At 39.6% G+C, this 144,179-nt stretch overlaps 6 protein-coding genes across 7 annotated transcripts in view; 3 read left to right on the forward strand and 3 right to left on the reverse strand.

The window, feature by feature from the left end:
* Positions 1–3,992: 3,992 nt before the first annotated feature.
* Positions 3,993–19,157, reverse strand: fancd2 (FA complementation group D2). Of its 2 annotated transcripts, none has more exons than XM_068316288.1 (44): positions 19,083–19,157; positions 18,817–18,877; positions 17,992–18,126; positions 17,824–17,891; positions 17,647–17,753; positions 17,450–17,510; positions 16,648–16,700; positions 16,481–16,556; positions 16,171–16,295; positions 15,985–16,072; positions 15,733–15,837; positions 15,545–15,645; positions 15,296–15,407; positions 15,128–15,163; positions 14,488–14,634; positions 14,214–14,348; positions 13,997–14,128; positions 13,755–13,862; positions 13,546–13,655; positions 13,398–13,452; positions 12,687–12,806; positions 11,548–11,621; positions 11,299–11,445; positions 11,068–11,168; positions 10,551–10,666; positions 10,336–10,444; positions 10,129–10,227; positions 9,948–10,042; positions 9,724–9,873; positions 9,476–9,592; positions 9,147–9,275; positions 8,854–8,972; positions 8,613–8,723; positions 8,389–8,519; positions 8,215–8,314; positions 7,435–7,557; positions 7,204–7,297; positions 6,896–6,967; positions 6,693–6,731; positions 6,529–6,603; positions 6,306–6,380; positions 5,973–6,119; positions 5,796–5,894; positions 3,993–4,402 (listed from the first exon to the last, which is right to left on the reverse strand). In XM_068316288.1, exons 2-44 carry the CDS (start codon positions 18,875–18,877, stop codon positions 4,316–4,318), a joined length of 4,344 nt encoding a protein of 1,447 aa, XP_068172389.1. In that variant the 5' UTR covers positions 19,083–19,157; the 3' UTR covers positions 3,993–4,315. The 2 variants fall into 2 exon arrangements, with proteins under 2 accessions (XP_068172389.1, XP_068172388.1); XM_068316287.1 differs by having other exon boundaries at positions 16,481–16,559.
* Positions 19,158–20,226: 1,069 nt separating this feature from the next.
* On the forward strand, positions 20,227–22,204 carry LOC137594837 (glutathione peroxidase 1-like). Its single transcript, XM_068314398.1, has 2 exons — positions 20,227–20,496; positions 21,560–22,204. Exons 1-2 carry the CDS (start codon positions 20,281–20,283, stop codon positions 21,908–21,910), a joined length of 567 nt encoding a protein of 188 aa, XP_068170499.1. The 5' UTR covers positions 20,227–20,280; the 3' UTR covers positions 21,911–22,204.
* Positions 22,205–23,273: 1,069 nt separating this feature from the next.
* On the reverse strand, positions 23,274–41,586 carry usp4 (ubiquitin specific peptidase 4 (proto-oncogene)). Its single transcript, XM_068314389.1, has 22 exons — positions 41,425–41,586; positions 39,986–40,113; positions 39,733–39,863; positions 39,520–39,646; positions 39,227–39,372; positions 38,490–38,551; positions 38,218–38,364; positions 37,200–37,317; positions 36,920–37,093; positions 36,677–36,835; positions 36,251–36,475; positions 35,996–36,079; positions 35,789–35,883; positions 35,517–35,699; positions 35,097–35,329; positions 34,722–34,934; positions 34,569–34,639; positions 27,178–27,293; positions 26,934–27,083; positions 25,606–25,709; positions 25,155–25,243; positions 23,274–25,048 (listed from the first exon to the last, which is right to left on the reverse strand). The coding sequence occupies exons 1-22, from the start codon at positions 41,574–41,576 to the stop codon at positions 24,926–24,928; spliced, it is 3,030 nt and encodes a 1,009-aa protein (XP_068170490.1). The 5' UTR covers positions 41,577–41,586; the 3' UTR covers positions 23,274–24,925.
* Positions 41,587–41,887: 301 nt separating this feature from the next.
* Positions 41,888–45,252, reverse strand: emc3 (ER membrane protein complex subunit 3). Its single transcript, XM_068315447.1, has 9 exons — positions 45,006–45,252; positions 44,488–44,654; positions 44,292–44,349; positions 44,104–44,197; positions 43,597–43,701; positions 43,412–43,493; positions 43,217–43,296; positions 42,720–42,802; positions 41,888–42,636 (listed from the first exon to the last, which is right to left on the reverse strand). The coding sequence occupies exons 2-9, from the start codon at positions 44,640–44,642 to the stop codon at positions 42,508–42,510; spliced, it is 786 nt and encodes a 261-aa protein (XP_068171548.1). The 5' UTR covers positions 44,643–44,654; positions 45,006–45,252; the 3' UTR covers positions 41,888–42,507.
* An 8,222-nt stretch (positions 45,253–53,474) lies between these two features.
* LOC137595845 (sodium-coupled neutral amino acid transporter 3-like) lies at positions 53,475–92,268 on the forward strand. Its single transcript, XM_068316188.1, has 16 exons — positions 53,475–53,780; positions 69,379–69,552; positions 71,119–71,212; positions 71,331–71,446; positions 77,014–77,087; positions 77,291–77,383; positions 77,552–77,633; positions 81,555–81,637; positions 82,668–82,726; positions 83,026–83,172; positions 83,881–83,960; positions 84,345–84,445; positions 85,200–85,324; positions 85,415–85,559; positions 86,498–86,601; positions 87,511–92,268. The coding sequence occupies exons 2-16, from the start codon at positions 69,434–69,436 to the stop codon at positions 87,613–87,615; spliced, it is 1,527 nt and encodes a 508-aa protein (XP_068172289.1). The 5' UTR covers positions 53,475–53,780; positions 69,379–69,433; the 3' UTR covers positions 87,616–92,268.
* Positions 92,269–96,581: 4,313 nt separating this feature from the next.
* Positions 96,582–144,179, forward strand: part of LOC137594825 (guanine nucleotide-binding protein G(i) subunit alpha-2-like) — a 52,319-nt gene continuing 4,721 nt past the window's right edge. Inside the window, exons 1-5 of the mRNA XM_068314381.1 lie at positions 96,582–97,362; positions 135,816–135,858; positions 139,010–139,151; positions 142,418–142,578; positions 143,974–144,102. Coding sequence (XP_068170482.1) covers positions 97,245–97,362; positions 135,816–135,858; positions 139,010–139,151; positions 142,418–142,578; positions 143,974–144,102 — 593 coding nt within the window. The 5' untranslated portion in view covers positions 96,582–97,244. The remainder of the gene's footprint in view (positions 97,363–135,815; positions 135,859–139,009; positions 139,152–142,417; positions 142,579–143,973; positions 144,103–144,179) is intronic.

A 144,179-nucleotide genomic window follows, 5' to 3' on the forward strand; every position in this document is an offset into this window, starting at 1 on the left:
GTGTGTCCGTCCGTCCACCAAATATTATCACAACCTTTGCAGATAGAAAAATGAAACATGGCGGCAAAGGGGATGAAAATGAGATGATGACCATGACCTTGAGAGAACTAGGTCAAGGTCAAATTTCAACTTTTGTACACTCAGGAACCGGATAAGATAGAAAGACGAGGGAGAAGGCCAGTGTGAGCAAGACCATAGATCAAAGGTAGTGCTTTGATCTATGAAAGTAGGTCAGGGTAAAATTTTGGATTCAGGGGTGTCGCGGGATGTTGATATCTCAGACTGCCTTAGTTCTAGTTTCTACCATGAGATATTTTTGCACATATCTCATAAGGTAGAAAGACGAAACAAAAATATATATATTCAGGGACGCAAGGGGATGAAAATTAGATCACAACCTTGACCTTGAAAACTAGGTCAAGGTCACATTTTCACTTATATGACTCTCTGAAACCTCATAACAAATAGAATGCACCAGTTACATGTTAGATCATGGGTCTTTTATTAAATGACCCTGACCTATGAAAGTAGGTCAGGGTAAAATTTTTGAATTCAGGGGTGTCACAGGATTTTGCAGTCTCTGACTGCCTTGTTCTGATATGACATGTGAAATCTAAATATATGGGATGTTAATGTTGCATTTTACAGATTGTTAGCATTAGGCTAAATCCTCTTGCCTGATTTGCGTGATCGGCCCTTATCCATGGTCCTGAAGCCTGGTTAGGCCATCTTCATCACACTCATACTCCACATTATGTCCGGCACAGAAAATTAAATGTTTCATGATTTTTTACATTTGTTAAATATGAATGTTAAACTGTTCAGAATAAAACTCATTGGGCCAATCATTAACCCAAAAAAGAATCAGGCCTGTTGATTGCTTATTTTTTCATGACTAAACAAACACACAAACACACCTTCTGTTTTTTGACAGATTGCGTACTGTAAATATCTGTGCTCTCCACTAGTCAGTTTAAACTGAAGGAGCCTCCTATGTGAGAAAAGAATTGTCTCCAAATCCTAAATGCCAGTCTGGTCGCTTGAGATTCATTTTCAAACATTACCGCCACCTGGATGAGAGAATTTACACCAATATTTTCAGAAGTTAGTCCAGCTGCGGGGGTGTCCGATCTGTCAAGTTAAAAAAGAAACCTTTCTGCACTCGGGTTTGTCTCCATTGGACTTGGTATCTTTTTATGCATAACTTACAGAATTTAAAGCTGCATCAGCATCACACAGCATGTTGAATCTAATTACTAACAAGTACTACTTCAGTCTGACTATTTTTGAAGAGACCCCCACATCTCCACTCAGGATCTGGGATGACCTCAGTAAAAAATAATTTGCAGTGTAATTTGGTCTGCTTGTGCCTCATTAGATCAGGTGATGATCATCGTGTTTAAGAAATATATTCAATTTGACAGATAATTTGAGCCATGAAGTGGAGGCAACACTCTCATCTAATGCAACTCATTTTAACCATTTTAATTGGTCATTTGGGGTCACTGTGGTTTAGATAAGGATTAATTATCCTCTAATCATGGATATTTATTCAAGCTGTTGTTTCGAGGGGTTTCTTTTGCAACAGATCAAATAAATGTTGGACTGCTGATAATTCATATGGCTAACATTTTAGAAAAATATTATTTTTTGACGATTATTTTTCTGTAATGTCTGAATAGATTCATGCAGGCAGCAGAAACATTATCATACAGTAATTGTATGCAAATAAAACAACAATGTAAAAGGAGTTAAAAAAGATTAGTGGGGCTTTAGACTTGTGTGTTCATTGACCCATTGCTAAACCTAATCTCTGAACTGTTGCTACGCAGTCATGGGAGCATGTGCCATTACTCTATCCGCTGAAGAAGTTTCATTTTTGGATAAATCTAAAAGTTATTCCAACATCGCATTTCTGCAATGATTTCACCACAAGGTTTATCTCTTTTCCGTCAATATTTTCAGACTTAGATTAACACTTGTGCCTTTAGGACCAAAAGAAAGCACTTTCTATGCATGAATTTTATAGTTTGAATCTCCCACAATGATTACTTAGCAGTCTGTGTCACAGCTCTAAACATCTTGTATTTATGATTCACTTGCGCACAAAAATATGTAAACACAGAGCAAAGCTTTAACAGTGCTGGAATTTCCCTTAAAGGGACATTTCATATAAAGCAGGGTAGATGATTGTTCACTATGACAACAACTCACAGGCACAAACCAGCCTGTGTATACAGTACATCCAGTATATCAATAGTAGCAGGTAGGTTGTGCTTAACTAGTTATGTAACAAAAAAAACCATATATATGCTCAAATCTTCTTTGGGTCACTATTAAAGAGACTCCAGGGACCATGTTACAACAGTTTGAAACAATACAAAACCTGAAAATAAAGAATGCCTGAACAGATCACGAGTTTATTTAGCAGAGAAAAATTCTTTGATACTGACTGGAGGTGGATGGTATTACACCTGGTTTAACCATTAGTACAGCAGGATATATTGAAGCATGGTTTCTATATGATAGCATCCAATTAATATTTAATTTTATTCAGCATTGACGTAAAACTTTTTAACAAAGTATGTGTGAGTCAGAACTGCAATCACTTTACAAAGAAAGCACACTGATACATTTGTTTTGGACTTGGAAATGACATCAGATGCAGGTAAGTGTAAGGCTGGAGAACAAAACTGAATGCTGCTTTTGAACAGACTCCCCTTGGAAGCAGGGCAGTCTGTTCACACCGTTTTTCAGCTAATTGTAGCTCCACTTTTAATCGCTTTATGCCTCCACAATAGATTTGGTAATGAAAAGCTTTCATCTAGACGTTCCAACTCAAAGTGAAAGGGGGAGGATGATGTTCTTTATCTACCTGACAAAGAACAATGTGAATGTTCAGCCAATTTTAAGATTATGTGAAAACTTTTACCTTGCCAAACATTGGAGGAAAAATTTACTAAAAATAAACCACCCTCAAAATGAATTGTGCTTCCTGCACAGATCACTTTTTATTCAAGAGGAACAGGTGATGCATAGGTTTGAGAGATGAGGTCATCTTGCTATGGATCAAGTAATAGAATAAATAGAGATAAATGTCCATTCTGAGGAAACTGACTTGGAAATGATAACTTTAATGTCGAAATAGTCTAGAGCAGAACATGCTGATGTTTTATGGTCAACATTTACTTCAGCTCTGGTGTAGTTTACTGCAGCAGTTCCCTCATGTGGATGCGTAGCCAAGTACTGTATGTTGCTTTTTTTCTTTTTGATTTATATGTGTTAAAAGCAGAATATGGTCTAGTTTGTTTCCATATGACTACTATAATTTGTTATTATTGAGGTATATATTGTGTCATTTTTTTAATGTTAGCTCCCAGGAGTTTTCACAGGGAACAGATACTGACATTTAAAAAAATGACATTCTATGCAAATTAGTCCAGATAACACGTGAGACGTATAAATAAGACCAATGCATAGAGGTTCCTGTTGCCTTCTGTTACAGGTCGGTTGAATTGTAATGTACTTTATAAAGCTTTAAACTTTATGTCATGTCAGGTCGGTTGAATTGTAATGTACTTTATAAAGATTTAAACTTTTACTTAATTCATGTCCAGACATTTATGTATTGAAGATTACAATCATCTTCCTGTAGGAACATGTTGATGAGTCTCCAGGACTTGTTCCAGGTTTCATCAGGATCATCATTACTGTCCCACTTTCTGGTAAACATAGATCTTTGTTTTCCAAAAAGAAAGATCTATGTTAAGATTGTCTGCTGTTGTTTTCCCTGTTTTACCAGATTTTCCTTCATGAATAAAAATACTACTGATCACACTGCACATCAGACTCTGTCCTCTAGATGAAGGAGTTGGTTGCATTAGTTTCAGTATCAATCCTGATAATCTTGGTTTTACAGTGTCTCAGAATGACCTCTACATACAAAGATTATCTGAAACAATTTCATTCCTCAATGACAAATCAATGCACACTCTGAATAATTTGCATTTTATTTTGTCAGCAAACAAATATAATTGAAGACATGTTTTTTCAGAAGCCTACCAACAATGACATACTTTGTTTTCAACAAACTAAACCTGTGTAGGTAAATAACACAACCCACGCTTTCCTCACCATGCTTCCACATTATTGCAAAATATGGGAAAAAATGACCATCTGATAGATATTACTGATCTTCCATCCTCAAACTGTAATGCAGTGTTCAATAAATTTAGAAAGTGTGGCTCTAAAACTGTCATCTGAAAAGGGTTTGTGCAAAATATTTAAAAATCAACAGCAGCAGTTGGCTGTTAAGTCAGGTAGAGTCAGAGTCATTTGTGATGACATCTTGATCCAAATCTTCCTCTCTGTTGACCCTCTTGCTTGCCTCAGAGTCAGAATCCTGGGCATGAAGAAGAACACACATGAAGAACACTTGACAAACTTGCACAAACTTGCAGTGTTCAGTGCTGTATGTTCACAAAGAAACAACGCACTGAACACTTTCCCTTTCATCTTTATCATTTGCTAATCATTAGCAAGTGGACGAACCAGTTATCTTATCAAACCACCACTCTCTATAGTGTGAACCACTTGTTGACTGAACTGCACGGATTAAACTTCACAAAGAAAAGCACAGAGCTTTTATAACCAACTGTTAAAAATGTCTGCTTCCTAGCTCTTAAAACACAACCTGTGTTGTGTTCTAAGTACGCCACCGTCCTTTTCAGAGTCTTTGCGCTGACAGCCTGTGCTTTTGTGCTGATTCTGTGTTTTGTTTATTTCGAATGTTAAGTTCTACATGAAACATACAAGAAAAAAAAAACCATTACCCTATTTAAGTTAGTGTATAGCTATTTTTACATTTGTGTACCAGATAAATAACCATATTTCTACTAGATCTTCAAAATTCCTCACACTTTGTACAGAAACACACCAGATCATTAGCTAACCTTCTTTAACACATGAGAGATTAAAAAACCATAGAAGGAGAATGGGTTGAACTCTATAGTTGTAAATATAAGCTCACTCGGCTCTTGATACCAAAAGCATGGTTCAAACAAGCACAAAGACTGGAAAAAAGAAGATTCAGAAGAAAATTAACTGGTAATGAATCATAAACCAGCTTGGAGTTTATATAACATACATTCTTCTTCTCCTTTCGGCTTTCCCATTCAGGGGTCGCCACAGCGAATCACTTTCCTCCATCTAACCCTGTCTTCTGCATCCTCTTCTCTCACACCAACTACCTTCATGTCCTCTTTCACTACATCCATAAACCTCCTCTTTGGTCTTCCTCTAGGCCTCCTGCCTGGCAGTTCAAAACTCAGCATCCTTCTACCAATATATTCACTATCTCTCCTCTGGACATGTCCAAACCATCTCAGTCTGGCTTCTCTGACTTTATCTCCAAAACCTCTAACATGTGCTGTCTCTCTGATGTACTCATTCCTGATCCTATCCATCCTGGTCACTCCCAAAGAGAACCTCAGCATCTTCATCTCTGCTACCTCCAGCTCTGTCTCCTGTCTTTTCCTCAGTGACACTGTCTCTAGACCAAACAACATCACTACAGTTTTGTACACCTTTCCTTTCATTTTAGCTGAAACTCTTCTATCACACACCACACCTGACCCTTTTCTCCACCCGTTCCATCCTACCTGTACACACTTCTTCACCTCTTTTCCACACTCTCCATTGCTCTGGACTGTTGACCCTAAGTACTCCAACTTCTTGATCTCTTCTCCCTGTAACCTCACTCATCCACAGAATATAATTCCAGTAATAACAGGTACCTCTTCCTCTGACGACTCTTGCTGCACCAGTGAATGTGGCTCCTCCTCATCACCATCATCCTCACTTTCTTGTGACCTCTGAGATAAAATCTCCTCACCCTGCAACAAATGTTATTGTCTTGAGTGAAATGTCTCGAATATAAACAGACACACTTGGGAAGTTTGCTGTTGGTTTACCTTCAGGTTACGATTCTTCAGGTTTCCCATCCAAAATGCCTCCTGACAGTTGTTGAGCGTCAGCATGGCTCTGACTCTACAAAGAAATTGCTCCAGACTCTTCTTTATCGCTGGGACGTGGTTGGTCAGGCTTGTGTCCTGGCGAATCTGAATCCCAGCACATTATGACAAAGGTCATTGATTACAGAGCACCTGTGGATTAGCAGACGTCCTCTCCAAACTCTAAATTAACAGGAGTACCAACGACACTTGGCCCTGGTGCACAAAGATGGATGTATCCAACTAAAAATTAAGTGTGATAGAAGGACAGAAGAAAGTGAGATCTGTAGCTACCTTGGAGTGTCCACACATGTGTTGGAGCTGTCGGTTGCTGAGTTGCAATGTTTTCAGTAAGCTCTGGACATCCTCCTTGAAAAGACAAGGGACCATAGTCACTTCACCGGCGGTGCTTTTATTCACAGATTAGCCTTGAGTCCCATGTTTATCAGTATAATGTCACTGTTTAAGCCATACATAACAGTTAATATGATATTACCAAGGTGACCTTCATATTCACCTTGTGCTTTTTAAAACTGTTGTCCAGTAAAGGCATCCCCAACTTCAGGAAAGACTCCAGAAACAGGCGACCATTCTACCGATGGAATATTAAAGTTAGTTGATACAAAGGAAAGAGCTGCTTCACCAGAAGGAGTGAAGAAGTGTTTTTAACAGCCAGCTCACCTTCAGGCACACATTGAGTACAGCCCTAGAATCAAACATCTGTAATAAAGAGATCAGAGGACAAATGTGAGCAGATTAACGTAACTGACAAACACAGATAACAGCGGAGATTAAACAGGTTAAATTAATGAGATTTAATCATAACAAAATAAGGTTAAAAGTGAAAATCAGTGCATCCACAGACATACACTCATCTAACAGACCTTAACTAGGTTGACCAGGATAAAAAAGTCTCTGACAGCCAGGTTCCACGTCAGCAGCTTCTCACTCCGAGCCTGTAAAGGAATGAATCGTGTGTAGTTTTCAATACAGTTTGGTCTCATTTATGAGTTATTTGAGAACAGGATGTTGGGGAAAAATTAAAAGAGAGACATGCATGAAATTACAGAGCCAAGAATAGACTCATTGGATTCATCCGTGCTTCATTCATATCAAGAAGTCACCACTGAAAATGTTTTTGTGGCTCTGATTAAGTGAATGACTCGGTGCAGTGCTACACCTGATGGCTGACCTCATTGTCGTCACTTGTTTTGTAAGCAGGAATCCTCCTGGCAGCCTTTTCCAGCTCGACCATCAACACTTTATAGAACACAAGGAATGTTTGCCTGAAGGAGAAAAAAAATGAGACAAAGCACAAACAAATACAAAACATTTGAGTTTTGTCTAACAACCTGACTCACAAGTTAGCTTCTATTTTATTATAAGATAACCAAGAACAAAGATGATGGTGATGAGGGTCTACCTGCTGAGAGTGGGCCATGATGAACAGCTCTCATCCTTTGAGGTATTAACAAGCTCAGGGATTCCCTCTCCAGCTATTTCCTCCACTGCCTTCAGAATATCCTCGACATGTTCCAGGTAGATTCTGTAGACAAAAGATGTGCGATAAAAACAAAGAAACATAAATAGCATGTATGAATAGATGAAGAGGCAGAAATCACGTCCACTGTGTCTTGAAGCTTAACCTTCATGTCTAACAGTTCTCCTTCTGTGTGAGTCTCAGAAACGCTAAGCAACTTAATTTATGTTAAGTGATGACAAACATAGCAGTTCTCCTAAGATACGACATCCGACATACTAACAGTCGGATGTCGGTATCTCCAGGAATGTCCAAATCTACTTCCCCTTTCAGCCACAACCCCTGCCGAGCAACACTGTCCCATACACACATCTCTGACAGTTATCACCCTTGTCTCACCCAATTATAGATGGAATTTAACATACAGATGGTGCCAAACTCATGAGCACAATAGGTTCTGAGAGGCTGTTTGTAAACTGAATTGTTCGTGAGTCTTTATAAAGTAAATTCCAATCTATAATTGCAAGATTGTTGGAGACGTGTCTATGGAGCGGTGCTGCAGACGTTCTTGGAAAACTTTTTGTCATATGTTAGCCATCATACATTATGCCAGTGTTAATGTATCAATTGGGCTTTAAAACAAGTATCAGCTAATTTCTATTTATTGTTGCGTACATGTTTTCTCTTGTGTATAATTGTTTACTTCTGAATAAGCAGACACACCTTAGGAGAGAGTGAAGCGCTTCGTTAAATTTGCTCCCTCGCTCTTTCTCCCCGGTGGCCGTCACCCAGACTTGGCACAGGAAGCTCTTCGCTACAGAAGCTGAAGAAAGAAGTATCATCGATTCAGCATCAGAAGTACATTAAAGAAGAGACGCTTTAGACGTATAGCCAGACCTTTCTTTTCTCTGTATGCAGCGGGGTTCCCTCCTTTCTCTGACACAGTGGACAGAAGCTGTGAGAGACTCAGGGCTGTGCTTAGACTCGGCACTGTGCTGCTGAAATTCACCAGATACTGAAAGCTGTGTCTGAACAAAACAAGAAGAGACCAAGATATGCTTGATTCTGTCATCACACTAAGACACAACAGAGGCCATTCAATACAAACACAAATAACTCACTTCACAAGCTGTTCCAGGTTCAGCTCAGCACCACCCTCCTTTAGGCGCCCAGCCAGGACGCCCAGCGCCTTCTTCAGTAACCCTCGTTGTCCTGGCTGGCTGAATCCAGACCTAGCGAGTACAAACACACATTAAACAATGTCCTACACGAGGCTGAACACGCTCAAACTTCACTGTTCTGATGATTTATCCAGGTAAAAGAGTTCATATCTGATATGAAAATGGTGCTAGCCTTCCTCACCAGCTGAAGGCTCTGTTCAGGACTTGCAGCAGTAGGTGGTAGGCTGATGACATCAGATGATGCTCCTGAACATCTGTAGCAGGTCCGTCCACAACGCCGTTATTCTCAGCCAGCAATGCCTGGAAAAAAAAACCCACTCAAAAACTTGCATGAAAAAAATTTGAAAGAGACAAGTTCAAACTCACACCTGGTGTGTTGCATCACACACAAACTACTTTAGAAGTTAAGATTATTTGCATTTAAGCACAAATTAAAAATCTGAATTAAAAACTGGTGAGTAGAACCTCTTGTACCTGAAAATGGTTGTGGCAGTTCTCCAGGTGTGAGCAGAGGGCAGGAAGTAGCTGGATGCAACAGGAAGCGATATCCTTGGCGCTCCTCTGCTGCAGGTGTGAGAACCCAACGCTCTTAGAAGTCCTTCCCTGTGGGATAGAAAAAATCATGAAGTCTTGTCTCATTATGGCTGGATTTGACAGTTCTTATTGATAGTTCAAAAATGCTGTTCCTCAGGCTATTTGTTCTCCATTTGAATGTAGGAAATCTAAATAAGCAGTTTTTCTCTAATTTATGATGACTTCTGATTGATGTTTGCCTCAATAAGCATCGGTTTGTTTTTCTCTACCTTGAGGAAAGGGGCTCTCATTGCAGGTGCAACTGTGAGACTGAACTCTAGTTTGGAAAGCATATCCTCCAGCAGGAAAACCATTTCAGCAGGACCCAGCAGGACCTCATCTCGCACCTTCAGTCACATCAAATAGTAGAGGAAAAGCAGAACTTAATTTGTGTTCTTACATGTGGTGCAAAACAAATCTGATTCCCCCCCCCCTCATGATTTGAAAGCCATGATTTTCTCTTCAAAAAGGTTCTAACCTTGGTGTGGAACTCAGAGTCCAGCAGTGACCTGGAGAGCAGGCCGCACTGCAGCACACTCAGAACCTCAAAGTCTAGCTCCCTGAAAAATGCTCTGCAGGAACCCAGACTGACTCCTTGCTTGATTGCCTTTTCTTTCTCTGGCTGCTCCTTTAGCAGAAGCACAATCACATTTCAGCTCAGATCCTTTGACCATCAGATGAATGTGAGGGTCCTGGATTTACCTGCTGAGTTTTATCCACTTCGGTCGTCTCCTCGAGCTGGGAGCAGCTCTCTGAGGAGTTCTTACCAGGGGCCTTCCTCTTCTTCCCTGCCCCACCTAAATTATAGAAAACGCTAAATAATATTCATTATTCGGAGTATGCAGTTTCATCTGCCAAAATGTCCTCTCTTAGGCACACTGACCTTTCTTTGCCCTATTCACAGGAGAAGTGGACAGAGGTGAAATCCCATCTATGTTCTCTCCGTCAAAGTTTGCAGCAGGTGGAACATAGCCGGGTGTTTCTGAAGCACAGATGAAAAAGTGCATAATTTATAATAAATAAATAAATCTCTAGAAGAACTGATATTCATGACATAAAGGAGGCGACGGTTAGAGCATTGATGGATCACCTGCCAAAGCCCTTTCCAACAGTGTCTGAAGGTATGTGATGTTCTGGAGACGAGTCATCACTTTCATCTTCATCTCAATGTCTTTTTGTGTACAGAATGAATTTATGACCTATAAAAAAGGGAGGCCAGACACGGCATTAGTCAGGCATCGCTACGTTTGAGGAAAGCAATCTGTGCAAATACATCACACCCATTTGAAGTGAACATGCAGTTACCTCTCTGAACCAGTTAATGGTGAGAAACAGCAAAGTACAGAGAAATTCCCTCTCAGCTTTTGACATGCTCTCCATCTTCTCTACGACATCCATGTTGGTTAAGATCAAAGGGCAGCCTGTTTAACATAAAACATTCACATTACTTTTTCAGCTACAGAAACAAGATTCCTATGAAGATAAATATTATATGATTCATCCTCCATTCCTTTGGTGAGTCTAGAGAACAGAAGAATGTTCTGGATTCATTAACAGAGGAAATGACCTTCAGAGTCACCTTAAAATACACTTTCATTGGAAAACTCACAAAACAAAATCTGTAGCAAATTCCAAAAATCAACTGATGAAATCTGGTATATGGAGATATCAGTTTTGCTGAAGTTTGTATGTACACTCATTATAGATGGCTTAATAAATGGATGGATGTATTGATGACTATATGTACTCGTCATTTTTATGTTGGGGGATAGAAAAACAAGACTAGCCTCTTAGAAAAAAGAAGTGAATTCCACTTTCTCACCCAGCAGGGCGTCAATCTCCTCAAGGTCTCCATTGTGTCTTTTCTCCTCACAGAGTCGCAAGAGGCGAAAGAAAGGAGACAGACAGAGAGGGGAGACACGCCTTCCCCACGAAACACAGGAATAAACAAATCCAACAGTTCATTATTTACACACACATTTGTAAATGGAAATTAGATTATTGTACAGCAGAAACACGTCAGGGACTAATTAATTTCTTTGAGGTAACTGACTTGTGTGGCTTCTGGCTTTTATTGCTGCTCTGCTGCTCTTTGTGTTGCATGTCTTTGGCCAGCAAGGGCAGCAGATTGATGGCAATGCCTCCCTGACTTTCCTCCTCATCCAGATTATACATCACACTGGCTGGAAAGGGAAAGGACCTGAGGTACGCAGACGGCAGGCATTATTGACGTTAATCATAAGAAATCACCTGTAATTAAATAAAAAGTGCATTCTTACGCTTCCTGTTGTCTATCACTCACCCTGATATTTCTGGGCCCAGATCAACGACAAAGTCAACCTGAAAGTCGTCAAGGACACTACCTCCGATTGTTTCCTGTAGACAGTGGAAAAATGTATGACTACAATGATTTGTCTAAGTCAGGGATTCCCAAAGTGTTGTGCGCGCACCCCCCGTGGTGCGCGAGCTGCCGCTAGGGGGTGCGCGAGTGTAATGACAGCTGAGCACCTTGAAATACATAAATAATTAAATAAATAATTTACACACTTTTTAATGGAGGATTAACAGTTTAAATATTTAAATTCATTCACGGAAATCATTTGTAATTTTCAATTAAAAAACGTTTTGGGAAAATTTTAAATAAATAAAAAATACCCAAAATGCACTTGGCTTTCTGCTAGCTACATGCTAGCTTGTTGTGATAGCAACAACAATAATATGCTGAAATGCTGGTTGAAAATGGGCAGTCTGTCCGGTATTAAATCTGGGAGAAATGAAAGAGGACAGGATACATTGGCCACAACTGAGAGCTGTGCAGTCTACCAGGCTGAAGAAATCGAGCAGGAAAAATAGAGTGATGATGACGAGACAGGGGAAACTGAAAATGAGGAGCACAGAACACAGAAAACTCACCCGGACACTTCATCGGGAGAAGGGGGCAAAGAACAAAATGAGACTCGTACTCGAAAGAGAAAATATGATGTTGAACTTGGGCCTTTGTTATTTTGATTCTTTGTGGCGGAGTAGCATATTTGTTACCATTTAATAACTGTTAGTTTATTAAATAGGCCTATTTGTTACATAGTAATAACTGCTGTTCATCACTCATCTGTAGTCGGCTCGCGCGGCGACCATTTTGACTTAAAATATTGTTATTGTCATTTTTATATTGTTACTATTATTCTCCCCACCGTTTCTAAAGTGAGAGATCATTAGGCCCATTATTGCACAATCTATTCTGTGTTAACAGGAGCCTATATTATTAAGCTTGATACCTATATGGCTATAAAGTTACGCCTTTTCTTTCTTTTTTTTCATGTTTCGGGCATTGGGGTGCGTCAGCTAAGTCGGGAGGTAGAAGTGGGTGCGCGGCCTGAAAAGTGTGGGAACCGCTGGTCTAAGTAATTAAAACTGAAAAATGGATAAACCCTTGAGACATACCAAAACCTGTGGGTGTAGAGTGGAGGTCATGATCAGGTTGGCCAGTTCATCATAATACAAAGCAGCGGCCTCAGGGGAGCTCTCACTGCTCGACTTCACCAGCTCCAACAAGGCCGTCACCTGAAAGAAACACACACAAAGACATCCAGTCTCAGACTGGCATCTGTTGTGACTGAGGAACACACTCCACAAACATCTACACACTTTTTTGCTTGATTTATTCCAATTGTTATTAAATGCTGACAATGTATCACAGGTATGAATATAAGAATGCAGATCATACAGTTATTGTCAAAGAATAAAAAAGTACCAGGTAAATACCAGGTACTGCTTGATAAAATAAATAGAGCTAACTAAAAAAAAAAAAAATGTAAATGTAATCTAAATATATTTGTCAAACTTCAATAACCAAAAGAAAGCGTTTCCATCACAGCTGCATGGATAATCTCCTCAACACAAATGAAAAAACAAGAAAAACCCTGGTATTGTAACAAGCAAGTTCATGAGCAGCTTTTCTTTTCAAGCTCTAACCCTTGGGGTATATAAAGGAGATCAGATTCAAAGCACCAGACCTCGTGTATCACAGCTAAAACACACTTCTAAACTGTAATTAAAAGCCACACGTAGAATAAAAACCAAATGAATGATAATCAAACTATAACCTTAAATCACATGAACTCGTCAGCTTGATACTTTGTGTTTGATACGCACCTGTCTGAAAGTCTCCCGGGGTAGTGAGCCATCCTGCGGCTCCATCCCTTTAGGCCTACAGGGAAACAGAGAGTGAGTCAAACCACAGAGCTACGGGGACAGTTTGAACTGGAACAATAGTGCTTACACCTGTGAGGAACAGTCGTACCTGCTGGCCCCCATGCTGCCGACAATCATGACAGCACCAATGATCCCAATACGCTTGTACTTGGGGAGAGTGCTGGACAGCTGTTTGCGGATAACAATGTGCATATCATCCTGTATAGGAAAAAACATAAGTGGAGCAGTGGGTGAGTGGACAAGAAGAGTCAGGAAAGGCCTTGAATGAAAACAGTGAAGTGTGTCATGGATGTTCACCTGGATATGAGATCCCTTCTGCTGCTGCCCAAAGGCCAGAACACTCAAAATGTGGAAGAGTCTGCGGATCTGTTGGGGTGTGAGGTTGTCCATGTAGTCCAGGATTCCCTTTAACAAATATGCTCAATTAAAAAGTCTACTAAACACAATGGAGCAAAACTGTTACAGAACACCATGATAGACTTTTCCGAGGTTAGTTTGATTAGCAGCTACAGCAGCAAATATGTGCAGCATCTCCTCACCTTGATAAAGACAGCATATGAAGCTAATTCTGAAGGCTTTTCCGCAACCAGACCACAGAGCAGCTCCAGAGCCGTGTCGACCTCACCACCTACACCGCTACACACATGGGTCACTAGGGCACCCACCACCTCCTACAATGAAGGTACAAGATGGGGAATTAAAATAACTCGTTCATTTATGTTCAACAACTCATCTTAAATTCAAACCAAACCCCACCTGCTGGCAGTAGGAGTCAAAGGCAGTGAAAGCGTGTTGGTACATGTGTCCACCGAACGGCACCACACAGGGGTCAGGAGATCGCAGCAATGTCAGAGCTAGAGCCAGGACGGAGGGGAAGTACCCTCGCATTACCTGCAGCATCACCATTAATACGTGTTATTCAACTAAATGTCATAAATCACAACTGATCACATTGACTTTTGTTAATTGATGTACAGTGCAACAAATATTTTTAATTATGCTACTACTTTGTGTTGAAGACTGAAACCACCTGAGTGTAATCCCTGAAGGTCTTCTGGAGCAGAGCCTCCTGGATCAGCCCATTCCTCAGTTTTACCTTCAGCAACCTCTCTGCCCCCCGCCGGCTCTGGTTGGCATTGGTGGAGTGAAGGATGAAGAGCACCAGCAGATCTATTACCTGACATAGCAGAGTATTTAATAAGAGGAGATGGATATACACTACCAGCCAAATGTCTGGACACACCTTCTCACTCAGTGGTTTTTCTTTACTTTTATTACTTTCTGCATTGGAAATTCTCATAGTTTTGATGAATTAAGTGTGAGAATCTACTATGTAAATACAGTAATCATGAAAATAAAGGAAAACATTACATGAGAAAGTTGTGTCCAACCTTTTGGCTGGTAGTGTATATTTGACATACTGTAATTGTTATACAAATGTAATTTTCTGTGCAAACCTAAACTCTGTGTGGCTGACATGAAGGTTTGATTTGTGTTTTTTAAACTTCACTTACATTTTTAAAACATAGTCAAAATTTACAAACCATATTTTACAACCATTCCCATTCCTACTAGCTCATATGGGAAAATCATTTTACATTGGTACTTTAAATGTAACTTTATACGTTTATTTCTCTGAGAAAACCCTTAACAGAGGAGATGATGCTCACCTTATGATCCTCTGCTTCATCCACTGACTCGATTGCCTTTTGAAAAACAGTAAAACATCAATAAGCAATGCTGAAATTGAGAGAACTGTTGGAGATGACAGGTAAAAAAAGACATGAAAGTATCAGCAGTTACTGATCAAATAAAGGGATTCAAAACTCATGTCCCACCTTGAGCCAAGCCTCCGATATCGCTTTCTGGAATCGCACTGCTGACTTGATTCCATCTAACAGTAATGTGATGCTGTCCTGGTTGCTTCCAGCTGCTGGTGTGGACGGTGACCTACTCCCAAACCAGACACTTTTATGTTAAGTGTTCAGGAGGGCAATATAACGAAGCTACTAGCCTATTTCAAAACAGCTTATGACAAGATATATTGGTTTATATTTGTGAGTGAACTAGAATCTTCCTGGTCTTACCCTCCTGGTCTTTTGTTCTTCAGGCGGCTCTGGGATGCCTGCAGCACTGAAGGCAATATGCACTGCTCCAACTCCAGTTTTTTATGGAGGTTAACCACCACCTTAGATGGCAAATACATTTAATATTACAATTAACCACACAACAACCAGGAGACAAATATAAATGCACAGTTGTGCAACACACTGACCTCGCAGGCGTCGGAGGCTGATACAGAATGAAGGATGAACTTTACCACCACGGGCAGGTCTTCTAGCTGAACAGAAGCCAAGGTGGACATGACAGCTTCACGAACCTAAGAGAAGAAAGTAACATCCATTCTCCATTCAACAATTCACCAAAACTAAGCATAACTGTGTGTGTGTGTGTGTGTGTGTGTGTGTGTGTGTGTGTGTGTGTGTGTGTGTGTGTGTGTGTGCGCGCGCGCGAATGTGTGAAATACCTCTGTCAGTAAAGATGAACTGAGGTTCAGACTAGAAAGGGCATCTAGAATGGGGACAGTCAACTGCGTGTTGACCTGGAGTAAAGCGCTGAACAGAACAAGATCAAAATAGCACAATAAGAAGCACTGAAATGACACAAGAAGCGCAAGAGCCACAAACATGTAGCAGAGGTTTGCTGTACACACTTTAGCTTTCTGGCTATATCACTATGCTGGGAATCTTCCAAAATCTCTCCCAGGCTGGTGATGATGTCACACTGAATCTCCACCGGTGCCACTGACACGAGCTCCATGAGCTTTGCTGCCAACTCCTGCAATTAACAAGCCACATGGGGGGGTGGGGTTACCATTTAGGAATTTTAGCAATAATTAAAGGAGGAACACGTGATGACAGGTTTTAACGAAAGAGATCAGAAAAAGTAAAATCACTTGCAACAATGACACAGGCTGTGATGACTGTTTATGTGACAAGACGTGTCATCATAGAAATTACTACCTTGCTGTCCACAACTCTGTCTAGCCATTTAAGCTGGTTAATAATTACGTGTGGAATACTGAGCCCATTGTCTCCACTGCTGTGAAAAACAGAAAAAAAGATTACACAGAAAATAAAACATGTAATAATTTACAATAAAGTGTAAAATTAACTCTTGAAATGCTGACCCATCAAGCATGAACTCAGGAAGTTTCTCCAGCAAGGTGTTGATGATGAAAGTCTGCGTGGAAGAGACAAATAGATTAGGCAGGTTAAACACACTTGAACAACATGCAGATACCTCTGGAAAAACATTTTATATTCAATTTCTGAGTTATATCATCAAAGAGCTGCTGTATTTGTGTTTGGTTACAGGAATACCTCACCCTACGTCGCTAACTGGTTCCAGGAGACACGACGTAAATAGAAAAACAAGGTATTTTGAATTGTTTCCAGCCTAAACCGAAAATAACCATTCCCAGTTCTGTTCCGTACTTTATTAATTATTGCATTTCCAATAATATTTGGTTACAAATTGATTTTAAGCTTACAAATAAATTTTATTTTTCAATATATCACAGTAAAATAATCTGAATTCAGGAATACAATTTGGGGATTCATTCATTCATTTTCTTCCGCTTTATCCACCGTAGCGGGGAGCTGGAGACTCTCCTAGCTGACATAGGGCGTGAAACGGGGGAAACTCCAGGCATGACGCCAGTGTGCCGTGGAGCCACACACGAAGATAGACAACCACGCACACACACACACACACTCACTCCTCCGGGCAATTTGGGACTGGTCAATTAACTTGAAGCGCATATTTTTGGAGGTGGGAGGAAGCCAGAGAACCCGGAGAGAACCCACGCAGACACGGGGAGAGCACGCAAACAGAGCAGGACTCGAACCCGGAACCTTCTTGTTGTGCGGCGACAGCGCTACTCAAAACGACGTAGGCCCAGGTTTACCTATAATTACAAAAAAGCCTACCTGTAGCATTTCAATTCCCAACAGCATGCGTAGCAGGCTTTCCTGGAACGAGTTGACACCACTGCAACACAATGGAGAAGGGTATGTCTCACCATGTGCACCTTGACTAAAGCCTATCACAGCTCGCTGGCCTCATAAATTCAAGTGCATACGAAAGTATCTATTGATAAAGTGTGTGGTTTGTTTATAAAAATTACCCAGATTCCCCATCAGACAACCGTGGGACACAAGGAAGAAGGCAGTTCTTAAATTGCTCTGGATCCTCAATATAGGATTCCAATCCAGTGATGAACTCCTGTATAATCTGAGAAATTAACTGTAAATGGATGATTTTTTGATACTCAGTGCTTGTAGGGAGATTGTGTCCTACTCACCCCTGGGTACCTGGGACTCCTCTGTAGTTGCTTCTGCAACCTTTTTTGAAAAACCACTTGGTTAACAGCTGGAGGAGAAAAGATTAAGACCAGGAAAGCAATAAATGGAAAATGTTTTTTTCAATAAATGAGCTATTACAATCAGAAACCTGAACTGAATGCATTTACCAATCTCATTGGACTTGGCTCCCCGTTTCAATGTGACACCTGCCTCTTGAAGAAAGAGACCAAAAACACTTTTATTTGTCTCTTCTGGAACAGGTTCCTTTGACTGACGAGCAGCACTGCGACTCCTCTTTACCTCTGCAGTAAGAAAAGTATTCATTTTTAAAAGAACAATATTCTGCAAAAAAACTGGGCACCGCTGAGGTGCCACCAAATCCCCCAAATTGCTTCAGGGGAATCGGCTTTGTGCCTTTTACTTAATCGATCTCTTCACTCGCATATGTACAAGCACTTAATGACTGTGCGTGTGCATGGAAGCCTACAGGTGAGTGATATATATGTGATATATGCTCAAAATGTAAAAGCAATTTTCCTTCAGGGATCAAAAAAGTATCATTCCCCTCTTTATTGAGGATAACTTTTTACCCATCCATCATCAGCTCTGATAGAAGCGTGGGTTGACATTACACAGGATGACGTCAGAAGGCTGTGCCAATCCATGAGGACGAAAATTATGGTCGTAATCAATTCTGATGTGGACACACTAATAAGTACCTGTGTAAAATATAGTACACTGAGTTGAGTCATCTGAGAAATTTAAGGCAACAATGCTTTGCTTTCATTACAAATTAATTTAAGACAATAATAATAATAATAATCAAATTACTATAATGACATAAAGTACTAAACTTTTTCAAAGCGACAACTGTGAGTTAAAATTGCTGAGTGCAGTTAAGGTAATGTTTTTTGAGAAGCTCGGATTCTGGACAGTCTGCCAGGGAAAGTCACGGACATTGTTCAGAACTACAGGAGTTAAATGAAACTTACTGGAGCTAGCATCAGTTCCCTCTCCTTTATCCACAGAAGACTTTCGCTTTTTGCGCATCATCTGAGAAACATAAGTCAAACGGATGTTGTTAGTTCATGCTAACGCGTACAGGGGGAAAAACCAAGCTAACAAGTATCAGTGTTGACTTAACGGGGTCCGACAGAGCGAAACAGTTGAGTTAACATTATCTCAAACAAGCCGTAATGTAAAATTATATCCATGTCATCTTGCTGGGGTCACTCAATGTGATATAAGTGAAACATACGTTTCTTTCGAACAGGTATCCACAGGCAGATATAAACGGAACAGCGATCAAATCAATGAGAAAACAATCTTCCGCGCCAATGTGTTTAACGCGTCATCAGCCACATTTAGGGAGCGTCTTCGTTGAGTTTATGTAAATACAAATGGCAGCGATAAATAAATGTCCGACAGGTTTTAAAATAAACAACTAAGGCAACTACAAATATTTATATGCATATATTTAAAATGATAGATGTATCAATTTCTGGAATATTTTTGCTGTCCTTAGTTTACCGTCACGGTGGTTACAACATATTACCCACAGTCTCTAATTTTGTAGCACCGGGCGGCCTGTTTTATGAACCCTTCTGCTCTTGTTGGGCGGTGTTAAAACTCGTTTCACTTTGTTATCGTCCTTCAGGATACGCGGTGTAATAAAACGTTCACGATTTCAAAGCGTCGTAAAAGTGCAACTACATCAAAGAGTGTAGACTTTACGAAGATGGTCTATTCCCACTTGGTTCTGCGGTTCACCGTGTTCATACAATGCGTGAAGTTCACGTCCCCTCTTCAGTGTTAATAACTGCTCACATCATACTCTGATGCCGTAGAAAATTGCTTGAATAATATTAATAATATAAATATTAATATTTCAGACTTGCACCCGCCAGAAGCAACAGCAGAGTGACCGTTTAGCCTAACCAACCGGTTATTACTTTCAGCGGACTGCTTTGCAGCCTAGTCACACGAACGTGTTTGTGTAGTTTATTACACACTAATAGAATAAACTCCAGCCACACCAACACGTTTGTCAGATGTTGCTTTGTTCTAAAAAGCAAATACAGGAAATAGCATCGTAGAAATTGCGAGAAATATTATATTAATAAATAGTGAAAATATGGCATAATGGGGCAAAATGTTGACTGGCTGCATCAGAATTATTCTCAGTAATTTTTTATTATTTAAAGATTTTGGCTCGCTCACCTAGTTCCATTTTTATTAAATATATTAAATTTTTACTAAATAACTTTTGGGCTTTCTGCATGTTTTGCTAAAATTTAGCGTCCAAACTGACCAACTCGCAGGATGCATGGAGATAACTATCTTGGCAGGAAGCTCTTCGGTGACTCTAAGGCTGCTTGAAGCCTCTCAGGAGACAGAGACCGGAGACACCGCTGTCCATTCTGAGACAACGAGCAAAGGGAGCAAGTGCTAGAAGAATGGCTGCCAAATTTTACGATCTCGAAGCTAAACTCCTAACAGGAGAAGCGTTTAAATTCTCATCCTTACAGGGGAAAGTTGTCCTCATTGAGAATGTTGCGTCTCTCTGAGGTACGACTGTCAGGGATTACACTCAGATGAACGAGCTCCACGATCGTTACGCCGGTCAGGGGCTCGTTATCCTGGGAGTGCCCTGCAACCAGTTCGGCCATCAGGTGAGTCGATGACCGTCAGATTTCATGCCTGTCCTGCCAAGAACAACTGGGACACGAACAGTTTTTATTTTTATTACCTTTTGTATTTATTTTAAATATTTCACTTATTTCGAGACTTCTTTCTTCATTTCCTTTCGGCTTTTCCCTTCAGGAGTCGCCACAGCGAATCAATTTTGTGGCTAAAATATTTTAATGTAACGACGACTTATAACAAAGCTAATTAAATAAAAATAGTTTTGTTTCTACTTAAAACCTTCATAAGTTCAGCTCCAAGTCGAAGGACAGGTTTTCAGGGCTTATTTTTCTGTAGTTAAACATGTCACAAACAAAAAACGACGTTTTTCAAAGAACTAATCTTTAAATTAATATTAAAGATGAAGCTGGTCGCTGTAAATAAATGGTTTAAGCAATGAAAGCTATTCAGGAATGAGGAAACAATGATGCGGTTATTCATCGACCAAAAGGCATATTGCGATGTCTGACATTGTTCTTTCTTTTTAAGTTTTCGTTTGTTAGACTTCACTGGCTACTCGGTGACTTGTTAATAATAAATGCCCACGGAGCTGATGGGTGGAGGTCTGCAGATAGAGGCGGTTTACAGCAGCCTGGGCGGGTGGAACGGGTCTGATAACGACTTAAGAGCTCTACGTAAAAACAGCCGCAACCAGTTCCTGTCCCAACGTGAGAAAGTAACCACCTGCAGAATGTGATTATATCCTGTTAAGATAGTAAAGGAAGACAACTTTTCATGGATAATCAAGAGAAAACGTGATTTGTAGAAAAGCTAGAGCATGAAAAGGCATAATGAAGCATCAGTTTGTATGCAAAGGTTGGTGAAGCCTGAATGTCTACTTTGGACAAGATGTCAGATCGTAAGGCTCCCCTCAAAAAAAAAATCACAAACAAAGAATTAATTGGAATGTCAAATAGAAGCATGAAGCACACTTTTTCTTTTAAAATGATCCAAGCAGTTAATGTCATCTGTAAGTCAAACGACCCTAATTAAACTAATCAGATCAGAGAGTTGATCTATAAAATGATCTTTCTTTTTGATTTCCTGCAGGAGAACAGCAGGAATGATGAAATCCTGTTCTCTCTGAAGTACGTCCGTCCTGGAAATGGCTTTGAGCCAAAGTTCCAGCTCCTGGAGAAGGTGGATGTGAATGGGAAGGATGCCCACCCCCTGTTTGTGTTCCTCAGGGAGAGGCTCCCACTCCCCAGCGACGATCCATCTTCCCTAATGAACGACCCCAAGTGCATCATCTGGAGCCCGGTCTGCAGGAATGATCTGTCCTGGAACTTTGAGAAGTTCCTCATTGGGCCAGATGGGGTGCCGTTCAAGCGCTACAGCAGGAGGTTCCTCACCAGCGATATCGATGGAGACATCAAGGAGCTCCTTAAACAGGCAAACTGAATGGTCTTCAAAAATATTCCATCTAACTGCCACAACTTGCACCAGCTGAGCTCACCTTAACCATCGTGTTCCTTTCCAGACCACCCGTGCTCATGTGTACCTGATAGGAGGCTTTTTGGTTCATTTTACTGTATGAAGACATCCTCTGAAACCAAGCTTGTGAGGAGGGTATCTGATGAAATGTAAAAGGCTAAATGTGTTTAGCTTCATTGGGTCCATGTAAAGCACAGCTGTGGTTTGATCTATAAAGACCAATAAATCCTCTTTTCCAGCCATTGATTGTCTGCCTCTGTGATATCATAACCAGGTTGATTTCAACTCAAACACGATCTTTGAAGACCGACAATTCAGTTTTCAGTGGAACTGACAACATATTGAGGCCACATGCAAACGCCACATAGCCCTGCACAAAGGCCTTGCTTTTAATTGGTAAATTAAAGGATATTTACAATACTTCCCACTAAAGTTGAGCCAGCTTTGTTAACTGAGAGCTTTCATGAGTATTAGGGTGAATAGACAGTGTTTTTGTATATCTGGAGGAAGCTTATGACAGGGTGTCCAGAGAGGAACTGTGGTAATGGTTATGAGGAAGTCTGGAGTGGCAGAGAAGTATGTTAGAGCGGTGCAGGACATGTATGAGGGCAGTGGTGAGGTGTGCTGTAGGTGTGACAGAGGAGTTCAAGGTGGAGGTGGGACTGCATCAGGGATCAGCTACAGTAAGACAGTACATGTGTGTGAATGAGAGGGACCCAAGTAGAAGAGTGAGGTTACAGGGAGAAGAGATCAAGAAGGTGGAGGAAAGTGTGGAAAAGAGGTGAAGAAGCATGTACAGGCAAGATGAAACAGGTGGAGAAAAGTCAGGTGTTATGTGTGATAGAAGAGTTTCAGCTAAAATGAAAGGTGTACAAAACTGGTGAGATAAGTGATGTTGTTTGGTCTATAGACAGTGTCACTGAGGAAAAGACAGGAGACAGAGTTGAAGGTAGCAGAGATGAAGATGCTGAGGTTCTCTTTGGGAGTGACCAGGAGGGATATGATCAGGAATGAGTACATCAGAGGGACAGCACGTTAGAGGTTTTGGAGATAAAGTCAGAGAGGTCAGACTGAGATGGTTTGGACATGTCCAGTGGAAAGATAGTGAATATATTGGTAGAAGGATGCCGAGTTATGAACTGCCAGGCAGGAGGCCTAGAGGAAGACCAAAGAGGAGGTTAATGGATGTAGTGAAAGAGGACATGAAGGTAGTGTGACAAAAGAGGATGCAAAAGACAGGGTTAGATAGAGGTAACTGATTCACTGTGGCGACCCCTGAAGGGAAAAGCCGAAAGGAGAAGAAATTTGAATTATACCCAAAACAGCCACAGAGACTTCCAGTCTTTATTTTAATTTTGAATTCAAATATTTCTTTTAAAACCAAATACTGGCAATATCAGCAATAAGATATGAGGACAATGATTTATACAACTATATTCAATTGTGATTATTTACATCTCTTCAGTTACCATAAAGTTTGAAGTGCTTACATAATTCATGGAAAGCAGGATTTATTGAACTTGGCAGCTTAATTTTGTTTTGTCAGAGTTTCTAATAGCATTACAGATATGATGTAAAGCTTTTCCAAGTTGTTGTCTTTTATGATTACATTTTAGGTAGTTATGTCAAACATTTAAAAAAATGACCAAATGTGAAACAAGAGCTTTGAATCCCTTCTTATGACATGCTGTAGGCTACAAACTATCAGTAATGCCACAGACCCAGAAAACATCCGTTAACTGACACCTGGTTGCGCTAAAAGTTCCTCAGGAAGCAGAAGTGTATTCTATTTCAAAATCATTAACACTCTTACAACTCACTCTTTAAAATTATTTGTGTCTGAAGACTGGTATTGAAACAAAGGGGAATCTTAGGGACAATTATGTCACGTTTTTTGGAACATCTGAATTGTGACCACTGAATTAAAACTAGAGGATCAGATGCCTGCATTCAATGAGAATGCTGCTCAGGTTCTGTGGTCCTGACCCTATCTGACATCATGAACAAAGCACCACTTTTATACTAGTTTATTTCAATTTACTCAGTGTGCTTTGAAAATATCAAATAACATAGCAATTCAATACAGACCTGCAAGAATGTACAAGACTAACATGGACAAGCGACCGCAAATAATCTAGGGGTCAAATTGTAGCAATCAAAATATGATTTAAGACACATAAATATGAAATGTATGACAGACAAAGCCATACAATCCATGTTTAGATACACCAGAACAGGTATGTCATGAGTTAGAGAATTCCAAGTGCCTCCTTTTTAGGTTGAAGGAATCAAAAGGCCGCTTTTTGCATTGTGGTTACAAAAAAGGAAAATAACAAACTCCTCTCTGAGGGTCCAAGAGATAGTAGAGTCAAAACATAATTTAAAAACAACAATAACTGAACAGGGGAGTGGTTGAAAACATCTCGTGCCGTCATGACAGGATGCAGATAAGATGTGGTTCTGAACGTGACGCATACTCAGCAGGCCAGGAGCACAACCAGTCTGCAGCGGTGAAAAGCCACACTGAGAATCCACTCCAAACAGGATTCTGTCAGCAGGCACAGCAACATTTACTTTTACCTGCCAGTATCCTGCTGCATTCTAATAGTTGGTTAGTTTCATCATAATATCTTAGAAAACTTTGGTTGAAACATTTGCATTTGGCTTCTTTTTTTTTTTTGTGAATGTTGCTTTGAGCAACAGAAGCTTTGTTGTATTTAGGCATCAGAGGGCACGTCTAACATTCTGTTCATCCAGTGGGAATCTAGAATCCATTTACACCTGTCTTTGTTCCACACTAGTGAACTACCTTCAGGAATAAGTAGGAGGAAATATCTCGGGTCACTCTCCTGACAGCTGCTGGCTCCAGCTGGCTTGAGACAAAAATCAGATAAAACGAGGGAAGGTAGGGACCAATATGTTATGTGTGTGTGCATCCGAGCGTTCGTTTTTCAGTGCGTGTCCATTCCACATAGGGACTCCTCAATTTGTATCCATGTGGTCGTCAGGCCCTTCTGGGGCTCCTCCCAGCGAGGCAGAAGGCTGAGGTTTGGAGGGAGCGTCTTCGTCTCTGCGCTGATAAAACAGCACATAGGCCGCTTTAGTCTGGAAGGCAAGAGAAGGATTACTCTACACAAACGGGAATACTGGACACCAAGGACAGAAAGCCAAATAGCTCAGCTTCAGGAAAAAAAAAAAGGTAAAAACTCACCACAATCTGGTCCTCTGAGGCAGGAGATACGCTGCTGTCATCAAAATAATACCACTTTCCGTCCAATTTATTCTTGCCATAAGCTGTGTCTGTAAAGATAAGGGCAAGTAATATCACTAAAGACCATTGAGGATGTTTATCCAAAGACAGATTATCTTATCAGACAAGCTCACTATAAACTGATATGAAGAAACATTAATGAACAGTCCATACAGAACAAAGGCATGTGAGGGTCCTTTCCTGTGGTTAAGTGTTTTATTACAGTGTCCATGGAGACACAGTGGTTGTTCAACAGACCATCTGTTGACACATTGTGTGTGAATGTTTGATTTGGGTTGTTTGTCTCAGCACAAGAACAAAAGGGTTCATGTTAAAATAAGTTATTTATAGTACAAGTCTACTAGTCAGATAAGACATTAAGGCAAACGACAAAAAAAAAAAAAAGACTTACAGTGACCTCCTCCCATTCCTCCATAGTGGTTCGACACAGCGATAAGGTCATATATGTAGGGGCTGGCCTTGGGGTCACACACAAACTCAGACATGTTCAGATCCCTGAAAAAAGAAAGCATCCGTCAGAGGAGAAGAAATGAGCTCAAACTGACCTCCTAAATTCTCCAAAACTATTTAACGTAGAAAATATGTCATTTCACTACAGGATGAAATTAATCCTAAGCATGAGTCAGCATTTTTTTCAATGCATGACTGAGAAACATTTTCTCTGCTCGTTTCCATTTGCAGTGTCTCAATACAGTGCGCCTTGCGCTTTCACGCATCAACACTTGCGACTTCACCTCATCGCAAATTTTTGGTAGGCAGTCACGTGATACTGTATACTGTATACTATTGGCTGACGTCACCCGGAAGTGCGCTCCGTTCCGAGAGTCTCGGACTTTAGTGAGACACAAAAGTGCTTTAAAACAGTCGATAAGAGTATGGGAAAAGGTAATACAGATAGAAGGTGGTTTAATATCAGTATGGGGAGGGTTCATAAACGCTTAAATTACCATAAACAATAATAAATAGTTTGATGCTCTATCTTGGAATTCCTTAATCACGTATGGTTCCTGGAACGCATTAACTGTGAAGAACGAGGAAGCACTGTATAGGTGAAAATGTGGCACTAAGCGTGTAAAACGGGAAACAGCTAGGCCATGGAACTATGAGAAAACTTCTCCACTGTAAATGACAGAGGAACAATTGTACTGCACCAACTGAAAAACTGTTGCCTGGCGTTTAAAGACTCCTTTTAAAAACTGAATTTACACAACCAAACCCAGGTAAAGCTCATGATGACACAGGGATAATTCTTCTTTTGAATATCATACAAGCTCTCAAGCAACAATAGTCCACTTCTCATAATATTAAACAAAATATTTCCTTATTGCACAGGTCTTTGTCCACATATTCTGAACAATAACTTCCTCCTAGTGCTCCAATCAAACAGCAGTGTTTCTCAATTCTAATGACACAAAGAGCGAGTTGTTTCCTGTTTTGGTAAGTATTGTTTAAAAAAAGTCAGTAAAATTAGACAATAAGATATATATTTAAGATATTTCAGTTGTCTGGTAAAGTCACATGGTAATAGGACGATTTCTGTTTTCCTTCGTTTATTCGTCTTGAAGACGGTAATCATCTGGTAAAATCATAAACTGTCAACATTCACAACTTTTCATTTGTCCTGGACATCTGCAAAATCTGTAACACAAGTATCAGAATAAACTGATACACTCTGAACTCACTTAACTTTAATGCTAATAATCAGTACTGCCAGCATACCTAATGGGAAAGTCCACCACCGTGTCCAGTTTGTCCCTCCAACACCGGTTGTAGGAGAAACGCTTTAGATGAACCACCAGAATGCGAGGCAGCGACCACAAGTCAAACTTCTTTGTAGCTTGTTGATGTTTCTTACATGTAGGACAATACCTGCATAAAAAAATATATTTTCTATAACAACAATAGCACAAAAAAATAAATAGAGAATCTCATGCTGAATTCATTTCTAGCTGTGAACCCTTACCATGGGTCATGTTCTCCCAGCGTCTCCATGGTGGTGAAGAGCTCAATGCATTCTTTTAAAGCAACAGTGGCTTTCTTCTTTTGGGGCTGCAGCATACTCTCATGCTTCTCGTAAGCCTACAAACAGCATTTAAAGGAATGTTAACAACCTCTGCATATCATGTAACAGCATACTTTACAGTTCCAGCGGTATACCACAACAGAAATTTAAATGGTCATCATAGCACAAAATTTTGCTTAATATTTGTTTTAGCCTTAGTTCATTAATAATAAAACTAGCATACATATGTTGTTATTGAACATTCTACAGTTTCTTGATATTTACTGGTATTTGTTTCGACCCTCCCCACAGGATTACAATAGATTAATTTCTTGCATTTCTGAATATTTTAATAATTTTAATAATTGACACCCAACAAGATGAGAAAACTGGGATAAGTTTAAGAAAAATAACCTTTTCCACTTGAAAGCTGATCTTAAATAATTTTTGCTCAGCCTTCATATATGTTCTACAAGCTCCATGTCCAGTTATGATTATTTTTTTAAAGAACAGCCTGCAAAGAATTCAATAAATGGATGTTGCTCTGATAAACATATAGCAGGAACATAAGAGGGTCATTCTCACGAAATCTGGGTTTCAAAGATTTCAAGAGTGGAATTTTTAAAAATATCTGCATCAACAAATTTCTTTTTAAGGCATCAATAAAAAGTCTTAAGTATTTATGATTGTTAATTAAAAAATATTTTCTAACAATTTAAGACCTTTTTGAACATATTTTCTAAAACATGTCCTTAAAAATCTCATTACCACAACGGACTGAAAACATCAATACCATAAAGACAATTATTTTTCAAAATTTTAAAAGTTGATTTTTAACAGTCATGCACAACTACTTGAAATTATACTATAATAAAAAAAAAAGTAATTATATGTTTATATGATTTTGACCTTTTTCTCTCATTACCGCAACACCTTTTATAGACTACAACCTAATAGTTTTCATATTTTATTGACAAGTGACATATTTTCAAAATGATTTGGATAACTAAAGAAGTTACCATGTATATCGTGCACGTGTTTAAAAACAAGCTACTTTTTTTCATTCATTAAAATAATGCTAAATGCACACCTGTTGCTGTAATAATACATGCATTGTAATAGCTAAACTTCTCATTACCGAAACAGAAGTTCTCTCCACCGCAACTGGCCTTCAAGTGCTGAGGTAGGAGAGAAATGTGTTGTGGAGGATGAGGAAAATTAGCATTTTTAGCTCGCAACAGAGAAGCCATGATGACTAAATCTTACTTCATGCACAGAAATAGGCATTAATATCACCTATTTTCATTAAAAAAAATTTTAATACAAATGTTTTTTTAAATAAAGAAAAAATGCTGTTTCGGTAATGATAAGAACAACTGTCGTGTAAGCAGTCTGGCAGGAGAAAATCTAACTTTTTTTTTGTCTGCATGTATTCTCATAGTTTAGGGCTTTGAACAGTTCCGATCGGTTCGTTCCAACCCCAAGGAAGTGGAGGGCCCCAAGCCCCCATGAGGCAGGAGAGGGACGAGAAGGGACGTGCAGAAAGGACAGGAGAGACGAGGACGAAGAGACGGGAGAAGGGAGCAACAGGAGGGCCAACCCACCCCACACCCCACAGGCCAACCCAGAGCACCCCAGAGGAGACAGGTCCAGTCACCCCCAAATCCCCAGAGACCCCAGGAATTCAGCACCCCCAGGGCCCAAAAGGCGAGACAACAGATACAACAGCTGCCAGGGCGAGGCGCCAGGGCCAGGCAGGCCCCGGAGCTCCAGAGAGCAAACCCAGGCTTAAGATGGAGAGGGGACCCCTAGTGCATGCACACATCCATGGTGTCCCAGATCCATCACTGCACTATAAGGTGGCAGAGACAGAGGTCATGAGATCATGAGCGCAGACAGCATGTTCAGAAACATATCAGATATGTGAGAATGGAGGCATAAGCTGACAGACAAGAGAAAGCTATAGATTTATATTTAAAGATCTAATAAATGGAGACCATTTTTCTGTAAATGATGCCAGCAGATATTTTCTCAAGCGAAATGTGATTGATGAGGAGATTCAACCAATGGATGATGTTTATGGTTTTTTATCTTTCCAATTGACCACAATGGTTTTCTTGGCAATGGCAAGAGCTACAAGTGTGGGCTGTAACTGAGAGTGAGGTAAGGCCGTTTGTTAGATCGCCAATTAGGCAGATGTTTGGAGGTTGTGGAATCCTGCAGTCTAACACAGAGGATAGTTTCTGAGTAACTGATACCCAAAATTGATAAGACGGGTGAACATAGCCAAAGGGCATGAAAGTGTCGATTGTGTTTTGTGTGCATTGGGTGCATATGTCCGTTTTACAGATACCCATTTTAAATAATCTATGTTGTGTTATATGTGCTCTATGAAGTACTTTAAATTGAATTAGTTGTAAATTAGAGTTCTTTGTCATCTTAAATGTATAACCGCAAATCTCTGTCCAAGAGTCATAGTCTAATGATATGTTTAAATCTATTTCCCATTTTACGGTTGGTAGATGTATCGAGCCAGTTTTTGAGAGTGAACTATATATCTTTGAAAGATTTTTGGGACAACTTTGTAATGTATTTGGTGAATTCAGGTAGGTGTAAATCAGGTGGCGATGAGGATGGTTGAAGCTTTGGAATACTTTTCTATGATTGTCTTCTTTATTTGCAGATATTGGAGAAAATTTACATTTCTTATTTCAAATGTTTCGAATAGTTTTGTATACATCATTAGTCTATTATCTTGAAGAAGGTGATGGAGGTGGGTGATCACTTTCTTTGCCCATGTGCTAAAATAAAGAGGTTTTTTTATTGTTAAAAGTCTGGGTTGTGCCAAATTGGGGCGAGTACACCAGGGTGTAACTGAGATCCTGTAAAATCTAGAGCTTTCCACCAAGTAGACAAGGTGGAGGCAATCAAAGGATTCTTGAAGCAAGGATGTTGTTTAAGGGTTGTGGTTATAAAAGGAAGATCAGAGAGATTGATGTGATTACAGTCTCTCTGTTCTAGCTCCAGCCAAGAGTTATAGTCCTCGTGTGGATGGATCCACTTGATCAGATACTGTAGTTGGTTCGCTAAGTGGTACTACATAAAGTTGGGCCCCTCCAAACCACCTTCAGATTTTTTTTCTGGAGCGTTGTCAGGCTAATTTTAGCTGTGTTGTTTTTTGAATAGAATTTACCAATGGCAGAATCTAATGATTGGAACCACTTTGATGTCAGTTTAAATGGGATCATCAAAAAAAGGTAGTTGATTTGAGGTAATATTTTCATTTTAACAGTAGCTATTCTTCCCAGAAGGGAGATGGGGACGCTGTTCCAACTTCTTAGATCACCAGAGACTTTTTCTAAAAGTGGGGTGAAGTTCAAGTGGACTAGATCAGAGAGTTTATTAGAAACATTTAAACCCACATATCTAATATTACCCATGGGAAAAGAATAAAGTGAGTTGTGGACTGCAGGATTCCACGAGTTCTCTGTTAATGGAAGTATGATTGACTTTGACCAGGTAATGGAATAATCTGAAAGACCAGAGAAGGTTGTAATTAGTGTACATACTTCCTTCACTGATGTATTTGGATTTTCTAGATAAAGTAAAATGTCATCCGCATACAAGTTAATTTTGTTTTCCCACCCCCTGAGAGGAGATACCTTTAATATTCAGGTTTTGACGTTTTGCTACTGCCTGTGGTTCAATATATATCGCGAACAATAGGGGAGATAGAGGGCATCCCTGTCTGGTTCCTCTTTCTGAAGTGAAATTTGGTGAAATTATCCCATTAGTGGTGACTGTGGCCTTAGGTGAGTTATATAAGGTTGATACCCACTGGATAAACGACTCACCAAAGCCAAATTTATGAAGCAATGGGAAAAGAAAAGTCCAATTAACTTTGTCAAGGGCTTTTTCAGCGTCAAGTGATATAACAATTGCTTTCCTGTTGTTGCGCTGTGTCAGCTAATCAGATTGAGTCGTCTTCTAACATTGTTGGTAGCGTGTCGACCCTTAATAAACCCTGTTTGATCATTGTGATCTAAAGCACTTGCCTCCAATCTGGAGGCAAGTGCTTTAGATATTATTTTAATGTCGGTGTTGATTAGTGAAAGAGGTCGATAGCTAGAAGGATGAGTGGGATCTTTATTTGGTTTTAATAACAATTTTATTGCGTCTGTATTCATGTGACCACTTATATAACCATTATTTTTAATTGCTATTACTACTCTGAAGAAGAGAGGGGCTAACACTGACCAGAAATGTTTGAGGAATTCAGCAGGGAAACCATCTGGACCAGGTGCCTTGCCTGCTGGCATACTGTCTAGCGTCCTCCAATTCATTGATGGTCAGTGGAGCGTCTACGATGTCTCGGTCTTCAGATTTTAGTTTGGGTAGGTTTAGGTTGGCGAGGAAATTGTGGATATCTTGTTTGTTTGGTTTTACAGAAGTTGAATATAAGTTATGGTAATATCTATAGAAGACGTCATTAATTTCTAGAGGTGATTGTGAATACTCACCAGAGGGATCCTGGATTGTTGTTATTAAAGATTTTTCTCTGTTACATTGGAGTTGGTTCGCAAGAAATTTGCTTGATTTATTGTTATGCTCAAAATTGTTATATCTCAGTTGATGTAAGAATTCTGTTTTCTTTGACAGGATGTTGTTAGATTTAGTTTTGCATCCTCAGACGTTTGAGTTTTTCTTACATTTCTGTTAACATTTGTTGTTCCTGGGTTTTTTTTTGAATGAGGAGTATGATATTATTTTACCCCTGATTACAGCCTTCCCAGTTTCCCAAAGTAAGGAAGAAATCAGGGAATTCATTAAATTTTAAAGTTCTGCCCATTCTTGCCTTCAGCTAAATGAGAGAAGATTGGAAAAAAGCTGGATCATCGTTATCGGGTGCATATAAATTACTGATTGTGTATACTTTATCAAAGATTGTTGCCTGAATAATAATGCATCTACCCTCAGGGTCCGTAACTGTACTGTTTAAAGTGAAAGGAACTCTCTTATGGATTAGAACAGAGACTCTTCTTTGCCTGTTATAACAACATGAAAAGATATTATAGTTTGGATAAGTAAGACATTTTTCTTCAGATTGTTGTAAATGTGTTTCTTGTAGGTGGAAAATATCTGCTTTTAGTTTGGAGATATAGTCCATAATTTTCTTTTTGTCTGTGAGCGCATGCCATGTACATTGCAGGAAACTAAATTTAAATTAGACATAAGAATATATGTTCCGTCTTCAGATTAAAGATGATGTAACATAATTTCATTGTGTGTCTGGGCCTATGCCCATCATGATGTTGAGGTGTCAGGTGTTGGATCCAAGATATGTGTATGTTGCAGATATATACAGCATACTGAAATGTATATATACATTGAAACAAAGAGTTAGGATGAGTATAAAGACAAATAAAAGGAGACGGGGGTGCCTAGATGTAGGAGAATTTTTTGGGAAGTGTAACATATATATTTATATGTATCATAATTATTATTATGAATCCATTAACATATCCGAGCCGTTCATGAATACTTATCTGACCCATCAGAAAAGCTAGGGGGTGGTGGAGGGCTCACGGAAGAGCTGGCCATCGATATAAAGTTTATCCACGGCCAGAGCCATCCGTTTACCCTTCTGTCTGTGCTCCTTCATGATGGGATAGAGCACTTTTCGCCTCTCATTAATCTCTTTGGGGAACTGGTCGTTCATCCCATACGTCGTGCCCCTCAGCTCCCGACCTTTGCTTTTAACAAACACTTTCTGTTGAAAGTGCTCCAATTTTGCGATGATGGGCCAGTGACGGTCTCCTCTCCGGGGTCCGAGCCGATGGAGGCGGTGGAACGTGATGGTTTTCACAGTCTCCTTCGGGATTTTGAGGGCGGACTTCAAGAAGTTTTTAACTTTGGATTCCGGGTTGTCCTGTGTGGACTCTGGGATGCCCGAAAAGATGACATTGTCTCGCATGCTCCTCATCTGGATGTAAAGGACGGTCTCTTTCAGGGACTAATTCTCTTTTTGTGATATACTTACCTCAGAGGACACAGTCATCAGCGCAGAGCGAAGCTCGGAGTTGTCCCGCTGCAGGTCGCCGATCTGCTGGTGGGTGGACTCCAGGCTGGCTCTGAGTTCTTTTATTTCCTCATGGAGGATCCCGAGGACGTCGAGCTTTTTGTTTATGGACTCCAGAACGCTGAGCTGGATGCCCGAGGTGTCCAGGTCCTGGGTGTCAGTGGAGGAGTCTTTCTTTTTCCTCTTGTTAGGATTCTCCCAGGAGGTAGCGACGCTAGGGCTTTCCATGGTGCACCGGTAAAAATACTCGTCTACAAACTTCTCCAAGTCCTCCACTGTGAGTATAATTCTACGTACAGATAGCAACTTACATTTTAATCTTACTAACTGAAAGCTGAAGATCACTATATAAACCGGCTGTTTTTGAATAAAGTTATTCTAGCAGCTGGGGGCCGCCATGCTGGGTCTCACTTCCACGTGACGTCGTTCAGTGTGTCATCAGTCCCCTCCTCTATCAACCTGAGTGGGAAAACCTAACTTCTAACTTGAGAGTAAAAACGTTCTTTTCACCTGGTAGCCATCTTGAAAGCACTGCCCTATGTGTTGCTTTATAAAAAATATAATTTTATTTAACGTTCTCTTGACATGTGTAAACAGTCCTTCAAATATGTTGTGGAGGATGAGAATGTGGATCACGGACACTTAATTTCTCCTCTATGTCTTCAACATTATTAAATATGAATTATTTAATTTGTTTTTCAGTCACTTTAAAATCATCTACTACAGCATCCATGAATTTTTTTCGGCTTCTTTGCATTTTAAATTGTGAAAATAACAACATAAAGTACATTCAAACAGACCTGGATGCGTTGCGGTAATGAGACTTTTGGCAGAAAAAACAATAAAATATAAATATAAATAATTATTATCATGAAATCAGTTGTTGTTCCAGGTACAGGTCATTATGAGCTTTATTATTATATTTTGTTCAGTGACTAACTTGCATGTTTTATAACTGAAATTGTGGCTGCCATGGTGATTCACTAATTTCATGAGAATGACCCAAGAGTTCAATGGGTAACAGTTTGATTTCTAAACAGAGATTCAGAAATTGTTTAAGATCCTTTTCCTCTTTCCATTTATTGAATTCATTTTAAGAGGAAGTCTTTGAGTTGCACTCAAACGGTAAGAAAGCCTCTACTTAAAATTGCTTAAAATAATAATCAAATTTATTCTACTATAAATAATAATGGCTTTGTATACTTTATTTCTGAGTGTTGAATAAAAACACATCCTGTTGGATTCCCAATTGGCTAAATATCATTGTACTGACCTCTGCTTCCTGTTCATCATAACACAGCTTCTTTGACTCTGTGTCCCAGTCGATCGCCACCGTGGAATGTGCTGCAAAGAGGGAATAAGAAGGATATTTATCAACACTAAGTGACCTTGATAACAAAAACCACCCCTGCAAACTGACGCTTACGGTTCAGTTGGAGGACATTTCCATCACAAGGCAGCGGGCTGATGTTGGCAGTTCCATAGGAGTTGACTATGCTGAAGGTGAAGAGCTTGGATGGTGTAGAACACAGCTTGTCTCCTTTACACCCAATTTCCAGGTCATAGGTGTCCTCGTCCTCTTCAGAGTGACCGTTTTCTGGCTCTGGACTCACCTGGTGGTCCATTGCCTCTTCCTCACCTGAATAGATGCAAATCATTTTTGAGAATTTTTTTCTGGATGGCTGCATTAAAGTGTGCTTGGTTTAACACGAGGATACGAATATTCTGACTGTAAACAACTCTTTGATGAGCATTTCCTTCAAATTTACTTAAATAGGTAGAGGTGGTGTTGGTTTCTAACCATCATAGAGTCCGTTGGTTTCATTGCAGGTCCCCGAGTGGTTGCTGCCATTACTGGAGCTGGCGCTGGCGCTGCAGGAGGCACCGTCCGACAGTGGGCTGCAACAGCCACCTAGACTGGCATTGAAACTAGACGACGAGGAACAATCAGTAGTGTGGCTGCAGCTGGCAGAGGTCGCTGAGGCTGAGGCCCGGCTTTCACTATTAGGGCTTTGGGAGTGTTTGACATAACGTCTGTAACAGGAAACAGGACATTAGTGCAATGGCAAATGCGGATTTAAAATTTTACAGCTAACACTTAATATGATTCCACCTCAACTGTTCATGAGATTCCTGCAGGAACAATAAATTCCCTCCCTTCATTTCTTAAATAAATTCCTGCATGGACATGATCCTTCCTTGTTGTTCACGCAGCTCTTACCCAATCCTTTCTATGACTTTGTCATACAGAGTGTCTGCCATGAGGTGGTGTTTGGGCACGGTGATGAGTAAAGGCTGTCCAAACAGCATGGTGCTCGTCGAGCTTCCAGCATGCTTGGAGTGGCGCTGTCTGAAATACACAGGAAGGCTCATTCTCTCGCTATCCTCTTCCTGTACCTCATATCTGCAAAGAACAAGTAGAAAAAAAATGCACCTATTACAATATCCTGAGATGAAATGTCAAATAGTAATTAACTTAACAGAAATACATACACAAAAATGTCATCTTTTTCCATGATTTGGTTGAGGCCATCATCCCGTTTATAAATCTTATGGAACCTATGATTGTAAACGTCAGCCACCACCATCTAGAAAGACAAAATGCAAAGTTAGTATATATGTATACCATTTCAAAGATAATGTGCAGCCGAAAGCTTGAAAATACTCTGCTGTGACTGCACAAAAGGATCAAGTTCTAACGTTTTCAGGAGGGAATCCACAGAGTTTGGACAAGGCGCTGCACAGGTCTGCAACTGTACCTAGTTTGGGGACCACCACTCGATACTGCAACACAAGAGAGAAGAGGGTCAGCAAACCTCTTAACTGAACTGCTCAAGCTTTACAAGAGTCATTGAGAACCTTTTCTATTAGAGCTTGATATGCAAACATGGGCATTTGATTTAATGTAACATCAATTATATCTTGGTCAGAAAAACCCTCTTATTTTTCTCTCACCTGTGTGGGTCTTGACTGAGGGTCTGATCGCACAAGAAATACCTCCATTGTACGGTCCTTCTTCATGGGGAGTGGTAGTGTGAGGTAGCAGAATGGGTCAAAGGTTACAGACACCTTGGAACACTCTGGGCATACCAAAGTGGATTTAAAGAGGCCATGGAAAATATCAACTATTACAGAGTCATTACGCAAACGGTGGTTTGTCCAGGCTTCCTTGGCAACAATCTGCAATCAGATGAAAAAGTTTATTGGACACCACCTGAAACCCTCAGAAAAACATTTCATACTTGCAATTATAAAAATATGTCTTTTAACAGCTTTTACTCTTCCGGTGCTTGTAGCTTGGCAGTTAGCTAGTTAAAGGAAACCTTGCAAAAACGTGCAGCTGAAAAACAGACGTGCAATTTTTCTGTATGTATGTTGTACCTCATCTGGACGGCCCTCTGCATCCCTTAATGCCAGATAAGGTTTCTTCTTGACACGGTTTAGATCTTCGTGGAGCCCGTCCAGCAAGAAGGCCAATAGCTCTTGAGAATCCTGCTGCTGATAGCCTGAAAACTGTGGAGCAAACCGTCCAACCTGGGTCTAGAAACACAAATGTAGATTTTACAAACTTTGTCTGTAGCTGTAACCTCTGCTATATCCATGTCGGCTCAAGACATAACTCACTTTGAAGGTGCGTGGAGCCACATAGCTGCTGTGACTCAGCCACATCTGCTTTACAAGATCAGCATATGCCTCAGCAATCTCGCCCCTCATTCCCAAAGGATTCTCCCGGTTAATTTCTGCCTCATACTGGTCATTAAGGAAGTACTCTGTGAGTGGTGATGCATTGCTCAGACACTACAAAGAAAGAAATTTTAAATAGATGTGAGTGAGCCTAATAGTCCAATATGGTGAATAACTTTTGAGTGAAAGTTGGAAACCTGTTTTCATGTTTCTTTTTTACCTGGAGGGCTGAATTCATGAAGCATGTGTTGCCCAAATTACTGAGACCACATAGGCCAGGTTGTGACTGCGACTCTCTGTAGTTGTAGCTGGAGCTATATGAATTGTAGCCCCCCAATCTGTAGGAAAGAGCAAAGCTGTTAGTGGGAACCAAATGCTTTACGTTACAAGTTTTTTATGATTATTCCTATAGTATGTTGGTAAAATATACAGACTTAGAAAACACTACCAGAAGAAAACATTTGAGTTATATGTACCTGTATCAAATTCTCAACAATAACTGTTTTCTCAATATTGCAAGGACAATTTTGTTGTTACTTAAACGGGAATATTCAATGCTACAAAAAAAAGAAAAGAAAAAAACAATACCTGCAAAACTCCTTATGGCAAGAGTTCAGATCTATTTATGCAACGTGTCAAACATTTGTTCTTCTTTTGACTTAACTGGGTCTGAGATATGTAAATTTACCAACATTTTTTATTTTATACCTGATATCAAATTTGTGACTAAAATATTCATACACAATCTCTGATTCAACAGAAAATAATTCACGACACCAATAAGACTTCTTTGCTTGTTTTTAGTTTGTTAGACCCAAGGTCTTATGATGATCTGTAGGGACTCGACCTTTAGACTGATATTATACAATACGGCTGCATGAGAAACATCAGAAGTGAAACCTATTTTTTCCTGCTAGATTTACCTCCAGTAAGTCTTTGGAGATAAAATAACCAGAAATTAAATGAGCTGATGAACTCACTAGTAGATTGAAGAATATTTAATTCTAGTTAGGTTTGCCTTGCTCAAGGGCATCTCTGTAGTGCCTTGGAGGTGAACTGGACCCTTTTCAGCTACAAGCCATCACAGGTCTTGAACCGGCAACTCTCCAGTCCCTAGAGGACTGAGCTGCTAAATCTACTAAATCGAAAAAATGTAAATAACATTATGTTCCCAGATGAGGTAATGGATGCTACTCAGTGCAAGGAGGTGACAGGGGGATAAGTCTAACAATTCTTGCCTGTTGCCTGAGCTGGTGCTGTTGTTAAGTGTGTAGCCAGGGCTACAGCTGCTGTCACCATTGGTTACTGTTGAGGAGATACTGGCTGCTGTGTTGGAGGAAAGTTTTGGGGAGGTAGTGAAATTCCTGGATGGGGTCGTACTGGATCTGTTGAGCAAGAGAAAATCAGTTTTGCAGAATCATGTTTGTAAAAATAACTTCTGTATGAATAAGTTTAATATCAACTCAACTCCTTTCCTTTAATAACTAAAAGAAATGGTATATAAACTTACTTGGGATGGGAGGCTTGTCTGGGCCACGAGCCATCCTCGTTCTTCCATTCAATCACAAGCACCTGTGGGAAAACAGTGTGGATGAGAGTCAAGCTGGCATGACCTAGAGCTCTCACAACTCAACCTTGAAATTAATACCAGAGTGTGCAAAGTGCTGACAAATTGTAGCAGCTGCAGATTTCTCTATTAAGACCACTTAATCTGACGCACAGGAAGCATGCCGTTGACCTTCGGTTCATAGCTTTAGGACAATAGCTGCTGTGATACCATTAACGTTTATTTTGACTCTTTGACATGGCAACTTCAAACAAGGAAATACACCATTACTAATATGGTAGTGTAAAGCACATTAGCTTCAACAGCATAACACTTCATTCTAACTCAATACAATGGCTTTGAATCTTTAAATTTTGAAAGACCACTTTTTGATAAAGAACATTAAAATGCAGACCAATCCCAATTTGTATAAAAAGAACTGCCTATTTGAAATTCCTTACAGGAAACTTCAAATACAGCGCCATCACAAACCAATATTTCTACCTCATTACCATTATTATTAGTTTTGTAATAGCAGGACTAATGTACTGCATTAGATTCTTAGGTGATCATGTTATTTGTACTGTGCCTGAAGATGAATTATGCATGCACAATGAGAGGCAGTACGTTTCTGCGGTGTGATGTTCTGATAGAGCCTATCGGAGATCTGAATTTTATTTTGAAAAAACACTCTACGCTACCTGCCCCTGGAAGAGACCAGCATCCTGTACAGTGCTGTCTGGCTTGTTCAGCTGTTCGTAGGTGTTGCTCATGTATTTGTTCCAAAGCCGTGTCTCTTTTTCTGATGGAATATTGAATAGTGTCCTCATTTCCTTCTCTATAGTATCTGGAAAAAAGGAGATTAGTATGACTTCTGAAATCAATTCTGAACCAATTGAAATGTATTCAATTACCAAAAAGTCTAGACATTTTGAGTGCAGATGTCATCTCTCCAATACCTTTCAATGCATAACTGAATGCACAGCTCTCTCACCTATAGTATCAGCTTTACTGAAATGACGTGTGACCAGTTTGTTCATGTTGTCATTCTCACACAAGTTCAGCTCCAGCAAATAGACCTCCACTTTACAGTTCTTGACAAACATGCCATGTTCAACAACCTGGTGAAGAGGGATAACATTTAGGAGCTGAGTGTATAATTATAAGAATCAATGATCAAAGTAAAAAGCATGTTGAACAGCATTACCTTCCTGACAATGGGTCTCTGGCTGTTGAGGCAACCATACCAGCTGACAAGCTTATGCCAGGCCTCGGTTGGTACGAGGACATAGTCCAGCTCATCTATAAGGTGCTCTTTTAGGGCCTGCGTCTCCTGGTCTTTAGGGGAAGAAAAACAACATTATGACCAATGTTGGAAAGGTCTTCTGATCTCAGTCCGTCCAAAACAAAAAGTATTATATAAACACCAAGCTGATATTTCTTAGAAGATGATGCTTAACCTGAGAATAGGCCAGAGTTATCTATTGGTCCTGGATAGAGGCTTCGTTCTCCAACATTGTACATGTCCCAGCTGTCAAATCCCACATACTTCTTCCACTGTTTGAACCACCGGCTGTCTATAAGATACCTAAAATAGTTGTGGAAAGGTTGGAAAAAAACAAAATATATACCAATTAAAAAACAGGTCACCACTTAAGAGAAACTTGGTCATCTCTCCTGAATTTCTTACACTTTCATTTCATGGTGTATTTTTTGGTCACCCAAAAAAGTTCATTTCATTGAGCAAAGACAGAAACGAGTCAAGGGATCAAAGGAAGTGATCTGATGGGGTTATCAAGACAGTATTCGGACTCAACAGAAAATTATGAAACAGTAAACTACCTCATGGAATGCAGAATCCCAAGGAAGAACATTGATAAATGTGCTTCTTATCAAGCATTCATATAAAAACATTGTGGCTTATGGAACTCTGCTGTGCAACAACTACCAAAATTAATGCGACTGCTTCATGGATGGTGGTCTTTGCCCTTTAACCTGAAGTTAGCTTCCCAAAACTAAATGTTTTGTTTATCAAAAATCATACGTCTCAGTTTGAAAACTGAATCATGGTAGATCATTTCTAACTACATTATATAGAATTACCATCCATATAGATACTACCTGCAAAATTTCAACAACTAAATTAACGGGTTTAATATGACATGTTTTATCCATAGTGAAAATTTCTACGAAAAAAGAAGAGAAAGAAGTTAAAACAAATTTAATTTTCTGTAACCTTTTGCTGCTGAAGTACTGGCTGCTAAATGCAACCATTAGCATCATGTAGGTGGTGTTAGTGCCCTGAAACAAGATTAGTTACTAACGTAGGTAGGGGCCAGTTAGGAAACCTGTCGAGCCACCTCAATTTGCAAGTCACCACAAGCAGGTCCACAACTCCACAAAATCGCTTGACGTTAAATCCTCTCAGCTGAAAACGGACCGATTTCCAAATCACTCAAGTTGCTTAACAACAAATCAGTTTGACTTAGGAGATTCAACTATCTGAATCCAGGGCCTGCATCACTCTACCCAGCCGACTAGCCTCCTGAACAGCTAACGTCAGTTAACTTGTCACAAGCTGGCGTGAATGTCATTTACCACACAAATATGCCATCAAAGCAAGTTCCACGGGCCGGTTTCGACCAACACGAGTGACAGTTAATAGAAATGTATCACTTTTAATACAAAAACTCTTTATTAGGACAGGCTATCAACTAGCGTGCTAACATTAGCTGGTCAAAATATAGGTAGCATGGCAGCTTTCGAATACACTTGCTTCTACTGGTGTCGTTAGCTTGCTTACTTTAGCATGTTAGCGCTTCTAGCAAGCTAACGTTAGCTAGCTCGCTTTCAGGGAGACTGAATCACTCTGTTAATGTTTGCCGCTGTCGATTCTTACCATTCGTCTCCCTTTCTTAGGGTTGTTTTCAATAGAGAACCAATAGATTGTTTCTGACTTTCAGTTGAGGGGGTTGGCATTTGAGCGGCTACCGGTTCCGAGTCTGTGTCTGCCGCGCCACCCGACTCAGGTCCCCCTCCCTCGGCCATCATGCAGCGAATGTGCCGGTACCGTGAACGAGCGGATGAAAGACACGCGCTCGAGCACTCGGATTTAAAAGGGCTGCTGGAACAGCCCAGATCAGTCTGTCACCACCACAGCCACTCACTCCTGTCAGCGATCAGTGTTCTAAAACAGTAGTGTACTAAGACAACTGCCAAATGACGTGTATTTCAAACATTGTTGTTTTATCCGTGACATCAATGAACTTCAGACCAGGCTTCAACTTGGACAAATGTGGCAGCTAACAAATTAGCACAATCATAAAGATTTGGGGTGCAATGAAATAAATACTACAAAGAACTTACTCAAAACAGGCTTTATGCTGTAAAAACACAAGGAGGTACATTACAAAATTAAAATTGTCTACATTTCAACAATCACATAAATGTGTTATACGCCATCAGTTCTGGGTCTACATCTAACTTCTGGCAACTAACACTGAACAGTAGATCTGTGTTTTAACTAAATTAGTAGTAGTGTATTCTATATAATTCTAGAATTATATAATTCAACCTTACTCATACTTAACAAAATCGTAATTTTTTAACACAAAACACCTGAAAATTTTGATATTTAATTCAGCTGAGCATGACAAGAAAAAAGGAAGCAATGTAAAGCTTATTCTATATTATGTAATGTAATGTATTATGGCAAACAATTGCAGGCTAATAATAGGCATCTCAACAAGCAAAAAGTCACTTAATGTTTCAAACAAAACTCCATCTCTAAAAGATTTCATTTATATGCAATAAAGAGTAGCATTTTTAACTTAAAATTTTTATGGGCAGGAATGGAATGGTATTACACGTGAAAAGACAAGGACCATAAAATAATTGAATGTAAACGTTGCATAACATCAAAGGATTTGTACCATCTATGGATTTAACAAAATCCTTGCTATGGTCATTATTTTGCAGGACATCAGAAGATACCACTTGGCAACTCCTTGCTAAACATGCCATCAAAGTCCAGCTCTCTGCTCATCAGATCTTCCTCTACATTATCCAGAGCCCATTGATGGTCTGTTAGCTCCAGGGCTTCCCATTCAGCCTAGAATCAGGGAAAGACATGACATGACAAACTGAGCAAAGATCACCATCATCAGTCAGGTATGCTGAAACTACATTGAGCACCTTAAAAGCTTTATTTGTGTCTGCAGGCATGGCCATGGCGGCACCACTCATCTGCTCTTGCATGATCCTCGACTGATCAGCACCTGTGGGGATTAATAGTAGAAGTCAAGTAGATTTTCAAATGTTGACATAATAAAAGTTTAGACCAGGAAAAAGTTGATTAACCTAGCAAATCTCACCCTCTGTACAACCATGGTTATCAGGAAATATTCCTGTTGGTGCACAAGTATCTGAATGCAAAGCTGTTTCACCATAGAAAATACATTACAGAATTCACCAAGGTCATTCACCAATTTCGCCGTTTGGGTTCATTAAAGTATGACTTATCTTACATACCAAGCAAAATAACTGTATTGATGAACACAATTCTTCTACAGCTGTACATTCAATAAGAAAAAACTCTTATTGAATGCACAGAAAAAAAGAAATTATGATAAAACAGTATTTGTTTACATATTTCCTTTCGTATAATTATGATTTAACGCTGCAAAATTTACCATTATCTTGGCCCAGAATTAGTGAGTACATGCTTCGCAGTCCAAAGACGTTAAGAAAATACCATGATGCTGAGCTCACCCTGGAAGATAAACACATATATTACACAACAGTCACTGACTGGGCTCTTAAGCATCTTATAATGAATACATAATGACTAATGCAGTATAACTCTAGAACTTGATTTATTATTTTACCAAGAGGCATCCAAAGAGAGCAGCTCTATTCCTTGTTGAAGCATAGGCTTGAAGCGTAGAGTGAGAGGGAAGGGAACTTTAGCTGTGGGAAGCAAAATGGAGAAGGAACTCAAAAATCGATCTGGTAGCAAGACAAATAAAACTTCTTCTTTTTTTCCCCCGAGGCAACAACATGAAAGATTTACTTGTAACAAATCCTGAAAAAGTCCAGTTGATCCAGCCTCCAATGAGTATCATGGGGAGGACGTTGGTAACATTTCCCTTCATCATGTCTGTCAACATGCTGGGATCTGTGCAAGAAAATGCAAGTAAATATTACCCTAATGTGATAAAACGTCTGAGAATTCAAAGGAAGTTTGTAGTCACAAGAATTGCTGTATTTTTTTTGTCACGGTAGGTTGCAGCTACATAGAGACTTATTAATAACATTCCATCGTATTCTAGGCATTTCAGAACCTAACTAAAATACAAGAGCATGGTATTTCTGAGAATATAATCCAGACTAAGAAATTATGCCTCCTTGTCATATAATGAAAATTCTATTTTTAATTGGATACATCAGCCATATGAGAAAACATTATTCTTACTCTGTTACATTTTTCATTTAAACTAACTTCTTCAGTAAGGGTCCCTGTGGATTGAAAAAGCAAATACTGCATTAACATATCTAGTCTATATTTTGTAATAGCTACCTGTCATTGGAGAGGGTGGAACAACCTTTCTCTTGGTTTTCTTGAAAAAACCATCTTCTTGATTATTGAAGTAGTACTTCCTCATCTGAAATGACTAAATAAAGACACAATGTGGTACTGACTTTCAAAGGTTTGAGAATTCAACATAAGGAAAATAATATAAAAGAACATAGACATAAAACCTCTACCTGCTTGGGAATGTATTTTCCATTCTCTCTGAGAATTCTGCTCCGGATGAGAACCTGGCTGGATTTTAAAAATTTAGTGTGAAAATTCCAAGTATTAATAACAATAATTCAAATTAATCACTGATATATCTGAAAAATCAGAAGCGGAGTCTTTATTTGAAAAATATGAAAGCCCAGACAAGTGAAAGCTACATACCTGTCTGATACCTGTTCTAATGTCAATTTCTTGTCACTCTGAAGAAGAATTGAGACATAATGACGGATCACTCCAACAAGAAAGGTGATGAAGACGATGGGCAGCACGACCCACAGCCGGATATTGGAATCCAACAGAAGCTCTGGTTCAGCCATATAGCCTATCACCTGCATTGAATTGTCAAAAACAAAGCCAGTTAAGCACGAAAGCAAATTTAAAATGAAGTCTGTGTTTACTGTATTAATAATTTAAGAAGTTAAACAGAAACTCAAGTTACAGATCCTCGGCACCGCTAGAGATGAGCTGTCAACCCATTTAGCAGGCTAACCTGCTCCATCGTTAATCTTCAGTATCAAGCTAGCAAGCTAAGCTAATAAACAACCTAATGCAGGATACACGACAAACTGGAGGACATCTTTTCGAAAAGGAATCAAGCTGACGATAATGTATGAGAGAACCGTCTATGAACACAACTGGCGTTACTGTTTAGCTAACGTTAACATTAGCCAGCAGCCTACCTTCTTCCTGATAGCCGGATCACAGTAGGGAGCTGGCCGGTCGTCTGAGGGCAGCAGGCGCCACTTGCAGTATTATTTCAAGCGGTGATAAAAGATAATTATGCAGGACGTGAGGGGAGTTCAGAACATTTCAAAAGTTCCAGCACACTGCAGCGGCCATGGTGTAGTGATGTGAGCTCCGCGGATGAAAGGGGATGATGGGTTTTAGATTCTGCGGCTCGACCGTCATCCCACCGACACCACAGCGCCACCCCGTGGCGATGAACGGGTAGTGTCCTTCATCCAGTGGCGAGTCTGTAGGGCAGGCTGTGGAAAGGTTTCGCGGGAGAGCTTCGGTGACTTGGGTTAATTATACAGTACTTTATCAACAAAAAATGCATGGGGATTCCGAGTACATTATTTATTAAATTAACCTTTTAATGGAACGTAATAAATTAAGTCATACAGTCCGTTTCACAATTCTATATTAAGCTTTAATATTTGTATTATTCCAGTAGAATAGACCAGGATACAGCTATTGCAATGGCCTAGCATAACTCAATAGACAGTATATTTTATATTAAAATACAATGCATCTCCCAGCAGACATATTAATTATGTGTTACCAACAGCTATTATTGTAATAATAGATGTTTATAACGCACAATTCATTCGTTTACTAATGGTCCATTTAAAAAGTTCTGCTGACAATAGAACTGCAAATTACTGTAATCCCATAGAAAGCCTTCATCAGAATCAAATCACATCAAGTGCATGGGATTATATGACTTCTCTTGACTAATTAAGAAGAGCGATGTATTAAATTTTTCTAATATACAATGCATGATATGTCAAACACAGTGTAAATCCCAGTTCATGATACCCAAGGTGTTTAATTCTTAAGCAGCTATGAATTTCAGTGCATTGCCATTTTTTCCCCTTACACTTCACTTGTCAAATTTTTCTTTTATAAGCTGATAAACTGATAAAGCAATTAACACCATTGCCAAAGGTTGACCTTTGTGCAGTCCATCTCCTCTAATGACCATCTCTGCATGTTCCCACAGGATCCCTTATGGATCAAGAGCATGAGCTTTATTAAAAAAAGGTCAAATGAACTCTCAACATGTCACACCCACAAGACTGCTCACAAGACCGTATTTGCACACATCACCAATAGAAAGAACATACTGTATATTCACACACACACACACACACACACACACACACACACACACACACACACACACACACACACACACACACACACACACACACACACACACACACATAAACCCAAAGAGTTTCTAAGTTCTTCTAACGCTTGTGATGTTGATTTGTTTGGTCTAATCTTGTCTAATCTATTCTACAATCCTTTAAGATCATGAACACTGTTTTGTCAAATATTTTATTGTAGTATTCCTGTCAACATGTTTGTACATTATTTAATTGGTTTTACATATTTTTTTCTGTCTAGTACTTTGTCTTAAGGTTCATCAATCAATCCATCCATCCATCCATCCATCCATCCATCCATCCATCCATCCATCCATCCATCCATCCATCCATCCATCCATCCATTCATTCATTCATTCATTCATTCATTCATTCATTCATTCATTCATTCACTTTCTTGACAACAAGGCAATCATTAATCCCATTCAACAGATCAATATTGAAATCCACAGAAATGAATCATATTTATGTACAAAATATTTCCTCCATCCAGTCCTTGAAGATTTCAGTAGTAGACCTTTGTGTTATATCTATTCAGCAAATAAAAAGTCTCATTCACCAGGTTGTGTCTTCCCTATAATGCTCTGTGACAGGGTTCCTGGAGCTGCAGCTTCTCGTTGGCCTCATCCAGTTTGAGGTTCATGGTTGTCTTGATCTCTTCAACAAGAACGAGCCTATTAAAAGTATTGGTTTTTTTCAAAGCAAGGCTCATTCAGCTACAGTTAGACAGTCAACTTTGAGCTCTTTAATCCTCGCCTCAGGTATTGTAGAAGAATAACTGCACGTACTGCAATTAATCTTGCAGGATATGCAATTTTTACTCTAGCTGTGTTGTTAATGTAGATTACTTCACTCCAAGGTTCCCCAATTATTCATCTCATGTTTAGTTCTTTCACTGAGGAAACCAGTTATAAAATGAACAACGTTATTGTACCTATGGAGCATGTGTTACATTTCATGAGTGATTTTGACAGATGGGGATATAGCATATCCATATAACAGATAGACTGACAGTAATCATGTCTGCCTCTTTGAAATGGGCATAAAAAAACCTTCTTCCTTTGGCCACTAGGTGGCAGAATAACTATGAATGTATTTATCATGTGGCCGTCCACAGGTTGGGATGCTTATAAAACATCAATTTTAGAGCAAACTGGACACGTTACATTTGAATATATCTGAGTTGCTTGCTGCTTTTTTTTTGTAAAAGTATTTAGATCACAGAGAAAAGAGGTGCATTTGTCTGGTTAATGCTCATTTGAACATTTTAATTTAATTTAATATACTTTAGCAATCCCCGAAGGGAAATTAAGAACACACCCTAGTCCAATCAAATCCATATGTTAGTGTGTACAGGCCATCAAAAAACAAACACACACAGGGGGGCCTGTACGCATGCAGGGAGGTAGAGTGGCAGGTAGCTCCTTTGTGGTGCGCCCCAAATGAACAACTTGTGAGGGGGATAGCGCCTTGCTCAAGGGCGCCTCAGCATTGGGAATTGAACCACCGATCTCTGAACATTGGATGACCGCGCTTTACCACTGAGCCACCGCCGCCCCACATGTTGGGATGCGGAGCAACCAAGACTGATAGGGCCCACTTGACAGACCACCTTATTCACCTGCCTTTTGGTGATTGCATGGAAAAGATTCATGTTACTTCATTTGTACATCGTGTGCTGCTAGCACACATCCACTATCAATGTGTTAGCAATACTGCAGACCATTCCTATAAATGCGTCAAACTTCCATAGAATACTCAAGTCCAATTTAACACAAAAGACACTTCTTCCATTCTATGCTCACATCCCTCACTTTTGTGACAATTATTTCAAGATAAGGGTTAAATAAAAGCTGTATATAAACAATTGTTTCCCCATTAAGTAAGTCCACCTGGAAGTAACAGTCTCATCATAATTTGACCCTCCTAAAAAGGACTCCGTATGTGAAAACCTATTTTTTGAATTGGCAAAAAATGTAAGATAATAATTTCAGTTATTGAAGAGAAATTACTTTTCACTCGTGGATGTTTTTTTCAGGATCTCACTTCATGTGATGACTTCATGATGCTTCACCCTTCCACCCCACGTTTGTGGTAGTTTGTCATGTCGTCTATAGTGACTAAAGTGATCAATAAAACAGAAAAAAACAAGCGTCTTTATCCACATTTGCTCCATGAATGATATGGTCTCTTCCTTAACACCAGGTTTCATCAAAATCCATCAAATGCTATTTGTATAATCCTGATAAAAGCCGAATTAAAAGACTAACTAAAGGGGAATTTTTTTTAACATAATCTGCCCAACAACAGGTACTGATTCACAAAAACTAATACTTTGAGTAATATTTTTAGACTTTTAGATTTTTGAAAGTATCATTCTGCCCCTCCTTACTCCCACTTGGTCTTTTCCACTTTTTTCCTGTAAAATCTCTGATCCGTTTTGCTCATGTGTATGTGTATGTCGGTGTGTGCATGCATCTGAGTGTACGCGAGTGTGTACTACATTTCAGACTATGTTTATGTATTTAATGGAGGAAGATGACCAAAGTCTGAAGTGAATAGCAAACAGCCTTCCCCTGGTGAGTCTCCTCAGGTATACAGTATCATTACATAACATTTACAGTTAGTTATTGATAATACAGCATTTGTTTTCAGTTGATGTTTGTTGTTGGCTTTGAGGTTTACAGTAAATTAAAATGCCCCCCAAGAGAAAATACCCCCACCAAGGCTCAACAATACCCTTTAATTCAAACAAGCTTTATCCAAAATCAAATTCTAATCTTTTAATAACCACTCTCTGCAGGGTCGTGTAAGACCTAAGAAAACATAGTTTTGGCTTGTTTTCTTTACAAGCAGAGGACATTTTAACTAAAGTTTCGTAAATCTTATAAAAAATACTTCTGACATTTTAACAGATGAATTATGAGATGTTAAACATTTCTAGACACATCAAAATTTAATGATAGATACAGTAGATAGCTAGATAGATAGCAGGAGGCCCACCTGGTGGGTAAGGTACATCATTCTTACATTGTCAGACACGTCATTATCGCAATATCACTGTTTGCACCACAACACCTTGGCCCCACTACACTGTAGCACAGGCTAAAATCCCATCTCCTCCTGCCCATTCAACCGGTTTCTGACCTTTTAACATATACAGTATATTGCCTATTTGTGATACAAAGTAAATGAATATTAAATCAAAAATGTAATGAAGGTGGGTATATATATTTTTTTAAAAACTCCTTCACAATCCAATTAAATGGTACTATGATCACACCTCCCCAAGTTTATTCATATCTTTTCTATAAACAGACCTGAGAAAATAAGCAGGTGTGGGATATTCTTCAACACCACATGACTGACTCATCCCTGTAACCCTTGGGATGCCATGTGAAATGATGTCAGCATTAGTTGGTGCTCAAACAGAAAAGGACTCACCACCGCATTTGATTCACAAGTCATTTATATATCCTCACCAGACTGCATGTAGGCCAACATTAAGCTCTATTATTCTGTACCCAGGTTGCAGGTAATTGCATAAGCACATCATTTCCGTAGTATGGCTTTACATGCTGAGCCCTGAGAGGACCATGTTGCTTTGAACTGCCATCGCTTCCTCAAATGATAAATGCACTTGATTGACCTGAATTAACTTTGATTGCAGCGTCTTATAACTAGGCTCAGCACAATAAACTGAATGGGTTTAGTGGTCTGTGAAGAGATGCAGTTCTCCTAACTATGTACATGGCAGGGCCTGAAGAGCTCTGTGTAACAGACAGGAGGAAATAAATCTCAGTAGAAGCTCCTTGTAAAATTGTTATCCACTCATCATATACGCATATAGCTGTCTCTGGGACTTAGCTTCAAAAGCGAATAAGGCTCTTTTTTATTCAGATTTTTACATGTATGTGTAGTTGTCAGAATCACTGTTTTTCTGGGACTTTTGGGATATACAATCTCCTGATGAATTGAATTTGGTTTCCATAAAGCTAGTCAAAATCAGACAGTGTTCAGAGCCCTTTGAGAAGTCTGATTCCACTTGTATTTATCACATCATAAGCTCATCTGCTGCAGGGCAGGTTTGCCTGACCTGAATGAATCAAAGATTTGTAATACTTTGTTGTGTGTACTGCTGTTTATGCAAGGATTCCTCACCAATTCTTGCTTCTTTTGGTGAGAGCAAAGTGAAAGCAGTTCCTCAGTCATGTTTTAACAACAATAGTCTAAAACGACATACTTCCTACTGTCTACAAAGGTTGTCTCCTCCAAAAATATTGGTTAGCAATACAATTTTCTGATCAAAACATGGTAATATCTTCATAAAGACTAAAGAAATTTATTTATTCAACTTTAGCATACATTTTGTAGAAACCTGATGTAACTGAATTGTATATTGCTACTATGCTTATGGCATTGATTTAGAAAGAACAAATTTTACCAGCTGGTGTCTGGACAGATGTACAATCAAACAAAAGCTGTCATCCCCTGGCCTTTCCTTGTCTGCTACTGTCTGGTTGCCAAAAATGTCAGTTTGTCCATTTTGGTTTTAGAACCAGTGCCTCCAAAATAAATGACATTACATCTCATGAACAGGGACATTCTGGAGCTGACACGCTGAACGCTATAGCATGGTGGATGGTTAGAGTGGTGGAGTTAATCATCACAGCAATATGGTTTTAAACTAGTACACTCTCTGGCATAATCATCAATTTCTGCCATTTATCAATCAGAATCTCTGATCAGTGATCCAAGCTTTGTTGCAGTTAGTCCTTTAAATGCAATCGTCTTACGGTTGAACTGAGGCGCTTTTAGTGGTTCTTGCTGTGCTGTTTGGACATTACACTGGTGTATCCAAAAAGCTGTTTAAGTCAATCCACTGGACGTTAAGAAAGTTTCATCTCTCATCCAAGAGACTTCTTCAGTTCAGAGGGTGGCTGATCTTGTCCCAGTTTATAAACCCTGTGGGGTGTGGTCAGTGCTATTCACATTCCAACGACCATCGCTGAAACCCGTCTGGCTCCTCAACGATTGTTGGTGGGGTGTCAAAGGGGGTCGCTTAGATGTGAGTTTCACCTTTGTATGCTAGTGAGGGTCATTAGTATGAGACACATCACCTGGGTCAGTCTGCTGAGACAATCTTTTTGGGAGTTTTGAAAGGACACGATTGTAAATGGGAGAAAGGTGATGTCGTAGACCACCCCCCCATGTTCAGAGATGGCTTCTCCACTTTGACGTGGATGGCCTCTTTCATACCTCTCTTAAACCATTTATCTTCCCTGTCCAAGATCTGGACATCGGTGTCCTGAAATGAGTGCCCCTCTTCCTTGAGGTGAAGGAAGACTGTTGAGTCCTGTCCTGATGTGTTGGCTCTTCTGTGTTGAGCCATGCGCCATACACTGGTGTAATGGAGGTCACTGTTGTTCCACCTCTTGAGTCAGAAGTGGAGGTAGTGTTTACAGCATCACTGCTCTTTCTGGACTGGTTGGGGGTGCGTGAAAAATAAACCACTCTATCACTCTTTCGTCCTTTTTTATTTCTTTTTTCCAGTGCTGCCTGTCCTACCGACCTCGTTTGTCCAGTTTCATCTATGTTTAACTCACAGTGTATCAGAACCTGTTCATCTGTCAAAATGGGATGCCATTTTTTCTTCAAACATTTTTCTAGCAATTTTGGTGTAAATCACAAATATTCATTCAACTTGATTAACAAAACAAAAGAAAACAAAAAACAAGAAGTGTAAATTGTAATAGCATTGAGTTGACAACTGTATAAATGGAAAGACCCAGTGGGATTAGAGGATAGGACTCAATGTGACATTGCGAACATAGGATAATTTATGTGGAACTCACGACCAGAAGAGTAAAATAGCAGCTATCAATACTTAATTGTGAAGTCATAGTAACTGCACAGTAATTTCAGGGTTTATGACACCTCTTTTGCTTGGAAAATATTTGTATGCAACTGAAATCACACAGGAGCACTTTTGGTTTCTAGTGTGTAAATAAACAAAGATGGTGTCAAGAAGGAACCTTTCTGTTGCACTAATGTGTATCCTTTGTAAATCGGCCTTGCTTTGCACCCTTTTTAGTATTGAGAATGCCCTCTGCATCACCAGCACACACCTCACGTGACAACCTGACAGATCGGTGAGGCAAGGTTAGAATGCACACACATCATTAAAAGAAGACAGTAGGCAGAGTTCACAGCTTCAAGAAAACACTGTGCCAGCCAGCTGTCCTTTGCTGTTCGCCCTCTCCTCCTCATTAGTTGACAGTGATTAAATTAGCAAACATTGTGCTGTTTGTGAAGAGGAGCCAGAGGACAGGACAGCAGAAATGAACCACATATGAAATGTCTTTCTGCACTAAGGAGTCTAACTTTGAACTATAGCATAGGCTACAGCTGTTGAGCTCCCCCTCAGACCTCTGGGATGCACCATGCCACTTTCTCAGCATCTTTGGCCCGGTCCTCTACAGATAGCTGCTCCCCACTGTGTCAACCTCAGACCAGATGCTGGGCGTCTATGTCTCAGAGGTTAAATGTGATCCGCTTTCCACAAGGTCAAGTTTATTCAATGACTTCAAAGGAAATTGTTGTTCCTGGTTAGGAGGAGAGCCTGGTATTAAGGGGAGAAAACCCAGACATTTCAGTGCTCACACATTCAAACGTATTGGGGGGGGGGGAATTAAAATAAAAGATGTGTGCGTTTGTACGTTGCCTCAGGGTGAAAGAATAAGGAATCCTATACAATCTACCTCAAGGACAGGTGTGTCTTTGTGAGAATGAGATGGGGTAGAGAGAATAGAGTCGCTCCCCGGAGCGGCGTGACGTCAGAACGCGTCGCAGCCGATGACCTAGAAAGAGAGTGTGCGTATCCTGCGTGCGTAAGCAGCAGCGCGCTTTTGTGACACATGGCTCAGGCAATTGTTTACGTTATTTATTGCGTCAAAAATAACACGGCAAGTGGATCGATATCCCGTCTGTTAAGATATCCCTCAGTTTTATAGCTTGTCAAAGAGTAAACAATCGAGCCTATGAAATAAATCTTTCTTGTGTGTGTGGTCCCATCGGTCGTTCACGATCTCATTTTCTGGTGATGCTCGGTCGAGCACGACGATGAATCCATCATCATGAAAAACACCCCTCCATCATCACTGAGTGGAACAATGCTTTCATGCCCAGCATATTGAAACACATTTGTAACCGAGCGATGAGACCAACCCTCGTCATTTCCAAACGAAGGAAAATGCGTGTGCCAAACGGGAGGATGTCGTCCGCCTGCGCGCTCTGACTTGGCCACACAATACACACAACAATCGTTGGGTTGGGGTCGCTGTACGAGCGGTAGGCGGAACCTGAACACAATTCACATCCCACTTTTGAGAAGATTACGGGACAATTTAGTGGGAAACACATGACATTTACGCTATTAAAGGGGAAGATCGGAAAGGAACAGGACGACACGCACCGTGTTCAGACGGAGCGGAGCGGAGCGGAGGCATCACATCTGTGTGGAGATATTTGGAGTTGGAAGAGGACAGTGGTACTTCTCTGGTAAGGCACCGACAGATTGTGTATTCCGTGTAATGTATACTAACACGTTTTCACACACATATGAAACGAAATACCATTTTAACACTTAGATGAGAAGAAAATGACGCTTTTCGTGCAGGTGCATGCGAAGTGAAATGAAGATTCAGGAATGCCAGATCACGAGGTGACATTCCACGCTGCTCTGGAGCTTCTTGAATGGATGCTTAGTACTATTGGGATTCAGTGCTCCCCCTTTGAACAACACAGACCTATTCCTTCTTAGATCTTATCTTAAAATCTTTGACCAACATTAATAGTGAATATCAGAGGATGAATTTTGAGATTGACACCAGCGATTCACACGTGTCAGCTCCTCTGTCACACAATCATATGGACAGATTACTGGGATCAGACTTGTAGAAGGGTGAGACGGACTGGAACCTCCTAATGAACCCTTTGGTTTATCCCTGCTTCAACTTCAAACTGAAGGATTATTTGTACTTTTAATTCATGTTTGGCCCTCAGAAAGAGGATTATCATTGTTGAGGCAAATGCGTCACACTTTAAAGCTTTGTTTTTGGATTGACTCCATATTTTTAATACGTGCTAGTGAGGTATGTGCTGAGTGGCTACAGGTGCCATCTGTTCTTCATGTTTGGCAGTCATGCCAACTGTGATGGACACAGCAAACAAAAAAACAACACAATGCAAAATGATCATGTTGAGCACTTACTGGGTCTTATTGATCTGATTTTTCACCTGATATTGCGTCCCTATTTTTTCATTATGACAGTTTTCCTACAAGACAGCAGATCTATTTATGTATCCAACCTGGAGCAAACCATATTATATAGTTTGGATGACATTGTAACAGCGGCCTTTCACTCAAGGATGACTCACTTAACGGGCTTGTAGGCAGCATGCAAGAACATAACCTCTGGAGTTGTCTGGCCTGAGCTGTCTGGAGCTCACGCCTGTCCTGCTTAGCCTCTGCTGTTATATTCATCCCACCCCTCTCACTGGCTGGCCTTGACCTCATGTGCTGCCTCATCTTATAGAGAGATCACAGTGTGAATGATCAGATTCACTGTCGGGCAGGCTGATCTTTTGATCTGGTGTGTGACTGAATCCTGTGTTGCTGTGAATTAGATTGTATTATTGATCATATTGATCATCAATTAAGAGTTTGAAGAGATGTTTCGTGAAGGACACAGCCTTCATACAAAACAAGAAATGATTCACTAGGCACAAACAAAGCTTGTTGCTCATCCCATTGCTCATCTCATGATTCTTTCTCCTACCTTTTATTGTGAGTATTGAATTTGATCAGAACCACATCTATGTTAAGCATCTCCTGCAGCAGTAATGATTTACCTCTGAAGAAATGAAATGAAAACATGAAGGGATTAGTGGAGTGGTGCAGAAAATTCACGATGAGAAGAAAGAAACACCTTGCTGTGACCTTTTCAGTGCTTTGGAAGGACGTGTGCTTCTGTTTGGCAATGAGCTCCAACAGGGGTTTGATTTTAGTCATCTAATTAAAAAGAAGAAACAAATTTTCCACATTTATAATTTACCAGTTTTTGAACTGGTAATCATCTAGAATCAGCCTGATGATAGCTTATTGTGAGTGCACGTACACTCTCTGGTTAAATATCAAGCTGTGGTGCCGAGGAAACCTGATAATTACAGTAAATCATTATAATTCTATAGATAAGGGTTATAATAAGAACCATTTTACTGCAAAAGCACTGTAATGAAATTTCTAATCACTGGTTTTTGAGTGTGATTTGTGTCTGTGAAAATATTATTAATCATTTATAGCATTGAATACGTTTCTATTAGGGCTGTCACTTTAACGCGTTAATGATATCAATTAATTACGCTGCAAATCAACGCGCTGTAAAAATTAACGCAACTAACATGAGTGGCAAATTTGTCCCATTGAGTGACCCGTAAGCTGCAGTGACGTCACTTCGTACCTGCGCCACTAGTCAAAAGCTGAGTGACTGACAACAGAGATGGACGCGACACAGGAGAGCGACACAAGCCCACTCGGACCTTTGGGCGGAAAGTTTATTTCTAAAAAGAACAAAGACAGGACTATTAACAAAAATGCGGTGATTCTGCGCTGCCAATCTGCGCTGTAGACGCCTCCGTCAGTCTGCCCCAGGGCAGCTGCGGCTACACACATAGTTACCATCACCAAGTATCAATGAGGAGTGAATGAATAATCGATCCGATGTAAAGCGTCTTTGAGGGTCCAGAAAAGTGCTATATAAATCTAATCCATTATTATTATTGTTATTATTATTATTATTATTATTATTATTGTTGTTGTTGTTGTTGTTGTTCTTGTTATTATTAATAATAATAATATTTGTACCTTTTGTAAAAGAGAATTTTCACCGAAGCAGCTCCAGCCTAACGTATCATTTAAATGCAAAACATGTCAAGGACACAGAGTTGTCTGTTGTCAGTTCCTGTAACGTTAGCTTAGGATAAGCCTGTTGACATCTTGCTATTGATGTTGCCTTATTTAGAGGCATGTTCTACTATTCATTTTGTATTGCTTATTGAGTCAGCTTTAGTATTCATCTTGATTGCGTCTGCTTGTGGGCCTTTTTGAAACTCAGCCTTGTTTTATTTCTGAATTTTATTTATTTTATTTATCTGTATTTGTATTGCATTTTTGAGAAATGCACCTGGCCTAAATGGTTTCCTGATGTGTTTGACCTTTTTTCTTTTGAAATTCATTTATAAAGCACACTTAACCAATAAAAATGTGGATTTCAAATCTTCTCTTCTTGGTGCATTCTATTGATTAGTCATGCGGTACAGTTTTGTAATGTCCTACAATTCAAATTCTTTATTTGGGGGCCTTTAGCAGGTACAACATTAAAATGTGATTAATTAGATTATTTTTTTAATCACCTGACAGCACCAATTTCTATATAATGTGTATGTGTTAATACTGTAAACCCACGCAAAGCAGTGTGAGGGTTTACTTGCCACACACCTTTGTGTTACTGCCCATACAGTTAACACCAACCTTTTGACATTATTTGATTCAGAGGAGGATATAAATGTGGTCATTTGAAGGCGTGACACATCATTAGAAAATGTTTGTACATTTGTGTCACATTGTAGAACAAAATATCTAGCAGCGTTTGATGTACTTTGGCAGCACGCACCTGCCTCAGAGGATGGTTACTTAGTATAGTTAGGAGTCTCCTGGGCTTTTCAAAGCAAATATTTTAACAGTAATCATGGCTTATTATTTGTGTAGCATAATCATTCAGTTTTACTCTGTTGAGAAGCCAACATTCAAAGCCATTCCACAAGCTGCTGATGTACTCAAACACTGCCACAATATCAAGTCTGTTTCTTGACTGAAACTACTTTTATCAAACAGTGATAACTGAAATGCATCTTACATTGAAGGATGGCGTAATAACTGTCAACTCATGGTGATATGTTGCTTTTTAGTTAGGATAAGAAAAAATACATATGTCACAACTCTACTGTGTAAATATTCCTTCTACTGTAAGTAGAAGGCATTGATGAGATGCTGCCTGCACAAGGTCATGTCACTAAGAATGAATATCAGCTCATTTGTTGTATGGGCTCTAAATAAGGACAAATTATTATTCTCTCAATAGTGTGCTGTCTAGTAATCAACAATTGATGGAGAAGAATCAAACAGAGTATAAAATATGCTTCATTTAAATAAAATTCCACATTGACACACACATTTAACACGCTGTTTTATTTAAGTGTGACACACACACAACACACACACACACACACACACACACACACACACACACACACACACACACACACACACACACACACACACACACACACACACATATAGACACATGGGCGGCACGGTGGCACAGTGGGTAGTGCTGTCACCGCACAGCACGGCAGTTCCAGGTGTGAGTACCGCTCTGTGTGGAGTTAGCATGCATGTGAAGAACTCTGTTGTGACACCTGAGTCTGACAGACCTCCTGAGGGCTTAAGAGAGGAGGAAAAATCAGTAAGAGAGAGAACAAGGCTGGGGGAGGGGTGGAGATTACAAGAATAAAAGAGGGTGGTGGAGTAAACTGGGTGTAAGAGACAAGAGGCACAGCTGATGTGTGGTCCTCTTCCTCTATGACAAGTCTTTTCACAGTGTTATGACTTATTTTTATGCTCCATCCAAAGGGGGCATGTGTAGTTTCCTTTGTCCATCTGTCTGTACATTCGTCACTATCGATACCTTGGCCTCAGATGATAATAATGTAATAGAATCTATAAAATCTTTCTACATCTCCTCAAAATCTGCCACCCATAACTCACACAGATGTTTCATGTGCATCATAAAAGTGTGTATCCCATAACCAGTTTGTTCAGTTTGGTAATCTGCAGACTGAAAACAGGGATATGTCATATTGTTTCTGACATCTATGCTTTCATTTTATTATTCTTATGTTTAGATCATTGCACCAGGACACTTTTCTCACCTAGCCTTTTCATCGGGAAATGTTAAGAGTGAAGGGTTAGGTTACAGAAATCTCTTTTTTGTGATAGTTTTTTTTAAAAAATGAGACTGCTCAAGACACTTCAGACAAAAAAAAAAAATCAGGGGAAGTCTACCTCGCTTTACAGCCCACTAAAGACTGAATATAATCTCCTGAGCCTCAGTCAGAACTGTAATCACAAGTATTATCCAAGGTGCACCAGCATGTGACAATCAGCTGTGCAACCTTCACCTTCTCTGGCTCTCCTTTGTTGTGATGAGGAGGAAGTGGGAGGAAGCAGGAGGGAGTGGAGTAACAGATGCCGGGGGAGGACAGTCCCAACTGAGGGCACATGACTGAGGACAGACAGAGCAGCCATTGACCAGTGTGCCGTTAAAGGGGGACTGTCTGATCCACTGATTATCATATTGTTGTCACTGATGCACCGTTATCACATGATTCCCTTGTAGTAGCAGTGGCATTGTTTGTGTTCCTGCATGCTGCATAGTAATTTTGAAAATTAATGGATTTTTTTTCAGTCATTTTTCAAGCAAACATTCTATGTTTCAAGCTACTTGATGGTGGTAATTCACCACTTTACTTGCTCTTTTGTTATAATAACTTGAATGATTTATGGGGTTTAAATCAAGCTTAACATGACTTTTTGGTGATTATATCAGGACACTTTTCTCTCTACACAGTTGTGTTATTCATCATCATGAAATAATTGTGATTGCTGCTTTGTATTTCTTAAAGTTAAATGTTAATCTAATTTACTCATGATGATGTGAAGTATTTTATACAAAAAGAACAATTTGTTGCTACTTTAGTTTATGGGAACAGTTCAGTTTGATTTTCATCAGATAGTATATAGTTTCTGCTCCATCCTGAACAGATACCGTTGAGGATGGAGGTCTCTGTGTTCAGTCTCAGACATGTTCATGGAAGAGGTTATGTTTTGAAGTTTCATGTTCTGTCACGTTTATGGACATCTTTCCTTTTTCTGTGACTCTCAGGCAGCCAACTCAAATAGTGTTCACTAAATTTATAAGCTAATATCAACTCATCCTCCAAAACTGCCAAAGATGCTGTGTTTTTTGAGTAACCAGCTACAGACTGTCTACCAGAACATTTTTTGAAACAGGATATTTCTATGTTAGTTCTATGATGTATTAAATCAAACTACTTGAGTGCTTTAACCCTCTCTTATGTTTACCACTGGTCTAGGTCTCCAGCAGTGTTACTGTTCAGCTGACTCAGCATGATCATCCAGGGAGATAATTTGTACATGTCATTCATTCACCAGCAGTTAGTTGTGTTGTGTGTCAGCAGCAGTGTTGGTTGTGTTGTCAGATATCTCTGGTTAACACTGGGATAGCAAGATTAAATCATTTTGTTCTGAGGAATGTGCTGGCATTAAGCGTGCTGGCTCCATTTGACTTTAGTGTGCCAGCACTGTTCTACAGTCCTGGCCGGTGCTTCACCCTAACTTCATTCCGATCAACTGAAGTGAACACATGCATCGTGGGTAAATACACGCCATCTTTGACAAAAACTGTTTTACAAGAAGTCAGGGTATGTCTATGAAAAAACACTGATTTCAAAAAGCAGGCTTGTTGTGTGAAACATAAAATAAGATGGAACTGTCATTGATGATTTTCCCTTTTCTTTTCTGACATAAGCTCAGTTGACAATAATAAATGTTTTATTCGTCTATTGGAAGTAGATATGAAAACATTAATTACCTGTGAGTAAAATCGACTTCACCACTGGATATGACTCACTTTAGATGCAACTTGCTAGCATCTAGCATCATGATATGATCATTAGGGATCATATTGTGACAAAGCCAACGCCATACCTCCATTGGTGGCTTTTAAAATATAAAGGAGAGCAATATAACATCTAGTGCTGCAGCCCCCCAGATAGACGCCCACAGCCACAGATCCCTCCAGGTAATTTGTCTCTTGCTGAAGCTCTCAGATGAAAGTCTACAAAGAATGTGACACAAAGGTTATTTTCTACCATTATGAAAAAGGGTGGGTTCTATCATCAGTCAGTCACTTTAAGTTTCTTGAGTATAAGTCAAATATATATATTTTCTTACTTTTCTTCTCTTATTTAGGGACATATATTTGCATTTTTTTTTATTTTCGTGGTCACCGGTTGAACTTAAGCTCATTTTGTGAAGGTGAATTGTCTCAGGTGAGGGTTTCTGGTACATAATTCAGAGCTGGGTGAATATCTTTTGTTTTCCCCAAACATTGTGTTCATATCTGCGATGTGCTGAAGCATTTCAGATAATATTATTTAATTTTCAAAATGTGACTAACAAAATAAAAGAGTATTTTATCCTGAGTATTTTATATTTGGGGGTTTAAAATAAATAGATGAAGACAATTAAATCATCAGTTGTAATTATTTGTTTGACAATACATTGTTGGATTTACATATTTCAATGACGGCTTCATATTATTATGCAATTTAATCAATAGAGTAGATACAGTTTTTTTTAAAATAAAATTGTTATTGTGTATCTAGATGACCTGGCATTTTACTTAGGGTATACCCCACCTTTTGCGAGAGAGATAGGATTATGATCATCTCATCTACAAAGAAATGGATGAATGGATAGAAGTTAATTTTAAATTATCTGTTCACTCAACAAATTCAACAGACTTTTATTTTGAAGGCATCGTTGTTTCTAAAATGTTACTGTATTGTGCAGAACATCTCAGAGGAAGGTATATGCATTCTTTTCAAAAATTAAAATTAAACTTTTCATCACCAGTAGGTTTGTTTGCAATCAAATCCTGTGATTGTTCCTGTGGCTTAACCTACAAATGTTCTGACTAGTCGTTTTATGGGCTGTGAAGATAAAGGGAAAAAGAATTTAGAACACCAAATGCAGATGTATGAACTATTTTGACATCAAACAGGGTACTGGAACTTGAACTTAGCTAGCGCGTAGTGAGCATTGACATTTTTAGTGTACAATTAAGGCATTTTTCTGTAGTGTTCCAGCTTTTCAACATTGCTTGCAAAATATTCAAGTAAATTTGATCGCAATTTGATCAGATGCTACTGACATTCTACACACAAATTAAAGTGAGCCCCAGTGCCTGACTCAGGATTGTAAATGTTAATATTATATCGATCGGTCTTGCCCCACATCACTCCACTCCCCTCTTGTTTTGACTCAGAGGACCTACTGTAACTGCTGCCCTCTAGTTCATCCTTTTTACCCTTGTGCATTCACCACTCATCTTGCTCTCCCTATGTTTCACTATTCTGCTGTCCCTTCCTGTTGTGGAGTGTTAAGTGTTGGAGCTGAGCAAGGGTGACAGATAGTATTAGCAGTTCTATAAATAAACCCTATTTTCAGTGAGTCACCAGACTAGTGATCCCACACAGGCATGTCACAAGACAATCCACATTTTTCCAGCTTTACATCAAACTTCTACTCAACAGTCAGACCAGAGGGGAAAAATAACTAGATTTTTACTCTTCTCAGTTTTACAGAGGAAATACATTTTATTGAGTCACTAAAAAATAGTGATCCAAAGTAAGCAGATGCCGGATTAAGGAAGACACATAAAGGAAAATAAAAGGGATCTTTGACTCAGGGCTGAATCATATGACTGAAAATCAGTATCATAAAGAAATAATTATTATCAGAGATGTTATTTATTGATTGGTTATTGTTGATCAGTTATTTTACACTATATTATAATGCAGTGTCTAAGAGAATAAATATTTTTTAACTTGAACTATGACAGCTGGATTATATATTTTTCTCCCATTTTATATATTTATATATATATTTCATGTACTTTTTTTGAGTTGCAGCGTCAATAACATAAGATTTTTAATGTTAATACAAAAAAGAAATCTTTATCCATGGTGTGTTTAGAATGTTGATTTCCAAAGATAGGTTTGGAGCAAAGAATCTTTTAACCACAAGTTATTTAAATGGTTGTATTTTAAATTAAATATTCATTCATTCCTTCATTCATGGGGTTACTAGAACCTGTCCCAGCGAATTTATGGGTATGAGGCAGGGAGACACTCCGGACAAGTTGGTAATAAGTATTGTTTTTACAGATTTAGCGCTGTGTGGCGGTAAGTCACTGAACACAGGCACTCACTGTGGCTCCATGCACAGAGTCTCAGTGCGAAGGGGAACTATGACCTTGCAGGTTTTTTCCAAGCTGTTCACCCACCTTCACTGTCATTCATATTGCATTTTCCTTTAGAATGTTAATGAGCTTTCTTCCTATAATTTTGAAAAAAACAAGGTCAAAAGTCATATCCGTCCACTTGTGTGGCATTTCAGATAATCTTAAACTGCACAGAAGTAATAACTTTACATTTATATAGACGAAACAACGGTGGTTGAGATTTATGTGTTGGTGTTTCGGTGATGCATTTATTGTTAATTGTCAGAACAAGTGCAGATTGCTATTTCTGTGCCACTTTCTCAAAATTCTTTTTGTTTGTCCATTTAGTTTGTTCATTTTAAAATGTAATTCATAATTACAGTTCCTTCTTTCTCTCTCTGACTATGCTGATCAACCCTGTTGCTGTGTTTATGATAAATATGCAAAATCCCACGGGATTAGAGGCAGACTAATGAATAGATAAAATGGAATGAAACCAGGTTTGAGCGACTAAAATTAGTTTTCTGGCATTTTTGCCTCAGTAGGCAGTTTGATGATGTAGAGAAAGTCAGGAAGGGAAGACAGAAAGACAGGAATATACAGTAATATGTGGGAATTACATATTGGTTTGAACTTGGGGGTTTGGAAAACTATAAGACGGGAGTATCTAATCAATTATTGATGTGAATAATACACCATTTGGATAGAATTCTTGGAGTAAACTCCCAGTGTGACATTATACCTGGAAAAAGTAAGTCAGCTAATCACAGAAATATACTAAATATACAAATAACATCAGAAGCTTTAAATATCCCTGTCACCCTAAAATCAAAAATGTCAAAACGTTGCATTCCTTTTGGTTTGTGAATTTCAAATCATTTTTTAATAAACAAAAATCTGACTTAATAAACCTTCTAATGTTGGATTGTTTTTACATATTTTAGCAAAGACCACATCCTGCATCATATTATGTCTTCTGATGTGGGTACATCACAGCAGATTACAGGACTCTTGAGATGAGGAGCATCTCAGACGATGACATATAAATCTCTTATTGGAATTTAATCTCTTATTCTCCCTGCTGGTTTATGAATGGCATGTAACATGCCTGCAGCAGAAGGACAGAGACAGACATGGCAGGAAGAATATAAATGGAAAGTAATGATGCAGAGACTTCATCTGTGAGATTCTTAGTGGTACTCTGTATTCAGTAGCCTCACCCACCCAGCTTTGCTCTTTCTGCCTGAGCAGAGGCAAAAGGAGTGGACCTCAAATTTAGTGTTCACAAACTAAATTTACTTCTTGGATAAAATGGCCGCACAAAGATCAAAGGTGACTTATCCTTCAGGGGGAGGTGTTTTAACATTTGCCAAATTTCTTTATCAAATACTAGATTACCCATAATCCTCAGATGCCATTGTTAGGAGGTTTGTCCAAGTAAAATCAGAGCTCCAGAAGCTTCACAGCTACAAGTAAACCAACTCATATTTACATATTTTCTCTAGTGAGGAAGCAAGAAAATGTTGGTGCCCATTTCTGACTGTCCGCACACACACTTTTTCTTCAAGAAAAAATAGCCTTGTAATACTTCCTCACTTTGGTACTCCAAACTTGTGGACTAATGTGTTAAACTAATTGTAAATCTAAGTATGTAGTGTCAGTTGCGTTTTGCATAAAGAGTTTTTTACTGGGTTGGTTGAGCTGATTAGAGGTTGGTGAATATTTGCCACACAAACTAAAATAAGCCATCTCTTCTATCTTCTGAGTGTTATTGTCTCCATGGTCTCCATCACTGAACAACAACATGGGTTTTCTCATAACTACATGGCATATGGTTTTGTCGTGTCGTTTGTTCATGTGTGCATTCACCCTTATGTGAGGAAAAAGGATGCTGACAGATGGTTGTAGGATGGTGATTGCTGAGTCTTTGGTGCTTATTTCAGGCAGCTGTTGGTTCCGTAGAACACGCCGCAGCACTTAAACACAGCTTTGTATGACAGGACGCGAGGCTTCAACACAACCGTTCACTCGTCAGCAGCTATTTTTACACAGGATCAAGAGTGGACGGAGTGACCTGAACTCTTTGATCCTGATTTCCTGCTTGAGTGAGATGGCACCATAATCTGATCTACTCTATCATCCTGACTGCCAGAGGTCTCAGGTCTCAACCCATTATTTTACAATAACATGTTGTATTAGCTGCTCATCAGTGAAATTGTGGTAATGTGTAATCCTTTAATCGGCGAAAAAGCTCTTCCTGTTCACTGACGTAAAGGACAGATAAGGTATTTTCTTTCAATTGTATCTATCATTTTTCCACTCATAAGCAGACACAGTTGAGAAGAGTGAGTTTTACTGTGATGGAAAGATGTGGCAAAGGCGCTATCGAGTTGTGTGATACAGAATTTTGATGCCATTTGTCACATTTAGTTCAAAATACACAGGAAACGCAAGAAGCAGTTCAGGGATTTAATAAAAAAAAGTCCAAGTTGTTTAGATGATGGTCAGTTGTTGTTTAATTCATAATTAAATCTTTGTAGTGGAAGTAGTCATATTGCTGATAAAAGCAACCCTGTAAAAGATGGCAGTATGATGAGCCAAGCAATAATAATAGTAATAGTAATAGTGGGAAAAAAAAAATAAAAAAAATACAGTCAAACCTCGGTTTTCGAACGCTTCCGTTCTCAACCAAATTTTACGTCTCTGAACTCGACCAAAATTTGGCTCTCGACCAAACCAAAAGAAACCGAGCGTACCTGAACGCGACTCACTCGGGAGCCGAGCGAAATGCTTATGGTGTAAAATAGTAAAAAAAAAACCTTAGAAAAAGTTGTTTTTTAGAACGGATTACAGTTATTTACATTAATTATAATGGGAAAAATAGTTTCGGATTTCGAACAACTCGCTTTTCGAACAGCTTTCTGGAACGGATTATGTTTGAAAACCGAGGGTTGACTGTATATAAAAAAAATTATATATAAAAAAATTATATATATGTATATATATCCGCTTTTGCTGAACTATCGGACCATGGCATGAGACAAAAAAGAGTAAGCAGTCAACGATTGTTCTCACATGCAAACAGATTAAGGAAATTATAGTGGAGGATCAATTAAGAAAGATTAAATGGCTGAAGGAGAAAGTCATCAAGTAGTGACGGAAGAGACACTCACACACATAGACACACACACACACACACACATATATATATATATATATATATATATATATATATATATATATATATATATATATATATATGTATATATATTTGTATATATGTATGTATGTGTGTGTGTGCGTGTGTATATATATATATATATATATATATATATGTATATATATTTGTATATATGTATGTATGTGTGTGTGTGCGTGTGTATATATATATATATATATATATATATATATATATATATATATATATATATACACGCACACACACACACACATACACGCACACACACACGCACGCACACACACACGCACACACACACACACACACACACGCACACACACGCGAGCGCACACACATGCACACACAAATACGTATTGATAATTGTTGGAACTGCCAGGCTGTGCTGCTTGCGTCAGAATCTCTCACACATTCACCCCCCCCAAGATCCTCACATTGTATTATTAAGTGGTGTTCCATCCTGGGGGGGATGAGCTCAGTTGACTCTCTATTCACTCTCATTTGCTTTAATGTTAATTTTTGGTATAAATATTGGTGCTGGCTTATTACACAACAATTGACTCTTTCAACACATCAGAAAGTCATTTATTACATACTATAATCTAGTTTAATGTATTAAACTGACAATTTTACTTCCATCCATCCATTTTCTTGCAGACGATTGCCTCATCCACAGCCACTTGTCCACTTTGTGGGTCAAGGGTCTGTTAGAGCTTATCCCAGGCGCTACGGGCAAGAGACAGGGAACACCATGGATAAGACACCAGCTCCACGCAGGGCCACATGAAAGACAAAAAAAACACTCACACACACTTACAATTTGGTGTGATCAGTTCAACCAAGCCACATGTTTATGTAAGGTGCGAGGAAGCCAGAGAACCCGCAGAGAACCAACACACACAAGGGGAGAACATAAACTTTACACGAAAAGATATGAACTCGGAATCTAACTGCTGCGCCACTGTGCTGCCCACATCAACTTATTACATTAAAAAAAATACATGTGTGACAGCATTAAGTATGACATTTCCAAACATTAAATTTTTTCATAACATTTGACATTGACTATTAATTTCCCTCCAGGGATTATAATCAGTATATAAAATTTAAAAAAATTAAAAAAATTCCACAGCATTGCTGCTTTGGACAGAATCTGAATTATTTCAGTCAAGATATATTGATTTAATTGGTAATAACTCATGTCAGAATATTTTTTGTTGTTGTCAGAACCTTGTTAAAGCTTAAAAATATGCAGAAACAGACAATGGTCTTTAAAAAGTACAACTCGCTGAATGGCACTGCTTTCACTCAAATATTTACAAAGATTTTACGCACTGGCTTTGTTACTGAACACAATGACTGCAGGAGCTACAATGCATCCTTGTAGCCAGAAAGACCATCGTAATGCCCCCTCCAATGGTTCCCTCCAACTGCCATGTGATTTGTAGACTATCTGAGTGGCAGTAAGGTTCTGTGCAATGATTTGTCCCACGAGAGGGGTCTGCCTCTGTCATTGCTACCGTCAGCAACTCTGCTACAACTGCACATGAATACAAAATACTGACACTTGCTGAATTCAAGGTGGCGTCTTTTCAATTAGAGCCCAGTGGAATACCTTTTCAGCCTCTCGAGTGGCCTGGCAATCTACAGCAAAGGGGGCCCCAGCAGTATAATGATGCCTGGCACAATAGTACCACTGTTCTCCAACCGGTTCCCAGGAAACCGCACAACATGTGCCATTGTGCACTGTGCTTTGCTGCCCAACCACGTTGCCTGGCTTTAGCCTGAGACACCGACAGGCCTGACTGTGCGGTGAGGCTCACAGCAACGTGGTTGGTAAGACAGGTTTAGAGGACTGCTAGATGAAGATCCGGGTTTATTCGACTCACATTGTGTTTAATGTGTTAAAAAATATCACAAAGGGCCACATTCTAAAAGGGCACCCTGTGAAGCGGAAGGACTCTAAGTAATGGGGCTGCAAAGAGTTTGCCAGGAATGGTCGTACAGAAAACCCTGTGCATTGTAGTCATATTGAACCCTACTCAATAAAAGAGGAAACCAATAGAAAAGTGACATGTAGAAAAATGGGGCCAGAACTGGTTCGTAGCTGGTCCTAGCTGGTTCTTCTCTGTTCAACTCAATGATCAGGGTTTCAGCTGTTTGTGTGTGTTCTTCCTCTATGGCCCCCAACATGCTCCCTATTATGGCCCTCAGTGCTGTTTATTCTACCCAGCGAAGGAGATCATTCACTGCCAGCCAGAGAGGGTGTTTTGGTCAACAGCATTCAAGTGATACAAGTCACAGGGGCCTCTCTGAGACCCACAAACCAGCTGATTAGCTAAGACAGAACAACAGGATATCCAGGAAATGCAGGTCTGATGCAAAGCCCAGTATGTCAATTAACTGAAAGAGTGTAGATGTGTCAATTATTCCTGGGATGTGTAACTAGGAGTTGGTATTATTGCTTTGGGTAAGAATTGTTGTTGGGAACAGGTGATTACATTTTGGAAAGAAGTGCCGTCCAGAACTCTTCTTAAACCGATGATTTCCATACCAGAAAGTTATGGACATATTAGGTTTATGATTTAATTGTGATTGAATCTACATAAAGGTGATTATAGGTAATACATACATAAAATACAGGTGATTGAATCTACATATGGTATGATTTACCTTAATCGTAGGAAGAAGAAACTCTTAGGAGTGCTTGGCTTTGGCATTGGATTGTAGTCATCAAATGCTATAGTTTTCAAATCCAACTTCAACAACAACTATATAGTTTATTCATAATTTCATTGAGGCAAGGGGAATTTGGTGTTGTCTCTCCATTCTGAGAGACAACACTCTCAGAATGGAGAGTGTTATCATTCATTAAGTTCTTTGGAGCACAGTCATGAAGATAGACACTCTTTTCTGTACCATCCTACCTGGTTTTTATTGTTGGAAAGTAGAAAGAAAACCATTGCTAGCGCCATTGTATTTGTCTTTCAAATTCTGATTGAGCTGAATGTTCTATAAGGATGTCAAAGCTGATTTCTCATCTCAAGCAACAGTTTTATCATTTATTACATCCCGAGTCAAAGCGGTGATATATTGTGATTGTCAGTGTCCGTGTGTTTGTTCGTTCATTCATTCGTTTGTCCACTAAATATCTTCGCAACTGTTGCAGATAGAAACACGAGACAAAAAGCACATTACTCGGGTGGCAAAGGGGATGAAAGTGAGATGAGGAACTTGACTTTGAGGAAAGGAACTCACAGTCAAATTTCAACTTTTGTACATTCAGGAACCGGATAGGATAGAAAGACGAGGGAGAAGGCCAGTGTAAGACCCTAGATCAAACCTAGTGATTTAATCTACCTATGCAATAGCATTAATCTATGGTCTTACTCACACCGGCCTTCTCCATATGCAATAGTCTATGCACTAGTCAGGTGCTACTTTCAGGTTAAGTCGTGGGATGTTGCAGTTTCTGGCTGCCTTGGTTCTAGTTGTTTTTTTTTTTTTTGGGAAAGCATGTCATCTGTTCACAAGCCCTAAATGTTGGGAGACTGAGGCTGATATGAATCAATTACAAATTTGTATCTATTAATGAATTTTAGGAAGTTGAGTGGTCAAAAAAAGCAGGATCATTATTACAGATTCCAGGATTTTACCTCTGTTGCTAGTGAAATACTTACCATGATCCCACTTCATAAACTAAACATGTGATGTCATTATTACACTAATTTCCATTAACCATTTTTTTCCACAGATCCCTGCAATTATTCACGGCAATTATTACAGAAACACCAAGAGCCGTAGCAGATATGAGTGAGGATAATCCAGCCAACGCTGTGGAAACTGAACCTGAGGAACTGAATGTTATTCCCAATGGGAAAAGCCATGAGCCTGGGGAGGAGATCACCGATTCAGGGAATGACGAAAAGTGAGTGGATCCATCTATTTGTTCATTACAACTCAGTCATTGTCCCTGTTTTTCTTAAAAAATATAAAGAAATAAGTAGCTACTGTCAGTGTGAAAATGTCTTTCATGTGAGCATCCCATCCTCAAAGGCCTGTTGTCTGAAACAGTTCTTCTCAACCGCTTTTTTCTGGACACCCAGATATTTACCAAAAGCACAATATAGGGAAAATTCTTTAGATTTTTTACTTACCCCTGCGTCATTTTATTATCTTGATTGGGAAAACCAGAATTTTACAGTAATGGGTTATAAATTTAAATTACATCTATTTTGTGTGCTTTTGGAAATGTGTACTGTACAATTTGCAGACATGACCAAAGAAATGTATTGAAGCAGAGTGTAAATAATTATTTTTATCTCGTTCTATCAAGATATGAACTTTTAAAATATGCCTCTTCAAAAAATTATAGACATTTAGTCAGAGTACACGGTCACTCATGGAAAGTTGTTCACCTTTTTACTGCTACTATGGGTGCCCGGTTGATGATAATACCAACAAGCTTGACACTTCCTGCCTGATCTCCAGTGCTGCACTGTTATTGGTAATCATTACTATTTTGTGCAGGAACCCAAACACAATCTCCTGCTACACAACTGTGTGTTCCTGCTCGGTCTTTTGGAATCTGTGGCCCAAAGTTTCCATCAGATGTTTTTACCTATCATCTTGATGTCTTAACTTACTGCAGACCGAAGGTCTAACATGTCTTTCCTTGTTTGTGATATCATATTGGACGTTATGTGTTTGCTGAGCATTAAATTAATGTCAGTGTATACTGCCTCTGTCTCTTAACCAATCACAAGGTCTCTGTTTGCAAGAATCGGACCAGACCTCCCTGTATGGAGGGATGTTCTAGAAATGCTGTATCCATCAGTTAGACAGACGTGTGCATTATTTAAATTTGGTTTAAATGGAAGGCTACAATACATGGAGGGGGTATGAAGCTGAAGCTATTTCTGTGTGATGCACTGAGACTGGTTCAGCCCTCTGCTGATTGTGTCTTTATCACATGGTTGTGCTCATAGACCCTCTAAGCGTGTGTGCCTTAGTGGCATTGTGATGTACCTATGAGCAGTTATTTACCTCCTACCAGCTTAGTCTTCACACTGTTTGTGTTTGATGATGGAGGGAGTCATATAAATGACCATTATGTTAATGGTTGCCTTGCCATATTTTCCTTTCCATGCAACAGATGGTTTAATGGCCCTTTCTGTGTCACACATGAGGTGTATAGATAGTCCTGTCACGGTATCAATAGCCTTATTATATTTTGACTGTGGGTGATGTTATTCTACTTTGTGCTCTCGCTGGGTGGATGGATTACTTCTCTGCACATGACTTTTAGAGAAACTGTACCCAACAGTGCCCAGATTGATAGGTATGTATATTATTATACTGTTCTACATGAAGGAAAGCCATTTTTTTCTGAATTAAATCCTGATCTATTATAGAAGAAATTTCCCAGCATAAGATGTATTATGAGTGTTGTGTTTATTGTGTCAGTTCTTTTACAATATCTTTTTCCATTTAGTGCCCACAAAACTGAGAATACCGAAGCGAACCACCCAGACACCCAGGTATTCATATCAGGCATGGATGACAAAAAGACCACACAATTCACAGATGTAAGTTCACTTTTGATAATTTTCAATTACATTTTTTAATCATATACAGTAATTTAATGTATTTTTAGGTAATTTTCACACTTTTGTCTTTCTCTTTTCGCTTTTGCATCAATTACAGTTTGAAGGAAAAACTTCATTTGGGATGTCCGTCTTCAACCTTGGTAATGCAATTATGGGGAGTGGAATCCTAGGACTAGCGTACGCCATGGCAAACACGGGAGTCATACTGTTTCTGTAAGTTATTCATGTGGATTTGACACAATTAATAGTGTTCTTGTGGAGGTCAGCAATTTTGGAGGAAAGAGTATCAAACCTTGCTCCTGAGTCTCTGGTGTTGTTTTCCAAAAACCTTTTTGGTAGTCAGAAGTCATTCCATCAAGACAAATAATCTCCAGGTCAGTGTATTCAGTTCAAACATTGCTTCTAACCAGGAGAAAAAGAGGTTTTCCATACATTTAATTTTTCAACGATTTTAGCTGAGAACATTCTGAGCAGATTATTCTGAGAAGATCCAACTTGGTATTCGTCTCCTTTTTTTCCTCCAATACTAGACACACACACAGTGGTGTGAATAATGTCTTCATGTATGAGGTGATCAAAATACAGATAGACATTATCATTAATCAATGTTTAATCATGAATTAAGCTGACATATTGATTGGTTTTACACAGATTTTACCTGTACATCGAATATGCTAGAAGCATTGTTGGCTTTGGTCTTTCTATAATCTTGGTATACTGTACAGTGGGGCAAAAAACTATCCAGGCAGCCACTGATTGTACAACTTTTCCTCCCTAGAAAGATGAGAGAGGTCTGAAATTTTCATTACAGGTTTGATTCAGCTATAAGAGACAACATGAGAAAACATACAGAAAACCACATTGCATGATTTTTAAAACAGGTAAATCATGGTTTAAAATCTTGGCAAGTAAAAAATGGATGTGTTTGTAGGTGAGGACGTGCTGTACTCCTGTTGCAGGACCCTGAATCCACCCCACTGCTGCACAAAGCACCGTTCATGTGTAGTCAGAGGTTGCAGATAGAGTATACTGGAGTTTTGTCCTCATAGAGTATGCAGTTAATCTAATAATTGTCAAATGTATTTTTGCATAATTTGTGGATCAAGGTGAGCAAAATGTTGAAGCAGTTGGCTGAAATAAGAGTTTTTCTTTTCTCACATCTTAGTGTGACAACTGTCACAACTGCAGGAGTAGCCTTAAACCCCGAAGCTGGATTTTTGTTTAAATACATACACACTTCCTGGGTGTTGTCTTTCAGTTAAACGGATACAGTATAAACAGTAACGGAGCTGAACAAACAATTAAAGAAAACTCTAAAATGACAACTGCGACAAAACATGTCCCGATTGAGGGAAACTGTTCATGCTAGCCAGCTAGTTTCACTCAGAAATTGTTGGCGTTTTCTGAGTCGTTCCTGCTGTTTAGACTCTCTGCTCAAAAACATGAAAATTGTTGGAACAGTTATGAGACTTTAAAATTATGTCAAATGGGAAGTCCAGGTATAGTTATTTCTTCTCCTAACATAGCAGATGCCTTATGCCATATTGTTCATGTGATTCTTTCTGGCAGATGCGCCGTGATTGGTTGGGTGCTTGATTGACAGGTAGTGGGTGGAGTTGGTGACAGCATGAGAATGTGAGACTTTCAAGTGAGCTATATATTTAAATATACAGCAGCTGGATAGTACAGTGGTTATGTCAACTTACTTGAATGCAGGATGTCGTGGGTTTGAATCCCGGTGAGCCTCCAACAAATACCGAAACTGAGCTGTCGAGTACCTTCAGAAGATCTGCTAGAAGATGTGAATGCTGCAATAAAAACCATCCCCACAGGAAACATAACTGAGACAAACAAGCTGATTCACAGTACAGCAACAGTAATCATCGAGATAATGGGATATAAGATACATGGCATAACAAGCAATACCCTCTGTGGAAGAGACGGTTAGGGGCCAAGACAAAAGCCCCAACATGGCATGTACCACTATCAGATAGAGGAAGTGGCTGTTATCAAGAAGGCTGAACAAAGCTGAACTGACAGACAGCACAGAGGTACTGATCATGGCATCACAAGAAAAGGCCCTAAGTACAAAAGCAATAGAGGCCAATATCTACCACAGTAGATCTGACCCAAGGAGCAGTCTTTGTAAAGAAGTCCTAGAGACAGTCCAGAATGTGGTAGCAGGGTGTAAGGTGTTCTCCGGGTAAGCATACATGGAGAGGCACAACCAAGTAGCTGTGATAGTGTACAAGAAAATCTGTACCCAGTATGGACTAGACGTACCCAAATCCAAATGGGACATACCACCAAAGGTGGCTGAGAACAACAAGGCTAAGATCCAGTGGGACTTCAGCTTCCAGACTGACAAACAGCTCCTGGCTAACCAACTGGACATACGTAGTGATGGCGGACAAAGAGCAGAAGAGAGGATTGGTGATAGATGTGGCGATTCCAGCTGACGCCAACATCAGGAAGAAGGAACACAAAAAGATTGAGAAGTATATGGGGTTAGTCTGTTGGTTTCCACCCTTCAACATTGAAAACTTGTTGATCAGCTTGCCTTAATGTTTTTTCTCATAATTTCATTGCATGATATGCACCACATTGTCTTCGCCTATCGTGTCTCAGTTGTTTACAGAAGATCCTGTTTGGTAAATGGATTCTTATGTAGCCCTGTCTACTTTGACTCATTTATTGCCGTAGGATTAATCATAATGGTGAAATAACACTGGAAAATATTTGTGGGTGTTGCTTCATTTAAAATATATCCTTTACGCTTTTGCTGTTCTTGCTGTAAGATTGGCCTGTTTATTTTAACTTCCCTCAGAAATAGTCTGCTTTTTCCAGAGTCATAACTCACTAGGCATCAACTCCTCCAACTCACCTTCCTCATGACTGAGATTTCTTCCTAACACCCTGGATACTAACAGGTGGTAGTGTGAAAGACAAGAGTGCACTGCTGAAAGTTCCCTTGAATTACATTTTATACATTTAAATACATTTTCCTACATAGAATTCTGGTATAGATCATCCAGGCAGAGGTTAAACATAATGTTATAATTGTATGCATGTCATAAGTGGATTTGCTGCTATGATGGAGAACATCCGCAGGCACGTGTCATTAGTTTTAGTATTCAGCATGTCTTATTCACAGACTTCGTCTGAACCCTGTCCCAGGGTAGTCATGACTTGGATTTTACCTCGTGTTTTAGAAAGCTTCTTATTTTGAGCTGAGTTGTGTGACTGCAGTCTAGACCAACTGAACCCTGAGCCACCAATGTACAAAGTAACAGTGAGAAACTGAACATGTAGAGGCATATTCATTCTTTCACAGATAAAAGTACCCAGCTTTGTGTGCTTTTGCATGATCTTGTATCAAACAATAGGGTAGCTACAGAGAGATGAATGTAGGCAGGTCAGGAAAATATTTGGCAACAGTACTTCAGGCTTTTGAACTAAAGGTCTGCTGGGAGAGAATGAATCAACACTAATTTCTTTTTATGCAGTGTATACAGTATAAGTATATACAGTACAGTAATATATATATATATATATATATATATATATATACACACACACACACACTTCCTTTTTCTTCACTCATTGATGCGAATCAGTATCCATCAGGACAAGATGATGTCTGTTGATTGTCATTAGTCATTATATTCAATAGTATATTATCTATAGGAAGAGAATCATGGTTTATTGTTAGGGATTAGCAGAACAGCAGGCCTGTTGGAGGATTACTGTACATGGCGCTGAATTGTCCTATAATATTACTACTTTTAGACTCTAACAATAAGTAAAGACTGTTTCTGGAGAGCTCTGAGAACCATGTAAAGACTATTATTATATCCAATAATTGCTTTGTCTTTGCGTTTCCCTTGCCACCTGATTTTACATATCAACCCGGGGTTTTGTTGACAGATGCAGAGGCCTCAGAGGGTCTAGGCTCCGGACTAGTTAGGACTGGAGAGGGCTGGAAAGCTGTGAGCAGAGAGACAGTAACTCAAGTGTCTGTCTGACGGTCAGGAGATCTGTCCTCCCACTGCCACTTGACTGAGTAAATCCTCCCCTGCTAGTCAACCCAGCATTCTTCGACACAGTCACAAAAGCCAAACAAGGCAGAAATCATACAACTCTGCGAGTGTGTAAACTCCATTGTCATTATACCGTTTATTTTATAAATCTAATAGTTACTTAAGAAAATAAATATCCATTGCACTGATTTTATCAACTTTCGTCCATGGTCAAGGTTCCATCCTTCCATCCAGTTTCTTGATAATCTATGGAATAAATGTTAAAAACTGTCATGACTCTGGAATAAATTGAAAATCAGAATAATGATTTATACACAAACAATCCAGGAGGCCAAACAGAATCCAGGTACAGGCAGGGCTCGGAGACAGGCAAGCAGGTGCAAACAGGTCATCAAAAACAAACAACAGGCAGAAGACAGGCAGGGTCCAAAACTGGAAAAAACAATAAGCTTCAAATTCTCTCTGAAGTACTGCATTCATACTAGTCTCACTTGGAAATCTCGTAGCAAACAGAACACAACTTAACAATCTGACGAAGTGAACTGAAAAGACAGAGTTTAAATACTCAACTAATCAACAAAAATGAGTGACAGGTGAATAGAAAAAATGGAGAGAAAAGAACAAAGGCAGGAAGTTGCCCAAAAAGGATCTGGACTCTGGGCACATGACAAAACACATGGCTACAAAAACAAACCAAGGCCATGATCAAATTCCAGCAGGTAGGGGGAGACAAAAGCATCAGTCCAGACTAGAAAGCTGACAAGAACACTCTAAAAGTACCGTGAAGAAAAATTGTGACAAAAATTCTTGACTTTAATGGGATCCAGTCCAGAATTTACTGGGTCCATCCTCCTTACAGACTAACCCTACAACCAAGTTAGCCTGTCAGGTAGTTAATTCATAAGATGGAACAGTTGGAAATGCTGAATGAAGCTGCATCTCACAATGTTAAGAAAGTGATCAGATGCCATAACGTTTATATCTCTGGCTGCTCCATGTGCTTTGGTGGCAAAAAATGTGATCATGTTGTATCATGTAATACTTTATTACGTCATACCAGCCCAATTATATCAAACTCACTAGGGATAGATTTTGTTGATTGTCACTACAGGAAATAAAAATTGAAACAGAGTAAGGAAATAATCAAATGGAAAAGATAGAAGATGTGTCAGAGGAGAGTGTATGTGAGTGTGGTGTTTTTTTGCTTAAAGATGCAAGGCCTGACTTGCTGTGACTGAAGTGGATTGGAAAGTAACAAACAGAAGAAGATTAGTTTTTACAACAGGATTTTCCTCGTTCCGTCAATCTCAGCGCTCCACTGGAAATAGTTTCTGTGAAAATCTCCAGCTGGTGTACAGTATGTGTGTGTCTGTGTGTGTCTGTGTCCGTGTGTGTGTATGTCTATTTCTGTGTGATTACTCTGGCAGAGGGCAGAGGGGCTGATAGCTGTTGCCCCTTGACCCATCTTTAGCAACAATCCACTGCAGAGGTTCTAATCTTAAGACACAATCTGTGCATCCAGAAATAAATCACTCTGTGTTAAAACAAAAGTAGCATAAAGAAAGAGTTTTTGTAGTCATAAATTAAAAAGAAGAATACACATAAAATTGTGTTCATTCTGCTTAAAGAAGTGGTAGTGTTGCCATCCACCAGGGGTCAGATGCTGTGTTTGTCTGAAGGCCAGAGAGAATTTGAGCAGACATTTTCTCACTGTTGTCTCTGTTTGTTTGTCTGTTTCAGGATTCTTCTGACAGTGGTGGCAGTCCTGTCTGCATATTCCATTCATTTACTTCTAAAGTCATCTGGTATTGTAGGTAGGAATGTGTCATGTACATTACAATCAAAATGAATAGACAGTAGTCTTATATCATAGATTATAGAATGGCCACTCAGATGGTAATGCGACTCTATGAATGGATACAGTACTGTGGATACTCCATAACATCTATAGTCTCTATTTAAAGTATCTGCATGGATTTCACACAATTCAAAACTTTTTCTCATATTTGTGGCTCAGGTATTCGTGCGTATGAGCAGCTCGGATACAGAGCCTTTGGGACCCCAGGGAAGATGGCGGCAGGTATTGCCATCACACTGCAGAACATTGGAGGTGAGGTCACATTGGTGTTTGTCTTCACACACACACAAATGCAAATGTCCTCTGGCATTTCTAGGATGATATTTTTTTAAACTATTATGGACGTTTTGTGCGTGAGGGTATTTTTACTGTTGTAGTTTATTTCTAATGCATTTGTGTTCTTGTATCTCCTTTCCACAGCCATGTCCAGTTATCTGTACATAGTGAAATATGAGTTTCCTTTGGTCATCCAGGCTTTTCTGAAGGTGGACAAGCCTGCAGGGTGAGTTGTCAGAGTATGATATAAAAGAGTTAATTCACAGTACTGTAGCACAAGTGACTTGAAACCCATGTAAGACATACTGACATGTCATGTTGGAATGTGCATATCTGATTTGTAGTAGTTAGAAATCCATATATTTGTGTCTTTAAGAGAAAATAACTGGTGAAATATTTAAAAAATAAAACTTTTCACTTCACTCCCAAGAACATGATCAAAGCTGAAATCCTTCAGATTTGCACGCTAATCTATTTTCAACACCTTTGACTTCTGGTGATAATGATATGCAATGTCTTCTTGTACCTGGAGTCACTGTAAGTCATCTCAGACATGTCTTCAGATATACTGCAAGATTGCATTTAGTCCCAACTTAGGGTCTGGGAAATGTGCACATAGTTTGAGGTCAATTCTGACCATAATTTCATGAATAGGATTGCTTTTATGAAAATATCAACGTTAGTAGAGTCATTATGTGTCAATGATCATAGTTGCCCTAGCCTGTTTTAAATAACAGCACTTCATGCACACAATTCTATTGCATACGACACACACACACACACACACACACACACACACACACACACACACACACACACACACACACACACACACACACACACACACACACACACACACACACACACACACACACACTTCTTCGTGCCATCTCTGTAGGGTTTCTTGTAGCCTTTCTGTTCATCAAGGATTTCAGTTTTTCTACCAGGCTGGTTCAGCTTGCAGGTGTATTGCTGCTTTGCATGTACTGAACAGCTGGCGTGAGAACAGCTGTGATTGCGACCCTGGAGCAACACAAACACAGAAAAACATTCACATGAAAACCCAGCTAGACTCCACGGCTCAAAACGTAAACCATGGGATATCGCTGTCTAATGCAGGTGGCCTCAGACACAAACAACACTTTGTGGTTAGGATTTGAGTGTGAGTTTACCCCTTTACCTCGTAACCCTCAATCCATTTAGAGGCTCCCCTCAATCCCTTTCAAGGTTTTGGGGTGGGGATCAAGTGGAGAAGAGGTACAAGGATGATGTTTTGAATGCAGTTGTATTTCCTGTTACACAACTCTGGGCAAACAGGGAAAAGAATGTCATAGAGCAGTTGAAAGCCTGCACTAAAGGTGCCCCCGTATCTCACTACCGGCACTTAAAAAGAGATATGATGTGACAGAATGTCCACATCATTTTCTGGTGTGAGACATTGAATGACAGTGTGCTTCTGATGAAAAGTCTAATCAATAAAACAAAAATGTGACAAACAAGTGTGACAAACAACAACGATCTGACTGAATGTGCAAGGAGCCTATAAATATACATTCATGTCTTATCACCGAATGATGATGATGCACAAGTCAACACTTTGCCTCACAAGTAAGCAGTAGAGATCAATGTGGTACTTGGGAAATTCATGCACACACAAGACACACACAGTAGAACATGGAATTGACAGATGTCAAATAAATAGATAAAGGAAATAAGTGTGACTTTTAAATTTGAAATTTCAAAACTAAAAGAGAATTAAATGCATGCAATAACTGCAACATTTTGAATTACGATTTTTTTTCTCCCCCAGTTTCCCAACATGTGATCTATGTGTATTTGAAGCTCAAAAATAATGTAACAGTCACTCCCTGTTCTTTGTTTGGACATTTCAAAACAATTATATACTTTATGAAACTTTATAAACACAAACCATGTTCTACCAATGGATGCACATTGGCCTACATGAGGCGGTCATCTAACAGTTTAAGTGATTAACCAAACCGAGAGGAATGTTAAGCTGGGTTATTCAAAATCAGAGATCAATAAACTGACGAACAAATGATATTTTTGCCCTTGATAGCTTGACATTTATAGAACTAGGAATATGGAAACAAACAAGTCGTCATCCTGTCCTAAAATAACTTTCCTGTCAGAAAATCCTTCTTGGGAAAAGTGTTTCATGGCTGTGCACTCCTTCAGAGTGCACTGCTGCAAAGAAAGAAATACACACATGACTTCATATTATGATCCCTACTTACTTACCTACTGACTTCAGGAGACAACGTTTGCAACAGCATCTAACACAGTGGTTCTTAACCTGGGTTCGATCGAACCCTAGGGGTTCAGTGAGTCGGTCTCAGGGGTTCGGCGGAGACAGGGGTCAAGACAAAACACCCAACATGATGTGTCGGGTGTTTTTGCCGAACATACACAAATCACTGTGTACGTTTGACACATCGTGTCAATTCGTGATGACACACCCCCCTTTAGCCATCACTGGCTACAGATGATCACGCTACATTGATTAGCCTAGCTGTGCTACATGGGATTTTGCGCACTCAGCAGTCGATTTATGCCTGTCATGATGGTACGTCATCTGATTGCTTTCTTAATATTTTAATTCATAGTAACTGTGTTGAGCAAAAAAAAGAAAGTGGTCGGATGAACATGTGCAACGTGAATTTACATGTTCTTTATAATGGAACGTGATGGAAGTCAGCGTTCTGCAGGATTTGCAATGTCAAGTTGAAACACTCTAGTCTCACACTGGCAAAAATAAAGGGACACTTCCTTCAAATGCATGGAAAACAAAAGAAACAGACTTTGCTGTGAAAAGGACATAAGAGTAGCACTTGTCAAGGTGAAGCCACGTTAGGTACCTCCAAAAAGGTTAAGAACCACTGATCTAACAGCCTAAGCAATGTGTACAGCATAAATTTAAAAATATTAACAGTAGCTACTTAAATGAATGAGTTGTCAAACTTTATTGTGGGGTGTTAAAATGTTACAACATGAAATAACTGCAATTAAAAACAACCATTCCTCACCTTCTACTTTTGCTGCTGATTGATTTCAAGAAACCGAGTCACAGCTAAATTCAGTCAGGATAAAAGGGAAATCCAGACTTCATCTGTTACTAAATAGCCTTCTGCTCAGACCCCATTCATGATCGAGAAATACCTGAGACTTAATCTCTGTTTGTTGACTCAGTCATATCATCACAAAGCTACTGGTATGTCAGTCCAGGAAACATTTATGCACATGTGCTGATCAGGTTGGTGATTGTGTGTTTGTGTGTTTGTGAAATGTTTCTTGTTCTTCTCTGTGAGTGTATCAGTGTATAGCAGGATAGTGAGTGTCTGGTCCAGATGGATGGTCACAGTGTAAGTGTGTGTGTGAGAGAGTGTGTGTTGCAACAGATGTTGCGTCGCTGCAATTTCTCCTAGTGACTTTAATCACCCCGACTGTGTGGGTCTGAAAATAGCTTATGCACGTTTGTTTCCTAGACATGGCTGCGCTTGAGACGCTAACATGTGGTTAGTTTTATGAGCACCACAGTTATGTTTGATCAAACACAGTGACAAAGATTCTCTTTTCATTTGTATACAATGAACCAGTTTGATGTGCGTTTGTCTAGTAAGTTCAGTTGTTCAACTGCTGTTGAGAAATAAAATAATCTTTCATCAGTCCCTTTGCTCTTTTCACCGTCTGTCCAGATCCATTATCTATAACCATTTATCCAGATTCGTGGGGGGGGGGGGCTGAAACCTCTCCCAGCTGACAGTGGGCGGGTGGCTGGGTGCACCTTTGAAGCATTGCCAAGTTGTCACAAGCTAAATAGAAACAGAAGCAAACATTCATACTTATACGCCCCTCTATTGCATGCATTCTGATTGCTGAAAAAGTCACAAAAAAGCCCAGAGGGAAACCACATAGTCATGGGGTGAACATGGAAACCTTAATAGATGCTTAAACCAGGACCATCTCACTCTGAGGCAGTAGCACATTAGCTTAAGACACACGTTTTATGATGTCCGACCAGTCATCTAACAGTTCAAATGCTTAAACACACTGACAGGAATTTTAAACTTTGTCATTCAAAATCGATTTATCTAATAATTACCTATTTCCTTCTATCTCTCCTCAGTGAATGGTTCCTAAATGGCAACTACCTCGTGGTCATTGTATCTGTTGCAGTAATATTACCTCTGGCGCTCATGAAGCAGCTGGGTGAGTGTTTGTCTCATTAGTGGTACAGCCTGGCCTCTTTTACAAGTTCTATGTTGTTTTATGGTTTTTATGGTTTATGGTGATTGGGTTATAATGATATTATATCAGTATGAATTAATGGTTAATGCTACATGATGAGTCACTGATTAGTAACCTATTTAGCTAAAATGCTCAGTTATTATAAAAGCAGCATGATTGGAAACAAATGAGGTTAAATTATGCCATTATACATAAGCATTTCTTCTGTTTGCTAATATTAGCTGATATTAACCACCTTTGGAACACAAATGGCCAACTTATTGGAATGTATTCATACCTAGTAATTTCATACAAAAGTTCCATTCACGTGACAATCTGCCAGGAACTGTGTGTGTCATGTAACAAAAACTGCATGCATTGCTAACATGTTGTGAGACCTGAATCGATGTAAATGATCAGAAGATTTTAAAAAATGTGTTTAACTTTAAGCACAAGCACATTTTTTCATTTAATTAGTCTGCATATTTGAATTGAACAGTTTCCCTGGTACTTCGCTTTTAAATGGCTTACCGTCCTGCATTCATTGTGTGTAATCATGTCTATTTTGCTGCTAGATTGAATAATTCATTCACTTTAAAATAAAACGCCTCTGGTGCTTTCACAAGGTGGGTTGAGTGACTTTGGAACAGCGAGTGCATGAATCAAAACAGATGGAAATAAGAAAAAGGGAGGCAGTGGAAGCCAGTTTGGATGTGAGAAAGGAGGCGTATTGCCTGACCTCTTGTAAGAAGCCTGCCTCCTACTGAGACATGAACACAACAGAGCCGCTTGGTGCATTCGAGTAATGAGGTCTGACTCCCACTACATTATATCAGCCCAATCCACCATGAGGTTTAAAGAGTAGACAGCAGAAAATACAATTGAACAATTCTGCACAACTTCAATGGTTTTACTTATTACAGTTAAGATGATATATTGAAAATGTGTTTAATATGCTTAATTTGATGTTACCACAGATAAGAGGTGTCCTAATAGAGAATTTTTCATTTAGGATATCTGGGATACACCAGTGGCTTCTCCCTGAGCTGTATGGTTTTCTTCCTCATCGCGGTACGTCCTGAAACACCCATTTTGACTGCTTCTTCCTTATTGTCAGAAACATTGATTAATCAGATTTCAATCACCTTGTCCTCCATACTCTCTGTGCTCATGGCTGTAGAGTAATGTTTGCATGCTGTGTTTCCAAGCTGCATTGGCGTCTATCTTTCCCTGACCTACTTTTGGCAGTGTGAGCTGTAATCCATGCATTGCTTTTGCTGTGTCTCTGACTCTCACTGTGCTATATTTTCCTGTCTGTTTGTTTCTGAAGCTTTGCTTCTACTTTAATATATTTTGTCTGCCCTTTAAAGGTTATCTACAAGAAGTTCAATGTTCCTTGTCCATTTGTGGAGTTTACCTTCAATGCCACTGCCAGTGGGTTGAATGTCAGTGCCACTGATCCCGGAGGGGAGGTCGATCCTGCCTGTATTCCTAAACTTGCCAACCTCAACACACAAGTAGGTTTTCACTTGTTACTCAGTGTGAAACTGCAAATCCACCTCGACTGCCTTGACCACTGACGGACACCCACTGTTGCATAGTCATATTCAGCACATTGCCAGTGACTGTTCATGACCCAAGCATGGAAATCACGTCCAGTATGAAGAAACCTGTAGCATTCAAAGAGGATCAGGGCTTTTATCAAGTGTTAATAATAGACAAAGATGGACAGCAATGTTGGTCCTCTCTGTTTCTATCAGCAGAAGAATAAAAAATTCATTGGCATTCTGTTGCTTAAAGAGACATCAACAAGTCTGCCCTTTGTGGGTCAAAGCGATGCTTGACATGGAAAATGGTACAGAGAGTACTTACCTTCACACCAGGAGAGGACTCCTGCAGGACTTTTGTTTGATTGTGTTGTTATGCTACCTTTATTGAAACAAATACTGTGAAGTTGTTCCTATTTTTATTTTAGTACCGTTCTTTATTTGCACCCTTGAAAGATGTATTCATAAGTACTGTAGCAAGACTAATTTTGACACCTAAAGACATTTTAACTTATGCACTCTTTAATCAACAAAATGGTCTGCAGCCAGGCCCAAGTTAATCAGAGGGAAACAATTAAGTCTCTGTAATGTGTCTGAGGGAGTAAAAGGCAGCGACGTTGCTGAGAAGTCTTGGATAGAGGTGCAGTTGCCATGGTGACCTGTTGGGTTCATTTTCAGACGGCCTATACCATACCCATCCTGGCGTTTGCATTTGTGTGCCACCCTGAGGTCCTGCCCATCTACACAGAGCTGCGCAAGTATGTTCTCCTGATGACAAACTCCTGGGAACTTTAGAATGTTACAATTAGGAAAACGAAGAGGACAGCAATGATGTCTGATTTGTCCTTGGCCGATCATAATCGAGTCACACACACTGCCTTCCCTTTACATTGAAATGCATTTGCACTGCTTGTATACTGTTGCATGCTGTTAGTTTAAATCTGTCAGGCTGCTTTGGACCACTCTTGCTTGTTTTCCTACAATTAATTTTACATTATATTATTGCCTGAGACAAATTTCAATTGTAAAATTAGCCCTGCCCAGAAGATATTTACAGATATAAGGGAAACTTGTTTTTGTGTGGAACTCTTTGGTAAGTTGACAGTGGATATCCTGATATTATGCAAATCTTCTGATTTCAGTCCAACCAAGAAAAAGATGCAACATGTGGCGAACATCTCCATTACAGTCATGTACGTCATGTACTTCCTGGCTGCCCTTTTTGGATACCTAACTTTTTATGGTGAGGCCTGGTCTATGTATCTATCTGTCTGTCTGTCTGTCTGTCTGTCAGTCCGTCCGTCCGTCCGTCCGTCTGCCTGCCTGTCATTTATCTTTCAGTCTCTATCCATCTCCGCTCTCTCTCTCTCTCTCTCTCTCTCTCTCTCTCTCTCTCTCTCTCTCTCTCTCTCTCTCTCTCTCTCTCTCTCTCTCTCTCTCTCAGCTAGTGGGTTGACAGCATTGTGAAGCATCTGCTCTCTAGTGGTAGAGCCTACAACAGCTTCCTACAGCTTTACAGGCCTAGTACTCTTACTGCTCTGTGATCATTGGTTATGGTAGTTTTACTTTCCATAGTAAAATATGACAATATTAAAGGTTAGAATAAGATGCACTCTAAACATTCTCATTCTCTTTTGTTTTGATAAATATTAATTATAGTGTTTTTTTTTACTTACACTTTAAGTATCGGGGCCGGTTCCAAATTGCCCGTAGGTGTGAGAGTGTGCGTGCGTGTTTGTGTATATGTGTGGATCCTCGGTGCACTGGCATCCCCTGACTCACGCCCCCAGATGGTTGGGATAGGCTCCAGCACCCCGTGACTCGCGACAGCAGATGAAGTGGGTTTAGAAGATGAATGAATGAATGAAAATAATTATCAGCCCATGAATTAGCAGTAAAAGCAACAATTATGTTTTTTTCTGTGAAGGACTGTTATTCCTCGTCTTCCTCATCATTTTTTACATTTCTCTGTTTTCCTCTCTTCTCACCTGTTCCAGGTGAAGTGGAAGCAGAGCTGCTTCACACCTACAGCCGCATCGACCCGTACGATACTTTGATTTTGTGTGTGCGTGTTGCCGTGCTCACTGCTGTCACACTCACGGTGCCCATTGTGCTCTTTCCTGTAAGTGATATTTTTACACCTTCAGTTTACACATTGACTAAAATTAAATGTTAATCAATAATTAAACATGTTTTTGTAAATCATGATAAGGTACGGCGAGCTATCCAGCAAATGATGTTTCCCAATAAGACCTTCTACTGGCCCCGTCACATAGCCATTGCCTTCATTCTACTCACATTCATCAATCTGCTGGTCATCTTTGCCCCCAATATCTTGGGAATCTTTGGGATCATAGGTAGGTCAGACCTGTGCTGGGTGCTTAATACTTAAAGCTCAATTATTTGTATAGTCTTGTATGAATAATTACTTTGTGATGCACCCAGATGAATCCTGAGTAGGTTGTGCTCTCTGTGCATTATGGGTATTTATATATTTTAATGAGGTTCTCCACTTTACTCCATTACAATTGATGCATCTACAGATCTATCTGTTTATAAATACATACTGTAGATAGATAGACAGAGAGACAGAGAGAGAGAGAGAGTTTGATTTAGATTTTTAGCATCACGTTTATTCATTAAAGTCAAATTACAAAATAATAACATTGAGACAAATTCCAGAAGAGATTCACGAAGAGAGGATTTTCCATAGTACTATGTATTTTCTGAACGAAGAAACATCTAAACTTTTAACATTTATCAAACTAAAAAACCCCAGACAATATTAAGAGAGAGTGAGAGAGAGATTGCATAGGTTACGCCATCTGCCACTGAGCAGTACTTTTACTGTTGAGTCCAAGAGTTCTATTTCAACTTGATATAATCAATACTCATTTCAGGTGGTTGAACAAAATTAACACAAATTTCCATATTATTGGAAAGCTCCTGTCAGACTGGTAGCAGAACGACAGTGCATGGAGGACTAGAATAACACTTATTTTATATATATATATATATATATATATATATATATATATATATATATATATATATATATATATATATATATATATACGTAAAACTCTCATCTCAATTTGCACCAAAATTGATTGGATTTGATTTGTCCCAACTGCTGTGAGAAGTTTAGTAAAATTTAGTTTCTTTATTATACAACCAACCAACCATCAAATGTGAAAACATCATTAGTTTCATGATTTTGATTTTTTTTTTTTTGGTGTGTGTGTTTTCTTACATGTTTCTATTCTGGTATTTTTTATTGCTGAATGCTTTCTAGGTGCCACATCTGCCCCTTGTCTCATCTTCATCTTCCCTGCTGTCTTCTACATTCGTATTGTACCCAAAGAAGATGAGCCACTGCGCTCATTCCCGAAAATCCTGGTAAGCAGCTCATGTTAAAATGTATGAATTCTTCATTGTTGTCATGAAGTTTTATAATCCGTTTCACTAAAAAATATAGTATCGACGGCAGAAGCCCTCATGAAAAGTTCTTTGAATTTAAAATGCCAAAGACGGCAAAGATAATGAAAACTTTTCTGCATCACATCAGGTGTGAATGGGAGTCTGACATTTCAAAATTAAAAAGTACATAGATGTAATCAGTGGGTGGAGTTCACACTACCTAACAGGTTCAGGATTTGAATTCAAACCTATGACCTCTTTTTGTGGAGTTTTCATGTTCTCCCCACATCTGGATGGGTTTCCTTTGGCTTTCTCCTAAAAACATGCCATAAAGGTAAACTGCTGGCTCCACTGGCCCAGAAGTGTTAATCTAAGTGTAAACAAAATATCATCTCTCACGAAGGCTACGTGATGCATTGATTAACTCTCTGCCATTTGTCACCAAAACAACGTCAACTTATTTTCAGTTGTAAAATGTCTCCCTCTGTACAGTCACAAGTAACACCACACTGAGCTGCACTGCTTTGTTTTGCTCCCTGGACTCTTTCACACCTCACCCCACTGGTGGGTGCTGATTAGTGTGATCACAAGCATGTTCTGCTGGATGTGCAATCACACCCAACAGGAAGGTTGTGGTGTGCTGAGACATCATTGAGTAACGTCACCACATCAAAGTGGTGAAAAGTCAGATTGGAAGCCTCGGGGATTTTCACCCCAAATTTAAGTAACTTGTGGTGAAAATAAATTTGTCAGGTAAAGTCAAACATATATTAAAAATATATTCAGTGATATTGTTCCTACATATATGATGACAAATGAGTCGTTCACAATCGTGTTTGATCTTTGTTGCTGTTACTCTGTACCTCACTCAGCGCTTCTCTTTTCTAGGCTGTCTGTTTCGCTGGTATAGGGTTCCTGTTTATGATAATGAGCCTCAGCTTCATCATCATTGATTGGACAACAGGCACCAGCAATGCCAGCAGCGGTCATTAGACAACATCCTGTTATTTTTGTGTTGTTGATTTCCGTCTTTGTTCCTTTCTTACTGCTTTTACTTTTCACGGTGTTTGATGTTGAAGATCTTTTCCATGAGAGAATATTTTGCCACAGAGGAGGAATCTGGAGCTGAGGACAGCCCTCCGTTTTTTTTTCCACAAACGGTTCTTACTTTAATGACTTTACATTGTACTGTACATTCAGTCAAATGGTGGCTGCAGATCGGGGGCCAATATACTGTAGATTTACAATATAGGTCAGGGACTTAATTATTGGAGGCTGTGCCTTGTAAGAGGGATGAACCCCCCCCCCCAGAAAAGTAGCTGCTTCCTTTGCAGACCTGTCCCAGGTATGGTTGTGATCATTTTCACACTGCTGCTCATAATATAATGAATGGTTTGAGGTGCCTGCCAGCCAAATGACAATATTCTTATTCTTATTTTTCAGTCCCTCCAGCGTTTTGTGATGTCATGACTGCAACATTTGATATAAATTCAGCCGCTCACAGTGATTTCTGCAGAACCATGCTTTGCAGTTTTTATTCACTGCGACTTAATTGTAACTGAGGCCACTCTCCATTGTAGTTTGAAAAGAGTTTCACAAGTAATAGTGTCACATGATAAGCCATACTTGTACCGCACCAGACTTACTTCCTTGTTGTCTGGAAGATGTAAATGTGAAAATGTCACATTTATCGACAGAAATCACAGCTAAAGATGGTTTGAGGCAATTCCTTGATGAAAAAGCAGGATTTAATTGTAGCACCGCAAGCAATGCTGTGACAGAGCACAACTGGTGAATGTCTGAAATGTGTGTGCGACAGACAAAACAGATCACCCTGACAGAGGCAGTTGCACCTGCATCTTTTGAAAGTGCTGCAAAATCAACAAACACAAATGCATTGCAACCACTGAGAAAGGCTGATGCTAAAGCAGACAGTTTAATCTCACTTTAGGCCTGAAAAATCCTGGAGGGACTGAACATTTATATTATCATTATCATAAAAGTGTTTGGGGAAAAAAAAAAACTGTCTTTGGCATTCTCTGCAAGCACAGAAAATACTGATAGTATCGACTTTACAGAGAAGGAAATTGAAGGAATAATTAATCATTTTTGTAAAGCGCCACATTTATTTTCTTACACAGATTTAGATGAAACACGGTGCTCATACGTACAACAAGCAACTTTTCATCTCAGCACATCATAATGAAAATGTTAAACTGTTCCTTTGAGGCAGCCTTTAGCTTCCTGCTCCATGAAGTTGTAATGCTGCTGTATATTTTCAAGTTGGAGGTTTTATTCTTTGATAAAACAAGATACTCAAGCACAGACAGTATGCAAGTTTGTGAACACCTATAACATTCCTAATTAATATGACTGAGATATATATTTTTATTCTTAATGAATACTTTATGAAAATCTCACAGGGTGCAGTAGGGAGCATTGTTAAATGTCTCTCGGCTCTGGTGATAAATACGACTGAAGACCCCGAGTCAGGTCGCACCAGTCAAACTGATTCATACAATGAAGAGAAGGATTTAAATTCTCAGTGTTCCTTATTGTTGGACCTGGAAGATCTGATAATGTTGTTTCTGAACATTTACTGGATGTAATCAGAGATTACCAAACATGAGAAACAAAGGCTCACTTCATGAACATGTTGAAATATTTCTGTGCCCAGCATAAGCTTTATTCCTGACAGAAGTGTCAGACATGGATTTTCCATCTCTTTAACAAGTTGGTGGTTAGCAATAGCACATATCTTTGATAAGCACCATTTCCTGTAGCCATTAATATGCTGAAACAAATAATCCGTGAGCAGCAAAAACATGCTGCTCAAAATAATAAAGGGAACACTAAAATCACACATTCTAGATATCAATGACTGAAATATTCCACTTGAAAATCTTCATTCCAATCGGTAATTTGTTGAAAACAAAAGAAATGTAAAAACAGTTGAAGAAAATCATAAATTCACTTACAACTGGATTCAGAACCATATCCATAATGAAAGTGTAAAACTCAGATCACAGGCTACTCCAACTTGTGTGAATTTTCATTAGGCCACCCTTCATGTGTCTCAGTAGTGTCCATGGCCTCCATGTGCCTGTATGCATTCCCTACAATGTCTGTACATGCTCCTGATGAGTCGATGGATGGTCTCCTGGGGGATCTTCTCCCAGACTTGGATCAGGGCATCAGTCAGCTTCTGGCAAGTCTGTGGAGCAATGAGACGTAATACATGATGTCCCAAAGGTGCTCGATCGGTGTCGGGTTTAGGAACAGGTTGGCCCGTCAGTAGCATCAATGCCCTCATCATTCAGGAACTGCTGACACACTCCAGCCACATGTGGACAGGCATCGTCATGCACCAGAAGGAACCTGGGGCCCACTGCAACAGCATATGGTCAGACAATAGGTCTAATGATCTCATGCTGGTACCTAACAGCAGTCAGGGTACATCTGACTAGCTCGCGGAGGTCAGTGCATCTCTCACTACAAAACCGGTCATACTGGAGGATTTTGATGGCTACATAATGTTCCCCACAGCATCATAGTCACATGTGCTCAGGGTGAACCTGCTCTCATCTCTGGAGAGAACAGGGCGCAGGTGGGGAACCTGCAAATTATGGTGTTCTCTGGCAAATACCAAATGGGCTGCACATTGCCATGGTTTGAGCATAGGTCCCACTAGAGGACATCGGGCCCTCATTACACCTTCATAAAGTCCGTTTATGACTGTTTGGGTAGAAAGATGCACACCAGTGACCTGCTGGAGATGCTGCACAACCTGAGCAACTTTGGTCTGCAGACAACTCCTCATGTTATCACTGGTGGCCAAGAGGCTCTCTCTGAGGGTTCATCAGAAAGGAAGCAGAGAGGGAAATGGTGTGACCACCACCTAGAAAACCAGTCCTTTATAGGTGTCGTCTTGGTAACCGCCTCTCCTTTCCGCCTGTTGTCTGTCCAATTTGCAGAACAGCAGGTGAAACGGATGGTTCCTAACTAGACGGCTTCATATCAGAGGAACTTGACTGACTTTGAGTTCCACTCTGATTATTATGTGTTCCCTTTATTATTTGAGCAGTTAATTTGATTTGTTAGATGTGATTTAAGGGCTTGTCCCTTTTGTATAACAAAATCCTTGTTAAGTAAATCAATCTAATGTAGATGTTGAGATTTTTAACAATGTATTGGTAGTATAATATTGATATCTTCTCCAACATTACTTGAAAGTAATTTTTCCTGTGAGTCACTGTGGTTGTTAGTTTTCTCTGTTCTGTAGATGTCACCACTAATTGGATGGATGTAATGTTTGAAGTTTTTAAGCGTCTGTATTATTAAAAAAGAAAATGTTGCTCCTCTGTATTTCAACTGAAGTATCTATATGCATTTGTGTCGTTTAGTCTGGACCTATACTATGAGCATAATTCAAGTGTTGCCTCTTTCCATTGGGTGTTTGTCTGCTGTTTAAACTTCATATTTCATGTCCATTCGGGCATATGCGTTGGATCTGATTCAGTGATCCAAGATATGCCACTGTTTAGTTATCAGTTTTTTTCCCCCTTATATTTGTCTTTTATGGTCAGTGGTATCAGTGACATAGTTTAGGTTATTACTTTCTAGAGACTCCTTGGAAGACATTAACCTACTAACATGAAATTGTGCACTGGTGTACAAATGACCTGCCTAAAATCTGTTTTTAAATGACAGAATCTGTCCAGACTACAGTCAGCACTGTACGGGTAAGTCCTGATGATTTTTTACACAAAAAATAGCCTCTTTTTTGTTAATCTCCACATTCGTGTTTATAGTTTGACCACAGTTATTTGTCTCAATGTAATGTCTCTAGATTTTCATTCATCCAGATCAAGGTAATTCTTTATTAGAAGTGAAGAAGCTTTCTTCTAGCTTTGATAACGCTGACCTCTTATCCAAGAGGTTCTCTCAGTTGAATATGAATGATGGGGAGGTGTTTCACCTTTAACCATCTGACCTTTCATCTTACCTTGTTTGACCAAGAAGTGAGTGGTGAAGGTATGTCAGGTGGGAATGAAAGTGAAGCAGTTTGTGGATGGAGTCAGGACTTCCTTGTATATTGCGGTGTGGGCCCTTCTGCATTTAGAGACATCTTTCCTGTTTGACATCCTGTCTCAACATTCTGTCTTTTTGGCCAGAGTGAGCACATTATTGTGGAGTGACCCTATCCATTCAGATGTAGGTGGAATGACTCCTGACATGATGATTTAGCACAACACGGGGATCTTAGGATCTACATGTATGATAAAAAGTTTTTGTAAATCAGGTCACTGGTACTTTAACGTATGCATACACAAAGCGCTTAAAGCAACACATCATAGGGATATGCTGCGCTAGTGGCTGCTAAAAGATGATGTTTAATGACCTCTGTTTAGATCTTTGTGTTGTTTCCCTTTCTGTGTGATTTATTGAAATGTATGATCAAGTAGTAATGTATTGAATATCAGCCAGGATTTATAAATACTGTATATAAATGTATACCCTTTATATTATATATGCATATGTAGTTTGTACAATGTAAATAGCAGGTAAAGTTTAAGTCTAATTAAAAAATAAATGTAATAATTTTTAAAGTGCTTTTAAACCTTTTGGTCTGTCAATTCAAGATGATTTTCTCTCTCTATATTTTAATATGTTGCTGGCAGTTATTGTACTGTAAACAATATTGCAATAAAAATGAAGTAATAAAACTGTGATGTTTCTCCATCTGTCAGCTGACATCTTCTTATTTATTTCCACCTCATTAAAGGTTAGGGAGCTGGTATGTAAACTGAATTTTAAATGCTGTATTTTACATAAATCAATTGTCGTTTAAGCCCTCATGCATATTATCAACGTTATGTGAAACGCAATATATAGATCGATCATTTCTAATCTATTGTTGATTGAACAAATAAGCAGAAAGATATAGTGGAAAAGGACCACTGTTAACCATTGTTAATGTTTTATATAGACATGTGTGCATTTTCCCAACTTTTATAAATATAAATTATTTTTTGTGCAATTTCCCTATGGTGATCCTTTTAAAGGATTAAAATGATTCATTATTACTAGAGTATTATACTGTACACTGACTTTGCTTGCAAAATAAGGCATGTATTTATCCACTAGATGGCACTATCGAGCTTTGTTAAGCATGAACTACAGCACGTTGATTGACATGAGAAGAATTTGAATGAATTAGAAATCATACGGTGTATATGGGGCTCATTTTGTGTCTCATTTTTGACGTCACACTTAAATATTGTTTTACCTTTATGGTTTAAAAGGTGGTCATTAAAACATGAGCTTCAAGTGGCAGTCATATGTTCAGCTATTTGTGAAATCAATGTGCTCAGTAAATTTGAATTATTTTTAAATTACTTGATTTATCCATTAACAGTTGAATTACATAGTGTAAGGTAGCCGCAAGAGGACACAAGCCAGTGCCTTATTGTGCTGGTCCCAAGCCCAGATAAATACAGAGGGTTGCATCAGGAAGGGCATCCAGCATAAAACTTTTGCCAAATCAAACATGCGAATCAAACCTATGACTTCCATACCGGATCGGTCGAGGCCCAGGTTAACAGCGACCGCCATTGGTGCTGTTGACCTACAGGGTGCCAGTGGAAATTGGACTACTGTTGATCGAAGAAGGAGAGGAGGAAAGTGTGTTCGTAGGAAGAGAGAGAAGAGGAACGCCAAGAGTATAGGACTGAGAGTGGGGATGTTGAATGTTGGAACTATGACAGGAAAAGGTACAGAGTTGGTTGACATGATGCAGAGGAGGAAGGTAGACATACTGTGTGTTCAGGAGACCAGGTGGAAAGGAAGCAAGGCTAGAAGTTTAGGAGCATGGTTCAAGTTGTTTTATCATGGTGTAGATAGGAAAAGAAATGGAGTAGGAGTTATCTTGAAGGAGGGATTTGTGAGGAATGTCCTGGAGGTAAAAAGAGTGTCAATAGAGTGATGAGTCTGAAGCTAGAAATCGAAGGTGTGATGTTCAATGTTGTCAGTGGGTATGCTCCACAGGTAGGATGTGAGTTAGAGGAGAAGGAGAAATTCTGGTTGGCCTTCGATGAAGTGATGCAGAGCATACCTATAAGTGAGAGAGTTGTCATTGGTGCAGACTTCTAGGACATGTTGGTGCAGGAAATGGAGGGCAGGTTTGGTATCCAGGAGAGGAACCCAGAAGGACAGATGGTAGTTGACTTTGCAAAAAGGATGGAAATGGTTATAGTGAATACTTTCTTCCAGAAGTGGCAGGAACATAGGGTGACCTATAAGAGTGGAGGTAGAAGCACACAGGTAGACTATGTCTTATGTAGACGGTGTAATCTGAAGGAGATCAGTGACTGTAAAATAGTGGTAAGCGAGAGTGTAGCCAAACAGCATAGGATGGTGGTGTGTAGGATGACTCTGGTGGTGAGGAAGATGAAGAGGGCAAAGGCAGAGCAGAGGACGAAATGGTGGAAGCTAAAAAAGGAAGAGTGTTGCGTGACTTTTTGGATGGAGTTAAGACAGGTTCTGGGTGGTCAGGAGGTGCTTCCAGATGACTGGACAAAAAAAGCTAATGTGATCAGGGAGACAGGTAGGAGAACTTGGTGTGTTGTCTGGAAGGAAAGTAGATAAGGAGACTTGGTGGTGGAATGAGGAGGTACAGGAGTGTATACAGAGGAAGAGGTTAGCTAAGAAGAAGTGGGACACTGAGAGGACTGAGGAGAGTAGACAGGAGTACAGGGAGATGCAGCATAAGGTGAAGATAGAGGTAGCAAAGGCCAAACAAGAAGCTTATGATGACTTGTATGCTAGGCTGGACAGTAAGGAGGGAGAGACTGATCTATACAGGTTGGCAAGACAGAGAGACAGAGATGGGAAGGATGTGCAGCAGGTTAGGGTGATTAAGGATAGGGATGGAAGTGTATTGACAGGTGCCAGTAGTGTGATGGGAAGATGTAAAGAGTACTTTGAAGAATTGATGAACGTGGAAAATGAGAGAGAACAGAGACTAGTAGAGGTAGCTGTTGTAGACCAGGAAGTAGCAAAGATCAGTCAGGATGAAGTGAGGAGGGCATTGAAGAGGATGAAGAATGGAAAGGCAGTCGGTCCTGATGATATACCTGTAGAGGTATGGAAGTGTCTAGGAGAGGTGGCGGTAGAGTTTCTGACTGGGTTGTTCAACAGGATCTTAGATAGTGAGAAGATGCCTGAGGAATGGAGGAGAAGTGTGCTGGTGTCCATTTTTAAGAACAAGGGAGACATGCAGAGTTGTGACAACTACAGAGGAATAAAGCTGATGAGCCATGCAATGAAGTTGTGGGAAAGAGTAGTGGAAAGCAGACTAAGGGCAGAAGTGAGCATTTGTGCTCAGCAGTATGGTTTCATGTCAAAAAGAGTACTACAGATGTAATACTTGCTTTGAGGATGTTAATAGAGAAGTACAGAGAAGGCCAGACGAAGCTGCATTGTGTTTTCGTAGATCTGGAGAAAGCTTATGACAGGGTGCCCAGAGAGGAACTGTGGTATTGTATGAGGAAGTCTGGAGTGGCAGAGAAGTATGTTAGAGCAGTGCAGGACATGTATGAGGACTGTAAGACAGTGGTGAGGTGTGCTGTAGGTGTGACAGAGGAGTTCAAGGTGGAGGTGGGACTGCATCAGGGATCAGCTGTGAGCCCCTTCTTGTTCGCTATGGTGATGGACATGCTGACAGACGAGGTTAGACAGGAAACTCCATGGACTATGATGTTTGCAGATGACATTGTGATCTGCAGTGAGAACAGGGAACAGGTGGAGGAGAAGCTAGAGAGGTGGAGATTTGTCCTGGAGAGGAATGAAAGTTAGCCACAGTAAGACAGAGTACATGTGTCTGAATGAGAGGGATCCAAGTGGAAGAGTGAGGTTACAGGGAGAAGAGATCAAGAAGATGGAGGATTTTAAGTACTTAGGGTCAACAGTCCAGAGCAATGGAGAGTGTGGAAAAGAGGTGAAGAACTGTGTACAGGCAGGATGGAACGGGTGGACAAAAGTGTCAGGTGTGATGTGTGATAGAAGAGTTTCAGCTAAAATGAAAGGAAAGGTGTACAAAACTGTGGTGAGACCAGTGATGTTGTTTGGTTTAGAGACTGTGTCACTGAGGAAAAGACAGGAGACAGAGCTGGAGGTAGCAGAGATGAAGATGCTGAGGTTCTCTCTGGGAGTGACCAGGAAGGATAGGATCAGGAATGAGTACATCAGAGGGACAGCACATGTTAGAGGTTTTGGAGATAAAGTCAGAGAGGCCAGACTGAGATGGTTTGGACATGTCAAGAGGAGAGATAGTGAATATATTGGTAGAAGGATGCTGAGTTTTGAACTACCAGGCAGGAGGCCTAGAGGAAGACCAAAGAGGAGGTTTATGGATGTAGTGAAAGAGGACATGAAGGTAGTTGGTGTGAGAGAAGAGGACGCAGAAGACAGGGTTAGATGAGGCAACTGATTCACTGTGGAGACCCCTGAAGGGAAAAGCCAAAAGGAAAAGAAGATGAATTACATATTATCATAAATAACATTTTACAACCATCTCGTGATCAATAGCTAAAAAAAGATTAAATTGTGTCATTTTGAAAGTGATAAAAGTCAATCTATCTCAAGACATGGACTATTTATATTTTACTGTATGTATTGGTCAGAAATGTTAATAGGCTATTTTAAAAATACTGTACCAAAAATATCACCATTGTGTATTAATATAAACGACTTTATTAAAACACACACACAAACACACACACACACACACACGCACGCAGGCACGCACGCACACACACACACACTTAAAAGAACTCGAACTGGTAAAATCGCGTAGACTGCGCCCAAGGAAACGCTGACTACATTTCCCATGAAGCACTTGGAGTGGGCGTTCCTCTCAGCTGAAGGCTGGCCCTGCTGCTGTGAGAGTTGGGAGGTGACGACTCTGTCTCGCTGTTTGTCGAACAGAGGAACTTCTCGGCGGCGACGGGTGTGGCTTCAAACGTGATAAATCTCAACGCGTGAAATTATGCGTCAAGGGACTCGAGACTAAAGCAAAAAAAGATATAAAGCAGCGGAGATACGTATCCTCAGAACCGTGGTTGGTGTGTGCTCGGAAACCTGTCAGTCAGCAGGAATCTGTGCTCGTTCTTCATCTGTTGGAATACTTTTTTTTTTTTGCTAACTTTGTGGTTCGTTTTCGTCTTTTCAACCTGCTTTCATGGTTTGCTAAAGGGACTACCGAATTAGCGAAAAGTCTACCGAAAAGCAGTTGTAATTTCTCTCTTCCGTCGCTGGACAACTTCACCAGTCGTAGAAAATCACCAATGACTGACTGAACAACTAACGTGTTTGTGGTGGAATTTCCTAAGTTGAACCACAAAATCCAAGTTGCCGTAGCGTAGAGAAAAGGTTTGATTTTTATGACCTCTCGCGGACGTTTGTCGTCACTCATTAATAAAAAAAAAGTGAAGTAGACTCGTTCAACTTCGACCCGTCTTTTGTGACCCAAGAGGGTTTTTTCGGACTCGCCCGTTATTCCAATTTTTTCCCAGGTGTCGTTTCCCCACTAAGCAGCAGTCCTGAAGCGAGCACTGGGAACCATGGGGTGTACAGTCAGTCAGGAAGATAAAGCCGCGGCCGAGAGGTCCAAAATGATTGATAAAAACCTGAGGGAAGATGGAGAGAAAGCGGCGAGGGAAGTCAAGCTGCTGCTGCTGGGTGAGTGTAGCTTCACTGCGTCTCAATTATTACATACGAGTTTTGCAACTGTGCGCAATACAAACACGACAAGCGTGTGCGCCATGCGGAAAGTCTGCGCGTCTATGAAGCATGGAGCTAACGTTTTTTTTTGCTAATAGTAGCATATCTTGGGGTGTTAAAAAAAAACAACTAGATATTCATTCCTCGTGGAATCGTTCGTGCTGAGTTGACTCTTCGTGGACAAAGGTCGCAGACATTACTGTTAAATTATTTTTTGACCTGCCTCCGTCAAAGTCCACGTGTGAAAACGCAGCACGTCTGCGCGTAATTTGCCTTCATTCTGGGCTCTGCGTGAATGTAAACATCAAAATCTTTGGGAAAGTTTGTAGCTGAAACACTCCGGAATTAATGCCCCTGACCAACAAAGATAGCAATACAGTACCTTCAGATGGGAGCAGGGTGTATTTGTTTGTTTGATGAGACAGCCATAAGTTTGGAGTCGTTTCCTCCCACCAGGACAGAGGTCAGGGGTCAGATTCGGGAGCTTCTGATTAATTATGCTGCTGTTTGAACTCAGCGTGAACAAGACTCCTGATTGTTTCCACTGCTGCCTGGAGCTGGTTCTCCCTCTTAAAGTAAAAAAAGATCACACAAACATAACCAGCATGTGTCACAATTGGAGGATACAACATTTTACACAATCAGTAATTGGTGTGACTCCCATCGGCATATGATTGCAACAGTAATCTCCCCCCACATAGACTGTCACAGCCTCCACATGATGTCATCCTGTGGGCTGGTGACCCATTCTGGGTGGCTCCTGTGGAGGATGTTTTGCAGCTAACTCAACTAACCCATCGGGTTTCCAGTGGAGTTTTTCGCCAAGGTTAATTGTTGGCCGGTCCAAAACTCCAGAGGGATATTAGAGGCACAAATCCCAGTTATGTTGCCCCAACTGTGGCATTCCTGCGTTTGTCATTTTCTCCACAATCTCCATGTCTTTCTATATACATGGGATGGCTTGACATGGGAATCCAGGCTATGTAAAAAAAATCTTTCAACCATGATCAACCCCTGCATTTTGAGTACTATCCTAAAACCTTGCCTACATTTAAACAAATAAACCGTTTAAATGCAGTGAAAAGTTGGCTCAATTTGAAACAGAAGAGAGTTTGGATTTATAAATTCTTTTGAGAGGACATTGTTGTTTTTAGATTTTTCTTCACTGTGGAAAAATACCTGACTAAAATAAGTTGTGTACTAATACTGTATATGATGTGGTGAAGCTTCAATCAGTTTAAGAGCAGCACATAATCTGAGAGATTTTCAGTTTTGGGCCTTTTAGTAAACATCAACAAACGTGTTTGTTGATGAAAGCAAATTGGCTCCACTCAAATCTGCACTCGTTCTTTCCGCTGCACCTTTTTGGATTGATGTGGCTATGTAGAAGCTCAATACAGCAGGACCATTTTATAGTAGTCTTAATCACTTAATTGATTTATCCTCTTTCCTCAGATGGAGTAGAAAATTATGCTGACATGGATTGGGAACATATCCTGTATTTTTCTCCAGTGTGTTTGGAGAAGAGATTGGTTGGAAGGGTAATTACATACTAGCATCTGTTGCAGAGCGTGTGGGCTGAGAGGAATTACAGGAGACATCTGAATTTGAACCAATGGGTTCACAAATTTGTGTTAAAAATCATTGCATGCAAAAATAATCCTGTAATCCATTGAATAAAGGATGCTTGACCATTAAGTCATAGCTAAAATCAGTTTGATCATCTCAATCACTGTCATCCCTGGAGAAGCTAGTGAAGATTTAAATTGGCGTTTTAAAACTTCATGTTAACAAAAAAATCCAGTATGTACTGTAATGTTTATGCTAACTACTGTTTGACCAAACAACACTAGGTTAGGTTTAGTCTTGTCAGTTGTGTTTAAAGATGACTGGATTCTTAAAATAGAGGATTTTCACGCCCTTGAGTCTGACACTGTCATTGACCGGAAACATCCATTCAGAAATTTGGTCACTGATAGACTTGAAATCTCCTGAGTCCACAAAAGATATTTTTTAATTGCCACCTTACTCTGTGATCTGATTTTCCCTATTCTTTAGTTAACTACACAGAAGGTGTAGGGCTCATAAATGTTTTTTTAATCACTCATACAATTTTTGACATGAAATAACTCGACTGACCAAATGAGATGATTCTAGAATGAAGTGACCTCGGCAGCCATTGGTCTATCTTCCAGCGATGCATTCATCTATAGTGAATCCATTCCTGCTGGAATTCACCCCTTCAATTTCTTGCAATATGGCGACCCAGCTAACAGAGAAACTACCAGAGTGTAGGTAATACAAACTGCTTTTTTCCCTGAAATAAAGACAGTTTGATGTGATAATTTACTGGTCAGTTTTGTTGTTTTGACTACCCATTGGAAAGCAGGTTTTGTATTGGGGGAAGAAAAGGTTAAAATACTGCTGAGGGAAGACAAGCATACGGAGAACACATTAAAATGTAGATGATAATAAAAGATGAAAATGTATCACAGTTCATTAGAGAGATGAGTGTTAGTCTTTATGATTGCAAAATAAAGGGTTTACTGTACTTTGATTGGCATCAAACAGTTCAACTGAGTGACGTTAATCACTCTTATAGCATCATAACACCAACAATCCACAGTTAATTTCCTTCCCCAAACAGGCTAAAGAAACATTATCAAGAATATTCCATTAAATCCATGCACAAATACTAAAGAACATTGAGTGTGTGTAGTAGATGTGTTTTTGGTGTTTGTGCTTCTCTATCCTACAAACACATTTTGTTTGTATATTTTCTCCTGTTGTTACTGTCATCATTATTCTACAACTTACTGTGCACAAAATCAAATCTACTGTCCTGTTCTCTGTAAGCTGGAGTATGGTAATGTAATACACATAATAGTTTTTCCTTTACACAACAAGCCCCCACCCCACCACCAACATGGCTGATTTTCAGCTGAAAATTGTTTCCATTGTTGCCATTGCAGAGCACATGTTGTGGAATACAGTACCCACTACCACACTGTGTGTTTGTGTGTATGAACCACTGTTATTCATTTCCATGAAGGTTAGTGTTCATTTATGCCATGATACACAGGCGTGCGCGGCGGTACGTGTTGCAGGCGGTTCGTTCCAGAGCTCCTGGTGGTCGCTGCTGTACCACCTCACGTAACAAAGAAGGGCCGACTCAGTTTAGCCTGCAGCTGACATTGTTCATGATCAAGGCATCAAATAATCAACTTCAGATCAGAGCTCCAGCCACATGACATAGCTCATAGTTTTGGAAATGTGCTGTTGATGTTTTCAGACTAAGAGCGATGTATATAACAGCTGTATGAGGTGAGAGGAAGTTTGAAATTCATTACACTGTTCTTTATTCTGGAACTAGAGGCAAGCGGGTGGAGGGGGAGCACATGACTTGAAACCAGTAGAGTCGCTTCCTGTTTTGTACCTCTGCTTGGTTAGGATGCTCGTTCCCATTAGTTATTGTTTTTTGTTCTCTTTTTATTTTGTGTACTTTGCTTAAGCCCTGGTCACAAAGTGAGGAAATGATCTCCAGTGAACCATCATGTGGCTATCATGAGTTTGACAAAAGAATCAATATCAGATATTACATATTTCTAAGCAGTAGTGAAAATGATGAAGTACCATATACAAGAGTATTTCTATACATGTAAAAAGTAGCTGAAGTGTGAACCGATGTACCCCAAGTTGTCCACTTGTGATTGGATCTCACTAGAGTTGCATTAATTTCCAGAGTTAAGAAGCTCATTGTGAAATCAGAGCCAGTCCACTCCAATCAAAAATGGATCTTTGTGGAAGTCTGTTATCTCTTGCAGTTAGTGTTCACAGACCAAGTACACAGGTTTAACCACAACACCAGTAAACTCCTGATGAATGGTGGATAAGCTTCTCATACTCTTTTTAAAAGTAAGACAGGAATGTAATTCACACACCCCATTATTTGACTGGGATACATGAAAGAAGTTGAGATTACGATCACGGATCTGTTTTGGGTTTAGCTCACTTCTTTTTTTCACCACCATCAGCTCTTGGAAGCAGTTTCCTCCTATTGCCTTCATTTCCCTTAACGCTCGATTACTTAACTTTTTAAGTTTAGCACCAGAGAGAGGGTGTTGATCAGAGAGCCAAGGCCACTATCGACAAACCTAGCCACTGCTGCCGTTTGGTAGATTAAGACTAAGGCCCCGTCCACACGATGACGGATTTTTAAAAAAACGCAACTTTTTAAAAACGCATCGAAAATGATTCGTGTCCACACGACGGCGTTTTTTAAAAAAATCTCCGTCCACACGTAAACGCACCAGTGCGTTTTCGAACACGGCTATAAGCATGCCAAAACCATGTGGTGGCAGTACTGAGTCAAATTTTATTCAATAGGAATCCTCCGTGTTTTGTTGTCACAACACACGGGCCCACAAATATGATGTCACAGCGGTTTTCATCGCAGGCAAGACGTCAACGTTTTTAAAAAGTCACAGGGATACGCCGTCCACACGACAACACAGACCCAGCGTTCTAAAAAAAAATCCACCTCGGCCAGCGTTTTTAAAAAGTTGCGTTTTTGCTCCGGATATCTGCGTTGTTGTGTGGACGGAAGGCGTAAACGCAACAGATAATTTGCATTTTCAAAAAATCTGTCATCGTGTGGACGGGGCCTAAGACAGAGTTGAACTGGGAAACCTGAGCTGTAGCTGCTGTGATCTTGTGATTAAACAGGATGTGGGTTTAAGCTTCTGTCTTATTCTGATGTGTTTCTACCAAATGGTGATTAAAGAATCTTCACATTTTTGCTTGAACTGCTCCCAATACCTTCTCCATTTCCTCTTCAGGTTAACGATTTATGATCAGAAACATACAGAAGAAGAAAATGTTGCTTAAACGTTGTAAATTAGGTTTCAGTATTTGTCAAATCATTGAAGAATTACAATAACTAATATTTTTGAGTCACAGCTATTTTGTGTTGACTTGAAATTATTGTGCTTGAGAAACATTTTGTAGCGCAAAACACAAATCCTCCATTTACTGTCAATAATCATGTTTGATGACAACACAGTGTGACGTATTGTCATGCCAGTCAGCTCATGTGGTCGGTGCCGCGCAGAGCGTCTCCTTACTAAAGTCAGTGTCTGAGTTCTTGTGGATATCAGGTATAATTACAGCTGGATGATTATAGAGAACCTGGTTTTCTCTGGCGAAAGCAAGTCGGGCTGACCTCTGTTGCTCTGTGGTGTCTGCTCTGGTAGCAACTCTTTCACAGCTCCCTAAGAAATCTCTCAGAAATCTCATGTGAACACCAGCTACCCAGCAGCTGTGCTCTGGGACTTCCAACAAGCACTATTGGCTAAAAATGCCAATTGTCTGAGATTGATTGTAAGAGCTGCTGCCCTATGTATTTGGGTGACCTGACTGTTTGCTCAACAGTCTGCGGTGCTGCCCAATTAGCCATATGACGCACATGATAGTAGGTGTGTGTGTGTGTGTGAGTGTTTTTGTGAAAGGACTGAATCTCTTGCAATTACAGAGAGCGCTCCGATGATAACCCTAACCCACTCCTGCAGACTGTGTGTCTCAGTGAGAGTCCAGAGGGACAGTGCTGTTTCATCCTCCGTGCTCTGGAAAATACTGATAGTTCAGAAAATCCTCTTCCACCATCTTTACCCACATCTCCTCTTTCCCTGCATACCTGCATTACCGTTGCAGTTCAGTAATGGTCCAGTCACACAGTCGAGTCTCCCGAGGTGTGTGAGAATCACAACTAATTCTCTGTGCATTAGTGCAATTAGTGTGTGAGGGAAGGGGAAGTACATTGTGCAGCATGTAGGTCTCCTGACAGCCTAGCACAGATATAGGTACTGCTGTAAAATACATCGCTGTCTCAATACGAGATAGACGGATGTAAGAAATAACATACAATAGGGTTCGGTGATGTTGAGCTTGCCTAAATGACACAAAATATTTAAATTAAAGTACTCATTAAAACATGAGTGTAGCTCGACGCATGTACGTTTGTTGCAAGTTGTGACATTCTTGTTTTCCTCTGGGCCATTTATACAACAACAGGTTTACTCTGAACATTAAGCTAGTTGTGGTTAAGAGCTCATTTACACATCAACAGCCTTTTGGGGGCTTGAAAATACAACCATTTAAAGGTGTAATTTTTTTAGCGCCCATTACTGTGAAAACGGGCACAAAGAAATTCCTGAAAGCATCGACTATACTGAACCGTTTCCTCTGGGTGTTCTCCCTTTGCGAACTTATTAAATTGTTTTAAAAAACTAAAATTCCAAACAAATGCCATCATTTGTAATATTTTTCACTTTGTATTTTCATAATTTTGATTTTCATTATTGTTGCTACCAGTCATTTGGCCAGGGCTCTTTGCCACTTTAGTCATCAGTCAGTCATTTTTATGTTACCACCGCTACATCCGCTGCAGCGGGTCACGGGGAGCTGGAGCCCATCCCAGTGGCATAGGGCGTGAGGCGGGGGACACTCCGGGCACGACGCCAGTGCAACGCGGAGCCACACACAAAGATGTACAACCACTCTCACACACACACTCACTCCTACGGGCAATTTGGGACCGGCCAATCAACCTGAAGCATGCATGCTTTTGGAGGTGGGAGGAAGCCGGTGAACCCGGAGAGAACCCACACAGACACGGGGAGAGTATGCGAACTCCGCATTAGTAGCATTTAAATATGTGCAGAAGTATTGAGTCTTAACAAAATTGATTTCTGCTGCACTGCAATGACTGAAATTCTTTAATTTTATTGCTTTATTTTATTAATTTTATTTATAATTTCCTAGTAATTATAAAGCTTGTCATTACTTCCCATACTCCAGGTGTTTTTCTTTCAACACCAATTCCTGCATCCTCCTCTTTCTAGTTTTGGTTTTAGAGAGGGAATTTGACTGGTTTGATCTCTTGGGAGTCGGTCTGCGTTGCCAAATACATCACCTCAAAACACCAGAGTATCTGTTCAATAAAAAGAGGAATGTATTTTTGGGCAATCTTGCAAATCTTTAGGATTTCTAAATTCCCTGGAAATTCTTAATGCTGCCCCATCCTGGTAGCTGGTTCATTGTTTGTGGAAAGACATGCAGCCGAGGAGCATCTTATGGATTTTTTTCTTGTTTGTTTTAAAAAAAAAAATTATTTATTTTTATACAAATCTCAAAAATGGTTGCATTTTCCTCTAGTGTCCTGTAATGGCAGCAGAACTCAGACAACCTTTTTTAATTTGGGATACTCCTCCACGTCAGTAAGTTGCTGTGTCTTTGTTATGTTGCCACAGGCCAGACAAAGTGTTCCAGTTTTAACCATAACTTGACATTAAACTAAAAAATATATTTGACCCTCCAAGTTGCTCCCCTGTCCTCACCCCACAGCATCCCCAGAAATGCCAGAGAGGTCCTCTCTTGATGTTGGCTACATTTACATGTGCCTAAAGAGGGAAGGGGCCTGCTTTGTCTGACCGTGTCATTACAATACAGCAAACCATTACTTCCCCTCCCCCCTAGTACTCTCCCTACTTCTTGCAATTATAGGAAATGAGCTCATTGCACTTCCCAATCTCATCCCTCCGTTCTCATCCTGTCAATTTTCTGAAAGAAACCAGCTTAAGGACACTTAAACTCGTATGGTCTTTTCCAAATGAAAATATCTTAATTTCTCCATTGGGCTATTAGTCTTGTGGATTTTTTAACCAGGACTTCTTGTTGAGAAAGTGGCGCACATGGGGAATAAAGAAACTGTTTGATTTGTAACACAATCAGTAAAAACACCCCCCCCCCCCCAAAAAAAAAGCTTATGTACAAAATGAAAGCCACAGTTCACGTGTAACCAAGTAAAGAACTGGGCACTTTGGTGAACTGCAGGGTGGCTTCACTTGACCAGACATCACCGCTGTCTGTGAGGCGGTTCTGGCTTCGTCCTTTGCCTTTTCATCACTCCGCTAGAATAGCTGCTGTTCAGATGTTTTTTACATGGTGGAAGAAAAGGCAGGCAGTTACTCACTGATGGATGCATCACTGTTGTATTTTTCAAAATATGATGTTTGATCTTTTGTCTGTTTTTTTTTACTGAGAACCTGTTTGCTGCTGTGAAAGAACACCGACTGAGTGGATGGGCTAGATGTCATACTTTTGTGAGGGTGTTATTTCCCTCAGGTGGTTCAGGGAGATAATGGCTTAACAGTGACACGTTCAGGACTGTAACTGAAAGGTTGTTGTATGACTGTCACATCAACTGGACAGATGTTTTACACAAACTTCATGGGTGGGTCTTAAGTACATTTTTACAGATTAGGTTGACTCTTTCACTGCCAGCTGTTTTCAGAGCAGAGAACATTTTTAATGATCTTTCAAAACCCACAGAGTATTGTGTTGCATGGCTGTGTGAACACAAACGATCGTAAGCGTAAACACTCTTTTGTTAGGAAAACGGTTTGCTGCTACCTTTTTCTCTTCTTTAGTTATTGGCAATACAACATAGGCTAGTTTCACCAAAGACACCAGTATTAAACAAAAAAACTTTTTGTGAGAAGCTGTCAAGCAGCACAATAGGTTTCTTTCAATAAGACAACATCGAGAAAGGGGTAATGATAAAATAATAATTTACGAACATATAAGTAAAAGATCTACATTTGATAAAAATATGATTTTTATTTGCCCCTCCCGCTGCACCCCCTCAAAAGAAAATCATTGACATGACAGTGAACAATTGGAATCAAGGTGGTGTTTATACCTGTAGATGTCAATGGCAATGAATTTAGTTTTTACAGAGAAACATCGTAGGAAATGTGTGCATTTAATTGAGTTTATTTTCACACTAAATCACATACCAGTGTACAGTGGTATGTCTGTACAGGCCCTGAACACATAACCACTCATGCAGGGGGAGGTAGAGTGGTGGGCAGCTCCTTCGTGGTGTACCCAAATGAGCAACTTGTAAGGGGGACGGCGCTTTGCTCAGGGGCACCTCTACAGTGCATCTAAGTGCTGAACATATTGCAAGCACAGACACCAGAGCTATTGTTAGAGTTTATCCTAGTGTAGCTAACCCACATTAGACCAGATGACAGGTCTGAGAACACAATGGGCATTGAAAGTTCGATAGCTAATTAAATAACATGAATTGCAAGTTTAAACTTACGTTCATTCATTCACCTTCTGCCGCTTCATCTGCCGCAGCGGGTCACGGGGAGCTGGAGCCTAACTCAGGTGGCATAGGGCATGATGCGGGGGACACTCCGGCCACGACGCCAGTGCACCACGGAGCCACACACAAAGACAACCATACACACATACTCACTCCTACGGGCAATTTTTGGACCGGCCAAACAAACCTGAAGCGCATGCTTTTGGAGGTGGGAGGAAGCCGGAGAACCCGGAGAGAACCCACGCAGACACAGGGAGTGCATGCAAACTCCGCACAGAGTCCCGGGTCCGCTGTGTTGTGAGGCGACAGCGCTACCCACTGCGCCACCGTGCCGCCCCTTAAACTTACGTATGTCTACCAAAATCTCTTTTGAGTAAAATGTCAAATATTGATACACAAGGAAAAGAAGATGAATGTAAATCTTCAAAATAATTGTTTTTTTTTAAATTGAGTCCCAACACTATTAACATGATGTATCATAAATACTCAGTCAAAAATAAAGCCACCAGGGGTTTTTTGTTGAGCAGAGTTGTTTGTGACTTACAAAATGTCTGTTTTGTGTTAAATGTCATAGTGTAGCCTGTAAAACAACATGCAGTTTTTAATGTCTTTTCCCATTAAGAACATGAAAATTAATAGCAGAAACGATTTGTCTGCTCATTAAAACCGCCCTAATCTCATAGCTCCATTTCCCTGCAGTACACTGATCTGTGATGCCATGCTGTCCATGCGCCGAATCATCTCAATAGATTTCATGAAGTGTTTACACAGGATCATCTGATTTAGAGACGCATCTTATCCTGAATGTGTTGTGAGACGCAATGAACTCTGGATCAGCTGTCACTCTGAACTGGACGTTTTTAGTGTTGTGCAACCTTATATGCACTCTGAGTGTGTTTTCTGATTACTGCTGCTACAGTTACAGCTTAATGGCCTCAGCAATTTCAATATCAAAATTAATCTTCAAAGACCCATGTCGGTTCTGTGAAATTGATTAATGGCAAGAAATTATGTTTGAGCTTTAGCAATGTAGGAGCCTGTTCCAAATAATTTCCTAAAACAACAAAAATAACACAGTTCACCTTCCAGAACCAACCAGCTCTGCCTTCTTTCTCACTGATGATGATTTAAAGTGACACACATTAAGCAGAAGTTGGGATTATTTTGGGTCCTCTTAGACCCTGAAATTTTATCATTGTTTGTCATGCTATAAAGACAAAATATGAAATCATGGGTTGTCATGAATAGAGATTGCACTCCAATCAGCTGTGTTTTTCTTTTGCTGGCATGTCAAGAGCTGTCCTTTTATTTTTTTAGTTTTCATCATCGGCAACTGCACTGCAGATGGAATTGATGTCATTTCCTGTCACAGAACATCTCCCCCACCCCCATAACACTTCCTTTTACAATTTGATGCATGTAAAAGAGAAGTAAATGCATGTGTTTTGTTCAGCTGGTTGAGGAAACCAGCACACCCATCCTGTGTCAGTTATCAGCTTCTTATTCTCATGGTGTAGACTCCCTCTACTTCCAGGGTCTGTTAACACACAACTCTAAAACCGTCAAACAAGTCTGATGTTCAACTTTTAAAAAAAAAATTGACAGTGTGTACTCATTAAACAAAAAGTGGCCACCCCCCCCCCCCAACCCCCTTCTGTTTTTTTTTTTTCTCTGAAGCCGATGGCAGTGTTAAGAGTACTGATGTGTCAGGGTGAGAATTTCACTGGCAGCTGGCAGAGTCCACAGAAAGCAGCCCAGCATGAAAATGACACATGCTCCTTGAATACATTAATTGGCCCATAGTGAGCGGTTTGGCTACCTACATTGGGGAGAGTTTGGATGAGTGTTAATTGTAGTACTTGGCGATGGTTCTAGCTCATGTTTAATTACAGTACACATAATGCTCTGTCAGCATTATTGTTTGTCAGGCCACATTCCTTAGGCCAAGAAAGATTTTTGGAAAGAATTTTAGTGTCATAAAATGTTTGTACTTTGATTTGTGTCTGTTGTTTTTTCCACCCTGTAAAATAAGCAGCTCTTAAAGCAGCAGGACACGACAATGAAACACACGTGAGAGCGCATGCCAAGGCCTCTGACTTCCCTGAAAATGCTGACTGTAGAGCTACCGCTGGTGTCTCAGTAAGCGCTGGTGGTCTACTTGAGCAGGTCTGATGGTTTACACAACATATTGTGAAATGACTGACAGTGTTATGCCATTTGTGACGTTCACATGTATGACCTGGAGAATCAAGAGAGGGCAGCAACTTGATTCTCAGCAGTGATGCTGTTGTCAGTGTAGTTTAGTGTGATTTAATGAAATGTGTTCCATGTGACATTTGAAGGACATTTGTGTCAGATATCAACATCATGAACAACTTGCACACAAGCAACACCTGAGTATTAATGGCAGACGTGAGTTAAACTTGGAGTCCTGTAAAAGAAGTAGTCATCCTTTATCACTTGAGTTTTATAGCCATGGGGAGGAAATGCTGATGGGGTAACACCTGCTTTTTCAAAGACTCACTGAAGGGATTATGTCCTCTAGGAAGGCTTTAGTTAGACCTGCTGGACTGTTGGCAGCCTGGGAGCGGCTTTTACTGGTGGTGGTGTTGCTGCTATTTGTGTGTTTGCGCGTGTGTACGTTTTTGATTTTGCTGAAGATCTTTCCTGGTATAAACATCTTGTTTAGAATCATAATCCGTCTCAGGCCCAAAGCTCAGCTCGAAAACACAATTTCTGATGTTCTGGTTAGAATTAGTGTCCACAATAAATGTAAGTTGGTGCATTGTCCTAATAAAAAGTGTGTGTGCGTGTGTGGAATGAATCATGCAAGGCTAAGGCTCATCCTGCAGCTTCTTTATGACCACAGAAGTAAAGGCCTGTTCATCTAGTGCCTGTTATGTGTGTTTGTTCCACTCGTGGTGAAAATAGCTCCGTCCTAAGGCTAAGCACCCCGGATGGCTGTGTTTTTGTTTGTGTTCATACACACTACTAATGCTCTAGCATGCAATAACTCTGAGATAAAGAGCTTCTAACCTCCCAGAGGAAATTAGTTTATTGGTTGCTTTCAGACAAGGTTAGTTTCCTTGAAATGATCTCACCACTAATGTCAAACAATTTTTCTACTAACCAAATAACACATTCAAGTTTGGTTTAAGAAAAAAGCCACGTGTAGCAAATCAATGGAAAGATATTCATAAGAGCTCAAGAATTATTAAAATAAACTGAACAGTTTGTGCTGGAAATCCTTGATAAATTTTAACCCTAGCCAGTGTATTTATTGGTATGACCACCTCTAAATAATATCTTTATGTAAGCTCTGGATGTCTCATAAGTTTATTGCCTTCTACTTAAATAACTCAAGTTGCAGGGACTGTGCCAACAGCTTGAGGGTGTTGTGTGCCCTCCATTTCCAGTGCAGTTTTTATAAAAAAATTTTGTGAGCCGGAGGTTAGGAAAAATAATAAGTAGAGCATATGATGATCTCATTCACATTAAGGATTTCTTCCCACAGACATTATTGTGGTCCAAATGATATTTGTGTCCCTATAATCACAGTAATTACACTCTTGCACAAGGAAAATAACAGATTTGAACATGTGCCCACCATTTGGTGAGTGTCTGATAGAGGAATAGAAAAAAGTGTTCATCTAAGCCACTGTTCCACAAACACCCAGCCACTCCCAGCTTTAATCACAACAATAATACTGACTGACTGAAAAGCTAGGCATGACCTGAAGCACAGGTCTATTAATTTGCACAACCCACCTATCCACTTTATGACCTTTTATTTCCATTTTTACCTTTGAACCTTCAAAGCAGGACCCAAAGGCTGTAGAGGCGGTTGTTACATCATGACTGGCTAATGATAAGGAGCGGAAACGGGATACAACTGAATGGGTAAACAGCTTTCGCTGGAGAAGGAACATGTTTCATCTGTATTCGTGTAGTCCTGTCACTGTAATTCACTTCAGTCTGTCCACTGCCAGCCTGACATAATAAAATAATTTCTTCTTTAACCTTTTGAATGTTTTACCTGCAAAAGTAGAGTACAATTGTATAATTGTGATGCATTACTAGAGTCATATCTACCATACTGTCTTACGATCTACAACTTTGCTGCTTTCATTTTGGCAACACTAAATACTATGAGGGTTTTTTGTACATTTAAATTCCACGTGCTTTTAAAACCTCATAATTTTTCTCATTCTTTTTTTTTCAGTTATATTTAGTCACCATGAATTGTTTTGAAACATAGATAATACCTCTCTGGAATTTGTCACATCTGCTTGGGAAAGGGAAAATTCCCTGCAGCTAATTATAGAAGTATTACCTTTTTAACTGACTGGAGAGATCACACTGACAGCTGAGGACTATTTAATGATTAGCTTAGATTTGTTTGCTCAAAGCTGTAGCTTTCAATCTGTATTAGATCACTGTAATTTATTTTTTGTTGCTCTGATATTAATCTTTGACTATTAAAAGTATGTCCAATTCTGCGTCATGCTTGCTCAGAAAGTCAACTGTTCCAACCATGTTTACGTTTCTGATTCTGTCTGTTTAAATATCTTTTAAAATGTATTTTTATGAGATAGTGAGAAGTACATCAAGCATTGATCCCATCAGAAGACGGCAAGTTATATTCAGGGAGGCATTTTAGCGCCACAGACGTGTTGGCTGAAGTGTAGTTTGGACAGGAGATTTGATGGCAGATGGGAAAAGAGAAAGGAGGTGAAGATTGCAATTTACTGCAGGGACAAGAGAAAGAAAGGAGGCTGAGGGAGAGAAGAGGTCATGGGTCAGCAGAAAGAAAAAGTGGCAAAGGAAGGAGGGCTGTGAGCAGAGGCCTGGAGTTAGAGCAGGGTGCAGTTGAGCCCTTGGCAGTGATGCAGCACTGAGGGCTTTATTGTGATTTGTAATTATGTGGTTTTCTGTGGGGCCTTAGTTTGGTGCGCTCCCAGAATGAGCCTCTTTTTAGCCGGGGAATACTGAGTAGGCGGAACAGAGAGAGGGTGGGGTCAGAGCCACTGCTAACTATTTGTTAGACCGAGAGAAAATGGCTGAAGCTCCAAGTTGTTGAATTGAAGCTGAACAAAATGCTGTGTCACAGAAGCTCTCAGGTCATATTTATATTCAGCACCTCTTTTCCTCTTCCTCTGAGGGGTCAATTTATGTATAGTTGGCTAGTAAGATGTTTGAACTGGTCATCTGTAAAGTTGTACCATAATCAGAAAGAGTCAAAGGGCCAAAGAAAATGTCCATGACTGAAAAAAGTTGTACAAAAACAACTGGAATCATTGACTGATGTGTTTTTAAAAGGGAAGTGAATAAATAAAATAAAATTAAAAGCAAAGTAAATATACATACTGTATGTATGGGTGAAATGTCGGCTGAAGCTGCAAACCCTGAACATTTGGCTTGTCATTTCTTTAACTGTCCACTGATGCAGTACAATTAGAGCAAATGATAACCTTGATCATGAGTCAGTTGTCAGTCTTGGTTTTACGGCTGGATCTTGTGTTATTTTATGGAGTGAATCACAGACAGATGCGGTCATGGATTCCCACAGTGACGGTTGACTTTGACAAAACTTAAGCATGTCTTTTCTTTCTGGTTGTTATATGCATAAACATAAGCTTCTGTAAATTATAGCTCAGAGGACATTATGCAAATATATCATTCTTTTACTATTTATTTTTTTGTATGTATGGCACTATCACAGATGTCAGCCCGTTGTGTGTTTTTACATGATTATGATTATGATTATGTCATTCTCTGAGGTGGCTCAGCATTTCAAAGCCGTGTGTTGATTGAGACCGGAATCTTTCTACTTTGCAGCCTCTGGAGGATAGAGTATAGAGGATCTGCTGTCTGTGGAGACGTGGATAATCATTAGGAGAAAAGTAACAATTTTAGGTGTTCGGAACTGGACAAAGTTGTGAATAATGTACTTGTTAATGTACAAGGAGTTTGGGGAGGGTGTTCAATGTGATAACAAAGTGTCGAGAGTGTGGAATGGCTGCTGCATGTTTTGTATGTCAGTCAATGCCTGAGCTGTGCTAGTTAAGTTGAGGAGAGCAGACAGCTGTACTGACATGAGTCTGGCAGCTGGGCAGGAGGAGCACAGCTTCACTGGTGGCATCCCGTCCCTGTGTTATGTCTGCAGGCCCGATGTATTTTTACGCCTCCAGAAACAGATATTTACTACCTCAGGCTGCATATTTCACATGGTTGGCTTGTTGGGATTTGATATATATACCTGAATTTGTACAAAAGCTCAATGCTGAAAACATTTTACAGTCTTAAATTTATTTTGTTGTTTGTTTTTTTTAGTTTTTATGGTTTGTTTTTCTTTGTCCTCTTAGAGGCTGAACAAAAAGCAGAAGTTTGTGCATTGAGGCTGCAGGTTCATTTCCTTCATTTCCTGTTTTAACTGCGTTTTTTCCACATGTGTGATCATTGTAAGTTTTGTGTCAGTTTTATTACATTCATGTGTGTGTGTGTTTTTAAAAGTATACCCCTATTCTCCAGCTATTCGATAAGAATTAAAGTCTGTGGTGAAAAGTTGCTTGCCTGTTTCACTGAAGTTTGAAGAATTGTTTAGTGACTTGTTGAGGAAACAGTGGGTTCTTGCACTGTGGTCCAGTAGCAAAGATGAGTTAGTGAAGTCCCATGTCAATACATACTCATATGTAGTGTGGTGAGTTGAGACTATCGAATTGAAGACGTACAAACCAGCACACTGGCAAGTCTATAATTGGTATATTAGTATGCGGCTCTGGGTTAAAAATCGCCATTTTTTAAAAATAAACTTAAAAGGAATATTTTATTAAAAGGGGTTAAACGGCTTGTATGGAAAAAGTGTAGTAGCAGTATTTATGACAAGCTTAGCATGAACACTGGCACAGGGAACAGGAAGGGCAGGGCGAGGGTTGTGTGGTGTGTTTCCTGTGAGGCAGGAACTGAGCGGACTGAGACCACAGAAGTTACTGCTCGGAGCTGCTGCTGTCACAATCCAAAATAAACAATCTTTTGGTGGCTCATTCTTCCATCTGATTTAATGTTTCATGCTAGAATGGCACATTACTGGAAAAGTAATAAATGATTTTTGTAGTATATTTTCAGTGCGATCTGAGAAAATATAGATTCACTAGACAAATGAACAGCTCTGTTTGAGTAGAATTCATTATCAAACTTTTTCGTAGTACATTTGAAAGTTTTAATTGAAATGGACATCCAGTCAGAGTTGTATGTGATAATTTCAGCATTTGTTCCACTGAAGCAAAAACAATTTCTGTCATGTTTTATTTCCATCGATTTGTCTCATTGATTTGCGTCACTGTCATTTGACTTCCTGAGATGTGACTGTTGCATATGCACACATTGCAACGTGATGCCAAAAGATACATTGAGTAGGATTTCTTCAGTTTGGTTTGACGGCAGTTTTCATGTCTTACTGTCAAACCACCAATAACACTTTACTGCAAAACATAAAAACTGATTCATTACAAAAATGGATTATGCCGTTATTAAACCCTGTGTGTTTGTTATCTACATTAACCTTTTAAGGTATTCAGTCATGCTTCTTCTCGGACCTTTCAAACCTTCGGCCCATGGCTCCCTGGTTCAGAGGATTAGAAATGCCTGTGTCAGGCAGCCGTTTCCACAGAGGGATCCTGAAGGTTACCATGCTATAGAGCAGGGCTGTGACATTCAGCTGAGGATCAAACCACGGCCTTTCACATGAAAGGAAGAGGTGTAAATAAGGGAGAGATTAATAACTCAGCTTGCATGGACTATTTCCCACAGTTTTTGTAAAGACATACAAGTTTGCATTCAAAGTCATCAGGGCAGATGTTAGTAAAGGGGACACTTCAAACTTTGACACTGAAGATTTAGGCTTTTTTTAATATTTTGATTTAGCTGCTTCAAATCTTTTTTTGAGAAAAGTGGATCCACAGCCTGGAATTATTAAGCTCTTTTAAAATGAGTTTCCTCATGAGCTACTACCTAAGTGCATTTAACCAAGGCTCTTACACCGTACCATTATTTCTTTTCATTCGGTGACTCTGCTGTCTTGTGCTTCCATAGTCTTCCTCAGTTCTGCATGTTCTTTTATCTTCAGTTTTGTACTTGCCTCATCCCAGATACATCCCAGATTCTGTTTTTGTTCAAAGGCACGTTTTATTTGGCATCTTCTCACAATGACTTCCATGAGAGTCATAGAGTGAGAAGGAAGGAAGCCTCACAAACTTGAATAAAGCTTAACTGATTAATATCTTAAAACATTACCCTGTCCACGAATGTTTATGCCTGACTCACTTTAGATAGATTTCTTCAGCGGTGTTTGTTTGACAATGAAAACAAATCCAAATCCCACGATCCCACTCTTCATCAGGGATTTGTCGTAGGAGAGTGTTTCGTGGCAGGAATGACATACAGCGAGTTCAAAGTAAAGGAGGACGTGAGTAAAAGCAGAACATGAATTTGTTTAGAAAACAAAGCAGAAAAATTTGCCATTGGTTTCTCTAAGGTCAGCTTTTAGTTTCCAACAGAGATAAAGTAACAAACATCTCTGCTGCATACATTATTTATTTGCAGACATTAAATATATACTTGTGATTCTCAATGGAGCTGCTATGAAGAAGCAACTGAAATTTAGAGCTATAGTGAAACTACACTGGAAAAAAGTAGATTATTAGAATTTCTCTGGTCTTGATTTAGAAGAATCTGAACATGAAAGTAAATGACAGCTGGGTTGACTGCCCTAGTTTCTACTTTCCAAGACTCAGAGCTCATGAGGAGTCCCGTAAAGTCAGCAGTGGAGTCATGTTCAAACTTTTCTTCCTGCATCATAATCAGAATGAGGAGAAACTCATTAAGTGTTTACATAGGTTTGTCTTTAACCGTTTGGAACAGCTGCTGTAATGTAGCATTTATGATAATATTTAACCTTATCAATTGAATCATTATTGAGTATATAAATACTTTTGGAGTAGTTGAGTACCAATTTCTGTTGAAGTCTCAGGGAAATAAGTCATCTTTTCACTCGTTTACAAAGAACGCACCACAGGCAGAGAAACTTTCGATTGACATGTTTTAAAAGATCTGTTCTGTAAGTGGAAAAAAAAAACACCAGCAGAAATTTGGTCGACATTGTTTGGAGGTGACCACACCTGTTAACCCTTGACTTCTCCATCGGTTATTCCTCGATGAGAATGCAGTCCTGACGGGTTCCTGTAAGTGTGGAGCAGGTCGTTCTAGCATGAGTGTGTCATGCTCAGTGGATTTACCCTGGGTAAATAATGGTCACACCACTAAAAAAACCTTATCTCCATCCTTTCTTTGTGCCATCTCCCGGTCGGAGCCTGGTGGCCCCGTCACTAGGCTGCATCGTGAAGGAAACGTTTTTAAGGGTCAAGCTGGGCATAACTGTGTCAATTAATTTATCTGCTCTGACTGGTTGTCTTTGACCCAATATTTGATGAGTCTTGTTCTTCAATGAAATGTAATTGTTGACATCTGGAAAGACCCAGATAGCTTAGGGTTTCATCTCTCTGGTTACTATGGTGATTATCGCCGGTACAGGGTTTTGAAAGCAAACAAGCCTGTTTTGACACATTAAGACCTGCATTTTAATTTAAACCATTACGGAGAAACAAACACAAATAAACATATAGTTGATATTGATGAAATGATTCATACAGATCAAGTTTTTAAGCTTGTTGTGAGAAGCAAGAACCTTTGCACATCCAAACGGGTTATGCAAAACCCTGGTCCTTTCACTCCCAGTTACGTTTTGTACAAGGCAATCAGGGTTTGGCGTACATGTCAATGGTAGATTAATTACAAAGATTGACCATCGTATTGTAAAATAAATTTACTGGCATGTTTAGGAGTATTTTCATTTGCGTTTTTAATTACATTGACATTTAGTGCCATTTTAGTTGTAAACTCGTTGAGTATGCCGATTACCTTGGCCAATTCTAAGATGGGTTCACATCACAGAGCATCTCTCTGTTTGCCTGTTTTTCTCTCACGTTTCCTCAATGAGCCATTTCTGCTCCCTCATTCGGAGTCTGAGGCCATCCCTCTGGTCAGCTGCAGAGACAGGGAGCTGAAAGGAAGGGGAACAAACAAAAGTAGAGCAAGGCAAACAAAGATGCAACCAGGCTTTGGTAGACATGCTGGTTCAGGGGCGGTATGCACACAAAGAGCTCTCTTTGAGAGTGGTAGTGCTCCGTATTCCTGTGGAGTACTCGCTCAGTAACACACTAGCACATGTGTTTATCCTCACAAATGCAAAAACCTTATTTGGAGATAACTTTGACTTGAAAGCTAACAATCTTGGTGAGCTGTTAGAAGAGTGTGTGATATTGTTGTTCAGCATTACAAATGCCAGTAAACTTAGTTATATTTTTACTTGAAAGTGAATGGTTTAACCCTTGCAACTCATTCACCATTCGTGGATTCAGTGGACAAGGCACGTGAGACATCTCTTCCAGATCTATGTCATAACATTTATTATTATATAAATTTTATTTTTGCAAGTATTCACTTACGATGGGGGTGCGGTTTGTCATTTGCCAGAAAAGTTGAGTTAGTGCCAAATGTCTGTTTGGCATTTCAAACAGACATTTAGTTGAAGAAAAGTCAGATGTCTGCAAGTTGTTCAAATGATTAACTGAATGGTGTTCTGCTCTTTTAATCTATGTAGAAAAAATGGTTTGGGACAAGTGAAGAAAATGTCTTCAGCTCCTCTCCCTGTTGTGTTTTCTTGTCTTGCATTGTGTCATGCAGCACCTTCACAGTGGTAAGCTGACAGGAAATGGCCCACTGACTAGTGAGGACAACTGAAGGTTGTTAATGGACAACTGATGCATGTTGTTCGTCTTGGTATAAATTGTCATTCACTGCATCTTTTCAAGGATAGCTAAAAAAAAAGCTTCCTTAAGGACTGAGTTTGGTCAGTGATGTAACATCCTTGCATGTACGAAACGGGCAACCTGTTTGTACAAGCACAATGGTTCAGGTAAAGAAGAACCAAATAACAAGTCTGCAAACTTGAGAACTTTGATTTGATATCAGGAATTATTTTTACTTTTATTTTGGTACACAGATTTCTGTAGTTGTTATTGGGTATAATACAATGTAATGTATCTGTCTTACAAATCTTGTATCTTGAAGCAAAGATCTTGTGTTTTTTGTTACAGTTCTTTGTGTTATTTGGTGTCTAGATGAGCAGTAAGAATAGTTATGGAAACACTGTGTATTCAATCAGAAATAAAATGTCTCTGTTCATGCAAACCATATCTTACCAAATTTTTGTTTGTACAATTGGAATTTTTCTACATTTTATAAAATGAGTCCTGTTGTTTCACCAGCTTGGCCTATTCAGAAGTTATATTTGAAGTAATCAAAGTCAAGCATGTGAAAGTTAAGAGCAGTAAGTCAGCATTTTAACTGACATTTCAACTTCAATCTTTTCTCACAGTTAAATATATCAGTAAAGCAAGTCTCAGCTTGTATGCTCAGAGGAAAATGTGTGAACCAGTTAGAGGCCGCCCATTTCACCCCTCCTCTTTTGATTTCCTGTGCTTTTCTTTTTCAATTGCTGAGGTCGCTATAGAGACGTAGAGATGGAATAAACTTCCTGTCTGTTTCCTGCGGTTAAATGCCATCTCTTTTGGCTTCTCTTCCTTTACAATTTCTTACACGCAAACGATGTCACACTACTCATCGTTTTATGCAGATTATTATAACCCATACCTTAACATAAAGCCTAATTAAATGTGGATCTATCAGGAATGGGTTTTTTTTAGTTTCATACATTTACCATACCAGAGGCAGGTAAATAAACAAGATAAGCAAGGCTTCATAGCTGAATGTCCTCTAGCTATTATGTCTTAAACACAAAAATGTTATCATCCCTAAAATCTCCAAGATATTTTTTAAAGAATCTTTCATCATCTTTATTGTTGTATGCAGTCAGTAATTGTCTCGTCCTCAGGTCCTTATCCAAATCCAGGTCACAGGTTACACTGGAGCCTATCCCAGCTGAGATTGGGCAGGAGGCATGGTACTTCCCTGGATAAGTCGCAGTTTATTGCAGGGCCACAGAGAAAGATAGGAATCCATACAAATACACATTCACATTCACTTCTAAACAATGAACATTATTTTCTTCCACCAATACCATAAGAAAACTTATTTTACTTTGATTAGTCCTGAACCCACTTCTATGCTGAGTGACAGAGAAAATACGTAAGTTAACAATCCATAAATGTTTTTTCTGGAAATCATTGGTTAGTCTTGTTTGATTGCAAATGTTTTGTTTAGCGTTTTATTAATTGCCTCATTATGTACGTTCAAAGTTAATATTGAAAGAGTTCAAATCTTTATCGGAGCTTAAACAAACTGTCTCTTTGAATCTGTTTAAATGCTGATGTTTGCTCGGGCGGCATCAGGTGCCTCAGTCCGATAGGGACTTTTCATGTCTTCAGGCTTCAAGGCCAGGTCACCTCTTATTTATAGGGTTGTCAGAAGGCTATCTGTCTCGTGCAGCCTTGGTCTAATGTTTGATCTATGGCCTTCTAGTTCGACCCAGGATAATTACTCCACCCTGAAAGGCCAGCGACAAGGTGAGTAAGCATAACTGCGCAAAATGACATAAGGTGTAATTTACTAGCATCATAGCAGATGCAGGTAAAATATTTAACTTAGTAAACAGCACAATAAAGCATGAGTGTCGGAAGATCTCCTGACTCTCGACTCCCTCACAAGTTATAGCAGTGGCTTCTAGTGTTCCTTTTTCAATACTGTTAGCAATTTCCCAATTTTAAAGTAATTTTTCTTGACCAAATGCATCACAGAAATACATACTCAGGAGGATGACATAACCTTTGTGCGATTATATCAATTAATTGGCCACACTAGTCATTTGGTAAGGTCTAGTGCTTGTACTCAAGAGTCTATTATGCTCATTCTGCATGACCCACATCAAGGTTGTGAAAGAAAAAAGTGGCGCCTGCCTGTGACTGGCAACAGTTTGCCATCTTCAAAATAACACCCCCCCACCCCATACTAGTTAAGAACACTCCTATCAAATTAGTGCGACCACTTTGTCAGTAGAGAGGACACTAATTGACTGACTGAATTTGTGAAATGGTTTTGTGTGAACAACTGTTCAAATCTAATACTATCTCAGTATCAAGGCAGAGACTTTTTCATTTAGCCACCTAGAGCGAAGCTGTTAAGATGACATGCTGCTAAATTATCACTTCAGCTCAATCATTGCAATCACCTTCAGTCATCTGTGTAGCAACTACTTGATGAATCAGGAATGAGATATTTGTAATTGTCTTTTCCCAAAGATGAATGTTGGCATTATACAGTGATCTCATCTGTTTGCACTTTACTGCTATGAGTGGATAATTCAGTTGAGCATTTCCCTCCTAAATTCATTTAATGTTGTTGAGCATTTATTAATATAAACACATAGTTCAGTTAGAGATTTAGGGTTAGGGTCATTTGGTTTAATTTTTTTGTAGACCAATTAAAATGGAGAGCAGAATAACTTAGATGGTTATATGTTGAATTTGCATCAAAAAATAAATGGTATTAAATACTGTAATCCTTACCGAAACAACAATTATTTATTTTATTCAGGGTTTTTTTTTCTTTCTGGACATGTTATTACAGCAGACTTCACCTTCATCACTTTTGCAACATCAAGAACATCTGAAAAAAAAAAGGGTTGACGGGGAGAAGCCATTTGGCTGGTGAAATTCCCGTCCCCAGAATCAACATCATCTCATTAAAGCACATTATCAAGCAAATTCATACATTAAATGTCACATTTCACATTATATACAGTAGTAAAGATTTACTTAACAAAACAATTCTGGGTTCATTTTCTGTAGAAGACCTGATCAGTCATATTTTTCAGTTTCTCTTCTACTTCCTTCACATCAGTATTCAAGAAACTTCTGATTTTACTGCAGCCTCACAGGCTCAACTTTTTTTTTACCCAATTGTGTATACTCTTCCTCTTCCACAGCTTATTGCATATATTTTGATGCATCAATCCATAATTCATTGATCCTTTTTCCTCCATGCTTCTGTCTGTGTGCTTCTACATGTGAATGTGTGTGTGCATGCCAAAGTAGAGAGGTTAGTGCGGGATGGGGTGTTGTTAATGGACGCATGTATAATGCATGAGCAGTACATTTCCATTTTCCATATCCTATGATGCAGCAAATGCCTCCAATGACCACCACCATCCTTCTCCCTATTTGCTTGTTGATGGGGACTCGTATTGAACTGCTTTATTGTGCTACCATGACAGTGTTAAAACATACCCCTTTTTTTAATATTCTACCTACAACCCCTTCAGTCACATCATTACAAGCTCTGCTGCTGCTGTGACCCTGGACTGCAGATGGTACTGAGAAGACACTAAGCTCTTAGATTTGTTTCACTGCTTAAAAAGACACTGAAACACAAATATTTATTATGCAGAGAGGCCTACCTGTCAGTGTTGAGGAGCTTTCTGAGTAACTGAACAGTTCAGTACAACTCCTGGTCAATTTCATCAATGCATATTGAGGCAGATGTGTGTAATTGTTCATCATTTCACACATGTCATAAATCACCTTCCTAAATGTTGTTTACTAATGCATAAAAGGGCAGAATACTCGCTTACTGCTGCAAGATCCAAGACATGTGAAGAAAGCTGGCTGTGAGATGCAACCAACACCTTCTGCCTAAAAGGCTATCAAGTAAACATTTTTGGTTGAATGTACGGTAAATAGGATGTTGATAGTGCCACATCATGTGCAAGGTGTGTCTAGTAAAACTAAAATTTTGGCAAAATCACAAACTTCAGAAACCACATCTCAGGTTTACATCAGGAGATGCAGGAAAAACCAGTTGTACATTAAACTGTTTCTTTCTGTTACACCGACCTCCACGATGAGACCAGAACTGAGGTCTTGGAATCACTGAAGAATGTGGGTAGGATTGGAAGACTGGCAGCCAAGAGTAATGGACATTTTTGCAGTGAACTTTAACTGCATATATTTTATCAGTTAATGATTTTATCAAATGTTTTGATTGCTCAGACTAAATACTAGCTCAAATTAACTCTTAAGATACAGAGCTTAATATAATGACAGACATCTAAGGAACAGAGAGAGAAACTAAAGGGTAGAAGGACTGTGCAAAGTTTTAAAAAAAAAAGGAAATAGTACATCACCATCAGTCCAAATTAAAACAACACAGGGAATCATTGTTAAACAGCCAAGTATTTCTGTGTACGCAATGAGTAAAACTGTTTTCCGTTCATTAGAAGAGATTGAACATCATGGTGAGTTTGTAAATCAGTGTCTGACATTTGTTCAAGATCACGGTGCTGCCTCAAATGAAAGATATCATGCCTTCAATGAGTGCATGCGTGTTTGTGTATGCAGAGGGATTGTCTTTCAATACCCTTGAGGCAATGCCAAAGTCTTTGTCTTGAGTGTGTGCAGCAGCAACAGTGTCAGAGGTCATGTAACACAATCTTAAACCTGACCTTAGCAGATGCCTGCAAGATGTGAGCTCTCATTAAATTATGTGGAACGGGATGTCAAATGAAAGTGAGCAGGCCAAGGACTTAAAGGCATCATGATTAAAGCCTGTGTTTACATGACGTTTCATGACGATATATGGCTGCCGTGGAAAAGTTCATTATTTTTACGGTTGACACAGCTCTGTTCACATTGGCGTCTGTAGTCACAAATTACACTTTTGAATTTTTGAATTTAGACTACAGTGCGCCCTCGTTCCTCATGGGTAATGCGTTCCAGGAACCACACATGATTGACAAATTCTGCAATAGAATGACAAACTTTTCTTTTTTTACGGTAATTTAAATGTTTATGAACCTTCTGTAAGTCCGAGACTCACTGAACATAGCGCACTTCCGGATGTCGTCAGCCAAAAGGATACGCGTACCGTATCACATGACTGCCTACCAAAAATCCACGATGAGGTGAAGTCACGAGCGTTGATGCGCGAGGGCGTATTGCCTTTCTTTACAAATCGTTTTGATTCCACACCAGTGCTGAACAATAACATTGACAGTCACAGCGGGTTGTCTTTAACATTCTCACCTTATCCCCTAGAACCATGAATTCTTGCTACCCACATTCCCGCAATAATGCCCAATAGCTATAAATAAAACAAGAGAGAATTCATAAATAAATACACACATACACACACACACACACACACACACACACACACACACATACATAATCAATAAAAGACAAATGAAGATATTTTAGGGATCTAGTGGTCCTTGGAGGATATTAACCTTTTACTATACAAAAACATGCCTCCTTTTTAAATTTTAATTTATTGGTTATCTAATTTTTAAGTTGATCTGTGTGAAGGCCTCCTTTTGCCAGCTGTTATTAAAGAGCGGTGTCTCTCCCAGTAACTTGAGATGTCCGGGTTGCAGAAGGAAACCCAGACATGAGTGAAGGCCAAGACTTCATCCTGTTACTGAAAGAGACTTGTATGTCCATTAAAACAGGACTGTTGGTTCCTGAGAAATATATGTATGTCTAAGCTGATCATTGTTCACCTCATCCAACTCCAAAGTACAACCAACTCACACAAGTGACATCAAATGTGAAAAATGTTTTTCAAATGAGTGTTATGAGTTGACCTGTATTACTACGGGCTAGTTCCACTGAAACTGTGCAATAATTTTGACACTCAAGTCTTCATCAGCTACCAGAGACTTTTTGAGCATCACAGGAGAGCTAGTTAGTTGTCATGTATTTGAAGGTCATTCCTTTATTGTTAAACAGGCTTGTTTATTGGCTTTATAGTAGGATTTCTGGGGGAGTTGGCTTCATGATCAAAACAGTGGGGAAAAAGACTAAATCAAATAGCTTCAGATGTTCAGGATTTGTCTACTTGACACTCCTTCATCCCTAAAACAGTCCGAAAGTCAACATCAATGCTGAATTTATTTTATCTGGTGGAGTTGTGATTACTCCTCCAGGCACTGTAGTTGACTCGATAACAACTCCTGCCATGGCACTGTCAGATGGTTTCACTGTTCAAATTCAGAGCTGATGGAATGAGACGGCAGAGACACTGTGCCAAAGCCAACAGAGAAATGAGAGCAGCTTCATCTTGTTTTTCCTCATCTATCATGTAAGGAGCACATTCAAAAATGTAATGTTTTTTTGCTTGAATATAATTCCTGACAGATTGATTGCAGCTTCTCTGTTCAGATTGTGTCGCTGAATTACAGTTCTATGCAATTGTCTCCTCTTCAGACACTTGTATTTCAAGATTCTTTGAATCATTAGCGTTTGAGGACTGGGTAGTTTAATTTGGCATCTTCACTGTGGAACCTCATTACAGTGTTCTGTCAGTCTTTAAAGGCCTTCTCACACTTCCTTCCTCTTCATTTTTGACTCTTCTAATTGATCTTTTTTCAGGCATGGAAGTCAGGTGTCTGTGTCTTGTCTCTCTCTGCCATTTGCTCTGCAGCTATGTGTGTCGTTAGCTCTTGTTGCTGGGTGAGACAGACAGTTCAGGAATAGTCTCCTGGACTGTCTGTTAATTATTGTTATATAGCCAATGATGACTGTTATAATACCCATTAAACATTATTCTGTAAGCTCCATTACTGATGCAACGCTAAATAACACCAGTTTACTTTCAGTTTTTTCACCAAATTTACCTGAACATATCAGTCACAACATAATTCTACTGATGTCATGCTGTAGAATTAAACTGTGCTTCTCTGAATAAATAATGCCCCGCCACCTAACCAACAGCTTTTGTCCTGAGTCCAACTCTCCTTCTTGACAGTCTATAGAGGGTGTGAATGAGGCTTGACAGACCAGGAATACCAGCATCACTGATGACCTTGCCTATGTTTTGACATTGTTCAATTTTTTGGAGTGTGTGTGATGGCATATCAAAAGCACCCGCTCTTGGTTTGTTGGGTTGCAAAGTCTGCTTTAGATTTGCATTTTATGATGAGGGCAACTAAGTAGAATTCTCATCAATCCACTCTGCATTTAAACCAATTAGACTGAAGCTGTAGTTGAAATGCTACTCAACCTGCAGATTTACTTTTTTCCAAAGCAGTTCTGGTTGTACAGTGTCTGATGGAATAATGCCTGGTGGCATTGTTCTACCTTTTGAGCTGGCAGAAGTAATAACAGCACTGACTTCACATCTATATAGAAGAGTGAGGTAGTAACATAGGGTTTCAGCATTTTCAAAATCTTGTATATGAGAGCCAGAATTGTAAAATTTATAAAAACAGCAACAAGCACTTAGCAACTTACTCAAAGATGAAGAAAATTGACCAGAATGTCCTCAAATCAGAGACAACTTGAGGTCTGGGATCTTCTCACTCTCTGAGCAGGATATAATCATTGTCCAAAAGGCATGGTCAAGGCTGCTATGTTATTTCACGCTCTCGGATTGCAGCAGTCTTCAGACATACATGACATAACATGATGGAATTTTTAATGTTTATTTTAGCATTTAGCATTAGCTTGTTTCCAGCTTCATTACAGAAGTAAAGGGAGAATTTCACCTACACATCTCCATTCCATTACTGACTGTCAAACTCTGCTATGGGCATCACACATGCATGCAGTACAGGAAATGGCAGAGAGTGCCTTTGCAGTAATCATGGGATTTGTTTGGATGTCCAAAAAGCTAACAAGGATTTGCCCTCAAGGACAGTTACCCAATCTGAAAGAAATGGAGGCCAAATCGGGCTGCTAAAGGAGGCAACACATCCAACTTGTTCACCCTTTGTCAGCATCATGTTATTATTGTGGCATGTCTGTTGGTTCTTTAGAGTCAAGCTAGCCCTGCAAAGCCACCTGCTAATCCAGCTCTGCCAACTGTCACACAGTCATTCACAAAGGGAGTGCATTAGATCCCACATAAGGGCTGCAATAGGAAGATTTTCATGGTATAACTGTCTAAGAGAATGGTAGCTCATCATGATTGTTTCTAGAAGTCTATTTGTGTGTGTGTGTGTGTGTGTTTTTACTTGGATACTTTTATATTTTTCTCTTTACAGTGGATCAACTATAATTTAAAAACTTTAAAAATATACCATGATTTTATTTCATGTAATCAATTGGCTATACTGTAAATATGAGATGAAGAGTAAACACTTAATGTCCCAGTGAACCCTTTGACCTGTCAAAGATGGTGCCAAGAGGGGTATCTTCCTCCTCACTATTATTATTATAATGATGATGATGATTGATATTATTGTCGATATATTATTATTGATATTGATTTTGCTGTTCCATTTACGGTTTACATTCTACAGGAACAAGGGAACTTTTGTGCCTTGTTTTTAGTATAAGTAGGATTTTTTTTTTTTTAAATAACCACAGAGCAAAGTGAATACAGTACTGCACTTTTTGTGGAGTGAAATGATTGAGGGGATAAGTTATCTTTTTATGAGTTTTGTTTTTGTGTGGTTGCTTATCAGTTGTGTAAGTTGCAATATTACACATGATTGTAATCAAATGCGCAATTTGATGTGAATGCTGTTTTTTCCCTCCTTATTAGTCTTGCTTCACATTCAGTCCCTGCATAGAGGAGGTCAGTTTGATCCTCTTGCATCTCACCCTTCTCTCTTTTGGCAGCAGTTGTCAATTTGCTGTCCAGACTTAACTCTTTGCCCAAGGCATGGTAGCCATCTGTTAGAGAATACTGAATCTCTTCGTCCCTGTCTTTCACACATACAGATGTCTGTGTGTGTGTGTGTGTGTGTGTGTGTGTGTGTGTGTGTGTGTGTGTGTGTGTGTGTGGGTGCTGGGGGTTTTTTTTCTTTGCATTTTGAAGTGCACACATGTTCATGCAAGCTGCTTCCATTTCCTCCTTGATTGGATCTGAGAATAGGAAGTGGCATATGTGTCACTCAAAGGACCCCTGGTCTCGAGTCTGGATTGGTACATTTCTTAACACATAACTGTCAAGAACAACAGGCGGCGTTGTGGCCTGGTGTGTAGGCGACTGAGGACAGTGAGAGTTTATGGAACAGAAATGAAGGAAAATTCATTTGATTAGAGGATAATTACAGCGAGACAGTTTGGAGATGATGAAATTATTACGGCTAGTTGTTGCATATGACACAGTTGTGTTTGTCACCAAGTTCAGTCTGGTTATGCTGTGGAACCTGCTGCAAGCCAAAATTGTCAACTTGGCACTTTTGTTGTTTCTATTCCCCTCTTGAAGTCTGTCCCGTCTTCCCTTGAATTCTTGTTTTCTTATCACTTACTGCTATTACGTGCTTATCTTACATTCTAAGACATTCTTAAGTTGCCTCAACATCCTCCTCTCCCCCATCTGTAATGAACTGTATATCGGTGGGTAGATTGTGAGATTATATGTTTTGTACTTTGTGTTTGTCTCTGCATGTATTAAGCAGCTGAGAGTGAGAAAAATACTGAGAAGTCTCGGCTCAGTGGGAAGTAATATCTTAGAGTGAGACAAGCCTTGAATGCATTGTGACCAGTAGTTGTCAGCACGCTAAGGATGCATGGAAAACTATTAACATGAGATAAGTGTTCTTTAATGCCAGCATCGTACTGCAGGAAAACCAGACCGATTCCACTCTTCGTTTCAATTGAGATGGAAGACTGATGTGAAACTTAAATCTGTAGTGTAGTCTTATGCGGTGTTAGGGGTTCTGTGTCTTATACCTCCAATCTGCACATGAACAACCAAGCCTGACCTGACAAATTTTAGGTAGAGATTGATAATTCAGAAATGGAAATCTGAATGTGTATTTGGTGTGAGAGTACACCGTTGATCATGTCAGTAGATGTTAGCCTTTACTCTTTGTAGTTAGCTGTGAGCCAGTGCATACAGCACTTGATATTCTTGTGTGAGCCTGTCACCAATGGGTCAGATATGGATTTATTCAACAGATCAGTCTGAAGTGGAGACCAGAGGGCCAGCTCATTATAGATTTAGCGGACAGATGAGACTGACTTGTCCTTTTCTCTTTGTCCTAGTACAGTTTCTATTATTTTTGTTGCTTAACTTTCTCTACCAACGCAATGAAGCATAAAAATCTGTCAAATAATTCTCATTTGTGACACAAAATTTATATATCGAAACAAAACAATTAAGAATTCAGACTTTCAAAAATTACACAAATAATGTTGTGATCTTGTTAAACACATAGTGTACCTAGATGGTAATTAAAGTAAATATATACAAATTCATAATTTATGTTACCTTCCTAGGTACTGTCTATTGGGAAGTAGTTGTCCCAATCTCCAACCCCTAAATTTCAATCCCTGAAAATACTTTCCTGTAAAAGATTTGTTTCTTCATTTATTCCAATAGTATATTTTAAAATATATGTTTGGTTTATTTTAAACAGAATGTAAAATATGTAGATTCACTTTGCAGTTTTTAAAAAAAATACAAAACATGCTTCAAAAAATGCTGTCCCACGCTTTTATGTTACAACCGTAACACAAGTTGCTTTACCACGTGGTGGAGCCTCGTTTTAGCCACACATTTTTGGTCAGGAAGTTACACAGCATCCCTGTCCTTTATGGCTGCATGGTGAGTCATTATCATCATTTTTAGGTAAATGTGTTCCAAAGTCTGAAAAATCAGTATGTTACATTAATACGTGTCACAACTGTACACAAATTATCTACAAGTCAGTACATCTTGAAGGACTCAAATCAAAATATGTTTTGTTGTGTGTACAACTGTTCAAATACGTTTCTAGCCATTTACTTGTTAGTATGTTTGAGTTATGCTAGAAATTGTCTAAAAATGTCACAACCGTAACAATTTAACGTTACAGTTCTCTATCATTACGGTAGTGACAACATGGAATTTTTTACATACACTCAACAAAAATATAAATGCAACACTTTTGTTTTTGCTCCCATTTTTCATGAGATGGACTTAAAGATCTATAATTCATTCCAGATACACAATATTATCTTTTCTCTCAAACATTGTTCACAAATCTGTCTAAACTTGTGATAGTGAGCCCTTCTGCTTTGCTGAGATAATCCATCCCACCTCACAGGTGTACCTCATCAAGATGCTGATCTGACATCATGATTAGTGCACAGGTATACCTTATACTGCCCACAATAAAAAAAAACCCTGAAATGTGCAGTTTTGTCTCACAGCAAAATACCACAGATGCCACAAGCATTGAGGGAGCGTGCAATTGACATGCTGACAGCAGGAATGTCAACCAGATCTGTTGCTCGTGCATTGAATGTTCATTTCTCCACCATAAGCCGTCTCCAAAGGCATTTCAGAGAATATGGTAGTACATCCAACCAGCCTCACAACTGCAGACCACGTGTAACCACACCAGCCCAGGATCTCCACATCCAGCAGGTTCACCTCCGAGATCGTCTGAGACCAGCCACTCAGACAGCTGCTGAAACAATTGGTTTGCATAACCAAACAATTTCTGCACAAACTGTCAGAAACCATCTCAGGGAAGCTCAACTGTATGCTCGTCGTCCTCATCGGGGTCTTAACCCCACTCCAGATCGTCGCCGTAACAGACTTGAGTGGGCAAATGGTCATATTCGATGGTGTCTGGCATGTTGGAGAGGTGTTCTCTTCATGGATGAATCTCGGTTTACATTGTTTAGGGCAGATGGCAGACAGCGTGTGTGGCGTCGTGTGGGTGAGCACTTTGCTGATGTCAGTGTTGTGGATCGAGTGGCCCATGGGGGTGGTGAGGTTATGGTATGGGCAGACATCTGTTATGGACGAAGAACACAGGTGCATTTTATCTGTACACAATTCTTGGAAGCTGAAAATGTCCCAGTTCTTGCATGGCCAGCATACTCACCGGACATGTCACCCATTGAGCATGTTAGGGATGTGCTTGACCGGCGTATACGACAGCGTGTACCAGTTCCCACGAATATCCAGCAACTTCTCACAGCCATTGAAGAGGTGTGGACCAACATTCCACAGGCCAAAATTGACAATCTGATAATCTCTATGCGAAGAAGATGTGTTGCACTGCATGAGGCAAATGGTGGTCACACCAGATACTGACTGGTTCTGAGTTCCTAGACCCCCAATAAAGCAAAAAAAACCTGCACAAAACCTGCACATTTTTTATTGTGGGCAGTATAAGGTAAACCTGTGCACTAATCATGATGTCAGATCAGCATCTTGATGTGGTACACCTGTGGGTGGGATGGATTATCTCAGCAAAGCAGAAGTGCTCACTATCACACATTTAGACAGATTTGTGAACAATGTTTGAGAGAAATGGTAATATTGTGTATCTGGAATGAATTATAGATCTTTAAGCCCATCTCATGAAAAATGGGAGCAAAAATAAAAGTGTTGCGTTTATAATTTTGTTGAGTGTATTTAAGGCAATGTCTCATCATTGTTACATTATACTCAAATACTGTATAGTAATAATATGTATTTATGTTATTATTTATGTTTACACTGTTAATGTTCAATAATTTTTATTGTTAACTAGCTTTTGAAATAAATAACAAAATAACTAGGTTTTGAAAAAACTTGGTGCTAAACTAACTAGGTTTTTATACTAGGTTTTGAACTAACTAACCCACCAGGTTAGGGTTAGGGTTCTTTTATGCTTGGCATTCATGGGCTCTGGCTGAGTAGTACTTCTCTTTTTGTGACGCAATCCTTTCCTGTCTTTCAGTTGGAGTTTCACTCAGAATTCGTTGCAGTTTTCTGTGTCGTTCCTTTTGTTTGGACTTTCTGCTCAAAAACATGAATATTGTTGGAACAGTTATGGCATCTAAAATTATGTTAAATGGGAAGTCCATGTATAGTTATTTCTTCTCCCAACATGGCAGATGCCTTCCACCATATTGTTCACGTGATTCCTTTTGGCCGATGTGTCGTGATTGGTTGGGTGCTTGATCGACAGGTGTTGGAGTTTGTGACAGCGTGAAACTTTTTCTAGTAAGCTTATTCAAATATATCGGTGGAGAGGTGATAACTATGTGCATTCAATGTAATAACTCTGAGATCTTTAAGATCACTCATTCTTTTTACAGATGAGTCTTGGAAAATAAACTTTGAAATTTGTTTAAAAATTGATTTTAAGTGATTTCATTGAAAAACCCTTAATTATGAATTTCTAAAAATATTCATTAGAGGGTGTATGGAAACACAATTTTAAAAAATTAATATGTTATTGCAGTGTTACAGTAGTGACGCATTTCAGGTGCGGGAAGACATTTCAAGAACAGCCAAGGCATTAATATATGGAATTTGACTGCGCCTTTTCTAGATTTTCACCGTAGAAACATGGCACAATATTTCTGAACAAGGTTTTTTTGGAAAAAAAACAAGAACTTTTGAAAATGTGTCTCCAACTCTGAACTTTGCACGAATTTGGTAAAATAGCCAATATGCAAAATGTGTGTTTACATGTTGCGTTCTAGCTTGTTTGAAAGGGGATTACGGTATTTCCCGCACTATAAGGCGCACCTTAAACGAAGGGCCTATTTCAAAACTTTTTTTCAAAGAATAAGGCCCATTGTATTATAAGGTGCACTGTTGGCTTTTAGGTTCGCCTGATAGTGCGGAAAATACTGTACATGAACTTGCTGGCTAATCCAATAAACCTATGGATACAGTATCATTGACACATAGAGAATGCTGTATAATTAATGCAAAGAGAAAATGTCATTTTCAATACACATTAAAAATGAATTTGTCTTTACATCACTAATTCTTATAGCAATTCTCTCATTGTCCTTATTCATGAAAATCTTAATCAGGAGTGGTGCTTTGTAATGTGACCTCTGAAGATTGAGGCTTTATTTGTGTTTAAACAAAACCATTTATTTCTTCATTTTGTTTATTTTGAAGTTGCTAGCATTTCACATTAATAAAAGATGATTCCCTGAAGTTTTCTGAACACTTTCTCAGATCAACATGTTTTCATCAGTAGAGTCAATCTTTCTGCTGGTTGTTGCTGTAAAACTCTGCTGAGGTTGGTAAAGGCAGCGCAGCAGTGACTAACTTGTGTAAAGTAATATACTTGATTGGAAATGCCCAGGCCTAAACATCAACAACAGGCCTGTGTTCTCTGCCCGCAGGGGCCACAGTACTGCCTTTATGCCTTTGCTCCCAGTTACACCAGTATGGGTCACACTTGCTCCAAACACATGCACATATTCACATACAGAGTGAAAGCCTCAACACCACTGGCAGCAGGCCTTTGAGACAGCAAAAACGTTTTAAGCTTGATGATACCATGGCTTCAACATGCTGATGCAACGAGCAGCCACTGCAGGAAGATGCTTGGTAATGACACAGGATAGCAGGAAGGAGTCCTCATTCCTTCCTGGTTTATATGTCTGGCCTGTCAGTTTCATCATGCGTTAGTAAATAACAAAGCAGGAATCATCACAGTAGAGCTGGCTGGCAGACTTCTCCCTCTTGCTGGATTTCATCACTGCTCAAAAGTGGGAGTCGATAACACTTTGTCCATTCTTGTCAGATCTCAAAAGAAAACATCTAGATCAAAGCTAAGAACCTTTCGTAAATTTGGATTGATTGTTGTTTTTTCAGCTATTTCGGTAACCCACCCCTTAACAGGTGCTTTACATAAATGGCCATGATAGAAAATGTCTTGCTTTCTACAGGGAGCCTTTCTACACCTGTCACATTCTTTGTTGTTCTGCAATTTATCATGTTCACTTTTTCTGTACTTGGACATATTTTTATCTCTGATAGCTCACAGCGGTGCTGTTATAAGGTGAAGTGTAGTCATAAAACACAATCTGCTGTTCATGACACTCATGTTGTACGTTCAACTTACAGGATTTGTGGATTTTTTTCGTAGACTTTGTTGCTTTCTCCTGGAACTACATGTTTTCATGCTAATACTGCCTGCCTCTACTCACACCCACCTAATGTAAATATGCATGCTCGTTGTTTACTATCTCTATCTTATATACAATGTATTCAAAGGGCAACAGGATTGTGGCAGACAAATAGACGCTAACTCATTTCAGATGAAATTGGAGACTGAGCTGGTCCTTTGCCTTTTTCCTCATTTTGAGTCAAAAACAACCACAACTGTTCTACATGCTGCTCAGTTGCTAAGCAGTGGACTGTTTATTTTCCTGTGAAAAATTTTCTTCATTCCCTGCTCTGCACAGACAGTCTGATTCCTCTGCTTCTTGAGGAAATACTTGTATGTGGCTTTCATATTATCTCTGTCAGTTCATTGTTAATATAAGGAATGAGTTGAGACAGGGTTAGTTCCATCAGTAGAGCTTGCTTCTTATACATCTAGTCTGTAGGTCCTCCAGCTGCTGGCGATTGATCGATTCCACCCTTAACCCTCAATGTCTCTCCCACATTTTTCAGCGGTCATCTACATCAACAGTTCATCGGCCCCTGTCACACATTAAAGACTAAAATACCAGGAAAGGAATGAGATATAAAGGCCAGTATACTCCAAATTTAAAATTAAAGTAATACATTTAGTATGTTAACGCATCATCAGTTGCTTCTTTAGTGTATAAATGTCAAAAAGCAACAAAGCCTGATGTTTGAGAAATGAAGTAAAAAGTCAAAATTATTGGCCGCTAATTTTTAATAAAATAACAAATTAGCCATTCATCTCAAAGTCATTAGCTGCAATTCATTCTCAATTGTTTTGTCATTTAATTCAGTCATCTGGGGTTTTTTTTCTTTTTTTCTAATGCTGGGACTGTTTACGATCTGATGACAATTCTATTTAGGTGCTAAAAAGAAATTACTCTACTTCCTCTACTGGTTTGGTACGTAATAAAGTTGATAAATAAGATGGTGAAAAGAAACTTTTGGAAAGTACTAGCAATGCAAGTGTGTTCATGAAACAATTCTGAACTTCCATGCTGGAAGAGGAGATGTGGGGATAATTAGCTTCATGTAAAACCAAGTGTGTGACAGAGGCCAGATCAGTAGTGTCAGTCCCGCTGTCCTCATGCTACCAGCTCCTGCCGAAGCTTTTCCCCACAGAATTGCCTCTAACGGTTGCATTGTATTACATCATTATCTAATGACTGATAAAACACATCCTCCAAGATCCCACGGTAATCCTAATTTTTTTTACTCAATATGTGTATGTGTTCAAGTTTTAGTGGAAGAATTCTGTCTGTCCAGCCCTGCAGCAATTCTCAAGTATCTTTCAAAGCTCAAGTGCTTGTACAATTGTTGTCAGTGTTTCAAAGCCAGCTGGGAAATATATTAAAGTAAAACGGTGTAATGCAGGAATTTTCTTCGTGCTGCATGTATGTATGTGAGCTGTGGAGACTGAAGTATAGCAGGAAAAATCAGCAAACTTATATAATTTTTATTTGTAAAAATAAATTCACAAATAACAATTTGCCTCTAAGGGCTTTACAATCTAAACAGATTAACTAACATATGCAACATGTGACATTTAATAATTAACTTCATTTAAGAATCCATTGTACTTTGGTACATTTTTTTCAGCATGGTCCTTGAATCTTCAAGTCAAAGGGATCTCATGTGCTGTCAAGGCAATAACATTGTCTCTGATTGTTTGAATATCATGGCCGCCAGCAGCAAACTTATGTCAAGTTTGCAACACAGAATAATAGATGTCAGATTTATGCTCATAAAATTATTTTACAAAGCCTCCAAACAATCCCTGCAGTTCCAGGGAAGCTTTCGCATTGGAACTTTAGTTTCGAGGAAACTAAGGTAAGCCTGTGACATACAGTATCCCATATTTAACATTCAATGATGTTGAACCCAGAGTTATTGTTGTCCAGTCACTGAGACCGTTGGAAACTGTTGATTTTCCCTGGCAGGCAGGCTTCTTGTTGCCATCAATAAAGGAACTTTGTCAACAGCAACCTGATCGTTGATGTTTCACAATGGACATCATCATAGACATTATTCAGATATTCCCAACCCTAATTCACATTCTTCAAGTCTTCAGATGCTCAACTGCACTAGTATTATTCAGTAAAGAGGGCAGATACTTATTTTGAATTAAGGCAGCAGTGGCACCATGAACTCAACTGCTAGTTCCTAACAGTAGCAAACTCCCATGTGTTCATGCATGTATTTGCTTAAAAGAAAATAAAGCTTCTCTGGAATGACAGTTATGATTTATTCTTACTTCATATTCCATTTTCGTCAGCCGGGAATATGTTCATTTTTTTTAACTGAGGTTTAAGGTTTGTGGTATGCTAGAAAGCATCTCTTCCTTTTCCTGCTTAACAAAAAATGGCCCACAGACTGAACAGCAGATGGGTGAGGGCTTCATCACAGTGTGATGAGCCAACTGCTTGGTGGGCAAAGTGGGCGCTTCGGAATCATCATCTGCAACAGAGTGGAGATGTCGCTTTGTGTTTGTATGTCTCAACAGAAAATCCCTTTCACACGAACGTCAAAGTCGACTCGGATCTCAGACACTCAAAGTTTTTGTGATAAGATTAGAAATATCTTCTGCTTGTTATGTTTTTAATCAACATATCAGAGAGCACATTCTGTTCCATCAGCCAGTCTTGGCTCATGCACCACAAAGAAGTAGGATCTGACAGCTGTCTGTGGAGACTGGACTGACCCATCTTTGCCCAAAGGCTTTGCTGTGCGTGTGTGTGCTACATGCTGTGAAGTAGTGTATTTGAGGGTCATCCCTGAGAGGCTGCACCCTGGGCAAGTATTAGTGGAAAGCACACTGACAGGCACCCCTGGGTCTGTGTAGTGTTAGATTCCCTTTGGCAGATGCACTTTTTCTGGTTGCCTCAGGCTGTTTGGAAAAAAACAAAACAGAAGTGGATAAAATACAAACTTCCATCCTTTCACTACAAAAGTGTTTCATGAAAGCATTATGATTTATCTTAAAAGGGGGAAACCTGATGGCATGTGTTGGATGTTTTTCAGAGTTATTGGGATAGGTCCACTCTCTAAAATAAATAAAGACAGCCTTATATTCCTTTCAGACTAGATAGAACTCAATGAGTTAGAACTAGAGGGGAGAAACCTGGCGGCTCTACAGACAGCTGAGATCTGTTTCCCAGCTGAAGCCAAGGCTGTGAGGTAAAGGAAGAGATGCAATAAGTGTCCAGATGTGAGATGTCCTCGCTGGCTCCCTGTTTACATTTCTCAGCTAACGGGAGAGTATTTTTAACCTCTGTTTTTGTTCGCTCTGCAGGTGCTGGAGAGTCGGGGAAGAGCACCATTGTGAAGCAGATGAAGTGAGTAACTGCTCATTGTTTTACTTTTCCTCCCATCATGTCATTATAATCCATCTGTATATGTGCTGATTTCCAACATTTTTTAGTATAGTCAGTTTGAATTATAGGAATTTGAATCGAAGAATTATCACAGTAGTCATTTGCTGATATGAAGCGGTACATCATGAATGCCACCTTAACACAACACAATGGGTTTGAATGTCGGCGTTGATGTGATTCCATCCCTTAGCTTTTATGGGTGTTTTTTATTCGTTAAAAAAATAGACCTGAAAAATTTTGTCAAATGTAATAAACCTGAGCACATTATCCCATACACTAGACAAAATGTTGTTAATCTGTCATTGACACCCAGAGCCTGACCAGAAGAGGGAGGTTTTATCTCATCTGTCTACATTAGGAAGTCAGCCAGAAGCAGAAAATTACTTTTTTCCCCCTCAGGTTTATAAAAGGTCCAATTAATTTGATTTAAAATGAGTCCTTTCTATTTAATTACAAGTAAAGCAGATTCCAAACTACATCTTCCACTGTCCGTGCACGCGCGCAAACACACACACACATAAACAGGTGAACTATATCTGTATGCAGGAATGTCCCTCTTCTGACTCAAATCTTCTAGCCTGCTGATATGGTGAGTAATCTAGAGTTTGGCCCAGGAAGCTTCGCACTCCGGCTCAGAGCCAGCTGGTGTAATGTCGAACATTAACAGGGAATGAACACCTCTAGGCAGCCATGCACTTTATAGAAACTAGTGTTGTGCAACTGATCAAGTCATTTTGAGGTGAGCCACTGCTTGTCACCACTTAACATCTCTAATGCCCTGTCTCTACTGCATGAGACACACACATCAGATCCGTAAATTCTCAGTAATCCTCCTTGCATTTCCCTAGACTATGGCTAACTTTACTTATTTACTATGCTATTATAGATTTTTTAAAACTTTTATATACATATATATATTTTATATTATATATATATACCGTATATATAATATTTAGTGCAATTTCCTCCTGGATTATTTATCTATCTATCAATCTATACTGGTCTGATCCTCGAAGGGAAATTAAGAGAACACTCTAGCCTAGTTAGTAAATAGCACACGAACACACACACGAGCACACACACAAGAGGTAGAGTGGCAGGCAGCCCCTTTGTGGAGCGCCCCAAATGAGCAACTTGTAAGGCGGTGCCTTGCTCTAGGGCGTCTCGGCAGTGCTCCAGAGGAGAGCTGACACCTCTCACTGTCAGCTCACACTCCGGGTGTTTTTTTGGGCGGGAGCTCGAATCAAACTGCCGATCTACCCACTCTACGACTGAGCCACCCAATGATTAAGTGAGATATGATGATGGTGATGATGAAGTGAGATATGAAATATCGCCTTGAAACTTTTAATCAAGGAAAGCTGACGGCTCACAAAAATTGTTTGACATATGTTCTTCCAACAATCTGAAAGCTGTGCGGAAGTACAGACCTTAACTTTAGTTTATACAGGTAGAAGCTTGAATGGAACTGCTGGGTTTCCTGACTGTGTTACATCCCTCTTGTAAGACCCTTGAAACCCCAATGGTTGTTTCTTGTCATCGTGTTAATTTTAGCTTTGTGTGCTTTATACAAATCTCAGATGTGACTCACTGGTCATGTTTTTTTGGTTAACTTTTTTGTTTTTGTTGTCAGTAACAAAAATGGATCTGGTCCCAAATAATTTTGTCCACCTGGCCTCATAATTTGTAAGTGTAGATATTTAATCCTCTTGTCTCTTTGCTTGAGAATCATGTGAATCTGCAATACTAATGAGATTTAATCTAGTTCAGAATTTTTGAGAAAATGAGGGGGAAAAATACTCAGCTGGTTGATATCAACTGTTCAGAAACATGACAGTCACAGAACATGACAGCTGTGATGATGAGATTTCAATCCAGCCCACTTTATAGTTGTATTGAAGATATCCTTCGGACGACACTTGACATGCATTTTTTTTAAACACATGTTCTGAATATTTAAGAGATGGAAGAAGCTTGGAGTCCATACAATGCGCTGTTGCTAACAAAGGTTTCCTGATTGTCTTAGTCCTTGTCAAATGTACTAGAAAAAATAGTGCTTTTATACAAATCTCTACTGCTTTCATTGAATATCACTATATATTCATTCACGAATCACAATATATTTAATCTATTAAGTACCTAATCGTGCTGTTTTTTTTAACAATTGGTTTCTAACTGTATGTCTCTTAAGTGAATTTCCCAGTATTTTCCACAAATCAATGTGGTTTGTTTCTGTCCAAAATGTCAGGTTTCCCCAGAGACAGTTTGTGTCTAGGTCCATCTGTATGGTGTTTGTTTACGATGCCGTTGTTATTCAAGAAGTACTTGCAAAAATGAAGTTTATTCTAAAAAACAAATTATTCTAAAAAGTATTTTTAAATAATTAATGACTATTTTTCAGATGAGAGGAAAATAATCTATGCTTTTTGTCGTATCGGTTGTGACTCAGTGTTCCACAGTGGGCTCTCTTGAGTTTTAATGAGATCCCATTGAGGACATCACTCCACTGGTGTTCATCCTGGCTGAGATGGGCCAGAGGAGATGGTTCTGTTTGATTTACAGCCCTGCAGCCTCCGTCTCAGTCACATGCATTTCTCTGTCCATGTTTTTCTGTCTTAACACTGCTACACAATAAATAATTAAATTAGTAAATTATTTGTATCATCATGATTTGAAAAACAAATGCATGTTTTCACACTTTTGAAGTAATTTGTGATTGGATAAATAGATCATCTTTAATCCGTTTAGTAAAACATGTTATAAATTTAGGCCATGTTATTGCAATTTTTACATCTGGATAAGTAATCAACAAAACAAGCTTTTGCGTTATCAGCTTTGACCCCCCCCCCTCCCCATCACGGGATAAGGATCTAAAGAAAATGGATTGAAACAGATTAAACTAATTTGTTTTACATTTTAACTAAAAAATGCTGCCAAGAAAGGAATATTCATAGTCTTCCTCTCAGGTTGCCTGACAGGCAAAAGTCAGGCCATTACATTCACAGTATTTTGTACCATGTGACATCTTACAGGTCCTATAATATTCATAGCTCTGTTTTACTCATTTGAATGGTTCACTGATCTTCTCCTTACCTCTCCCTGGTCTTTTCAGGATCATTCATGAGGATGGCTACTCAGAAGACGAGTGTAAGCAGTACAGAGCCGTGGTCTACAGCAACACAATCCAGTCCATTATGGCCATCATCAAAGCTATGGCCAACCTCAAAATCAACTATGAGGAATCTACCAGAGCGGTAGGTACTGGGGGGGAGACAACACTTCCGCGATGTTGTTCTCAGCATGTTGTTGTCCCTCCAAGCTGCATTACTGCAATGAATTTATTATGTAATAGAGATGAAAATATATTGTACCAGCAAGACGACATCCCCGACCACGCCAATCAATATGTGTTTCTAACTTCAAAATGCTCTCTCCTACAGAGAGATTCTCCAAAGTTAGATACAAATGAAACAAATATATCCGTGCTGTGTTGTTTGAAATGTGTTGCATAAACGTGTTAAAGTATAACTAATAACTACAGTCATATTATCTTTACTCATCACCACCAAAGCATTCACTCTGTCTCAATCCCTCCACTCATATCTGGCCTTGAGGAACTAAAAAATGTGCTGCATTCTCTTGAGTCCTCCTTGAGTGCAGGTTGACAGCTTCTACATGGAAATCAACTCTGAGCAGCCGGCTCTTTCAGAAGGCCTCCCACAGAGGTGTATTTTATGTCCCTGCCCGTGTTTGTGCTGTCAGAGAAAACCACAAACAACTGACTCTCAGTCTCCTGTCCCAGGAGATGTACATAAAAAATAATTCTCCTGCATAGAAAAATATTGCTTTTTTTCTATAACCCTACCCTAATCCATCTCATATCTGTTATTTGGCTCTCAGATCATTTAAATATATCCAGTGATTTTGTTTAAAATTAATGAAGCATCCAGTGTCTATCAATATGAGAAGTATGTGTGAAATGCTAGTTGTGGAGAAAAAACACCAACTTTATCACAGATCTGCAATTACCCGAGTATATTTCAACTTCAAATTAACTTGCTGTGACCCTAATAGATTTGATAAATCTGACTTTACAGTTTCTGTATACGTTTAATAGTACTCAAAGTTCTTTACAATTTTCACTCCCCCACTCGAACTTCGTTCCTGAGAAGAATAAACATTTGTACAAAAAGAGATGGGCAGTTGTTGTTTTGTTTTCTGTTTTTTTAATGGACAGAGCATTTTCAATGTCAGAAGTGATTCTGCTGAGTTTGTTAGTTCTGTATGACAGATTCTGGTGAACGGGCCATCTGTGGGATGGCTTGCCGGTTGCTGTGAATGTCCTAGAGCCTTTCAAACATTTCATTTAAAAGAACAACATTTGTCCTATAACCAGGAAGATGTTTCACTGTATATTTTTAATGTGTACTAAATATGCCATAATGGATCTTTATCAAATGGATCATTTCCTCAATAACAGAATTTTCATGGCTGTCATGAATCCTTTTAACTCAACATGAGCTCAGATCAGTTATTATAAGAAGTCTCTTTTCTCAGACTTAAAACATCAGTGTGAAAAGATGGTTATTCCATTTGCCTGTTGAACAATAGCTTTAGTAGAGACTCTTATGTAGGAGACTACAGTTGGGAAACTGATCTTGCCAATCCGGTGAAGTAAATTCCTTTCCCTTTTGTCTATTTATACGGTATATACAGGTATGTCAAAGAGAAGGGCGGCACGGTGGCGCAGTGGGTAGCGCTGTCGCCTCACAACACAGCGGGTCCGGGTTAGAGTCCCGCTATGTGCAGAGTTTGCATGCTCTCCCCGTGTCTCCGTGGGTTCTCCGGCTTCCTCCCACAGGTTGATTGGCAGGTCCCAAATTGTCCATAGTAGTGAGTGTGTGTGTGCGTGGTTGTATGTCTTTGTGTGTTGCTCCGCGGCGTACTGGCGTCGTGCCTAGAGTGTCCCCCGGTTTACGCCCTATGCCAGCTGAGATAGGCTCCAGCTCCCCGCAACCCGCTACAGCGGATACAGCGGCAGAAAATGGATGGATGGATGGATATGTCAAAGAGAGTGTGAATGTCAGAAAGCCCCCCTGTCCTGCATTCAGTTTGACTGATATCTGTTTAAAACCACCCGTATTTGTATTTAATAAAGGGAAGTTGATGTATTGTGACATGGTTAAGTAATACTTCAAGGTCTACTCGGTAACAACCAAGTTAATGGAGCCAAAAAAAAAAAAAAGCCAAAGTGGTGAAGAAAGAAATCTTTTTATATTTTCAATTTGGATGGCCACAACTATGCTTCTAACTGTTTGATGGATGACTGTCCCACCTCATCTCTGAAAAGCTATGTCACAGGTCAAACAGTTAAAACGCTGAAACTCTGAGGATGCAGTGAGGAGCATGTATGTGGATAACCGTCCTGCTAAGATGTACAGAGTAATAGAGCTTCCCTTGTGTTTAAAGTTCCCTTTGACCTCAGTGCCTCAGACTTCTAACCGCCAGTAAAGTCTATTGTAATCATAAATTCTTCAGGATAATGATGAGCTCCGGAAACAACAGTTTGATAAAATAAGACCAAAAGATCCAGAGAAATCCTTTAAGAGTTTCAGCGGACGAGCCTCTGCACATTTCATATGATCATCTGTGGATCATAAAGGCTAGCAAGTACCTCAGATGTTAATCTACTGGCACCGAGTCATGCCTCTGTTTTTCCAGGCCAATCTAGCTTAAAGATGGATTCATTAGAGTGCCAGTATTAATGGTAAATGACCGTGTGGTGTCCCAGGCTCATTTAGGTCAATGATGGCTACATAATTTCTCATCATACTTGTCCTCACTCATTAGTTTACGCCTTCTTGGTCTCTTGTGTGCAATATGGCTGTCCGAGGCAGCATATCTGCTTACAGTGGGCCATAAATCTGATTCCAATGGCTCGCAGAGGGCCGCATGTCACATTACATAACCATGGAAAGTAAAAGTACTCTTTTTCTTTCTATTACAGAACCACATCCAGAAGTCATAGCTCTTATCTACAGTTTCTTAGTATAGCCAATTGGCTGTCGTTTTCAAAAAGCACCAGTTTCCACAAGCATACACAGGATCTCTGCTGCAACAACAAGCTGCAGTTTGTGTGTTGGCCAGTCATCAGTCTGATGATCACGTGCCAAATCTGGTTTATGTTGGCAAGTCAGAAAATCTGTAGTCCAATGAATCTCTGGTCTGTTTTTGTTTTGTTGTCCTTGTTACTTTAGTAACATTCAAGAAGGCCTCTGTCAACATCAGAAATGAAACAAAACTATATCTAAAACTCTTCTGAAATGTTAATTAGATATTAAGTGAAGTAGAGTAATAATTAGTTGACAGTAATCCCACGCCATCATCTCTTAACCCGATGGTCCAGTACAAAAACCAGTAGAGGCTCTTCGTCTCTTTAATGAAGAAAAATGAGCTTTAAAATAATTAATTTGTTTTTCTGAAGAGACTGCTCTGTGTGTGTCTTTGTGTGTTTTGTCAGGATGATGCTCGCCAACTGTTTGCCCTGTCAGCAGCAGCAGAGGAACAGGGCATTCTGCCAGAGGACCTGTCCAACATCATCCAACGGCTGTGGGCTGACGGCGGCGTTCAGAGCTGCTTCACACGGGCGAGAGAGTACCAGCTCAACGACTCTGCTGCCTAGTGAGTACCTGGAAAACACACAACATCTCAACACCTCAGAGGATCCTGTTTCAAAGTAAGAAGAACATTGTCATGCACGGAAACTTGCCCAGAAATTTATGAGAAATGATGACGATACGTGGCACAGGGCAGCCTTATCAGAGTAGTTCTTAATTTAGAATCTGGATCAGAATCTAGCCACAATAAATCTTTTTGCTTCCCAGTGCTGGTTGTGACGAACAACACAGCAATCTCAAGCTGAACAGCAGCCTCTCTCTTCAGGTCCTAAGTATCTTATTTACCCTCAACTCAGAGGTCATAATTTGTTAGTGGTAATGTTCTAGTGTTGTAACTGGAGAGCAGGAGGTAATTGTGAGACACTGCCGGCAGGAGGTGAGACGTGTCTTTCTGCCTGACCCTTGGGTAATAACTGCTGTTCTGAGTTGGGCATCCAGAGAAAAAGGAGAGCCTCAGCCTTCATTCACGAGCTGCAGCAGGAACTAACACTGAGTTTAATCCACAAGGCATTTGGTAATACTATAACGCCGTTAGAATGTGCTTTTGAACTGTCACAAGTCTGGTGAATGTTTTTAAAAAATAATTGCTTTGCAGTCGAGGCGGCATTTCCCTCCATTGGGGGTGATATTGTTCTGTTTGTTTTTGTCCAGCGCAGTCGTAACTTCTCCATCGTCGCTTCACAGCTCTCGTTAAAGGCGAGGCAGCCCAGAAACACAGCGCTAACGCAGCCTCTCATTTAGCAGCTGGGGGGCGGGGGGTAATGTACGTTTCATCACGGCTTTGCAGGAGACTGACAGTCGGTTGCTTCTGAGACAGAAAGGGAATATTTGCAGTGGTGTTCTATGTCTGTGTTCTATGTCTGATGTGCGGACTACAGAAGAATCCTGACCGTCTGTGGGGCAGCAGCATGATTAAACCGTCAAACCTGTGACATTAGCATGATGCAGACTCTGGGCTCCTATGTGAGATTACATATTCTCCTGAACTGAATAAGACAACACTTGTTTTCACATACAATTTTCAGTACATCACGGATTTTTATTTGGGACTTAAATAAGGTTCGAGACACACACAAACGTCATGCTCTGCCTAAGAGAACTACTGTATGTCCTACCATGCTTTCCTGTGATACTTTCCTGGATGATATCTTATCCAGATTACGTTTTACAAGTGAAACTCCTTGAATATGAATAGAACATGATATGATATTAGAACTGTTTTGACCAAGATGTGAACATTTACATTCTTTTAAGACATCTTTGACACAACTTTCTCTCTTGTGTTCTGCTAGTCAGTATCCTTCCTGTAAGCCGTAACTGTTTACGACTTGCTTCCTCTGTGAAGCTGTAGGATAATGCTGTTAATTGGTAGTAATGTTTTCACCCTTGTTCCCATCAGCTACCTAAACGATCTGGAGAGAATAGCCAAACCAGATTACATCCCCACACAGCAAGACGTGCTGCGAACCCGAGTGAAGACCACTGGCATTGTGGAGACACACTTCACCTTCAAGGACCTGCACTTTAAGTAAGATCCCTCTTTTTCAAGTTATTTTTAACGTCAATAGCATTGAAACCCAGTGTGGTCTAAACATTTAAGTACAA

Source organism: Antennarius striatus, chromosome 5 (assembly GCF_040054535.1).
Source record: "Antennarius striatus isolate MH-2024 chromosome 5, ASM4005453v1, whole genome shotgun sequence".
Taxonomy (NCBI): Eukaryota; Metazoa; Chordata; class Actinopteri; order Lophiiformes; family Antennariidae; genus Antennarius; species Antennarius striatus.

Coding starts and splice junctions, on each gene's coding strand:
- fancd2 (XM_068316287.1), bottom strand. CDS start 18,877: ATGATGCGCAAAAAGCGAAAGTCTTCTGTGGATAAAGGAGAGGGAACT. Junction 17,511..17,646: donor TTGTCTGATGGGGAATCTGG/GTAATTTTTATA, acceptor ATTGTGTTGCAG/TGGTGTCAACTCGTTCCAGG. Junction 6,732..6,895: donor TCCTGGTCAACCTAGTTAAG/GTCTGTTAGATG, acceptor TCTTTATTACAG/ATGTTTGATTCTAGGGCTGT.
- usp4 (XM_068314389.1), bottom strand. CDS start 41,576: ATGATGGCCGAGGGAGGGGGACCTGAGTCGGGTGGCGCGGCAGACACA. Junction 37,094..37,199: donor TCATGAATTCAGCCCTCCAG/GTAAAAAAGAAA, acceptor CTTTCTTTGTAG/TGTCTGAGCAATGCATCACC. Junction 35,700..35,788: donor GAAAAAGATGACATTTTTGT/GTATGTATTTCT, acceptor TGTTCTTTGCAG/ATATGAGGTACAGGAAGAGG.
- emc3 (XM_068315447.1), bottom strand. CDS start 44,642: ATGGCTGAACCAGAGCTTCTGTTGGATTCCAATATCCGGCTGTGGGTC. Junction 43,702..44,103: donor TCCACCCTCTCCAATGACAG/GTAGCTATTACA, acceptor TTTCTTGCACAG/ATCCCAGCATGTTGACAGAC. Junction 42,637..42,719: donor ACACAAATAAAGCTTTTAAG/GTGCTCAATGTA, acceptor CCCTGATTCTAG/GCTGAATGGGAAGCCCTGGA.
- LOC137595845 (XM_068316188.1), top strand. CDS start 69,434: ATGAGTGAGGATAATCCAGCCAACGCTGTGGAAACTGAACCTGAGGAA. Junction 84,446..85,199: donor TGGATACCTAACTTTTTATG/GTGAGGCCTGGT, acceptor CACCTGTTCCAG/GTGAAGTGGAAGCAGAGCTG. Junction 85,325..85,414: donor TGCCCATTGTGCTCTTTCCT/GTAAGTGATATT, acceptor AATCATGATAAG/GTACGGCGAGCTATCCAGCA.